The sequence below is a fragment of the Artibeus jamaicensis genome, unplaced genomic scaffold (assembly GCF_021234435.1).
Source record: "Artibeus jamaicensis isolate MK-2021 breed Jamaican fruit bat unplaced genomic scaffold, CSHL_Jam_final contig_923, whole genome shotgun sequence".
NCBI lineage: Eukaryota > Metazoa > Chordata > Mammalia > Chiroptera > Phyllostomidae > Artibeus > Artibeus jamaicensis.
Genome location: NW_026522014.1, coordinates 7,819,876 through 7,964,054, shown reverse-complemented (window position 1 = coordinate 7,964,054; position 144,179 = coordinate 7,819,876).

Below are 144,179 nucleotides of genomic sequence, written 5' to 3'. Positions count from 1 at the left end.
GGTTGCTTTCCAATTATTCTACTCTCTTTCTACACATTTCCCTGTCGGCACTGCTCGTCTCCTCCCGATCTAGGCATGGGACTCATCACTGTCCTCTTTGTCATCACATTTACCATAGTTCAGGACACGACTCACGTTCACCGTGGGTGTTCTCACTGTGGTCCCTGCATCTACAGAGGTCGTTTCTGCACTCCACTCTCAGAAACTTCTACAGGTTCATCTATTTTTAACTGAAAACAGTATAATTTTGGAGATAGTATTAAAGTAATTAAAAGTTAAAAATCTAGATTCAAATGGGCCTAGTGCTTAACCCATGCTCTGACATTTTTCTTATCATGTGTTCTTTTGCAAGGTATTTAAATTCTCTAAGTCTCTAAATCCCAACTTATAACCAAGAGAACAATAACAATCTGATTTTGATGGAATTCCATGAGAATTTAATGCACTAATGGTCTTTGGTATACCGCCTGGATATGTGTCAGCAACGTTACTTTCTGAGTTCAGAGTCTAATGGGAATAGTCTTTCTGTCAATGTCACCTCCTAACTACATTCTTCCATCTCTTCGCACCAGAAGATTCTTTGACTGCTTTCTAATTTTCAAATCCATCAGCCTGCTGTGAATTTTATCTTCTTTCCAACTATTACAACCGTATTCTCACCAATATGTTTAATTCTCTTATCTGCTTTGCTAAATCCTGGGTCTGATGCCAAGCCTCTTAGAATTGGCAGTAAAAAATAATAAGCCCTTTCGATTGGAACTTCTAAATAGATATGACTTCTAATCTCAGATGAACCTTTAAAATTAATATATTCTTTCTTCAAAAGTATACTAGTGTTGAATATAAAAATATGCCCCATAACACAAAAGAAATCCTCAGAAATGCACAACAGTGAGCATTTCCACATACTATGGTAGTGTTGTCTTTTGACTGCTGACACTTGCACCTACCCTTTACCCTTCCTGCAGCTTAATGTATCATAAAAAGTAACGATCCCCACTCAGCTGGGTGCTCCGTTGGTGGAGTGTCATCCCATGCACCAAAATGTCTGGTTCAATATCTGGTAAGGTACATAGCTATGTTGTAGGTTCTATCCCCAAATGGGGCATGAACAGGAGGCAGACAATGTTTCTTTGTCACATCAATGTATCTTTCTCTCCCTCTGTCTCTCTCTATCTCCCATCCCCAAATCAATAAGCATCTCCTTAGGTAAGGATGAAAAAAAATTAATGATCCTTTAGTTTGAGGCTAATATGACCTGGAAAATTTCTTATTCTAGAAAGGGAAATTGGTGACCAAACTTTGGAATGAACTGATTGTACAAAACTGTGTAAAAAGGTATTGAAAAGAAGCATCACAATAGCCAAGTGCTGGAAGCAGCCTAAGTGCATTTAGTAAATGAGTAGATCAAAAAACTGTGGTACCTTTATGCAATGGAATACTCAGCAGAAAGAAAGAACTCCTATCCTTTGTGACAGCATGGATGGAACTAGAGATCATTAGCTAAGTGAAATAAGCCAGGTGATGAGAGACAAATACCATATGATCTCATTCGTAAGTGGAACCTAATAAATAAAACAAACAAGCAAGCAAAATAGAACGAGAAATATGAAAATGAAGAACAAACTGACAGTGACCAGAGTGGAGGCGGGAGGGGATAATGGGGTAAAGAAGGGGAAGGGCAAGTCAAGGAGCATACAAAAGATAATGGAGGGGGAGGACTGAATGTGGGAGGTGGGGGTGGGTAGGGCAGAGGAGAGTAATGAGGGGAAATGGGAACAACTCTAACTGAATAACAATAAAACTTTAAAAGAGGGGAAAAAAAGAGAAGCATTCACCCAGAGCCTTATTTTCTCACCGGCTGCTTGCTATTTCAGCCGCAAAATTTTAAGTGACTTCAAATGAGTCCAAGTAATCATGGATCTATATTTGTGGCCCCCACTTGAGAAAATGGGGTGAAGTGAATAAAACAGACATGGGCCTGCACATAGGGAGCTCACAAAAGAGCAGGAAAACATATCACCTGCAGTTTGTCAAGCTCACAACTTCCTCCAGTGCATCTCCGAAGCGAGCCCACATTGTACGATGCAGATCTCATTTCTCTGTGTCCTCTGAGACGTTTTCTTTGCTGACATTGTAAGTTTCAATGTTTTGTCTCACATCACCATTTGGCTTCTACCAAAACCTATTATGATCTGTTACTAGTCCTTACAAGGAATATTTTAAAGGTATGTCCACTTTTCCCTAAGTTTTTATATTCTAGTCAAACTCAAAGTCCACATAGATTTTTACTTCAAAATTCATATTCTTTAGGTCCAAATCTCAAATTGGAACCCATGAGAACTGGAGCCTATATTCTTAAGTGAAAATTATTCTTCTGTTTCCATGTTGAGCAAACTTCTACTTCCTCCTTCTAGAAACATGGGTTGAATTGTTACAGACGCTGTGGTTTTTCCTCTGTTTCTGTTGCTTTTGGCTTCTGACAAATGGCATGATGCTTTTATTCTTTTGTAAATCATCAACTGGACAAATATTTTTGAAAATCCCTAAATTCTACCCACTCAAATAAAGTGTATTCTTCAAGAAAATTTGATTTTAACAAACTGTTGCCAAGACCACACTGAAGCAGCAGCTAACATGGTAGTTAAGGGCACATCCTGGCAGGAAATCGCCTGGGTTAGTCTTGTCTCCATGACCTTGTGACCTAAGGAGTTTCTATGGCCGCTTGCCTCTGTTTCTATAATCAAAAATTGGAATTTGCTACATTTATTTCACAGAGTGGTTTTGAGGATTAAACAAACTAATATAATCAAAGGGCTCAGAATTGTGTACCTAGTACATAGTAAGTAGTATATGTGTTTGTGAATGAAACTTTTTAAAAGTTAGAAATATTCTTATCCATGTCACCAATATTGACGGCACATTAAAGAACCAAAGTAAATTAGATAATTTTCCTGTTGTTCAGTCTAAAACCATCAAAATAACTGTTTAATTATAAAATCTGCATGTTATTTCCCTATGGAGATAGGATATTCCTTAAAAGAGAGATACTTATACTGAAAGATCTATTTTAATTAAGCATTACTTTATGATATCTTGAAATATTAAAATCCAAATTTGAAAAAGTCATATTTTTAACTAATGTTAATGAAAGCCAAAATAATTTATGCACAAATTTAATTGTTACTGTTATATATAGTCAATAATTTTGGGATTAAGTTAAATTTAACATTAAATTAGATTTTGTATTAAGTTTACATCTATTCCCTTCTGGTCAAAGAGGAAATTATATATTTCCTCATGACTTAACAACTTCTACTTTGGTCTTTAAGGCAGTAAAGTAGGAAACAAGAAAGTAAATAGAAATCATATTATAAATTGATCAAATTCATTATTATTTTTAAATGTACTTTATTATGTTTGGAGTCAATACTCATTTTATATTATATCATAATACCCAATTTTAATTACTCAACTCACTAAATTTTAAATAGGGAGGATAGATAGATAGATGTATACCTGTATCAATATATTTTTATAAAATTCATTTACACCAGATTAATTCATTTTTGTTAGCTTGTGCATATTTTACAGCTTGGTGGTTATAACCTGAAATAGAGTAGAAATCTTTCAGATACATATTTTGTTCCGAGATCAATAATGATTTTTAGGTCTTGCTGTCATACTGCATAAAGATTCTGTGATGCTAATATCCTTGTCTGCTTTTTGTGATTATTTTGAACACCTTTTCATTTTTCAAGTTATTCAATGAAGACAAAATGGGCTCTTTCTCTTGAAGAGAACTCCCATCTGATATCTGTCTTACAGAAAAGAAGCTTTTTTAAACCAAATCCATTGAGATCCAGTGATAAGATCCACTTACGTGTCACTGGGGCCTGTTCTACAGAATGTAATATTAAAGGTTAGGTTTCATTCTGCTTGAGCAGAATATCTTACCCAGGATAACACGGGCAAAGACGGTCTGTAGAGATTTGACATGACAACCGTTCTCAGCTTATTGAAGTACAGCATAGACTGCAGATGTCCATTTATGGCTTATTTGAAAAGCTTTAACATTCTTTGAAGCTTTAAAAGTATATTTCCCAGGGGAAAACTGTTTAGAGCTACAAGAGTCTTCTCACCATTTTTATAGCAGGTATAACCCCTATTTCTAATTTCAGTAGGAAGTCATCGATTATATTGCATCTGTATCTTATTAATGACCAAAAGACAACAAACTCAATGGTTTGTGCTTCGCCAATGAACATGTACCTCATTACAAATGCAATAACTACCTGAGAAAATCAGATGTTTATAGAATGAATAACTTACTCTTTGCTTTTATGATTATTATACATGTAAACATTGATAAGACTTTCCTTTCCAAATGTTCTATTTTTACACATGTGAGAAAAGATCAGAATTGAAAAGAGTGGCAATAGTAGTTGCTTAGCAATTATTATGCTTTACTTAAACTCTCTCATATAGTACCATAAGAGATTTAAAAATGAATTAAGTCATTTCTCATTTAATGTGGTGGTTTTTTAATACAAATCAATGTTGTATGTGAACTTGAAAATGGGAAATCAGACCAAAAAGAAACAGTGAAGAAAGGCAATATTTTATTTCTTTCTTGCAAAATAAAATTCTTTTGTGAAGTTTCTATACATTCATGTTTTAATAAAATTCATTTCTTAGCTAAGCTAGAAAAAAAGACCACCAAAATATGATAGAAGATGTTATTTTTGAGTGCTCACAGTGGGATGCCAGGAATTTCGCTAAATGTTTGACATGCATTACCCAATATGTTCACAACTGTCCTAAGATGCAGAAACTGCTGTTATTGTCATTCCAAAGGGAATTTCCAACAATGTAAAATATACACAAATATAATTTGGTTCCTTATTTTTTTGTTACCTGCAAAAAAAAGAATTTCTGGTTCTCTCATCATAAGATGTTTTTCAATTATAAGAGTCAGAAGATACAGCTTAAACTAATTTCTTAAAAAGTATTAGTAATTGAATGGTTAAACAAATGTTAACTGAGCTCTTACTTGTTGCCCATTGTTAATTCTGGACACTGAAAATAAAGCTGAGTGCAGACTAAAGCAGTGTTCCCGAGAATTTAATGTGAGTAAATTACATTGTTAAACAGAGATCCTGGATGTCACACAGAAATTCTGCTCCAGTAGGTCTGGAATGGAGTCAGGTGACGCTCACATTTTGGTCTCAGGATTATACGCTAAGTAGCACTGGCCACTATCCCTGCTGTCCACATGCTTATAGTTTGGTACATTTTTAAGTATTATTAATAATACAATTATAATTATTACTTCACCCTATTCATGTATTACCTTTCTTTAATCTTTGCATAACCACAACACTGTAAGACTGAGATTCATCTATTGTCATTATCACTACATGCATAAAGAAACAATTACTAAATGAAATGTCTCCCCCTAATAACTGGAGGCAACAAAACCAGGGTTTAGAACTAGTTTTTTTCCCTCAAGCCAAAACCATGGACATCGCATTATTTGCTGCCACATTTTGTGCTTAAACACTTCATATAAAAAGAGCTAAGGGGATAGTCACCTACAAAGGAGTCCCCATCAGACTGTCAGCAGATTTCTCAAAAGAGACCTTCCAGGCAAGAAGGGGCTGGAAAGAGGTATTCCAAGTCATGAAATCCAAAGACCTACAACCAAGATTGCTCTATCCAGCAAAACTTTCATTTAGAATGGAAGGACAGATAAGGTGCTTCTCAGATAAGATCAAATTCAAGGAGTTCATCATCACCAAGCCCTTATTATATGAAATGTTAAAGGGACTTACCTAAGAAAAAGAAGTTAAAGAAACATGAACAGTGAAAGGACAACAAACTCACAGTTATTAACAACCACACCTAAAACAAAAGCAAACTTAAAGGACAGCTAGATTAGGAGTGGAAACATAGAAATGAAGATCTCAAGGAGGGTTAGCAACAGGGGAGTGGGAGGAGGAGATGGGGGGAGAAGGTACAGAAAATAAGTAGCATAGACAGTAGATAGAAAATAGATGGGGGGGCAAGAATAGCATGGGAAATATAGAATCTAAAGGAATTGAGACACATGGTCATAAACTAAAGGGGGGGAATGGTGGGGATGGGGGGTAGGGTGGAGGGGAATGAAGGGGGGAATAGAACAACTGTAACAGCATAATCAATAAAAAAATTTTTTAAAAAGTACAAAAAAATCCAGTTTTGAAATGCCCAGTGAATGTTAGTTACTAGAATTAGAGAGATCAGGTATTAACAAACAATTGCCACCAGTTTATGACATGGTGTATCATTAAACAATGACACACACAAGGTTTGTCTGGAAAGAGTCCAGCCATTGTTGATATCATGAGAAGGGTTTGCACATCATTGTAACTTGGGAGCCAAAGAGAGTGGACTGGTATGCACATGCGTGAACAATGATGACTTCATTCTACTAGTCAGTGGAGGCAGTAGATGCTGGTGAGTGAGCATGTGCACTATGTACCAGCCTCATTAAAAATGACTGAGCAAGTACAACAAGGAATCAGCATGCATGAAATTTTGCATTAAGCTTGGACGTTCATTCCTCCATGGAAACTGCTCAGATGATTTAGAAGTCTGCAGCTATTGGCAACTGGTGATTGGCAACGTCATCATGACACCCGCTCAGGCATCATGTCTCATGCAGCTTTTTGGTGAAACATCAAATCATCCAGGTGACTCAGCCCTGCTACAACCCAGATTTAGTTCCCTATGACTTCTGTTTTTTTTTTTCTCAAGACTAGAATCATGTTTGAAAGGGAAGAGATTTCAGAATGTCGATGAGATTTAGGAAAATATAATGAGGCAGCTGATGGCAATGGAGAACTGTGTGAGGTCCCAAGGTGCCTACTTTGAAGGGGACTGAGGCATCATTGTCCTATGTACAATGCTTCTTGTATCTTCTTCAATAAATGTCTCTATTTTTCATATGACACAGCTGTAAACTTTATAGACAAGGCCTCATATGTTACACATGTTTCTGTTTAGAGAGATTGTTGCTCTGTATTTGTGATTGAAAGTCAACCTCATCTTTATCTCAGGGTGTAAATTTGATTTGTAACTTTAGTTATTCAACAGGAAGTTGTTGATTTCCAGGAATCTAAATTATCACCCTCTTTCTCAGCTGGAGTCTGATCTGAAATGTTTCTTTTTGAAACGTGAGGGTCTCCACAGCAAGAACAGCTGCTTTTAATCTTTTGTTACCCAGCACCTATTCTCCTCTGTGTCAAATGTTCTATCAATATTGACTGGGTGAGCAAATCAAATTAGAGCCGCTGAGCCTCCCATGAACTGTGGCCTTCTCACAAATGTCCTTTTGCAGAGAGTATTTGTCTACATTAACACTTACAATAATTTTGGAATGGTGCTTATTGCAAACATAAGGTACTAACATCGTGCTTTCATAAGACAAGCTTTTTGTTTCTTTAAGAATATGCTAGTTTGTTCATAGGTAGTATAAGTAACATGAGGTAGAGCAGTTGCTAAAGTAACTTTTTCATGAATAACAGAATAAACAGACTCATAAAATCCATATAAATTGTTACATCTCAAGTTTATGGTTGCCCTGGGGCTGAGGCAATTAAAACTTGAGTCTTAAGGAAAACTTGTCAAGATCCTTCTAACAGTCTGTATTTACCTAACAAAAACTTAATTTTTGTGGATTTTTTTTGTCTGTGTATTTCTGATGTGTTTATCCTCTTCTGCAATGCATTATTAGACAATGAAATTGAGAACATGCTGTTTGAATAACAATCAGTTCGACCCCCTAAATGTCCATGGCTTTGGGGTTTCTGAGTCTTTCTGGATTGGAACAGAAAATCTCTTGTATTCCGACTTTGTAATAGAAGGATATTGGTTGTTGTCCTTTGAGCATGGATTCATTATTTCCCTCATTATTTTCTACTTTTTATAAAATCAAGGGAAAACAATATCCATAGGTTTTCACCAAGATATCCTTTTATTAATTACAACTACTTTATTAGTGAACTATTTTTAAAAAATCCCTAAAGGTACTCCAATAAACTGAGCTAACCACTAAAAATATTTTAAATTCTCCTTTCCTGGCTTTAAACATTTAGTCCGTATTGTTGTGTTTTTTTTTTCTTTTTTTCTAAGAAAAAAAGCAGGGGAGCTGTTCTTTTAAACTTTTATAGGTCCTTTCTGGTACAAACTTACCTTGGACCTCCACATCATGGAATACTGAATGAGAACAGTGTTCACAGAAAGAGAATGTACTTGAATCTCAACTATATCTCAGCCTTTTGAAAGCAGTTTTTCTAATTAGTTTTCTCTTTCTAGTGGCATAGAGTCTATATTTTTTATTTTAGAATTTTTCATCAATATGATAGTCATTCACAAATATCTTTACAATGCAATCAGTACCCTTCCAGAATATTATTTTCTGATTTTTACTGGTCTGTGAGAGATTATTTTCTTTATATAGTCATATGTATTTTATCTGAATGAAAACATTTATGACTATTTATTATAGCATATTTAAAACTGTTAATGATATGTCATTGCTTTTGTAAATAAGAGATTGTAAATTTATTTTAAACATTGTCTAAGCCAATAGTCTTCAGACTTTTTTCTGGATGGGCAGAGCTTTGGGACCCTGGTCCCGTTCTGGCATTGTGGTAAATAATCAGTGCTGAACAAGAGTGAGAAGAAACTGCCCACAGGGAGTTTATATTTTGGTAGGAGAGGCAGACAGTAAACTTGTAAACAGTATGATAATTAATATAATTTCAGACAGTAATATGTACCCTAAGAATTTAAAATACAGCACCATTATAAAAATTGCTGTGGAATTCAGATTATGGTAGGAAGTGACACTTTTAAAAATGCATCATTCTGACTTGCATGTGGAACACAAATTTAAAGGGGCAAAAGTGGAAGAAGGGAAACTAGTTAAAAGACAGAGTGGTAGCCCCAGTCACAAATAGTAGGGGCTTAGGCTGGAAGCTTGGCAGTAGGAATAGACCCAGTGAGAACGAGACCAACATGGGATATGTGTGGCAGATAGATCTGAAAAATTCTTTCTCATGGCTAAGACATTCAGGGTAAGGAAAATCATGGCTTGAACAACTGGTGAATGCCAAATACTAACATGTAGAAGACTAGGAAGAAATCAAATAACCTTTCTGTTTGCATTCATGAAGTTTTATTACTGTGTAAAATTTGCCACAACACGTATTCATGATTTCATAGGTTCTGTGGGTCAGCAGTGGTAGGACTCCTGTGTAAGGCTGCGGTGAATACATGGGCTGGACTGCAATCTCACCTGGAGGTTGGAATCATTCCACTTCCAGTCCTACTTAGGTTGTTGACAAACCCCATTTCCTTGTGGCTGTAGAAGTGAAGGTACCAGCTTCCTGAATTTGGACGGGGGCCGCCTGAGCTCTGGAAGTCTCATATAGTTCCTGGAGTCCTGGAGAGGGGTGGTAGTTGCTGGAATCATCCATAGTTCCTAAACATGCGGTATTCTCTAACATGGCTTGTGGAACAACTCTTTTTTTTTAAATCCTCACCCAAGGGTATGTTTATTAATTTTAGAGACAGAGGAAGGGAGAGAGCCAGAGGAAGAGAGAGAGAGAGACAGGGAGACATTGATGTGAAAGAGAAACATCGGTGGGTTGCCTTGTGCGCATTCCCTGAGCAGAAATTGAACCCACAATCTAGGTATGTGCCCTGACCAGGAAGTGACCCACAACCTGTGGACGTGCAGGGTGATGTTCCAACCAACTGAACCACCTGGCCAGGGCTGGGGCAATTCTTTTAAGAGAAGTTCAGAAACACATCCAATTGTCTTTACTATGGTTTGAGGGTTGGAAGCAAGTCACAGTTTCTGCCCACATTCAGGAGAAGGGATAATGAAAAGATTTGAACACCAGGAGATGCAGATCATACAGGGCACTGCACAGTCTGTCTATTACATTGCCCATTAAATCCTTAAAATTCAAACCTCAAATTGAATAAGTGAGTTTAAAGACAGTAGAAAGATCTATACTAAAATATATAAATAATTGAAATTAAGCTCTTGATTTTGTCTAGAAATAATTGAGGCATAATTACAAACTTTCATAAATTCTAACTACCAAAACATGGTCTCAAATAAACTTTTCTTAACTTCTAGTGCAGGAAGTCATGACCTTTAGGAAATTGCCTTTCAAGTCCACAAAATCACATTAGTGTACTGAAAGTTATCCAGGAAACATCAATAACACTTTCATCCTGATATCATGTGTTTAGTAGCATGAAATAAGCCAAAGAATTGGGAGTAAAGTGGCTAATGATACTGTAAAGTGTTGTCCTGGTATAACTAGGGACCTGGAGGTCAATCGGTAAGTTCATTTCCCTCATAGTATATTCTTTACATGTTATGTTCACTTTGCTCTGCCCATGAAGGTGGCCAGTAGGGAAACAAACTGTTTCCATGGTAGTGTTTGAAGATCACCCAGCAGAACATGGCCTATACGGCGGGAGGACTGATGAGAACATTTGCCCATGTGACAAACAGACGCCTTCAGGAAAGGAATTCTGCAGAGCCACATGTGGGTGAGGGAGGGGGCACAGGATGGAGAGACCTCTGCCTTCTGGTGCTGGGTTGACTGAGGTTACCTTCTTGCATCTAGCATCAGTTACATAAGTTTGAAAATAATTAGTAGATTTTTAAAAAATAAACCACTTGAAAAAATTTTAAGTGAGTAAACTGCCAAAGATTTGAAAAATTAGAAATAACTTCAGTATTGGGTGAGACCATTAGTTTTGTTTATTATTGATGTGCAAAAATCTTATGACAAAGTCTAAGATATAAATAAGCAGTTAAATAGAACATAAGTGTAAGAATTTGATGCTGCTGGTTAAGTTAATGAGGCTATCATTGATAGGAAATTTTCTATATGTCTAATATATTGTATATATTGCTTATACTATATTTTACATTATATCATACATTATTTGCTATTTTTTGTCTAATTTTACATAATAATATAACATGTAAAGGATCTTTACAAGGGATGGTTTTAGCATACAAAAGGCTATAATTGGTTATTCTACAAATCATAAAAAGTGTATTTGGGTAAAAATTGGTTGAAACTGGTATAGCCTTGGGCAACTGAATCTATACATATTTTATGCCAATTTTTTGTGTTGCTAAAATAAAATGAAGTTTCCATGGAAACTGAAATTTTGTGCTCTGAAATATTGTGTCAGAGATATTAAGTACAGTCTTTGATAAGAAACTCTAAAAAAAGAGAAACAAATAATCTCTGAACTAGTATGATTCCAATATTTTGGTGCAATCATTAAAAATATTGTTTTTTCTGAAGCAGATGAGTTATGAATGACTTTCTATTTCCTGTATAATCAAAATCAAATCAATTAAACTTCACTAAACTCAATATTGGTGTCTATACATTTTATTTAGTTTTTACATTCATTCCAGTTCACAGTTTTTATACAAATTATTCTACATGTTTGGGCACCCTTCAGTCTAAGTAGTGTGAAGGTAAAAAAAATACAAAAATTAAAAAAAAAACTTGGAATGAGGGTTGTTAGTAACTTAATCCTGAAGGTGTACAGAACTTCAGACATGTTATTTAGCGATGGTGAGCTTACATGTGCCAAGAAACTTCAGTAGGTCAGAAATATTTGGCAACATTATGGTGTCTTTATGTCTCTTATTTATTCTAACGTATTTCTCTTTTTTTGTATTTCTTTTTTTATTTATTTTTTTAAATTTTTATTTAGTTATTTTTCAAGTACAGGTTTTTTAAAACCTGTCAATTTCTCCCATCCCAGCCCCACCTCCGCCCTGTCTCCCCCCTCTCTCTCATTTCCCCCCCCCCAGTCCTCATCCCTGTGTATTTCATACTTGTTCCTCAAAATCCCTCCCCATTTTTCCCTTTAAATTCCCTTCCCTCTCCCCTCTGGTCGCTGCCCACTTATTCTCTATTTCAGTGTCTTTGTTTTTATTCTGTTTGCTTGTTTGTTTTGTTGTTTAGCTTCCTGTCAAAGGTGAGATCATATGGTATTTGTCCTTCAATGCCTGGCCTATTTCACTCAGCATAATGCTTTCCAGTTCCATCCATGTTGTTGCAAAAGGTAGTAGCTCCTTCTTTCTCTCTGCTGCATAGAATTCCATTGTGTATATGTACCACAATTTTTTGATCCATTCATTTACTGAGAGGCACCTAGGTTGCTTCCAACTCTTGGCTATTGTAAAGTAAACCTAACTATGATGTACAATTGTCTTTAAGAAATATGTTATTCTAACATATTATATAAGTTCATCTCCTTAATTGGGGATTTTTAACACTAGGTAGTCAGTTAGTTTTACAGCAAAAAAGGAACCCTATGAATTAGATACTTTTTATTATCTCCTTTAACTGGGACTGAGGACTAAAAGATTGAGTTACTTATTCAAGGTTGTAGAGAAAGGGGGTGGTGGAGTTAACATTGGAACCTGGGCAATTTGGCTCTGCAGCCTTCGCTTTTAATCACAGAATATGACTTCTCTAAATTTGATGTAGTCTCAAGATTGTGTAATAGTGCTGTAGTTTGGATGAAATGGGAATATCTTTCATTTAGACCATAATTTAAATCCTGGCACTAACTCTCAAGAGTTGTCTCATTTGGGATAAATTGCCAATGTTGTTAGGATTTTCTCAGATCTATAATATATGGGCAGAACCACAGCTTTCAGAGAGTTGATACAATGTTTAAATGTGGAAAAAACTGAAATGTTAGCATACATTTACATTAAGAATATTGGCAATCAAAATTACTATTTACCCATCATCTGGAAACATTAATGTGTCTAAAGGCTCATACTGCCCAGTAGTTGCCAAATGCATTTTATGTAAATCCACTCCTAGTGTAAGCCTTGACAGTTGGCTTTCTTTTTGTTACCCAAGTGCCTGACTTAAGTTTGATTGCTGTGGCAACCCCTTCAAAGAGGCAATCACTCAAAGATGGCTATCTCCAAGAAACATATTGCCAGACTAGATAGAGAGCCAGGCTGTTCAAGCCCACACCCTCCACCCCACAGCCTCCTTTGCTTTAGACATCTTGGTTAATTTTGATAACTGACCATTTTTGCCAGTTGTTGCCAAAATGCTGTAAATTCCCACTTTTATATTTTAAATTCACCAAAAAAGTGTGAGCCCTTGAAAGCCTAGGCCTCTGCCTTGCACTCCAATAACAGCAGAACCCCAGACCGTTATCCCTCTCCTCTCCTCTCCCCCCTCTTGGATGGGAAGATCCTTCCCATCTTCCTCTTCCTTTCCTTTCTCTCCCTCCATCACTCCCCATGTGACCTCCCTGTGCAGCCTCACAAGTGCCATGTAATTTCCAGGATCTGTAAATAATAAGCCTTTCCCACCCACCCAAATTTCCTGATGGCAATTGCTGAGGGTGCCTTGCCATCATAATAGGAATCCAAAGAGCCAGTCTGGCCACAACCTGGCTACCAACAAGCTGAGACTAGACCATAACACCATTTCACCTTAACAACACACCAGGACTAATACTCCTCATATCAAAAGCTCACTTGTACTATGAATTCAATGTTCGATCAGGACAATGTATTTCTGGTGAGAAATGTGACCAATAAGTATTGACTTAATTGTTGAAGAGAAATAATTACTAAGTCTAAGACATGAAATCTACACAGCCAGCTCATTTACACATTGCAGTTTGTTCTTAATATCGATATTTTTGACTCCCAAATACTTCATGAAAACATGTTTTTAAAACATAAACTTCTAGTCTTTGAAGATACCTTGAGTCTATCTTCAAATGAGCTTACTCTTTCAAGTTTATTGGCATTTATTAATTCAGTTAGCCATTGAGTAAATATTTATAGAGGACTTTCTAAGATGCCAGGTACTCAGCCCAGTGAACACTGGAGTTTCTGCATTCAGGATACAGTAGGAAACAGTGCTTTCTTGGCTCCTGCCCTGATGTAAAGTATATTCTACTGGGAAGAGAAATATTAAATGAATTACTAAACAATAATTTCATTAAATTTGTAATGAGTTTTATTTAAAAAACCCTAAGAGGTACAATTAAAATGTGTAATGAAGGAAAATAACTCAATATGTTCAGTTGGGAAAAGTTTCCCTGAAGATTTTATATTTGAATCAGACTTGCAGTATGAGGAACAGTTGACAGGAAGAAAGGTGAGGAAGACTTTTTCTGCAGTGTTTCACAGGTATTATGTGACTGACATCAAAATGGTATAATTGTAGAGAAAGATCCTTATTATCCCTAGTAACATAGGAAGATATTAAATTATGTATCCAAAGCTTTGGAAAATTTCTACTAAATATAATGTAGGCATTGTAATTTTCTATGCACAAAATGAAAAGCTTTCTAGTAAAAAGTGCAAAGGAACCAATGGATAAAACTTGGAGTCCTGGTGAAGGTTAAATTTGGGGCAATTGGTGTGATGGAAATGTTGATCTTAACTGATGCTGGGCTTGCACATGAACACTTTTGACTTCCACTTGTTATGGGAAGCGTTGTAAGTAAGCAATAGCTTCGGCAAATTTGCTCTTTAAAATGTCAGTTCAAAAAGGGGCAACTAACTATTCTACCTAACTCTGGGCACGTCCACAGCAAGCAGGGAGAATTAGCTTTTAGAAATATAAGTAGAACTTCTCACTGAGACAGTTTCTGTTTATCTTTTTCTCTATTCTTTAAATACTATAAGCATTAAATTCAGCAAAGTAAAACTAAAATAAATTTAATGGTTTCTCTTGTTCTTTCATCTGGACTTGAAAAAATTGAACAAATACTTTTGTGATCTCTTACAAAACATGCCTCAACTTCTAATCCTAGTCAAACACACATCTCTAAAGATAAACAAAAAGAGAAAATCTATAAATATAAAAAGATGATGGGCTTGTTATTGATTCTTCTTTTTGTTTTTATGTTTTTCCATTTTTTAAAAAAATCTACAGTGAACATGCATTACTATTTCAAAAGAACAAAAATGCTACATTTACAAAAAAAACTTCCCTTTATACTTTTAAGTGTAAAGTGATCTTGATTTTGTTAAAAAATATCAAAATTCAGCAATAGTTACAGACTTTTTCTCCCTCTAAAAATTGGTTTTGGCCCTTTACCAGATCCTAGTATGTATCAGTTGCCCCCAGGGTAGGATAGTTTCGGAATGTATAGGGTAATCTGTAGGACTGTGTACACTAGAAAACTTAACACAAATAGAACAAAGTAAGAGTGACTTAGAAAGGATATTTGTCAATTTCTTTATCACATAATAGGCAATATTAAATTGATTATTCATTACATAACATGAATTCATAATTAAGCAATCCAAGGCTTCTTGTATGGCATGTCCACAGAGTTGTCATGGACTCTTGAAGTTCACTGATTTGCCACAGCTCATCCTCATAATCCAAAATAGTGACTGGAGCACCTGCCATTGTATCAAAGCTCCAACAAGAGGATGAGGGAAGAGAATAAAGGTTATGCCATCCTCTTCCTCTAAGGATAATTCACGATAGTGTCATATGACACTTCTGCATATAATTTATTGGCTGTCCCTAACAATATATAAGAAAGCCTGGACTCTTTAGCTTTAATATACACAGTGAAAAATCAGGTTAATTATTAATCAAAAAAGGCATTTGAGAAGAAAGTAACATATTATAACATACCAACAAGTATACCACTATATCTGTTGTATAAAAGCACGGGGCCTAAGAGGAATTTTCATGCATTTTTCTATGTTAATACATTTTAGAAGAACTATTATTTTCTGAACACCCTCTACATGTCAGACACTTGCATTTCAGTTAATATTTATATTATGTTGTGAGATATGTAGCATTCACGCAAAACCAAATAGTTGGGTATGACTAAAGGCCATTTTGCCTCTTTCACAGTCTGAGAGCTTAGTCACTGTTGCACACTGTTTGGGAAAGAGATTTCCTGTTGCTGCTGTTCTAGGATTGCTGGAAACAAGCAATGAATGAGAGTGGAATATCTTGATGCATTCTTCTGTGCTTATCAGGAGAGTATGGATTCATCAGAGATAAGAAGTCACCTTAATTTTAGCTTCTTTTTTAGGTTGTCAAATTGAAAAGATGATTGAAAAGCAAGTAGGAGCCGTGAGGAGCTAGGATTAGAAAATCATGGAAGATAACATGTGAATTTTTATCATATCAACCAACATAGTGGTAGAGAGGTCCACCTGCCAAAATAGTTACCCTCTCTAAGGGAACTTTTTGAGATGTAGTATGGTTTCAGCAGTGAAGGCATATGGGAAATGTTGGGCTCTTCACTCTATAGCCTCAGGCTTGGCCAACTACCCAGAAAACCAGAATGCTGAACAAAGAGAAATGGCATGCCCCTAGAAAGCAGATTAATAAATGTGTAGAGGATAGATGACTGCCTGATATTATCTGGTAACTTAGAAATGCATTGTTCTTTCTCATCCTCTATATGACTACCTACCATATGGTTTTACTATTAACCCCCTATAAAAAGGAGGCCCTGTCTGGGGAGGGTGTGGATTTTTTCCCCAGCCAGCCATCATTGGAAGCAAGTAGCTGTTTTGCCCATGGAGGTAACTCTCTCCTATCAAAGCTCTTACAAATTTGAATAAGGGTACATGTCACTTCTTTGGAATTGATCGTGGATTCAGACTTTGAGGGCTTTCCTTCAACACCTCAAATTGAGCTGAATAATCTGGTTAAACTTCTACACCAACCAAATGATGTAGAAAGGCTGAGCACCCACAGTTACCTTGGTTTGTGGGAATATAGCCTGTTTAAGCTGCTCCCTCATATTCATAGTGAGTAAAATGCAATGGTTATTCTCTGATTTATTATATAGAATTCAGTTTTAGGTTAATGTCTACTCATATCTTAGAAAAAGCCCAACTAAAAAGGAAAGTTTTAGTCCCCTTGGATTATGTATCAGACTGGGCTCTATTTAGGGAGGCCTCCATTTGGTCCCTACTCCACCCCTAAGTGGCAGTTCTCTTAAATTCTTCACAAATGACTGAAGATGCAGCAGATATCTGCAGGATCATGTCTGCACACCCAAGGCACTAGCTTTTCTATGCTGGTTTCCACTTTTCAATAACATATAAATAAAATGACCATTACACTTCTACTCACCTCATTTCCAAGGGGTAAAACTATGTTCTTAAAGCAAACATCCTTTCTTATCTTTCTTAACTATTCATCTGACTAAGTAGTCACTTTAGGCTAAACTTTCAAGTTGTTATTTCTATAAGTATTACTTTCGCTTTATATGAGGCTTCAGACAACTGCTTCTCAATGCCAATTTTGCCTCTGGAGTGTGCATAACTCTTCCTGAGGCACTGTGGAGGTTATGCACAGTCCTTAACCTGGGAGAAAACATAAGCTAATGCAACAATTAAAATGTGAGCATTAACAGACTAAAAAAAATGGATGAGATAGATACAATCAGAGACAAATAGCTAAAGCATTAAAACAAGCACAACAGATGAGAAACATGAAACAACCATGTAGACAATGAGAAGAGTGAAGAGTTGGGGTGGTTCCAGTGTATTGGTGGGACTAATTTGCAGTTAATGTCAGGTTTGCACATGGTCAAGCACATGAGAACCGTAGTGCTGAGTCATCGGATACTGATTGGTTGGACTAAGGATTTATGAATCTTGACCTATCGTTATACACTTACAGTATTGAAATGCACTGACTATCTTCAGTGGTTTATTTTGTTCATAAGTAGGTAAGTCAGTTCTTCCAAATTCATCGGAGGTTTCCTGGAGCTCTGTTTAATGTGTATTCCGAAGGATATTTTGTGAGAAAGTGTGGTTTACCTTGAACAAGGCATTAAGAGACTCCCAGATACACATGACTTGTATTCGAAGGAGACAAGCAGCCACTTAGCCTTGTGGGAGATGATTTGCTTAATAGCTTCAGAAACCACATAGGCTATAAAAGCTACTTAGGAATCTACTTTTTTCCTCTTCAGACCATTCACTTGCTCTGGGAGCATTCACAGAGACTACGTCAGGTAATTGCTTCAAATGACCAAAAGTTGTGGTCAGAACTGTGCTGAGAGTCTTTCTGGTTCCCTGTACTTACAAACACACTTAAGGGCACTTAATGAATAACCTTTTACTGATGTACCACCCTTTCATTACCACCTGGGCTTAGAAGCATAAGACGTAAAGGTGCAAATTGTTTCCTTAGTGACTCAGCCCAGCCCTTCAGTAGAAGTGGCGCTTTGTAGATGGTATCTGTCAGTGGGAGGAAAATTATACCTTTGGTCATTTTAGGCAGAGCAGGCCATAAAATGCAACATTATAAAATCTTTGGGTTTATAATAGTACCATGTCATAAATTCTCCCTGTGGGGAGAGCCCTGGTTCCTGCTTTACATTTATAATGTACACAGTGAAATAATGGGCTAAGAATATCCTGATTCAGGAATTGTTCTTCTTGTATTATTAAAGAAGTCACTTAAATGATTGGGCACATGGACTTTGGATCTCACTGTGGGTGTCTTATAGAGAAAACACTACACACACACACACACACACACACACAAATTCTTTAATAAGATGTAGCCTATTAAAAAATAAAAACAAAACAAGAAAAGGTTTCCTAGTTTAGACAATCCAAATCATCAACTGGTCTTGAATGACGAAATAAGACAATTATTGTGATGACTTCAAAATAAAAGTTTCTTCCCTCCTACCCTCTTGTCTTTCCTTCCTTCCTTCCTTCCTTCCTTCCTTCCTTCCTTCCTTCCTTTTGTTGTAATTCCATGTGACTGCATTGGGGAATGAAATCCTAACAACATGAGGATTTGAAGAAGAAAGGTTCTTAAGGTGCTGACTGGTAAAGGGCCTCAGCATCATACTTTTATCTGCTGGCTACAAAGTGATACAGCAGACATGAAGACAGGGACTGAAGTCAAGGTACCCTAAGGGGTGAATCTCTGGGACTTCACACCAACACTACAGAGGAGCTTTGACTTCCACAAGAAGTGGAATTGGGGTTGAGAAATAATTTATCAACATATTGAGGGATAACTAATGTACACATTGATATATACAAGTATTGTGTATACTAGTCAGAAACAGTAACAGTTTATGTAACAGTCAGAAAATTTGAGAAATACTCCTCAACATATACCAATTAACACTCCCATAGCTCTGTCAAACTACAGAGACTAAATAAAGATTGTTGAGAAATATTTCCTACTTCATGAATCTGTTATAGTGTAAGAGAAACTCAAAGTTAGAGTCAATGCTAGTATTTGTGTACCTTTCATCCTGTAATAGACTTCAGTTGTTTATGTCCCTAAAAATCTCTATTAATCTTATAAGATTGTTGGAAAATTACATCTATAAAGCTTTCTTTTGTTTCCCCATACTGATTAGTTTCTCTTTTGCATTTTTCTCAAAACATATTGTATAATTATTTGTTTACAATTTTTTTCTTCCACTAAACTTTTAGTTGCCCAAAGTAGAGAATAAAGTCAAAGGGTTTTTTTGTTTGTTTGTTTGTTTTTGTATACCTGGTACTTTATGTGGTCCTTCAATAATATCTGAATGAATACATTAATTTCTGTCAGTTCACACACATTAACTCAATGTATAAGAAGCAAATATATTCAAACTCATAAAAAGATGGCTAGTTTCATAACCATAGCATTTACCTAAAAGCTTAAAATAAGATAGAAATAACCAAAGAAGTGTGGTGCCCTGTTCTCCTCTTCTTCAGTGATCTCTTATTTCTCTTACAAACTTTCACCGTAATCAGGAAAAGAACATGCTCTCTTCTCACTCTTGAGGAAAATTATGATTTTTATCAATGGTGTAAATTACAAGTACTCTTGCCACTTTCCAAGTATGATTATGTTGTGCATACCTCCAGGTGCCTGAATGGGTGACCACAAAGAACCTGGTGATGTGCCACGAGTCTATCTAGAACCCTGGAATAATATTTCCTGCAGTGTATTAAACATGCTTACATAAATATCTTAATTAAAATGTATTCAAAAGTTCAGGGGATATGTGAGAAGCTTAGTAACTTACTAGCAAAGATTTGGAGTATTTGTTTATTGTTCAGTCATTTCACATGAAGATTCTTGGTAATGTCCAGGCCCAATCTGTCTGTGCTCAGTCAGAACTAGGAGCGACCTCTTCATGGTCTTTCCTTTCCAGTGTGTTAGAGCTGGCCAATTCCGTATCTCTCACCAGGAGGAAAAGGTAGTAGCACCACTATTACTCACAATGTCATAGTCTTTGGAACCTGTTTGTATTGAAACAATATAGATCTTCTTGCTACCACAGTTCCCTAATACGATTTATTTAGTTCTGGTTACATCATTACTCATAACACTGCCCCATCCATCATGTTGCCATGGAACTGGATTCCAATGACTCTCCGGAGGGATGTCACTATGCCATTTTGAAGATGACCAAAAATGCAAGTTTCACCTGGAGTACATAGAAAACAGCGAATGATAATTTGTTACCTGACCAAGTTAAATTTAGTGTATGAAGTTTTATAGAATAAAAGTAGAATAGTATATCTTCTAACCATTCTATCTTGAAGCTGTGATTATTTTCATCTTAAGATGTGATCTTTTTTCATTTATCACTAACTATGGGTATAGGTAAGAAGTCTACCTAGATGGAGTGAGAAAGTCGACCTATTCCCATAAGAAATGTCTTTCTTTTCTCTAGCATGGCTTAAAATGACCTAGGAGAACACAGTTACAACATAAACTGGAAACAAGAGTAGACATTAATAAAAGTCTCCATTGACATATGGAACAGTGATCTGGAAAATCATTGGAAGGAAGATGACCAACACATGGAGTAAAGCCAGCCGATGGTTGCCAGTGTCAGGTGAGGGGGGTGGGGGTCACAATGCTGGATGGGGGATGACCAAGATCACCTCTACCTCTTTTAGATACTCTGCATTCAAGGTGGCATTATTCTTGAAACATGTGGGCAAGAGCCAACACATAGACCCATATTAGGTTCAAGATGCTGTGAGGGTAGATCAGAGCCCTGAACTGCTTTTGTGATGAGAGTTATAGTCACATCAAATCAGCACGTCAAAGTCTAATTTCATGTGATTCTTTCAGAGAAATCACTAGCCAGAGGGAACAATTCACATACCAGGCCCCCTTCCTGGAAGGTGGTAGGGACCCAGCCAGAGTACCCTGAGATGACCCCATAATTGCAAATCCTGAAGCTCCTCCAGTCATCTGAATGACTCCAGTTTCAGTCAGGAGGAAGCCCCATAAGAGAGAAAGAGAAACTGAGGCACTTGTAGGTCACAGTCTGGGCTTGGGGTGCTCCACCCATTGTAGACATGCAGTGATTGGTGTGCCACCAGCCCAGCTTTTCAGAGACACCTGAGCAGGATGTAGAAAGTTTTGAAGAAGGCATTCCAAAGACTAGGAATCACCTGAAGAATGGGGCTGTGTTTGCTGGAGTCTAAGAGCAGTATTGTCTTTAAATTCCACATCACCTCCAATTTCTTCTGTATTGTACCATCTACCCCATGCCTTCATTTCCCCACAATGTCCCCCTTTGGGAACTCTTTCTCTGCACCTCCAAACACTCCCCGTAATATTCACATACACCCTTTCTTTCTCTCATACTATTTATAGAGATTCTGCCTCCTACCTCTAACTTTTCACTTTTCGGTCTAAAGAAAGGTAAGGAAAAAAACAAACATATTTCATATTGGTGTGCACCTAATTTGTTGGTCAGCTAGAGAGACAAATGGCCAAGACAATGAGAAACAAGGCAATTGAACTGGATCTTATTCAGACTAATTATAGGAAAAAATAAAGGATCTCTGCAAGGCTTTTTTCTTTCTCTCTTTTTGTACATGTGTGTGTTTGTTAGAAAGAGATAAGGCATGAAACAAGAATAACATACAGGATTTGAATTATGGAATGTGGATATTCAAAACACTAGAGAAATAACTTTTTGGAATTTGTATGTTGAGAGGATATTTGTCTTGCAAAATGTAGAAAAACGAGAACTATTCCTATTTAAAGATGTATTTAAATTTTGAAATCCCTAGTATTTACACGAAAATAAATGCAATTTCTTCAAATCCAGAAACATGTGGTAGATAGGAAAATATGAATCATATGATATCAAAGGTAAATTAATAGGCAACAGAATAATACACATCTCCCAAAAAAGGTTAAGGAAACCAAAGAAAAAGACAGCTTATAATCAAGAGAAAGCAGAGATGTTCACTCTAAGCTAAAATATCAGCATTCCAATTTAAAATTAGGTTTAGAGATAGCAAGCCATTAGAGATTACAGAGAATAGTCTTGATTTGATCCAGTTTTCTGCAATGAGATAGCTGACTAATGGCCACTGCAATCAGAATTAATTAACATCAATTTGTTTTTAATAAAAAGCTTCTGAAGCCCATTTTGATAATGAATGCTGTCTAGAGAAAAATCAAACAGTGCTTTCTAATCTATGTGGAGCCACAGCTGTATGTATTTGACCCCTATTTTACACAGCTGTGCCTCATTGATCTCTTCTGTTAAACTCCTGGACCAAGCCCTAAACAATGGCAGGAGCACTCATACATCTTCCACAGAGGCTCGGTCTGTGACCTGTAACCCTGTAGCAGGGCCGAGCATTCTGCACCTCCAACACTGGTCGCCTGTCCTGATGACATATCACCCTGATGCTGTCCTTAACAACAAGTAATCTCAAAATGTGACCATGGAATCAGTTTTTATGGGTACAAGCACATATAAATGACTTCGGTCAAACCTAATGTGTAACTGAGCTTCAAGTTAGTTGGTTACAAATTTGCACCCACATAGAGTCAGCTTATTACAGAAGGAACTCCTATACTTAAATGGGATTCAAAATAAGATAGGAAAACATTGAAAACACTTGAATGTATGCCACCATAAATATGGAGTAAGAAAGGTTCTTCTGTTAAAGGAGAAGCTTACTTGTCACTATCTTTTTTGAAATTTTCCCAAGACCTTAGAAATAGTAGTTTATCTATTTATGTTAACTTCTCTTAATGATGATGAACTGATAATGAATGGGTGACTTAAGTTAATCATATTCCATCTCAAACTACAGTTCTCATATTTACTAAGTGTGGTAACATCCCTTATTTTTTCCTAGATGTGGGCTTATTTCTTGAGTGATATATTTTTTAATTGTTTATGTTTATGAGTGCTGGAATTATTAAATATTTTAGTTTACAGAAAGGATAAATTGGTAAAATCTTAATGACTTGGCTAAGTGTAAATATTTGCCCTTAAATATATTTAATAAAATGCTATATAGTAATTAAAAACACATTCTCAGAAAACACCTTATAAAACAAAATGAAAAGGACAAAAAAATTAAGCAGTTATGCTACCACTTATATAAAACGCCATGAGGTTGTCTGACTGCTTAAGATTTTCCCTGGTGGCATGTTAACTCCATACTCATGATCTTATTTAATCCTCATAAATTTGGGATGCAAAGATTTTATTCTTCACTCACAGAGGAGGGAACTGAGGCTTACAGAGGTGACAGAACATGTTCAACTTCACATAAACAGTAACAAAGCTGAGACTTGAAATTTGATGGATCTGAAACCAGAAGTTGGGGTCGTCAGCTCAACTTTTTTGGTCATACTCAGCTTTAGAGCTAAATATAGCACACAAAAGAGGGTTATTGGTTGGTTTTGCTTTGGGCCTTTATGGTGTTCATCCACATATTTTTTAAATGGATTTTCTTGCCAACATATACTGACATGAAAATTCAATTATCCATTTCTCCTAAAAATGAGAAGATCTATGAACACTTGACCTTTACGATTTAACATGCGGTCACTGCCTCCTATGTATAATGCCAGTTTTTCCTTTTAAATTGTGCTTTCACTAAAAATTTGCCATAATTAGTCTTAGACACTCTTTTAGGTTCTGCGCCTAGAATCATTCAGTATTTAGTTTCTTATTTCTCTCTATGTGACAGTATTGGTTTACCCATGGGTCCTTTATACGTGTTCCTTGACTTGACTTTACTCCATCTTTCCCCTGTTATCCTCCTCCCCCTGCCCCTCTGGTCACTGTGTTTGTTCTTTATTTCCATGTCTCTGTCTCTATTTTTTTTGAGAGGATTGAAAGTGGAAGGTAAAGGGTTGAGGAGAGTAATGGGGGGTAAATAGGGACAATTGTAATTGAACAACAATAATTTTTTAAAGTATTGGTTTAAATTAAAAAAAGAAAATTGTACATATCAAAATGGTTTGTAAAACTGTGGAAGAATTTATATTTATTAGCCCCTTTGTGTGTGTGTCCATTTAAAAAGTTTTCTAGAGTAAATATAGCCTATTTAATAAAATAAAGAATACACTGCTTAAAGTATAAAACTTCCAATAAATGGAAGAATTTATTTTATGGGTAAAGCAGCCTTGGCTCAGTCATGAGTACACTTCACTTTTTCAGTACTGTTGTTCAATCCCCCAGATTAACCTTTCCAAATTATAGCTTCCAAGACAGTAACTCCCCTATGAAAAATATTTTAATTGTTTTTAAGTTACCTTTGCAATCTTCTGTCTTACTGCTCCCAAAAATAATATACTGAGCATAGCTGGTAATTTCTTGTTTCTAGACCTTGACCTTGACAGAACCCCTCAGCTCATCTCAAAGTATGTATTTCATTTCTGCTTAACTATGTGGATCCTGCTAAGTAAGATCCAACTGATTAAGAGTAAGATACTTTCTTCACTATCTTAACCTACCAATATACATCACTGCCTTCCTTGTATGAATATACATATCACTTAATAACTACAACAACCATTTAATTCAGTATATGTGTAGTGTTTGACTTAGTATAAGGTCTGTCTGGAAGAAGTCCAGCCATTGTTAATATAATGAGAATGGTTTGCCTGACATTGATGTAACCTGGCAGCCAAGGAGAGTAGACTAGAATGCACATACATGGACATTGATCACTTCACTGTACTAGTATGTGGGGGCAGTAGACAACTTTGACTGAGCATATGTACTGTGTGTCTGTTGCATTAAAAAATGACTGAACAAGTAGAACAATGGGTCTGCATCAAATTTTGCATTAAGCTCGGACATTCCTCTGTGAAAACTATTCAGATGATTCAGAAGGCTACAGCTATGTTCCTACTGGTAATTGGCAGCTTCATCACAACAAGGTGCCCGCTCATGCATCACATCTTGTGCACAGTTTTTTGGCAAAACATCAAATCACCCAGGTGGCTTAGCCCCATTACAGCCCATATTTGGCACCCTGCAACTTCTGGCTTTTCCAAAAACTAAAAGCACCCTTAAAAGTGGAGAGATTTAAGGCTTTCAGTGAGGTTCAGGGAAATACAATGGAGCAGCTGATGGCGATTAGAACTGTGTGATGTCCCAAGGTGCCTACACTAAAGGCGACTGGGGCGTCATTGCTCCATGTACAATGTTTCTTGTATCTTGTATCTTGTTCAGTAAATGTCTCTATTGCCCATAGCACATGACTGGATACTTTCTGGACAGAACCCGTATATGAGATTTTCTGTGAGTCTATAATTTATTGACAGAATGAAATTGCAAATACTTTGAGGGCAGGCCCTGTGACTTCATATCTTAGTTACAGAAAACAAGAGAGAAGAGCATTTCTAGGAGAGAAGAAAAACAGTCAAAATAACACATCACAATTAAATAATAAAAATGCTAAAAATATCTAATGCTTTGGGCAGTTAAAGGGTGCCTTTAGCAAGAATAATGCAGCTGGCCTCGAGGCCAACAAAAGATTTGACCATTGAGTATTGTGGTTGATAACAGCAGAGGCTAATATTTGATGTCCAACAGAGCGCCTTCTATTTAGTGTTGTTACTTTAGATGTGCAAATATTGATTCTAAAGGTACTATTAATTTCTAACTACTACTTCCTTTTCAAATCACTCTAAAAAACAAAGGCTTTACAATAAAAACCAGCCAGTCAAACAAACAAAAAATTGTGTTTTAAGTGTAATTCTAAAAATTATTCAGTATCCCCTACCCTGATCTATGGAGGATACATTCTAAGACCATCCCAGTGGATGCCTGAAACCAAGGATAGTAGCAAACCCTATGTTACCATGTTTTTCCTATACATATACACACTTTATGATTTCTCTTTAATATATCTTATTTGCCAGCATCACTACTCTTGTGCTTTGGGGCTATGATCAAGTAAAATAAAGGTTAATTGAACACAGCACTTGCATTACTGTGACAATCTGATAACCTAGAAACTGCTGAGTAACTAAAAGGCAGGCACCATGCATGGTGTGGATACATTGAACAAAAGAATGACACACATCCCAGACTGGAGAGCATGGCATTTCATCACACTATGTGGAGTAGAACTCAATTTAAAACTTAAGAAGTATTTATTTCTATAATTTTCCATTTACTATATTCAGAATGCAATTGCCCTCGAGAAACTAAAACTGTGGTAAGCAAAACCGTGGATAAGGGGGCTACCACATGCAGAATGCCACCCCTTGTCAGTGGTTTCTAGAGCAGTGAATGATGAGCTACCAAACACTAAGACAGAGCGTTCTTGGTTAATGAGAGTGGCTGTCATGGGAGGGCTAATGAAAACATGCTGTGGTCTTCAGTAGAAGGACTTAGTGAGCCTTGTTTTCCCTTCACCATCCCATCTGTTTCTGGTGCCTCCCACTGGTATAGCATGACTTATAGCTAGAGTCCAAGGCAGTAGTTGCTGTACTCCATACAGATCAGCTTCCCGGAGTACAGAGCAGGGTGGAGAGTGGAGGAAAGATTTGAAGAGGCAAATGAAAACTATCTAGTATATTATAAAAACTCAAGTGTCTGATTTCTAGAAATCTAATTACCTTTAGAGCCAAGTGTGATAAATAGGAAGTAATAAAGCAGGGATTATAATTTGTATAAAAAACAAGAAATTGAAGCAGCAATGTACCCGTGAGCTTGCTCACAAAACCTTCAATACCAGACAGACTAAGTTTGATCAATACATTTACACATATGTTTAATAACCTTTTAAAATCTTGTCTTTTCGTATGTGGAATGGCTGCATAATTTAACTCATATAGTTGAGGTGAGAGCAACTTTACACATTATTTATAAGATAAAGTAAAGGAATATAACCTTCAAAATTATTGAAAAGCTCTACCATCTGAAGAGGAGCAGAATATGCTACCCCCAAATATACCTCTTTGGCATAAGGATTATTTTGAGCTGGTTTCAAAAAGAGTAGACAAGGGAAAAGCTCTGAAAACCAAGTAGAAGTTACCCTTTTGTAACAGACATTTACATTCATGAAGAAAATCTCCATGCGTAAGGGTTTAAAATCTCTCTTTGTACCAGGAAGAAAAGGATGACAGTCTCTAGAAAGTGTTGGCCATGGAGATGGCCAGGACTTAAACCTGTATAACAACCTTACCCTTGTTTACTGTGCCTCCTATAACTGGCTCCTTTTACCTCTTTTGTTTTTAGCTCAGGATGTTATTTAAAGTGATGGTTTGAGCCATTTCAGGAAGTTACTCAGTGGTTTTCCTGGGTATCTCCCTTGCATACCACAAGGTATACATTTTATTAAACTTCTGTTTGCTTTCCTCCTGTTAATTTGTCTTTTTTTATTACAGAAGCCTCTCATCCAAGAACCTAGAAGGGTAGAGAAAAATTATTTTTCCTCTCCTCCACATCCAATATTCTATACTTAAAATGTACATAGGTATTGTGTTTATAAATTTTGAACTTGCTAGACAAAAGCCCAACACATCAACCTCCAGAACTTCAGAAGGAATGTTTCAGGCTAGTTTGTCTAAATAGGGTTATAGATGACTTTTTGAAAATGCAAGTAATTAACTAGCCCACTACTGGCTTGGCAAGCGTAAATGCACGCACCCTTGCTCTAGACACCAGAAGGGGAGAACAGATGTTATTTTTCTAGTCATACACTGAGAATCCAGGTGCTGATGATATGAAAATGGAGGGAAATTCAAGGTACCGGTGCTGCTTTCTCTGGCATTCACAGGTAAGCAAAGCATCCACTGTGCTAGCTACTTGGTAATTGATCATAACATGCAGTGTATTTATTGGCAGAGCCTATGCAGTGTAAGGGTAATCTTTGCTAAATTGAAATCAAGAAAGAAGGAAAGTAATTTGATCCACTGTTATTCCACTACTGGTCAGCTAAGAAATGTGTAGGGTGCTCTGATTTCACTGAGCTCATTTGAAAGTGATACTCTTTTCTTTCTTGTGAATGTCCCTAATTATCTTCCTTAAAAATGAGAAATGTTTATTTTTAGGTAGAACGTTCCACTGTCAGTAAGATAGGATAGCTTCAAATGGGAAAGCACTGAATAATCTGATTTAATCAATACATGATAAATGATACATTTAAATGGATTAGAAAAGTTAAAATTGTGTCTTATCAGTTTTGTGAATCTAATTGTATTTTTGTCGCCAGTATACTTTTAATCTTGAGCTCACTCTTTGACTAAAACAGATAGAAGATATATGTTAAATATTATAGAATAAACAATACAGTTTAAACTCTTTTCTATAAATTGGTTAGTAATGCTTTGGGTTTGAAAAGAAGCCTTCTGAGAAATAAAATAAAAATGGATTTCAGCAGTATATGTTCCCAATGCTTCCTTTATTTCAGCATTTCCCACTTTCCATCCTCTAGTTTGTTATTCGGTCTTTATGTTTCAAGGATATTTTGTGGAGCTAATGGGGCTCAGCCCACACATTATTAAAACTCTGCTTGGCTTTACTTTTCACAGATACAGTCTCTCCTAGCTATTGCTGTCACTCATTACAGCCCCAATGTGCTGCATGAGGCAATACTATGTAAACAGGGTACAGAAGCCCAAATGCTACATTACCAGTGAGGAAAGCAGAAAGACGGTAGCAAACCAGAGACCCATATTGCAGAGAACTGTCCATATGTTAAAAAGTTTAGGTTTGTGTGGGCTTAAATAAGGAGGTTCAACATTCGGATCCCTGGAGTTTTCACTTGCCACGTTTGCCAGCGCTGCTCGTTTGCACACACCACCTTCTCTGCAGCTACCCTGTATTTTCCAAGCACCTAACAGCGCATGCCCAGCACTACAGCCAACAAATCACAAAGCATGCCCGCATTCCACTATGTATCAAAGTCTCTTAATATCCCAACAAAGTTCTGCAAGGTCAGGAAAGCAGTTTATCAACCTTTTATATATCTTATAGCAGCAATAAATTTATTCTAGTGTGGGATCTATGAATATTTCAGATGCTTTGTGAGAAAACTCTTTGGCTTAAGATAGTCTGTGTGCCCCAGAGTTTGTGCTCCAGACAGAGCCATTGTTCTGTGCATCACACTTTTATTGATACTGAACTCCCGTTATTGCCAAGCTTTTCCAGGTGCTTTCTGCAATGTTTGCTGTTAAATAAATGAAATTTTCATTTAGAGAAAAGCAGTTTAATGTTTTTGTACACTGAATTTCTCTTTTATTCCTTTATGATTGTGTGCTGTATTAAACTTTTAATTAAAGAAACACAGAAAATATACTTTTTTCTCAAGCATCCCATGGAAAATGTATTCCTGTGTTTTCAGTTTTTGTGTATTTGCTTTTTCCTCCATTCCACTAATGAGAGAGATCGCATTACAATTTAGGATTTAGAAAATTGTAATACACTCTAGTAAGGAGTCTTTCATCTATTTTCAGATTAGATGAGATTAACATTTTATCCATTTTCCATTCAGATTAGATGTTGTTAATTCTCAGACACCCTCAAATTTCCTGTGTAGTATCTTCAGGCCCATAGGATCCACCAATTCCATTACTGGGGAAAAAACACTAATTTGAAAAGAGATATGCATCCCTCTATTCACTGCAGTGTTGCTAGTACTAGCCAAAATAAGTCAGCAACCTATATATCCATTAATAGATGAATGGAAAAAGAAGATGTGAGATATGTATGTGACAAAAATGTTATTTGACAATCAAAAAGAATGAAATCTTGCCATTTCTGACAACATAGATGGACCTAGGGGATATTATACTATGTGAGATAAGTCTGGAAGAAAAAGACAAATACCATATGATCTCACTTATAGGTGGAAAGAAAAAAACTAAATAAATAAGTGAATAAACAAGGCAGTGCAGAAACATAGGCCTAGCTATAGAGAACGAGGTGATTCAGGAGATCATTGCCAAAGGAGAAGGTGGGGTGTGATGATGGGAATAAAAATAAGGTAAAAAGAACTAGCCAAAGAAAGCAGTAATAGGATTAGCTAGGGCCCATGAATCACTAGAAGAAAAAGAACAATATTTGTATTTTATGTATTTTTTAATTATTAAGAATGTTGTTTCAAAAAGAGAAAACCTTAAAAATAAGCACTTGGGAACAACTGGAATATATGTTTAAATCAGGGTGAGTGTTTTAGCCTTTCCTCTCCAGCCAGCTGGACGTTAGCATCACAGGGAAGCAAGGCAGTCACGTGGGGAGGGTCATGAGGCCTGATAGTTGAAGTCTGAATTCCTTAATCACTGCCAGGAAAAGAGATGCGCACCAATGAACACAATTCATGTTAAATATGAATTGGAAGGAGAGTTTACGTGGCAAATAGTAGCAAATAAGACAAAACAAATGTGACTGTCAATAATTATTTTACATAAAAATCATTTAGTCGGAAAAAAATTTTATGACCTGTTTCCTATTCATAAGGTGCAAGATTCATAACGCAGACATAACAGTCCTGACCCTTCCTTCACCAAATAAAAAAACCAAAGTTTGGCCAAAACCAACTTGACATATGTCTGCCAAAATGCAAGACAAAAATCTCAAAAACAAAATTATTATAATAAAACTTAGCAAATACATCAGAATTTAGCAGGTAAAGGAGCATTAATCAAAAATAACTATAAAATAAACTTACAAGAAAATCTTGTTAAAGCTGTAAAATACAGATTACAATTGCTAGTAATCAACTACTACCAGTCGAGACAAGAAACAAACCAAATATTTATTTTAAAATGACTATATAACTATTGATCAAATATAAAATTAAACCCTCTAATTACAGACATTGAGAAAACAAATTGATTTCATTAAATTTAGCAACTACCACTGATGAAAATCCAATATAATTTGTGATAAAAGACTTTTTCCTTTGCATAATAAAAGAAGACATCTCAATCCAGTGAGTGCGCACAATGTTCAAATGTGAAAATGACACCATTGTAAATGTGAGGTGCATAAATGTGATCTTCATTTCTCTTTACCATTTCTCCATATTTTCACATCAGGATAGTGTTTGAAACAGATATAAGAAACGAGCTATCAGAAATAAAGAGAAAAACTATAATTATGTCTGTTAATATGTTTACATTTCTATATAACATAAGAGAGCATATGAAATATGCCTAAAATTAATGAGAATGATATTGTTCCTAGAACGAATAAAGAAGCAAGAATGAATTGCTTTCTCATATAGTTGAAATCTCATCTCTTTTCAGAGTAGCAACAGAATATCAGAGCTAAAAAAAAGTAGAATGTATATAGAATATAACAAGATTTACTAGAGATTCAAAAGAAGATTGTAACAAATTCATACTGATAACTTTTTCCTGGATGAACATATTAGATATATTATTACCCACTCTGCCTTTATTTATAATTTTAGAGCATTTGCTATCAAACATGTTTTGAGCATTTGTGGAAGGATTGCTCTTAATTAAAACAATTAGAAATGAGGAAAGTATTGTTTTTAATACCATAGTTCCTCAGCCTGAAATATATCACACCTATGAGGGTAATGAACTAGATAAGACACCAGGAGGAACTGTAGACTGTTGTGTCTTTGTGAGATGATGTATGGAAAAATAACAAGCATCATGATTAGACTCTTATATTGGTTCTGGTGATTTGTTTCATTTTTTTAGTTTCAACTTCATCAGGTTTCAAATTCTGTGACCTCTTCCTTTTTGTTATTATCTGTTCAAATTATTATAACTGTAGACCAGAAGATAGAAATCAATGGATGGACTCTTTGCTAACTCTATTACATAGCTGTCACATGAAAATCACAAACTATTCACATTAGAGCTGAGGGGTATGAGTTATAACAGGGATTTGGGGCCAAGGTAAAAGCTACAAAATGAAAGTAATTCAGTGGCAAAATCTCAGTAATGGGTCAACTAACCCACTAAAGTGACACTATGTTCACCATTCTGAGAAGCCAGTGCACTGTCTCCTGAAAAGTGACGTGGGAACTGCTTTCCACAATGAGGACGCAGACAAAAACCCGCACTCCATCACCAGAGGTGTGCGTGGCAGCTGTAGACTTTACAGTTCCAATTTGCCCACTGACCTAACATCACAGAGCAAAGAGAAAGACATTAACAAAGTGAAATGGCTCATTAAACACTCACACAGTCCCCTGGCAGTGTTAAAACCTTGCCATTTACTGTGTCATTGTCCGTATTGTTTCTTTATCGGCAAGGAGGACCTCGGAGACCCGCCCCATTGCCAGCGGTGTATTGATAGTCCCGCGCCATTAACTTCAGGGGACTGAACAGGTCCTATCTAAACAGTGAAATGCACAACAGGGTATGTCTTCTCTGCCTACTAAGGGAAAAATGGGAAAAAAAATGGTCTAAGGGACAAAGGCCATAATACTTGGTACATGAATGCTCTTCTTTGTTCTTTTAATTAACCAAAAATATAATACAGGTTCAGTTAGACCTTCATGGCCTATCAAAGAAAGTGAAATGATGCATTTTCTTTGATCACTTAATCTTACAAAATGAAGACTCTCATTAGCTAAAAAGTATAAGAATACATTTTTAAGAGAAGGATAAGATTAATAAAACGTCATCTAAGAAATACAACTTCTTGCAAAGTTAGATATGCTGGACCTATAACTTAAATGGACTGTCTAGGAATGGAAAACTGTTGTGTTTTCCAAAAACACACATTTCCAGAAAATTTTTAAAAAAGTAAAGATGATAAATAAATAAATAAACTTGCACGGGAAATGACTATTATATATTACCCAACCTTTAACAACCATAATAACATCAAGACATATATATTTTGCTGTATACTAGTCACTGTTCTATATGCCTTAGAATATTTAAGAGGAAACTAACAGAGAGGAATAAGCAATTTATTCAAAGTTACAGTTATAAGTAATGTTGCCCAAACTCAAATCAAATCTTTACTCTGATCTACTTTAAAGATTGGTAATTGTTTTCTGTAAAGGATCATCAAGTTCCCTGTTGTAGCATGAAAACAGGAACAGACATTACATGAACAGATGGTCATGTCTGTGTTCCAATAAAACTTTATTTACAAACAGAGGGGATAAGCTAAATGGACTGCCCTGTGAAGCCCCTGTATTACTTAGCGATACTCCCTCAGACTGAAATTCAGACAACATTGCTATTATAATTCTCGTGAGAAAGTATTCCTAAAGTTTTATTAGAAACCTATTCTCTTCAGACTCTTTTATTTCTATAACTGTTGAGAGGCTGTCTGTCTGTTTTTGCTGAGACCCAGGCAGCTGCAGGCCTGTGAATGTAGATCAGCATTTATCTCTCTTGGAGTCTTATCCTCTTTGATATCTAGCTCCATTCCTATGCACACACTGATTCAGTTCAATCAATTCATCCCTGGACTAACAATCATAACATTCAGCTCCCCTTCTGTCTTTCTGTCTGCTGCTACTGTCTTTCTCTCTTTATTATTATTTTCCCACTTTAAAAAAACATGAAAAATACCTTCTCCCCCCTTCTCCTTCTCCCATTCCCCTGTTGCTAACCCTCCATGTGATCTTCATTTCTATAGTTCCGCTCCTGATCTAGTTGTCCTCTTAGTTTGCTTTTGTTTTAGGTGTGGTTGTTAATAACTGTGAGTTTGCTGTCCTTTCCCTGTTCATCTTTTTTATCTTCTTTTTCTTAGATATGTCCCTTTAACATTTCATATAATAAGGGCTTGGTGATGATGAACTTGAATTTGATCTTATCTGAGAAGCACTTTATCTGTCCTTCCATTCTAAATGAAAGTTTTGCTGGATAGAGCAATCTTGGTTGTAGGTCTTTGGATTTCATGATTTGGAATACCTCTTTCCAGCCCCTTCTTGCCTGTAAGGTCTCTTTTGAGAAATCTGCTGACAGTCTGATGGGGACTCCTTTGTAGGTGACTGTCCCCTTAGCTCTTGCTGCTTCTAGGATTCTCTCCTTCATTTTAATCTTGGCTAATGTAATGATGATGAGACACATGGTCATAAACTAAAGGGGGGTAATGGTGGGGATAGGAGGTAGGGTGGAGGGGAATGAAGGGGGGAATAGAACAACTCTAATGGCATAATCAATAAAAATAAATAAATAATTTAAAAAATAAAAATAAAAAATAAATAAAAAAACATGAAAAAAAACCAAAAGAGCAGCAATATCATCTTCATGGTAATGATATATAATCTTTAAAATGCCTACTCCAATTGGCAATAATCTGGCAATTTACATAAGTGGTAACTTCGGCTTCAGGGCAGTTCTGCCTGGCATTGCTCTCAAAGCGAATAAAACCACTTCAGTGTCACTAGATTTATCTCAATTACTTACAAAGTCTGGACAGAATCAGCAAATCCCTCAAAAAGTTTCCTGCTATAACCTGTCATTTTGATGGTAAATATTTTCTGTGAGGTACAAAAGAGGACTCCACATTCCCCTGATCACAACAGGGGGCATCAGTTTAGCTGCAAATTTTTAACTGGACTTGGCCAGGCAGCATAAGAAGAGCCATGGAATCAGTATTCCTGCTGGGGGGGGGGAGGGAAGAGCAAAATCTCAATTATTCCTTAGTGGGGTCCCCAGAAGCCTGAGAAATAGGTCTTTCCCTGGCATTATGTAACCAGAGCCTCTCAGCAACAGCCGAGTTTTGGAATTCCTGAAATGCTAGGTTTCTATTCATTTCTAGAGGCAAGGAGACACAGCTTACCACACAAAGAAAATTTTAAGACCATGATATTCATTATGGGTATTTATTTTTATTGATCTCTATCCAATAAATTATTTTTAAAAAGAACTAACTTAGTGTCATGCCAAGGACTTCTTTGATAACTTTCCCAATTATCCAGGGCGTATATTGGGCTACAGGCATCTAAGTGATTGTATATGCTGTCAATGATGGCTGACCCAATTGTTCTTAAAGTAAATTATTGAAAATATAAGACACATTTGTTTCCTTTTAATTTTATAAGTTACTTTTAAATCACCATACCGTTCAAAAAGGAAAGTATATGAAGCACAATTGTGATGACTATATTAGTAAGACTAATGAAACTTACCCCATCAGTGCCCACCTCTGCAGCAGAGCACTGCCAAGCTACTTAAAGCCTTCTAACTGCCCCTGACAGGAGCAACCATCAAGCTGGACCTTCTCTTTATTACTCTCTTGCTTCTTTTTAGAGTAGTGTTCCTCAATCTTGGCTGTGCATTGAAATTACCTGGGGAATTCTGAAACATACTGAGAGCCCCTGAATTTATTGGTCTAGAGTACAGCCCTCACACTCTGTAGCTAACTGGTAGGGTAATATTATTTTGCACATAAGACTGAACAGAGCTTTATGCAAGGGATAGACAAGCATTGTAAGAGGGTCTAACTTAACTGTTCCCGGATTCTATTATGAAGAAAAGATAATGCGGAAGCCATGTTTCATTAAATCTCCTTGTCCCATTTCAAATAAGACTGCATGGGAACTCTGAATTCCTCCTTATCTTTCTTACCTCCTCTTTCTCTTCCACATTCCTTATTCCTTCTTGTTACTTAGTTGTTATCAATATTGAGCATGGAGGATTTGGGGGATGGGAAAGTTGATTAGGGGGCAGCTTACCAGTGGAGGAAAATAGTTGTAAATGAATTTATCAAGTAGGAGGGGACCAGTTTACACAGGATTTTGAAAATCATACTCAATGGACTGGATGAAGTCAGTCAGGCAGATGATAACATTCACTGAAGAAGTGTTGATGTCCTACAGCCAAAGGCCATCAGTAATACACCTGTAGTTGACAATCTGGGTTGTCTGCTTTAGGGGGTATGGGGGACCACTTAACCATGGGGAACCATGCTCATCTTGGCCAGAGGAGATGGGAAAAGCCTAAAATAAGATTGGTAGCTGGTTAGGCAATGTTGAGGCTTTGTGGAAGTAGACGTTCACTCTAAAATGGATGCTGTCTAAAAGAGGGAGCAAGTCTACAACTGGGTATTTGAATAAATCTTATTATAGGGAAAGTAGACTACAGCAAGGACAAAACTGTCCTTGTTGAAGAAGCAGCAGTCACTCGTTCTAGCTGGGACAGGGATTGCATGATTGCTGTGGCACAGTGACCTTGTCTTATATTACTTTATGATGGTCTTAGAGTGACCTTGCCTGATGTTCACACTGTCTGAGATTTTTTATGTCCAATTGGAGAAACATATGGCCTCATCGTGAGCATCAGTGTGGTTCCTGGAAGTTAAGATTGTTTATTTACTTGTTTCAGAGTTTAATCACCAAAGTGATCAAATTAATGATTTAACTTATAGAAATGTGGAAAAGGGTTTGAACTAAGGAGAGACTAAAATAGAGATGCCTGGAAAAAGATTATTTTAACAGGTATTCAAATCTTTGAGGTTTTTAACATTACATAGGCTCTAATCTCAGGGCTGGCTTGAGAAATAATTGATGTTTTAATGTGTAACACAATCATTCATTAATTTATTCATAGTATTCAATAAAGTTTTCACTAAGTACTGGCAATGTTCAGAATTTATGTATTCTAAGGAATTAAAATAGAAAGCTGACCTTTTGAAATTGGGTTATTAAATATTTCTCATTTAACTATGTTTCACAGTCTAGCTAAGTGTCTTAAATAAAATGTGGTTTATGTGTATATTTATCTGTGTAATGGTAAATGAGATGTTCATTTAATGTACTAGCAACTCAGTAGCATGGGGATATTTTTAGAAATCCATTGTAAGAACCTAAGACATTTGAACATAAGAGAAAGGTCATTCAATTTAATAGAGCTGCTTTCATAAGAGATATTAAATGTATTTTTCACATGACAAATTAAGTGAATTGTTATAATGGGCCATTTGGATACTATTTCACTATTGTAAAATTTTTAAAAAGCCTAATTGTACTGCTTAGATTAAAATAGAACTTTCCAAATTCTTAAGAAAATTTGGAAATCTGATTGCCGCAGTTCATTTATTATAGAAGACTTTGAGGTAAAAACATCAACTCATACCCTTAATATTTTTATGTCCTTGAACTAAATAATTCAGATTCTGTGCATTGGAGAGAATACTGTTTAATACATACAGAAGTTCCTTGAGGTGAGAGTAGGGGCTGAGTTAAGATCTGCGAAGCCTTAATGCACTTCTTAAGAAGACCATAACACTCCATATACTGACTAAAAACTTTTTTTTTAGTTTTATATATTCATTGGAAACAACTTGAACTCAGACTAAGAATTTGTTCTTTTGTCTTGTCCTGCCCAAATTTCCAGAAGTGTGTTAATGTTAACCATTTTGTGTAACATTTTTCCTCTGTACACTCACATTCACCAACCATTCTAAATTCTGGATCTTTGTACAATTTATCAAATGAAGACCTGCAGTGGTAAGAAGGCTTCTGAAAATACGCTACAAACTTCATCTGGGAACTATGGGAGCAACTGCTGTTTTTGGTAATATATTTTGCCAAATTAAGCACCTAAAGTGGTCAGATATTCAGTAAGAATTATAAAAATCTTATTTCTTCTATATGTTCTTTTTATTTTCTCTGATCTTTTGCTTATCTCTCTTAATCACTTTGCATCTCTCAGCTTCTCTTTCTCTGTTTTTCTCGGTTTTTCTGTTATTTTATCTCTCAGTCTCTCTCTTAAAAGGCATTTAAAAATTGCTAATTTTATTTGTCCCTAAATTTATTTTTATTTCTATGTGTGGCTCCCACACCCCTATCTCTCTCTCCTCTTCTGTCTCCTGGGAAAATATTTTCAAGTCCATTTATGCCCTCAGGTGGTATTTCATATCTTCAACTAAGACATCTTATTTAAAGTGCTTTACTTTACCTTTGGTCATTTTACATTGTGGACCAAAGAAACTTGCCACTTGTAGTAGGAAAATGGCAGTTACCTTAATGGCAATATTTCCACACATTCTCCTCCAGCTAATAAAGAACTGAAAAGAAAACCTTTCATGCCTCAGACCTACAACCTGAGTAGGAAACAAGATACTGCAAGATCTAGTTTACATGCAAGTGATGAAAGGCATGTCTCAAATCCATAGCCAGCTCTGGAACCCATTCCAGAATGAAATAGCAAGCAGAAACTGAGGGGTGAAGAGGGGAAGGCAGTGCAGGAATGTAGACAAAAGTCACTCTGAGAGAGAGAGACAGAGAGAGAGAGAGGAGATACTAGGACCATATCTAAGACCTGGGAGGAATCAAAAGAATGATGAGAAAGGTTTTATAAGAGACCAGAGTTTCAGTCTTGGAAAGGCTTTGCTTCAAGAGAAACTCATGGAAGGGTAAAAAGCATGTAAATGACAAAGAAAACTATCTTCGTAGCAAATATTGATTCCAAAATGGAAGTCAAAGCTACTGAGTTAGAGGATAGTTCCATAGTCTCATAGGTTAAGTTTAATTTAAAAGGCAAAAAGTGCCTTTATAGTGTTGCCTGTTTGGTGGATACCACATTAACCAAGCAATTGACATCTTCATGGCCAAAAGTAAGACAAAATGAGGGTGGGCTGATGCCCCGAGAAGGACACAATGTCATGTTTGTGGTATTGCTGCAAAAAAAGCAGATAAAATAATCCAATCCTGATAAAATAATCAAACAAAAAATGCAGAACATTTTACTAAACATTTACCTTGTTTTCTTTAAAATATTAAGTCAAGAAAAAGCAAAGAAATTGTTTCAGATAAAGGAAAACTTGAGACATTAAAAATACATGTAATTAATGGTCCTGGATTGAATCCTGAGTCATAAAAGGAAAAAAATAAAAACCTATGAATTTTCTATGAGGACATTTGTAAAAACAAATATAGTTTATATTAGGTAATATTTTATCAGTGTTAAGTTGCATTTGATTCAGTAAATCCCAACCTAACACAAAGCAAAAACAATAACAATATATTTCTTTCATAGGCTCTTTTAATTTCCCTCCTTTTCTAAGTTTTAGAGATGAAAGTATATGATACCTGCCAGATAAATCAGCTTGCTAACAAAAATAATAATGTTAGCAATTTGTAGTCTAGGTAAAATATATATAACTATTGAACGTTTTATTATTGTAAATTTTTTTTATTTTGCATTTTTAAAAGTTAAAAAAAGAGAGAACAAGAGTGTTCTTTTGTCCCATTTTTTTAAATTAATTATTTTTCAAGTACAGTTTTCTGTCTTTTACTCCCATCCCAGTCCACCCACCTCCGTGCTCCCCACCTCCCTCCCATTTCCACCCACCTTAGCTGTCATCCATGTGTCCTTTATACTAGTTCCTCTAAATCCCTCCCCTTTTTCCCCTTAAATTCCCTCCCCTTTGGTCACTGTCCCCTGTTCTCTATTTCAGTGTTTTTGTTTTTATTTTGCTTGCTTGTTTGTTTTGTTGTTTAGCTTCCTGTTAAAAGTGAGATTGTATGGTATTTGTCTTTCAACACCTGGTTTATTTCACTCAGCATAATGCTTTCCAGTTCCATCCATGCTATTGCAAAGGGTAGGAGCTCCTTTTTTCTTTCTGCTGCATGGAATTCCATTGTGTAAATGTACCATAATTTTTGATCCATTCATTTACTGGCGGGCACCTAGGTTGCTTCCACCTCTTTTTTTTATGTTTTTATTTTTATTTTTTTAATTTTTAAAAAATTTTATTTAGTTATTTTTCAAGTACAGTTTTTTGTCTATTTCTCCGCTTGCGGATTTTGATAAATTCCCTATAATGTATAGCAGACAATTGTAGTAAGAGGTGGTAGAAATTGTGCTGCTATGAACATTGGGGTGCATAGGTTCTTTTGGATTGGTGTTTCAGGGTTCTTAGGATATAATCCCAGCAGTGGAATTGCTGGGTCAAAAGGCAAGTCCATTTTTAGTTTTCTTGAGAAAATTCCATACTGTTTTCCACAAAGAGTGTTCTTATATATATGTGTGTGAATTATACCTATTGCAATTTGAAACAATGTTAAATCACTACTTATACACCTATATGTTTCTGCATATATCTTGTTTGTGTTTATATGAGTAAAATATTTAGTATTACCTACATCTAGAGGTGAAATATAGATAGATAAGTAGATCATTGTTTGTATAGCATTGTTGTATTTATCATATTTATCACTGTTGTATTTATTACTTTGTACCCTGAAAAGTATTTAACAGAAATTTTTAAATTTAAAAGTTAGATAAATATCTAAAAACCCAATAAAAATTAAAAGTCATTTTGAAAACATGATATTTTAAAAACCAAATGATGAAAATGAAATAATGAAAATAATATGGAGATAGTTCTCCTAGGATATAAAGAAAAATGTTATTGAAAATAAAAGTGATCAGAGAATCACTGGAGAAGTAATTGTAGAGGTGGGTAAAAATGTGTAAGGAAAGGACCCAACAGAAAGAATAAAACACAAACTAATCAAAGATATGACATGACAACTCTCTTGAGGTAAGTGTAATTCTCAATGTATAAATTTAAAAGCTTCACTACATTCTAGAATGAATCAATAAAAAGAAACACATATAGACATATTTTAGAGCTGTTCTTGGCCTCATTTATATAATATTGTCCTTAAAGGAAAGCAGAAAATGTCACAAAATAAATTATTATTATGAATGCATTTTTTCATATTTTGACTGATTTTCACACAATTAATGGAGAAAGAAAATTCTCTAGACAAACTTTCTGAATATACTCCACTAAAAATGCTCAAATAAGATTGTGTGCTAACTATCCTCAGAAATACATTTCATAAAATAATAATCCTGAGGACTGTATATTATGTACCAGCTGTTCTTTGTACATAATATACAGTCTTCATTATATAGTTTCACTATTGTCCTATCTTTGGAAAAGACAAATGACACCTGAGCATATATTTGATGATTTCTTGAGGTGCCCTTTTTTTAAATGTCAACTTTCCATGTGCTGAAAAAAAAATTACTTGCTTCAAATTCCAAGACTCAAAGAATCACTTAGCCTCTACAGTTTAGAGATGAAGTCTACCCTGAAAATATAGGAATGTGGATATCCACCAATTCTTTTTATTTTTTTTAATTTTTAAAAAATATTTTATTTATTCATTTTTCGAGAGAGGGGAAGGGAAGGAGAAAGAGTAGGAGAGAAATATCAATGTATGGTTGCCTCTCATGCATCCTCTGCTGGGAACTGGCCTGCAACCCAGGCATGTGCCCTGACTGGGAATCGAACCGCGATACTCTGGTTCGCAGGCCCGCGCTCAATCCACTGAGCTACGCCAGCCAGGGCTCTTTTTATTTTTTAAACAAAGAATTTGCTCAGAAAAAAATAGCTCTGTGTCAGATGTATATTTCTTTCATTCCTTGATCACTTTCTGTCTTGGATTCCTTTCTAATGAATATGACTTCATCTTTGTTCAGTGTACAGCAGTTTCCAAAGATTCAAGGAAAGTGGATGGTGTGAAACACGTAGCTGAAAAGAATGATGAGATATCATTTCAGTTATTCCCCTTGCTGGATTTATTTTACCCAAACCTCCTCTAGAGTTTTTAGAAGGGCCTTTGGCAGAGATGCATATTCTTAGGAGAGTCATGGTGCTTTTCTAAATCTCCACCATGATATTCATAAACAATTTTCATATGTTGGCACAGACTATTTACTGTCTGTTGTTTTCAGTTCTCGAGTTAAAATTTAATTACCACCACAACTTAAGTTTGTGCTTTTCAGTTCTTACCCTCTTTTCTCTCTGGTGTTCTACACACTGCAAGTCTGTATATCTTAAGAAGATGAACACCCAGACTTAGTGAAGAGAACCCACCAATTAACATAACTATTTCCCAGAATAGTAGTTTAAAAACATTTTTTTAACTGCTTCACTGGGATTAATTGATATACAAAAAACTGTACATATATAAAGTGTAAAACTTGATGTATGTATACATATGGGAATGCATCACCATACTAAAGAGAAGTAACATATTTTTCATGCTGAAAAGTTTCTTGATGCCTCATTACAGTCCATTCCTGGGCAGCTGCTGATCTTCCATCACTGCAGATCAAGCTGCATTTTGTGGTTTTATATAAGTGAAATCATTTACTATGTACTCTTACTATGTTTTTTTAATTCAGCATAATTATCTTCAGATTCACAAATATTTTTGCATAAGTAGATATTTTATTGTTGTGTGGTATTCCATGGTAAGAGCATACACAATTTTTTAAACAATTTGTCCCTTAATTCAGTTAGATTTTTTTTTTACCTACCTGGCTGTTACAAACAGCAATGCTATGAATATGAGTACAGGTCTTTGTATGTTTATATAGCTGTTCCTCAGCTTATAAGGGGGTATTTTCCTATGAACTCACTGTAAACTGAAAATATAATAAGTAAAAAATGCATTTAATAAACTTCATCCACCACATATCATAGCTTAGTTTAGCCTAACTTAAACATACTCAGAACACTTTTGCTGGCCTACAATTAGCCAGTCATCTTGAATTTCATCTCAAGGGTATTTTCCTTCCTTTCTCACCAGAAGCAGGAGATACAGATAGGTATTCTTTAAACAGGACAAAATGCAAAAACACAAAGCACAACACAGGGCTGGGGCAAAAGTAGGTTTACAGTTGTCCATATGGAAAATGATACAATGATTAGTAAATAATAATAAAAGAATAAACTCTGTGTTTTGTATCCTCACAACTATAAACCTATTTTTTGCCCCATTCGGTATACTAAATTAGAAAGACTTTGCATACCAATTGTTGGTACAGATGTGTAGCAAATGGATCTCTCACACACTTCTGGTGGGAATATAAAATGGCATAATCTTGGAAACAATTTGACAATTTCTGAAAAAGTTCATGATTAACTTAGCCACGTGACCAAGCTATTCAACCTTATATACAATCCTAAGAAAAGGAGAATACAGATGGTTCTCCACTTTCGATGGTTCGACTTAAGATCTTTTCACTTCGCAATGTTGCAAAAGCAATGCACATTCAGTAGAAATCGTACTTTGAATTTTGAATGTTGATCTCTTCCCTGGTTAGCAGTATGCAGTATGATGCAGCATGATGCTGTCTCATGGTGACGGGCAGCAGCCAGCCCAGGCTCTGTTGCCCACGGACTCAGGTGGGTCGACAACCCATGCTCCACAATGTATGGTGCTGCAGCATTTTTTGAATACAGGGTGGAACAAAAGTAGGTTTACAGTGTGAGTATGCAAAAACACAGAGTTTATTCTTGTCTTATAAACTGCATGTCCTTTTTTCTATAGGAAAAAATGTAAGCCTACTTTTGCCCACCCCTGAATTCTAAATGTGAAGGAAAGAGTAAAGTGGCTGACATGCACTTTCAGTAGAAGTTGTAATGTCTCTAGTGAGACATGATTAAGCAAAGGACGGCACTCAAATAATCACCAAACATGCAGTAACTCGGCTCCATGCCTGCCCTGTGACAGGCATATCCTCTTTCCAGGAGACAAGTGGGTGCTGAGAACAGGCAAGACTTTAAGAGAATAAAATTTTCAAAATGTTGATAATAATCCTATCATTTGTCCACACAGAGAAAAAAATACAGCCATAACAACAGAATAATCCAGACTAAAAGATCAGGACCAAGTTAGAACAATGTCAACATTTAATGAGTACCTAGGAAGAGACGAAGAAGGAGCAGCCAGTGAGGTGTGGCAAAAACTAAACTTGCTTTTTCAGGTTTTCCATTCCAAACAAATAGAAATCTTGGATAAATAAAACCAACAGACAAAAACTAGCAAGAAAGTTAAAATCTCAAGTGCCAGAGGCAACCCAAAGACAGAAAAGTCAGTGGTATTTGATGATGACTCACAGGTACCCAGTCCACCTGTAGGCCCTAAACTGGACACTAGGGTTGAAATGTCCATGCAGGGCCAAATGTTGACATGTCTCACCAGCACAAGTCACAAGCTGGAACAGATTTCTGCATAAAACTGGCATCCCCAAAGGGCTATTTAGCTTGTTCAATGTCTTAGAATATACAATATTTGCTAGCCCAGGGAAGCAATAAGTGAACTAAAAAATCTGCTGGGTTCATGGGTGAATGAGGAACAGGGTTGATTCTAGCCCAGTAGCCTGTACAAATTAGAAAAAAATGTATCTTTGGGTGAATGACTACCTACACATGGTTTGGTTAGTGACACGAGACAGAATTTCTGTCACTAGTATCCCCTCAGCTGGGTTCTCTTATCTACTGTACAGTCTGCACAACACATATCTCTAAAAAAGATTCACTGTGAGAAGACCAGCCATACATTATCCCTAATGTATAGAAGGCATGAGATGAGAATTTAATATAAAAATTGGTATCAAGATTAAAATTGTGAGGTCTCATTTAGACAGAAACAATATTGCTCTTTAGAGAAGACTCCAAAACTCAGGTCACCTGCTCTCATGAAAATTGGTATCATAGAGAATCAACTCAATGTAGAAAATTACAAACCATGCTGACAAAAGAACCAGCAGGGACAACACTTGAGAGTATTTACGAGCCAAATACTAGAGAATGAAATAATCTGAAGAGATTAAAAGTAAGTATGTCTGAAATTTTCTACAAAAGAAATTGAAATTGTGAGGCAAAAAGGCTACAAAGAAAAAAATGAAAGTGGTAATGAACCACCTGTAAACCAGTAATATAGCCGTGGTGGAGTGTGTACACATCATATAACACTGTTGAAAATAAAATTAGTAAACTGGAAAAGACATCTAAAGAATGGCCTAGAAGGGAGACAAAAAGCTAGAGAGGAGATAGAGAAAGGTTCTGCCATCAACCTAATGTAATCTTTTAGAGAGAGAAAATAAACTTAGAGGATCATACTTAATCCTACCTAGACACTAGGTAATGAAACCAAAGATCATTAAAGTCAAAAGGAAAAACTTCAAAGTGACAAATTTGACTTAAAGATTTAAGAAAATATTACTGGCAATTAGACTTTCAACAGACTTTCATCCCTAATACTCAAGGCCAGTTTAAAAGGAATTAATATCATTCAAGTGTGAAATTAAAATATTTTCAGTATATAATTTTACACAGAGCTAAATTATCATTTAAGGATAAGGGTGAAATAACAATATATCCCAACGTGCAAAAAATTCCTATTGAAAACATGTGTATTTATTTGAAAGTATTAATAATTTCTTTTTGTGCTTTCCAGCTATGTAGTAGATATTCATTGGATTTTGCTTGTGTTTTCTTCCTCTTCTATCCATATATAGGCCTAACCTTCAAGCCTCTTCCTTTCTAGTTATACCTTATCACCCTCGAGTTGAGAGCAAGCCAGCGGTTTATTGCACTATTTTAGAGTATTGTGTAGAGAAGGGACCATGCACTGTTCAACATACCATCTCACATACTTCCGCAGCAAATAGTCATGATACACTGACAATAAAAACCTTTAAATCTCAGATCCCCACGCTGTGCTTTTCCCTTCCTCTCCCTGTTCTATTCTCTCATGTCTCCTTCAGTCTGTGGACGTCATGATAGTAATTAAAAGCCTCACTGGTGAATGTGTTTCCTCCTCCTCTAGCTCCACCTCCCACCTGTTCTGCAAAGTTGGGTGGGAAGAACCAGGGACACTTCCCAATCAGAAAATGTCTTGCCCATCCAAGATCTTACAACTCTAATCACAGGTCATTATAAGAGCATTTCAAGGCTGATCAGTTCTTTTAGCTAAGTCTCTATCCTTCCTAGTTTTCAGGAGCTTCTTCTTTTACCCTAATTTCTCTGGTGGGTAGATATTCTTCATTCTCAGGGATTTAGATTTTGATCAATTCTTTTCTCTTTGGATATAGAGTTTGATTCTTTGTATTTTATTCTTATTTTGTAGTACTGAATGAGGCTTGGGGGGTGAGAATAGATTAAAAAAATACATATCATCTTCATTCATGGCTGCTGTCTTTATATTTTGAGGCTTTTTTCATTTCATACATTTTTGTATCCTAATTAGTTTTCAAAAAGCAGTATTATCTCAGCCAGAGGTTCGCAAAAATTAAATAACAGTTGAAAAATCTTAAAAGCTAAGTTTGTTTGATGCTTACTATATGTCAGTCACCATGTGAACTGCTTTACCTGCATTATCTCCATTTAATCCTGAAAAATTCCAATAGCATCATTATACTCATTTCACATCTGCAGATTCCCAGGTTGTGATTTGAACCTTTACAGTGTTGCTGGATAAGTTATAGTGTAACCTCACTGATTTATTATCTTTTGCATGAGCCAAAGAAATATACCTATAATTGCCTTAAGTTAGACAGACATTCTCAAATCTCAAAATACGATTAAAGTGACTTTAATTAATGCAAAAAAGGTTTTTGGAGGGCTAAGACATAAATAGAGCAAAATCAAACTAACCGTCCCCACACCAGCCCTGCATGCTCCCCTGGACTTACATCCCTGCCTCCTGTAAACTACTCCCTGTTAATGAGAGTAGCTAGCAGAGCCAGAAGTAAATGGGTCTTCATTCATATTTTACCCACCCGGACTTTAGAGAGGAAATCTTTAGCACAGAGCTGCTGTTTACAAGGGTGGAAAAATTATAACAGAAATTTGCTTCTTTGGGTGAGCACATAGAAAATTAAGAAAGGATTAAAGTAAGTAAATAGAATGATGAAAAAGACAAGGACTTTAAATTCTTTCTTAGCATAGTTAAGTAAAATCTCATTAATTCAAAAATAATCCAGGTTTCATAATGATTTGTATGTAGGCTCTATTAAAGCTCACTGTTATTGTTAAATTATATGAATTGCTAAGCAAATTAACTTTTTAAATAAGCTTGAAGCATTTCACAAAGCTCTACGTACTTAGAATATTTTCAGGTACAACAATATTATGTTTCTAAATGCAGTAACACTGAGCTGATTTTCTGGTCCTGATAGCTAGTCTCAGAACCTCCACTTTTCTCTACCCCACTCTCCATTTGTTTAAATCACTCTCTGTGTATAATACAGAAGCAAACAACACTGTTTTCTTGGAAAAACTTAATCTAAGGTTTTTTATTGACTCAGAAAAATTTAATTACAAGCGGTTCATATTCTACAATGAGATTAACATGCAATAATTCTTATCCCTCTGCAAGAGAACAGTCCTTATATCACAAAGATTTTATTTAATGATTAATCCTGTTTTGGAGCAGCACAGCACATAGTCCGTTATTATGCATTGATGTCCTCAGCTGACAAATATCTGGGACGGAGTTCTGGGTACTGGTGTTTCTGCAGGAAGGCATAGAGTAACTAGCAAGAGCCAGAAGGATAATTTTGTAAAATGCTAGTTGTAGTCAGAAACTGGTATTTCTAGAACCAATAACCCATACATGGGTATCTGCTTTTATATAAATCATTCTAAGCCACAACGTTTGGACACCAGGTGCATTTGTGTCATTTACGAGCTAGAGTACCTTTGTGTGAATGACTCTAACTTTCTCACCTCATCTAGTAAATAAGAATGTCAGCTTAAAAATACATATATTTCGTTTCTATAATGCTGCCAATGTGTGACTTCCTGAAAATAAAGTGTTGATGTTTTAATCCATAACTACAAAAGAAAAATAATCACATCATATTACTTACATTTTTATATTCAGAAAACTTTGGGACAACTGCTGATTTCTCAAATCTGCAGCCTGCCTGCTGGTGCAACTTATCTCAAATCTCCGCTTGAAAAGCAAATGCATGTTAGCTCATTCTGCTTAGTTAGGTTTTTTAAATGTGACAAAGGACCACTTCATTACTAATGATTTGTGTCCCTACTAAAGTGCATTCGTGCTTAGAGTATTGCTATAATATATTGACAAAGGATTTTATTACTGCCAGTGTGCTAATTGAAACTGTTTCTACCACAGTTAAGTAAAATAAAATTAAATAAATCCAGCATAGCAATCCAACCAATAAAATTCCCCCATGTATTTCTGGCCTTCAAATTCATGCAATTAAAACATAACAAAAAGTTAGGAAATTATCTGAAAAACATAGAAAAAGTAAATGTTCAATGAATAGTTTTTGAATTATAATATTTTTGATGGAGTATGCATTTACTAGCTGCAATTCAATTTCAGATGGTATAAAAAGCATATATTTTAAGATTCTAAATTTAAATATTTATAATATTTTGGGACCAGAAGAAATATATCTGCACTCATTTAAAAAATGTCAATTGAGCATATGTAATTTTAGGGGATGTAGTGATAAGCAAAATGTACAAAGTCATTTTCATTGAGCTGATGGTTTCAGGAGTCCAGTTATAGGAACAAATAACTAAAATACAGTAACACGAGGACTGTGATAGCATAGGACATTGGGAGCCCTTGATCATGTCAGGTAGGAGAAGAAGAGCATAGAGGAACAAGTGGTCAACAGGCCAAGAAAGAACTGACCTTTAAAGGGACACCTAAAGGAGGGATGCCATTAAACAGCAGGGGAGGAGGAAGAGTGGGAAGAGTGTGGAAAACAACGGAAAGAGCTTGGATAAAAGCCTCAGGAAAGCATGCTGCATTCACAAACCTGACACAGAGGAAGTGGGTTTAGGTACTAATGAGTGAGAGCTCGGGTTGAAAGAGGTGAGCTTGGGAGAGGAAGCCTGAAGCACACTTATGTAAGTGGCTATTTCTAAGGTTGTCATTCTGCAGATAAGGCAAGAGAAATAGAGCCAATCCAGCAAGAAAGATCAGCTCTAACTAATGTAAGAATAAAAATGAATGACTAACATTTCTCCCTGACTACATCCTAAATAACAAGAAGAAGCTGATAATAAATAGTACCAGTACAAGGAGCCCACTGAAATAAAGCCCCCAAAAGAAGAATGAGGACTTAGACTCCTTAAAAAATGATTACATGAAAAAAATAAATACTACAGGGTACCTTGTGACAAGCTATTGTATTAGGACATTCAAATTTGCTTGAGTTTCCTAGTATCCACCCTAACAAAGGAAATATTATGTCATTGTTTAGCAGAATATGAAGACCGCCCCTAGCATGAATGTAAGATACAAGAGAAATATTAAGTAGAACTGAAATGTTATATTCTGCACATGAAGAAATATAAAACGCCACTGAAAATGATAGTGGTTCATTTCTGGACTGAAACTATCATAAACAAGCAGAGATGGCATTGCTGTCCATTTCCTATGAGAATTTTTATTATAGTGAATGAATATTATTTGATCATATTTCTGGAAATATTTCTATCAGGAGTTTGGTATAAACTTCTAGTTGCAGAGATTTGATATATCACTATTATTAGGTAATAGAAAAAAAACTTGTATTTTTCCTAAATAATTTCTATTTTAAATTAAACACAAGTAGATTGCCTCAAGGAACTATGAGTCTTTAATTTAAAAAAATGCCTGTTCTGAGTGGACTATTTAAAAAAAAGAAGAAGAGCTAAGGAAGAATCAGCCTACCAGATGTGAAAGTCACCCTCCTGTAGCCTAAAAATTAATACATACTAAATTATATTTTTCAGATTTAGTTTTTTTATTTCTTAGTTAAATGAACATTTAAGAAAATTATACTATAAGTATTAAGTGATCTGGAGCAGTATCTCTATCTGTTTGAACATAGAACCTGAATCTCCCAACAGACACCCTGAAGGTCCATTTCCAGTGGGTAAAGCTGCTATTACTCTCTCACATATATAAAAACTGGTTTAAATGTTCTTTTAAAATAGTCATACATTGGTATTCATTGGCTTCAGAACTCATTGAATCCTGTACACATCGTGTTTTGATGAGAAAAAGGCTGTTTCCGCACTCAGGGGACTCAGGGCACTGGCTGCAACTTGTACGAATCACAACTCCACCCTGCAATAGAAAACGCTTCCTTCAAAAACACCCATTGTATACTCTACAGGTTGCAATTTTGTTTTTTTGTTGTTGTTGTTTTATTTTTTTAATTACTTTTCAACTACAGTATTCTTTCTTTTACCCTTTCCCAGCCCACCCTCCCATGCCCCCCTCCTCCCTTCCCTTTCCACCCCCCTTAGTAGTTGTCCATGTTTTTGAAGTAATAATTTAAAAACACACAGGGAAGCAAACAAGAATAGCTTAACAATAATAATGGAAGAGGACAAAGGCAAGCACCAGTAAAAATCTGAAACTGCTTAGTGCTAAGAACAGAGCGAAGAGATTTATACAACAATATCGATGCAAAAGTTTCTACAGCTTTATTGGCCTTAAGTTGAAAAATGATGTGATAATTTGAGTGGTCATGTTATGGTAAACGGTGAATGTTATAAACATTTTAATTCTCCTACATAGAGAAGAAACTCTACCTCAAATTAAAATATTAAGAAAAAAAAGAAAACGCTTCCTTGTTCAGTACTCATAGGTTTCAGCACTCATCATGAGTTCTGGAACGAATGAATGACTAGTGCTGAGAACCACTGTATTAAATACATGTTTTTATCCCTATAACATATGATAGTATTGTAACCGGGCAGCTGGAGGTCAGGTTGCTTGCTGCCATGTACACACTAACATGAAGAATTGAGAGTAATAAAATAGGTTTTTATTATTAGGTATTTATTATTAACAGGGTACCCCCCTGTTACATCCAATTTGAAGGGGCTGGGAGCATTCCATCTCTGAGTCAACCTCACCTGCAAAGCACAGAAATTCCCTTGTACCCAAAAAGATTAAAGTGTAAACCTACAGTCCTCATTACTACTTCTCTGTAGCCCAAGGTTGTCATTCTAGCAGATCTCCACCTCCCCAGATCCAGGCTCTCTCGCTCTCTGGTGCCAGAGTTGCCATCGCCTAGATCAGCAATCGCTCTGTCTCTCAGGGTCTGGGGTGCACTGCCAGATCACTTCAGATAGTCAGGCAGGGGAAGCTCCATCCGTGGGGCCTGGGGCTCCCTGCGCCCCTAGGCCAAGGGACTTCCCAGCTCACACCTCCCTGCACTGCTCTCAGGGCCAGAGAATGGAAACAGCCCCAAGCACCCCCAGCTGGGTGGTTTAAAACAAGAGAAAGCAGCTTCCGCTTGCATTGTGTATTAAAGTCCCCTCCCAGAATCCCACACATGCTGAAAGCCAGTGGGAGTGTCCAGCTTCTCAGCCAATGTGCTAATGTTGGCCATGGGCACCTTCGACCTGTTTTGGTGGCCATGATGCACAATGGGGCCGAGTTTCTAGCCATGTGCAAGGGGGCATAAACATCCTAGCTTGGGGAATCTGGCCCCCACAGCTCATACAGTCAGATTGGGTGCAGCCTGTGTCAAAAACTGCTTTAATTGTTTACAGTAGCCTCAGGGTGTGGGAAGGCTATCAGGTCCTAGCTCTGGTTTAACCCTGGGGCTGCCTCTCTGCCCCTCCTTCTGCTGGCTGTGCTACTTACTACCTGTTACTTGGTTGCTGGAGCGAAGCAGCCCAGGTTGTTTACAGTTACCTCAAGAAATCTCCCTTCTTGGCAGCCCCTCACTTCGGAGCAGAGGGCTGCTTCAATCCAATACCTCTGCAGCTGTTTCAATCCACCCTCTGGGGGGAGGTGCTGGCTCTGGTAGATCAGGTTTCCCTAAGACTGAGGGCACCCTAGCTTCCCAGCAACTTGTGCAGACCACCTGTTACAGTACTATGAATGTTTTATAATTTCATGTAGAATTTTATATACCTTTTGACAGCTTGCATTTTCTCCTTGAAATATACATGTGGGTTATTTATCTATGCTGTTATTGATAGATCTCATTTATTTTATCTGCTGTATAATATTCTATTATATGATATACCATTACTTATTTGTTCATTCTCTTGTAGATAGATCTTGTTTTGCCTTTGATATTTAAGAGTGCTGCAACATACAATCTTATAAATGTCTTCTTATCACATATGTAAAAGCTTTCAGAAATCACTGTATTTTTCTAAAAACAGTTGTCTCAATCTTCATTCACTCCCACCAGCAAAGCATGAGACTTTCTGTATTGCACATTTTTATATATGTCGATGTAATGTGTATGTAAGTGCACTACTGCAGGATGCTATTATTACTATTATTAAGCTTAACAAGAGGTTAAATGAATGTTTTTGTTCAGTTAAAATAGAAATTATGAACAAAAAAACAAAATAGAAATTATGAGAAAGGAAAGAGGAAAATACGAATACAAATTCAAAGGTTCGCACAAAGAATATGAGCCCACTGTAAGAAGGAAACAAATTATAAAAGTTTTCATAATCACAATGAAATTGTGTGTGAAAGGGGAGATATCTCAGTGCCAGACAAAATAAAGTCTATCCCAACAAGAAAAGAGGTAAAAGGTAGGTGTTTTTCCCACGGTCTCTGCTGATTTTTTAAAATTTATATTTATGTAATTACTAGTGAGGTGTAATACATATTTTAATTGGATCTGTTTTTCTTCTCTTGCAAAGTGTTTATCATGTCTCTTGCCCATTCATTAATTGTGGTGTTTAATTATTTCCTTTTAATTGAAAATCTCCTTATAAAATAAAAATATTGACAGTCTTCCTTTTACACATACCATAAGTTAGTTCCAAAATTTTTGCTATATATTTGACTTTGTTTAAAGGTTCATAGTGTTTTGGTAGTCAAATCTTCAGTTCTTATATTTTCTTTCTTTAACATTATGTTTAGAAAATTCTCCCACAGGAAAAAATAAGACAAACGTACACATACATTTTCTTCTATTATTTATATGCTTACAGATTTCCATGGCTATTATTTATCTATAACAAAATACAGAAACTTAAAGCAATAAACATTTGGTATCTCACATTTTCTGTGAAAGAGGAATTCGGGCACAGATTAGCCTGAGTCTCTCACACGGTGGCCATCCAGGTGCCAGCCTGGGCTGCAGTCATCTCAAATCCCAACGTCGCTCACTCAGCACATTTTTATTTATCACCTATGCTCTTAAAGGTGAAAACTTAAACAAGATGGATGTAGGCTCTGCCTGATGAAGCTCATCAAACTTTTCTGCTTAGAGGTCCCTTAATCTGATACTTTCATTCTGCTATACATATTAGTTGAATATTTATAACTGGTACCAGCTTTTTCTCAAAAAATGCAGATGGCAATTTTAGAATTGTACCATTATAAACATCCTATAGTACAATAAGTTGTACTATAGGACATTTATAATGTTAATACACACCTCTTCAACTCCAAAATTGGATTTTAATTAGAATTGAAGTCTGTTTATGGATTAGTTGGGATATATTTTTCTCCTCATTCTGACAGCCTCCCTATGTTTGTTTCTTTCTACAAGGTAGAGCTGCTATGTCTCCTGGGCTTGGTAGAGTGCCCTAATGTAGTAGGTGTCTTACAGAGTCCAGTGGTCTCTATAAGCGGACTCTATAAGAGCCCCTCCATTCACCTAAGCTGGACACTCCAGATGCACACACTCCTGCCCCTAGTGGACTTTGTTGTAGTCCACTTTGTTGTAGCCCCTCTTCTTGTAGTTGAACCTTGACTGCTGTTGGTACATGGATGAAAGGGATTTACCCCCAGGCAAATAGGTTGTGAGGACTGGCCATGACTACCATGAAGAATCAGCTGTGCAGGGGCTGACGCCATAGGACCTCACTCCAATGAGGTTTTGGTGCCTGCTGGGCCTGCCTCTTGAGTCTGTCACTTGTGGAGGTGGTTGGGTGGTATTTTGATGTGGTCTGAAGGTGTCCACTGGGTGCAGTGGCTTTTGGGCCTCCTGGTAAGTATAGGCCAAGGTCAGCTGCCAGCTGTGTTCTTTCCAGGACCACCTGGTATGAGCTATAAGGCAATCTGCAGATGGGTGCTGCTTGTCCTGCACTTGGCAGTGCCCAGGAAAGGCCATGCTGTGAACCAAGGCCAGGTGCTGGGGCCACTTAGTGAGAAGTATGAGGTTCACTGAGGCCAGATGCTGCTTGTTTAAGAGATTTTAGGATAGTCTGAAGCACGAGCCAAGACAAGCCATTACTATGGAAACAGCTTGGGTGGGCCAGCAAGTTGGAAGTGGCAGAGGAATCACCAAGGAGGTGTAAACAGTGATAGCCAGGCTGTTGGAGACTCAGATATGGTGCCCACCTTAGTGCAAGGTAGGGCCTAGAAAAGAAACAAGAGCCTCTGCAAGCTCTTATTTGTGGGAAAAAGCAGACCCTCCAGCTCTTGCCCCCATACCATATTATTCAGTTCCTTTCTGTATGTCCCTCCTGCTTTTCAAGTTGCTGGAGCTCATAAGGAGTGAAGCCCAGTAAGCCCTTGTGTGGGCCCTTTAAGACTCCAGAAGCCCCTATTCCACTCTGCCATAATCCCCGCTGGTTTTCACAGCCAGAAGTTATGGGGACTTCTCCTCCTAGTGCTGGAAACCTGGACTGGGGGTACCTGGTATGGGGTTTGGACCTCTTAACTCCTCAGGGGAAACCTCTGCAGCTGAGATATACCTCCCGATTTTATCATCCATGGATGTGTGATCAGCCCATTCTGTGTCTCTGCCCCTTCTGCCAGTTTCAATGTGGTTAGTTTTAACACTTCTGTTCGGTTACATTTCAGGAGGTTCTGCAATTTAATTGTAGTTTTGACATGTTTATAGAGGGATCCTAGTACTGCATTTACCTGTGCCTCCATCTTGGCCAGAAGCCTAATTCCTAGTTACTTTAGTATTTTTAATGGACAGTTGACGATGTATATAGAAGTTTATATGATATTTATAAGTATTCTAGTCAATAAAAAGAATGATTATTTTATACAAGTTATTTTAATCACCTTCTTACTAAATTTTCATATTTACTAATTCTAATAGTTATTCAAATAATACTGCCAAAGTCTCTAATTATGAATATATTAATTGCAATAAATGATTACTTTCACGTCATTCTGTTAATTCTTATACACTGCAGTTCTGATTATTTTCTTAATTATTGCACTGGCCAGAAATACAGTATATTTGTGTTCTTTCTAAAATTGACATTATTGCCTCTAGTTTATTATTGTTAAAACTATTGTTCATTGGAGTCTAACAGATATTTTTTTAATTATTAAAATATTTCTAGAAATGAGTATTAAAATTTTAAACATACTTAACTATATTTTCAGAGATAATTGTCCTTTTTAAAATTGATTTTATTCATTTATTTTTAGAGAGAAGGGAAGAGAGGGAGAAAGAAAGGGAGAGAAACATTAATGTAAAAGAGAAATATTAATTGGTTGTCTCTTCTACACACCCTGATCACTGGGAACCACATTCACAAGCCAGGCATGTGCCTTGACTGAGAATCAAACTAGTGTCCTTTTGCTTTATGGAATGATGTCCAACCAACTGAGCCACCCTGGTCAGGGCTAGAGATAATTACTCTTATACTTTTAGCCATAAAATGTTTTATATAATTAATTAATTTGTTAGAATTCCAAATATTAAATAAGCTTCCTATATTAAAGGTAAGCCCCACTTTTAATGTTATGTTATTGTATTAGTATAATCCTAGATTAGATTTTGCTATCATTTTATCTTTAATTTTTGCATGTTTATTTTTTGGATAATTTTTATTTTTTATTACAGTTACATGCAACTATATATTATATTAATTTTAGATGTGCAACCCAATGATTAGACATTCATATAACTTATAGAGTGACTGCCCCAATAAACTTAATACCCACCTGACACCATATATAATTATTACAATATAAATGACTATATTTCGCCCTGGCTGGTGTAGCTCAGTGGATTGAGCGCGGGCCTGCGAACCAGACGATCGTGGTTCCATTCCCAGTCAGGGCACATGCCTGGGTTACAGGCCAGTTCCCAGCAGGGTACGCACAAAAAGCAACCATACATTGATGTCTCTCTCCCTCTCTCCTTCCCCCCTTCCCCTATAAAGATAAATAAATAAAATCTTTAAAAAAAATTAAAAAATAAATGACTATATTTCCTATGCTGTATTTTTAAGGGAGATTAGCTCTGATTTTCTGGGGTTTTTTAATTTTCTTTTTTAACTTTAATTTTTAAATTACAGCTTAACTTTAATATTATTTTGTGTTGGTTTCAGGCATACATCATAGTAGTTAGGTGATGATATACTTTACAAAGTGTTTCCCCTGATATTTCCAGTACCCAGCTGGTACCATACAGAGTTATGGCAATAGTACTAGCTCTGATTTTCACTTCCCACTACTCTGTGCTAATTTTGTTAAGTTTTGCTTGATTAAAACATGATTTTTTTTTTGATTCCCAGTCAGGGCACATGCCTGGGTTGCAGGCCAGTTCCCAGCAGGGGATGCACGGGAGACAACCATGCATTGATATTTCTCTCCCTCTCTCCTTCCCTATCCCTCTAAAGATAAATACATTTTTTTAAATCTTAAAATAAAGAAAATAAATCTTAAAAAACACGATTTTTTAAAAATCCACATTTTTCATGCTTTTAAACATTTAAAATATGACAGAAAATAGTTGGTCCTTAAACTTTTGAAAGAAAACTGGCGTTGTTTGGAAGTAGCTCTTTGATATAATTTTTGGTACTTGAGTCTTCAGGTGTTCTAATTTATAGCTGGGTTTATATATTTGTATTTCATACAAAATCATTTTTTCTAGATTTTCAAATATGTTACTGGATAGGCCTGAAGATAATCATCTCCTATTTTGAATGTTTTAAAATATTTGTGTTTATCTCTTCCTTTTCAGTTGTCATTTCTTTTTTAAAAAACTTTCTTATTCCCACTATTATGTCTACAATTTTCTTTTTTGTCTTAATTATACCTGCTAGGTTGTTGTGGATGCTATTACTTCCTTTCAAGAAAATCCTAAAATATCTTTAATAATAAGGGCTTCAAATTCCCTGTTTCCTAATTGATTAGTTTCTGCCATTTAGAGTTATGATTCCTACTTTAGCCTTTCATTTTCTTTGGCACCATATTTCTAATTCCCTGAGTAAACCACTCAGATTATTATTTTTTACATGCAAAACTGTGGGGACATGGAAGGCACAGCACACTTTCTGTCAAATTCTATGCCAATCGGCTGAACTCCATGAAATAAATAGTGTTTGCATATTAATTATTTTCTAAATGGAGTATTATTGCACTTTTCATTTTCTTTTTGGATTTAGAAACTATGAATTAACAAAATGGTTTTTCAATTTTTTTTCTGAGTGTTTAAGTTTCTAAATGTTATTCATTTTAAACAACATTTAAACATTTAACATTTAATTAATTAATTACCTAATTTTAATTAATTAGTTTTATAGTTTGGTGGTCATAGAATGAGACCCCTGCAATTTCTACTTTTAAAATTTGTTGATAATTTTTTGTGGCCTGCACAATAAAACAATTTTACAAAATTTTTATAAATGTTAAAGGAATAAAGAATACCCTCAGCTTATAGAATACAAATCTGAATATATGATTATTAAGTCAATAATATTACTATGTCATTCCGATCTAACCTGTGTTTAAATATATTTATGTGTGGCAGTTTTACATGCCAGAAAATTTGACAGAGAATTTAAAGAGATTAAAAGACTGAAAGCAATATAAAACAAATCAGCTTTAATGACTGTAGCTTTACCACTATATTTGAGCAATATCCCTTATTGACAATATTAGATTATAATAATTAAGATTTACTGTGCTTACTATGTGGCAGGCACAGCTTGATGTGATTCATACGCATTTAATCCATGCATAACTCACCTACGATCTAAGCACTATTAATTCTGTTTTAAAGATGAAAAACATGAGGCACAAAGGTACGGCATAGCTGTTTACAAATATTAAAATAGTGTAATGCTTATATCAGTTATCATTTTCATTTAGAGTTACTTAAATAAGAGATAAATGGAGAAATAAGATATATTGTCATAATTTTTGAAAACTATAAAATTGATTCACCCACTCACCTTTTGACATACCCACCATTTATGTGGTACTTGTTATGGGCCAGATGTTTTAGGTCCTAGGGATGAGAACTTATTATGAGAGCATCCACACCATTGTAGACCATACAGAAAGAATTAAATGAGAACTTGCTGCTTTGACTCGCTTAGATTTTCTATGGTTGTTGAGAATGGGAATTGTAATTGAGAGGGTAGAACTGTAGTAACATAATTTTCTCCTTTACCTCCACATTGAAAAATTTCATACAGAACAAGTTCACCTCTCTCTGTCTCTGTCTCTCACAAATACACCCACTGATTCACATACACCCCCACCGATACACACATGCACATCAGTAATTGTCAGCTGGGTCATGTGTAAACTAAACCAAAACAAAGTATTATCTTTATTATTGTTCAGTTATAGTTGTCCCTATTATTTCCCCATTGCTCTGCCCTGCCCACCCCTTCTGTCCCGCATTCAATCCTCCCATCTCATCCCTGGTTGACCTTGTCCATGGGTCCTTTATACATGTTCCTTGACTTGACCCTTCCCCTTCTTTCCCTGTAGCCCTCTTTCTCCCTCCCCTCTGGTCACTGTTAGTTTATTCCTTATTTCCACGTCTTTGGTTCTATTTTGCTTGCTTGTTGGTTTTGTTGATTAGGTCCCACTTATAGGTGAGATCATATGGTATTCTTTTTTAGCAAATACAGTAGCCTCTAGGAGCTAAAGGTGAATAGAGAATTTGTACTTCTCTGTAACAATCTTACTAATGGGCAATACTTTAAAAAGTAACAATATTCTGCTAAACATACAAACATTTATTAGCTTATGCACACATTCATAAAGTAATTTTTCTAATATAATCTATCTGTTTTCACAGACAGAGTTGTAACACCAGATTGGTGCCATGGTCTTCTGAAGGCAGGAACAGCCAGTGTGGGCCAGGTAAGAGTTCTCCAAAACCTAAAGGGCAAACTAAGGGTGTCCTAGACCAGACAAAGCATTTAAGGGCCACTCGGATATTCCTGGCCATCAGAGCATGCAAAGCCTGTGGCTCGTACAGGCCCTTCAGGGCCAGCCATTCTGGTGAAGAAAATGACTTCTAACGTCTGTATACTAACTGAAAACAAAGATACCTCCTCCCAAAATAGCACAAATTTCAATATGTCTATAACCATGCGTGCATTGTGAATCCCTAAGGTTCTCCAAGTATTGAGTACCCTAAGGTATGGATTAAAGTTGCCTGCCACACATAAATATCATGTCTGTAACAGCATCTGTTAGGGTGAATTATGATATGGGATATTTGGAAGGAAACAGGTTAATCAGTCTCATGCCGTTCTCAACTTTTAATTGGCTACTCTAAGTTTCCAAGCAGTATGACAGGAAAATAGACAAACTTTCTCAAATGGTTTGAAGGATTGTATCATCAGTTTCAGGTAAGAAGAGGAGAGGAATAAACATGCTTCTCCGCCTTAGTCATTAGCAACAACAGTTTGTCAGAGAAACTATGTTTTTTAATAAGTCAATTAGGGAAAAATGTTGAAAACTCCAAGCTCTCTGTAATAAAATGTTTATAGTACAAAATTCAGAATATAGAGTTATTCATGAAAGTAAAAGGCAGGAAAACAACAATAACTCATCTGTATGTGGAAGTGTACACACCTAAATGTTCCACAAAAGAAGCGTGCCTCAACTCCACATTCCTTCAGTGACATTGGATGGATGTGCGTGACCACTCAGTGCCATGCTTCGGGCAGAGGCGACAGAGAACGCAAGAGATGCAAGGTGCAAAGGGGGGATGGTTTTACATAATTTGGGATAAAATTTTAATTGTCATTTGTTTTTTACCTTTGAAATATTATAAATACATATAATCATGCATTCGTATTGACATTTACCTGAGGCATCCTGACATTTAAATTTCCACTTTCATGGAAGGTTTCTTATTCAAAGCTATGTAGTATGACACAGGTTTGAATAAGAAACATGTTTATAAGGTTCTCTAGCTATTCGTTTTGTTATATGTCATCTGTAATAAATACTTTACTACTGATTTGTTTAAATATTTTATTACACATAGAAAATATCTTTACAAGAAAAATAATTATTTAGTTATAGTTATTTCTTAGATGTTTATAGTGCTCAAGAGTCTAACTCCCCACATGCACAGTGCATAAAATGAGCATTATTTTCTTCTCAGTTTCAATGCCAGGTATTAGGCGGTTTGTATTCAATGAACATGCAATAAATATTGACAGAGTAACTAAATGGAAAAAAGTTCCTGGAAGGAAATTTCTAAAGAAATTTCTGTAACACCCGTAACAAGCTGTGGTTTGTAACGGCTTTTCTGCTTTTATTGAACCCACTGGTTTCGTTCGCCCAATACACACTTAGGGAACTATATTCAGAATTGCTTTTGTAACTTTCTGAATAATGCTAGCTAGCTCCATTTTTATTTTTATTTTTTATTGAATTGAAAAGGCTTTTGCTTGGGTGATTCATTCTTCTTTTTTTTCTTTTCATGTCACCTAAAGCTAAATATAGCTGAAGAAAATGCTTTCTATTCTTTAGAGAAGTGTTTTTATCGTATTGTAAATGTTATCATTTATAAAGTTGAATACAAATGTATGAGAGAATTGAGGTTACAATGCTGGAATTTCTTAGAAGTAAAGGATTTTACTGGGGGGTTCTCATTTAAAGTACAAAATTTTGAAAGAAAGTAAACGTTAAAGGGACTTACCTAAGAAAAAGAAGATTAAAAAAATGAACAGTGAAAAGACAGCAAACTCACAGTTATTAAGAACCACACCTAAAACAAAAGCAAACTAAGAGGACAGCTAGATCAGGAGCAGAACCATAGAAATGAAGATCACATGGAGGGTTAGCAGCAGGGGAGTGGGAGAAGGAGAAGGGGGGAGAAGGTACAGAAAATAAGTTGCATAGATAGTAGGTAGAAAATAGATGGGGGGCAAGAATAGTAGGGGAGACATAGAATCTAAAGAACTTGAGACACGTGGTCATAAATTAAAGGGGGAAATGGTGGGGGAGGGGTGTGCAGGGTGGAGGGGAATGAAGGGAGGAATAGAACAACTGTAATGGCATAATCAATAAAATATATATATATATATATATATATTTTTTTTAGATTTTATTTATTTATCTTTAGAGGGGAAGGGAAGGAGAGAGGGAGAGAAACATCAATGTATGGTTGCCTTTCATGTGTCCCCTGATGGGAACTGGCCTGCAGGGAACTGGCCTGCAACCCAGGCATGTGCCCTGACTGGGAATCAACCGCGATTGTCTGGTTCACAGGCCCGCGCTCAATCCACTGAGCTACACCAGCCAGGGCAATAAAATATATTTTTTAAAAAAGAAAGTAAATGGCAGGAAAATTAGCAATAACTTCTGTTGTAGAAGTGCACGCACACACAAAATGTTCTACTAAGTCCAAAAGAAACTCAGTTGCCTCAGGAGTCTGGAATCTAAAATTCTGAAATCAAATAGGTAGGAGGGTTAGTTCCTTCTGAGGGCTCTGAGGACAATTATATTTCCATGACTCTCTCCTAGTTTCTGGAAGCTTCAGGCATTTCTTGATTTATGTAAAGATTCAGTGCCTTATATTGGACTAGGGCCCACTCTAATGATGTCAACTTAACTCAATCACATACAAACACCCTATTTCCAGTTAAGGTCATATTTACAGGTATTGGAATTAGTGCACTGATGTATTTTGAGGGACACAAGTAAACCCCTAATACCACAAGTCTTTGTTGGCCAATGGTGCATGTGTGGAAGACCAGTGTGCTGGTTACAAGCCTAGTCACGTAAAAGGCCTCATGTGTGTATACTATCTTTCATCTCCACCTTTGTCATGAGAAATACAGAGATTGCAAAAAAGGAGAATGGGGTGGGACAGAGACACCTCAGCCATCACAACCTGAAACAGAGCTACACGGCCATACCCGGACCAGCTATTTTGCAGATGTGTGAACAAAACCAAATGTTCTTTTAAGCTACTTAGTTTGAGCTTGACTTGTGATTCTGCATTTTTGAAAAGTAGTTAACTGATAGTGTTTATATTTTCTCTCACTAAGCTCACTGATTTTATGCCAGAAGAGTCCATGCATTTTATTTCAATATGATAAATGCTATATATACCCTCTACCTTTTTCTCTCTTTGGGGATTTTTCTTAACAAACAAAAATTTTAGAAAGTAGAACCTGTAACAGAAGTGTGGAAAATATTTCTTTTCAGTTTTACATATCTAAAATATTTATAAAGAGAAAGGAGAGATGCACATGGTTGACTGTGTTCCCAAATGTTTCATTCTGCTGTCAACTCATCTTAACTCATGTGGTCACCCTAGCCCTCAACCTATTCCTGCTAACAAAGAAGAGTGATTATTTAGCTGGTAGGTAGTTAGCTGAGTTATCCAACCTCTTTCTTCTAGTAGGCAGAATAGACAAATCTGACAAATAGAGGAATATAGAATTTTTAGGAAGTTAGAGTTTGCTGCGGTACTTTGTTTCTAGGGGTAGAGACTTTATGCATAGAGCCCAGAGCTGGTCCTCGTTCATCTATGAAACTCTAGATGTGGATCTTGGCACAGAAGTTAAAATACTCCCTGTCCTGTGCTGACTTTCCTGTTGCAGTGTCTTGAGTGTTATGAACCGCTACATCACCAAGTTTCATCGGAAACATGAGACGCATATCAAAACAAGGGAATGACATTGTTATCTTGCTTCTCTGACAACTGACTTACTCCTTCCTCTTAAAATTTCATGTTCAGTGAAGGAAAGGTAGACCACTGCTCATTTGTTATTCAATCTTTTTCATCTCATGGCACACATAAACTACTAAAATTCTGCAGCCCACCAAAAATATATTTTTGCTGATCTGACAAAAATAAGTAAAATTTTAATTGATTTACAAAAAAAATAATAGTAGTAATTACCTAACATTTTTGCTCCAAAGGTGATATAAAAAAAATCAGGTGCCTACACTTGTATATAAGGATTTCTGGTGCCAAGAATTAACCAATCTGACACAAGCTTATTATGCAACATGACCAATAAAATGTAATTCTATTATATGACCTATGTATTTACAGTTCAAGACGGATCATTCACACAGGCCGGCTATTGTTGTGTTGGCAGTTGTCATATTTTTATTTGACAATATAAAGGGGAAAAGATCAAATAGGTATTGCATATTTTAAAAATTCTTGCAGCACACTGGTTGAATATCGCTGACATGTGTGTAAGAGGTCAGTCTCTTTGCTGTTCAGAGAGTATGCCTCAGTAGCAAGGGTGGAACCAAGATCAGTTACATAACAATTGCTGTCTCCAAACAGGAGTTGATGAGAACAGAATGCAAATAACTTTAGTAAGTACCTACTTAATTGAATGCTCCCAACATTCCTTCTCTAAATCAGGTGGCCCTATAATTCCCACTTTTCACATGATGAATTAATGTTCATTTGCAATCACAGAACTAGAAGATTTTAGAGTTGGTGTTGGTGGATTTTTTTAATCACCTTGTTATACTACTTTTCAAAAAGCCCCACAAATAATTACAAATATTAGGGGGTATAGTTTCAGAGTGGATAATTGCTAAAGACAATGAAATAAATAATTGAATTAGAAAAAAGAATAGAATAACTTATTGAGACCATTAATTTTTTATTATCAAACAAAGTTTTAATGAGTGTGAATATCCCCTAGGGAAGACAGAATCGAATAAGTAAATTGACCAGTTAAAGTTATCCTTTTGATATGTCCTCATCCCTTCAAAAATATATAAAAACAATGACAAAATTTTTATTTGTATGGTTGCTTTCTTTAGCAAATGCTGTATGTCAGGAAAGTAAAATAGAAAAGAACATATAGCTTGTAGGTTCAATTCATTTCAGAAGTAGGTTAAGTTTTGCTTTTGGGTCCTTGCTATCTGTTGAGACCACTAGTCCATGTAATAAGACATGTTACTACAAAAGAAGTCATTATGATTAGAATTTTCCCATTTAAAACACATTGTATCAATTAAATGTGATCATATCCTCAGGGCATGAGACATTGTGGTTTCCCTTCTAATTGCCTTTATATTGAACACTGAGGTGGGGTCTCCTTTGTGGTTAACTTCTGTCAACAGTATTACTGGATTGGCTTTCCCTTTACCCAGCATCTGCTTTCCTGACATCTTTCACTTCCATGAATCTCTTTGGTCATCTCCCTTCCTCTGTAAACAGTGAATCTTTTTCCATAAAGGGAGACACTTTCTTAAAAAGTTTACCATTCTTTCATTGTAACCAATGCGCAGAATGTTTATATCTTGTCATTTCGCTCAGATTACCAGTGGATTGTACCAATCCACTCTGATTAAGTGAGGAACAAATGGAGTGAATTTAATTTCATGAATTAAAAGTTAGATGTGTACATGGGGGATTTTTTAGAGGTTATTTATTTTCCTTTGGTAACTAAGAAAATAGTGCATCATTCTTAAGTGGTTTCCGTGTACTTGCATGTACAGTTATAGAAACTGGAATTAGAGCATCTCCACATCTGTATTAGGCAGGGTCTGGCATGTAACAACCTTAGGGCCGAATTCAGCCTGCTGCCTGTTTTTGTAAATAAAGTTTTATTGTAACTCAGCAACACCCATTAGTTACATATAGTAAATCTGAGTAGCAGTGAATGAGGTCATGTAGCCCAAAATACTATCCAAATTTTTGGAGAAAAAGGGTATGTTGACCACTAATCTGCATAATCTCTTTCAGAAGTACTTACATGAGAGAGTTGTCCTGATAATGAACTACTATTGAGGTATGTGAGGAAATGAGTACTCTTCTGAAACACATTTGACACTCAGTCATTAATAACATTGACATCATAGGCATTTAACAGAGGATAATGCTAAGAAGGCACAAGTAATGACAGTTCAATGATCTTGGGTCTCTCCTATGGACCAGTAGCCCTCACTAAATGTTACAAATGCATTTCCAGCACCATTCTCCCAAGATTTGTTAAATTACCAACTACTCTAAAATAACAACAGGGTATATGCTATATTACTTATGAGTGAGAAATAGTTATTTTATATTTAAATGGGATGACATTTTTCACTGTTGAGAATTGCTGTGACACTACATTGATGTGGGATTTTCTAATTAATCTCCAAATTCTACTTTATTTGAACACAACTGCCAATCTTACTGATTTACTGACTTCTCCAGTCTGTGCCTCTTTCACAGGTCCACTAGCAAAATTATCCTGACATTCTATTACTAAGGATATAACTCACCTATATATTAAAATATAAACTTAAAGATGTGTCAATAAAATTATTCCAAGAAAAAGATATATTGTCAGGCAAGCTTTCTAGGCATATTTAAGACTTGTATTGATTTATTTAGAGATAATAAATATGTGACTCATCTGTATCCATACGGCATGAAGTCAGCCGTGGTGAATCAGCCAAGTGCATTTTTTTAATCAATAAATATCAGTAGGGCAGTTCAATTAATGTACTTTATAACTGAGTATCAAAAAAACATAATATGCTACTTTCAATGGTTTTTAAGTGTGTTTGCTTGTTTATAATGGTAGATTGGTTCTTTTGGGGTTTTGTAACATCAATAAGCAATAGAATAGCCAGGTAGTCAGGCATAAGCAGGATAGGAATGATAGGCCATGTATGGAATGTCACCAGGGTGAGAAGTCTCCAGGGCCTAGCAACAAGCAAAACTAGAAAAAGCAACTGTTATAGGCTAGGACCTTGCCCCCACGGTGACTTTTCCTCCTCTAGCATGTCATTAGTCATGCAGTTTAAATGCTCTTAGAGGAGAAACAAAGGGGGTAGAGAATAGCCTCAAAGGATCCCATACAAGCCCTTGCACAACCACTCATTTAAGCATTGAGGCCTCAGGACAAGGAGGTTATGATCAGCATCGAATAATCTTAGGAATAAAAGCTCAGTTCTGTTGACCACAGAGACAGTTTTTCAAACTAAACATGGTATCTAGGCCCAGTTATGTTTCAGCGTCAGGCTCAGAAAAGCAGCAAAACCACTTGAAGCAATGCCATGTCCAATATCAGAACCAGATGGTGACTAATGACCCACTCCCTCAGCAATAACAAACAGTAGAGACCATGACCCTGAAAGGACACACCTGAAAAGCTGATGAATATTTTGAGATCTCCCCTAAAATCTCTGCTTTTAGAATACAGATAAAAACCCTTAAGGCAAGGGGCCCAGTGCACCAGCTTGTTCTCAATCTCTCTCTCTCTCTCTCTCTCTCTCTCACACACACACACACTCACACACTCACTCACTTTCTTTCTCCTAAAATCCAAGGGCCCTTCTTTTGCCTCTGTAACTTGTTTCCTGAGACCACACAGCCCAACTGACTCACTCCTACCTCTGTGACTTTCTAAATAAACTACTTGCATTAGAGTCCCTGGCTCTGAATTCTTCTTTGCCAAACTCGAGAATTGAAGTGCAACACTACTGCTAACATAAAGATTTTTCATGGCTAAATATAGTTAAGAGCTGATGTAGTCTATTATGATGACTCCATTTTCCTTCCATTGCTTTTCTTCTTTTGTTTTTAAGGCAAAAGTAAGCAAACATTGCCTATAAAAAAGGAAAGAAAGTAAAGATTTTTCAAGCCACTAACAACTTCTGTTTCACATTCTTTTCTCTCCTTTTTTTACTCCCCTTTGCAAGTAAAAGATGTTCTTAATTTAGAGGTTATACAAAAATAAGCCCGCACTAGTTTTGCTCCAGGGGCTGTGATTTAGTTTGTTGACTTCTGTTTTTGTGAACCAGCTTGTCCGAGTGAAACATTTTGTAGAAGAGGGGCAGCAAATGCAGCAAAGTCCCGTGAGTAGTCAATCTGGTATACTGGTAGAGACACCCTGGCTTTTTGAGCACTCCCTTGTTTTTGCATTAATTGTTATACTACCATGCAATAATAGAACAATATTACTGACCTTGTAGACTGAGACTCAAAAAAAAGTGCCCAGATCTGTGTAGATGTGCCAGGTGAGTATGTCATATATTTGAGGGAAATTAGAACTCTATAATAGCCTGTTAATAATTAATAAATAAATTATTTTGTGGGTGGCTTATTTCTGATGAAATATAAAAATTCAGATGCAATAGCAAAAATAATCTAAACTAAGTAAGCTTGACAAATGCCTTCCAATGAAGCAAAAATGCAGAGAAAAGCCTCTGGCAATGGAGTAACAGATGAATATATTTTGTAAAAGAATATTCAGAGCACTGGAATGAGAGAAGTCCTCACAATCTTAGAAATGCTGACCTAACTGACATGTTACAAGTTTGGGAGCTTCTAAGACCTCCAGAGCACTGATGAAGACCCCTGTTATATCAGCAGAGACACCGTCATAAGAGAGGAAGAAACTGAGCAGAGAGAGAACAACAGTCAAATGCTACATGGAAATCAAGTTCATTGAAGATAAACACACATTTTGTTGAACTTTGTTTTTACTTCTCTAGATAACATTCTTTTACATTTAATTTACTTTATGCCCCAAACATTTCACAATTTGAGATTTTTGGTGGAAAACAAAATATTTCAAAGTTATTACAATTCCCTTCCAGGCACCCCATGAGGAAAAAAACAAACACAAATCTGTATATGTTCTTTTGATGAGTAAAGAACAAAGATACTGAATCTATGTCAAAGATGGTGACAGAGCTGACACTTGTGAATTTGTCATAGAAAGTTCTTCTTTTAAATATCATCCTCTACTTTGTATTACTTAATGTGATTTCAGGTCCAAATCAATCTTTGTTTGAATTCTACAGGCCAGGGTTTTAGGATGTCTGAGGAAACCATAAGGTCTTACTTTGCAATGTCTTACACCCCTGAAAATGGCAGCACCAGTGACATAATAGGAATCATTTCAAGATATTTTATTTCCTCACCCTCATTTTATGGTGAATGTTTTTCAAATTGACATGGGTTTTGTTACTAAGAGAAGTGAGACAGGTGTTCAAGGCCAAAGGGAATGTTGCTGTGGTCAGGTAAGAAGGGAATTGTTTTGACTTTGCTCCAAGCAGGCAATTAGGAGATGATGAATTAGAATCCCCTCAAAGCGGGACCCTATTACTCTCAGACATGTCATGCACTCTGAAGTGTAAAATGCCTGATCATAAATAATAATGCCATTAACGGTGTAAAAACCCTGGAACACATACTGCTGCTATATGTAAGTGGCATTTTTGATTGAAAATATGAACTCATCCCAAATGTTCTTGCTGTGCTTATAAACCTACAGTTTCACTCCTTTGATACTAAAATACAAGTGAAGGGACATGACATGATGCCAGGACAGTGTCTGCTTCTTTACCAAAGACTTGTCATAGCCTCCTATATCCTTGTCATCTGAGATATGAATCAAAGTAACTTACTGAAAAATTAAATTGACAGCTCTACTGTTTGAGTTAAAATTAAAAATGCCAAGTCCAAGTTGATACAAGTATGATATGAATATAGTTATTATGAGATTAAATATTCCTTATCATTGTAAGTAGTTGGAAATATATATATATTTACATCAAATATATACATGTATACATATCTGAATCATGTCATAAACATTGACTAAACCAGTAAACTAATGATTAACATGTATAATAAGTGCAACTGTTTTAAAAATGAATAATTTTGTTCAAATTGCTAAAATATTTTTATGAGAAATTTCAGCTATATTTTTACCAGTGTGAACTTAATAAAAACACATGCACTGCATCTTAATTTTTATTCATGTAATCTAACTTTTGAAATTAGTTCCCTATAAAATTGATGATGCCAGTATATTCACAGATGATCTTGATGAAAATTTTGCTATTTTATGAAGTCACGTAATAATTTCACAATAATAATGCTAACTTTTAATACAATCACACTTTTATCTTCAGGACAACCATGTTAGGTATATATTATTTTTTTTATTTTAGAGATGAGAAGTTTGAGTTCAAAAGTCTGTAATTTTTAACCTGGCTTATATTCTAATCAGCTGTTCAAACAACCAGCCAAGGTCGCTTTTCCTCTCCACACGTTCTTAACTTCAGACTTTCACTTTTTATTTTCTAGGCAGATCCCCTTTTTGACTACAGACTAAACACTTTGACTAAACTTGGATATTATCATTGTTTCTCAGTCATACACTCCCAATTGTATATATTACTATAAATCTCATTTCCGGGTACACAGGGCACTTGACTTTGCCTTGAGTATTAGCTATATAATCATAGAGCTGTCTCCCCATGGAACAGAAAGAACATAGACTTTCATCTTGATTTCGAAATGAACCAGTATTCTATTTGAGCTAACAATACCTACCTGATTCTGAAATAACTAGTAAATCTGACTGCTTGCTTCATCATCCCTAATGCATGGTTAGCCCTATTAATTTTGTAAGGTTACTATACGAATTAAACTAGATGTTTAAAATCCTAACACAAAATTCAAAATATAATTGTAGCTATTGCTACATAGGCACAATAAATGTGCTGACACATTGGTTGAGGATGGAAAATCCTATATGTATACGACCTAGTACAGTGCCTGACACAGAAAAAATATTCTATAAATTTTAGCTATTATAAGAGCAACCTCTTACAGCTGAGATTAATGCATTCACAGTATTTCAGTTATGCAAAACTAGATTTTTGAGTACCTGAAATACTGCAAGCAGTATGCTTACCCATATAATGGAATAAAATAAAATAAGGCATGATTATTGCCCTCAAGAAATTCACAATACAATTACATTATACCCACATATAATTATATATAGTAATATAAATATATAACTATAAATATATATATAATACTATATATATGATTACTATATAAGTAACATAATACCATACCATGGCTGAAATTATATAATAAAGTATTTTGAGATGAAGAAGAGTTATTATCCCTTTAGTTAATGAACAAAAGTATGAAATTCTGTAAATTAGTTTTAGTTAATACTATTTACTGGTTAGGATTTTATGTTTCATTTTTGCGATTTTCCTCCTAGCGTGATTAGAATGATTCATGTATTCTGGCAGAGTTTTCTGTGGCATAGTGAACACACACACGTCTGTATACAAAGAGAGAATAATCTACTGGCAAAACTCATCTCCAGCTGTCTTTTATTTTGATTTGTATTTGCTTTTAGGCTTAAGACATAATTCAGTTTTCTGTGTTCATTTTTTAAGGCTTATTAAGAAGAAAATAAATACTTTATAAGTTCATTTTTACTATAAAATGTATGTTCCCTCTTGGTACATTAAACATTTTAACACATTAACAGCTAGTTGTCTTCTGCCTCTTCTTATTGAAGTGAAGATATGCTTAGGGAATATTGTGCATTGGAAGTAACAATTGACAAAAATAAAATGCAGGTTACTAAAGGAGTCCCGTGTAGAAGATTCCAGTTGATTAATAGAGTAACATTGGATCTTTCCTTCATGAGAAACCAATTTATTTGTCAGATACTCACCTAAGGAATATTAGGTGTGTGTTTTGTCTCATTTTATATTCTAAACCATTTTTGTTATAAGATATAAATGGTGGGAATGAGGCACGTGTGCTAACTAAGGATAACAATAGACTAAAGGACAAGGAAAAAGACTTTTGTAATTTAATTTTAAATGGTACCATCATTTATTTTTAGTTGGCATTCAATTTTCAATGCATTCACTTTAAAATGCATTACTGTTTCGTTTTGACTGTTACAGTAATTTTGGAGTTGACTTAGCTTTTCTCAGTCACAGATATGAGGCATGCTAATGCACATGAGTTCCGGATGACAAATAGTGCTTGAAGTTTCCATGTCTGCTAATTCATTTTTGATTATAACATGGATGTCTTCTGAAATGCAAATGGCATTTGCCTAGCCAAATGGTCATCTGATTTGAACATAAGATGTGATGCTTCACTGATGTTTGAACTTTGGAGTCATTTCAAATTCATTCATAATAGTGCCTATAAAGGCCATGCTCCCTAACTCAGAACGAGATAAACTAAGACTGTATTATCTGCTTCTCAGAGACCAATATTATTGGAATCTATTTCATCTACAGAAAGTATTTCAAGTTAATTTAGTACTAACCTTTACATTCAGACGATGTTTCACATTGCTTACATTTTCAAAACCAAGTTTAAATGGTCTAGATTGTATTGTGTTGAGGGATTCCAACTACATTAGTTGTCTTGGATCTTAGTTTTGAATAAAAAATGGTAGCTATTAATGTCTATAAAAAAGTAAGAGTCATCCAAAGAAACTTAAGTATTAAAAATGAATTAAGTTTTTATCATTATTCATTTAAATTAGCATTGAGGTTGATTAAAAAAGGATAAAAATAAACTGGTACCACTATCTTTAACTTATATCAGTAACAGATTATTTTCATGAATTATAAATTTTCTATATATTATTATTATTTGTGATAAAACAAGAGGTAAAATCATTAGTATGAAAAATGTTAATATTGTATTCATTTAAAGTTATTGTATTCTAACTTTTAAATTGTTTTAAATCCCTTCTTGAATATGAGAATAATATTAAGACCACCACCTCACTGTGAATTCACCAAGAGCCAGTGATAAGCCTGAAGCCAGTTGTACTGTGGTAAGTGTTCTCCTGAGTGTTTAAAACAATAAAATTGACTAAATGTCCATTTGTTTTTTATTACTTCCATGATGTTAGAGAGTCCAAGATACACTATTTCTTCCTGAACGAATATTTTGTTTGTATGGCCTGTAAATGGTTGCTGAGTTACAGTTAAATTTTAATAATATATTTTTAAGTTTCATATTTTAAACTTTAACACATTTTATCACATATAGTTAATAAATGTATCCTATTGGAAAGTTAATTTGAAGAATTGTAGCAATACGATTGATGATCACGCTTAGGTCTCTGGCCAAGGACATTTGTTTCGAGGGAAAATTCGTGATATTTGCAAGATGTTTATTGCTACTGCTGTTTGTTTTCCTTCAGTGTTTACTCATTTATTTTTCATTTTTTCAAAGAAGAAAACATTCATTCATAGAGAAAAGAACCACCCTCCAATTGCGTGTGTTTATGCTGATTCTCTAGCCATGTTGGATAAGAGTCTCGTCTTCCCTGAGATCATTGAGTCTGAGAGCAGGTGAGTTTAAAGTCCTCAGCACCCTGTTCCCTCAACATGGGGACATGTACAGCCAACAAAGGGAGTGAGAGAACCTAGTAATAATGGAGGCTGAGAGATTGTGTTGTGGGTGGGTAGAAGGGAGGAAGAGAGAGAATAACATCTCCTGATTTTTGTGTTTAGTTTTACCTAATTTGAGGTGAGTTTGAGTTTCTGGTTTCTAATACATTAAACAAATAAAAAGCTGATATTTGACAAAGCTATTTCTTACATTGCATCTATATCGTTTTGCAAGTGAACACACCATATATGTGCAATGTCACAAATATGCCTCCTTATTTCCTTGCTTCATAAATAGTAATTTTAATCCAATCCTGCTTATGGTTTAGTTCTTAAACCATAGTATGCAGGAACTAGTATAGGCTTTTTTCTAATCACTCCAAATCCTCACCTGATAAAAAAAAAAGAAAAAGAAAAAGAACAGCATGTGATTTCAAGTGTGATCTGATGTGATATAAACCAAGCATTTGCTTTTCAGAGAGTATGATATCTTTTTCAAGTTGGATTGTCTTCCAATTCACAAGTTTCATTCAATCCCACCTTCATTTCCTCACTAACTTCATGTCTTTTTTAGAGAAATTATGTTGATATAAATCTAATTTGACAGTTAATATTAAATATATTGTGTAGGATAAATTATATATTCATGCATATCACATATACACATACATGCATACGTGTCTATGTTTGTATATATTATTGTTTATATTATAGAAAATGGCTAGACAAAAAAGAATTCTCTTTCAATGAATATCTAAAGAAATACAGAGAAAAGGTACATGTGAATAATATAGACAAGTAGTCTATGCTATTGAATTTAATTTTCAATTGTCTTTTCAGTTAATTATGAGTATGGCCTCAAAGGCTGAGCCAATTGTTTTTTCCTCCTTTCAATCCATGTGATAGTTAATTGGAATATTAACCATTATTATGGTTTTTTGTCTTTCCATGCATGTGTTCCTTTGAAACCCTTGCTTTGGACAATGAAATGCAAATGTAAGGGGCCTTATTTCTGAGCACAAATTCTAATAGTTTTCTGCTTGTCACAATAGTTGTGTAAATATTTTGAAAACTTTAGTAAAAACTGAGTAAACCTCTTATTGCCAACCAGCACTGGACATTAGTTTAAGTGAAAAAAATTGCACTTTGTTGTGTTAAGCCCCTGAGATTTATTACTGAACTATAAATTAGCCCATCCTAATCAATCAATGAATTTTTTGCCACTTCATGTTCCTTGGTCTATATTATAGCATTTACTGCATTCCATTCCATTGATATTTTCCTAAATATCTCCCTGTTAGATTATAAATGCCTCAATATCAAGCATAGATCCTAACATTTAATAACCCTTAAAATGTTTGTTGACGGAGTATAACAAATGAACAATAAAGTATATAATAGCACATCATCCTTATGGTATCTTTTCTAAAAAAGGAAACATATAAGACATGGCTTATAAGGTAGAAGGTGCATGGCAGGCAATAACCAAGACACATAGTGATTAGGAAGCAATTCAACGTAAGGTCAGTTGCCTGGGCTTGTCTCCTGCTCTGTTGCTTCTTGGCTACGTGATCAGGTAAATTCTCTGTCTTCTGTCAGCACGCACGAAACTGAGGCAAGCCAACTTGTTAGCTTGCAAGTTGGGTAAAATCTCATACTCTGGATGTGCAGCAGATGACCAATATATATATATTTGCCACATGGTTGTAAAAATTATTTTATCTGCACAGTGAACTATTATCTAAGCAGCAAGTGCTAACTTAAATATTTCTTAGTTTAGTTTTTATTTGTTTGCTTGTTTGTTTGAATAGCATAGTGCAGATATAAGTATTCCATTAATTAAAAAATAAAATTCATGGCTAAGAGAAGACACTTCCCCCATGTTACATGAAGACTTGGAGTCTGCACAGAATCTTGGTCTCTAGATTCCTCCTATATCATTAAGTATCTACATATCTACCAATAATTCCCACTGACACTGTAATTTAATAATAGTTTACATATTTGGTACAAAAAGAAAGGCAGAAGAAAAATGTCACTCAAAGTATTTATATCAAGACATTAGAGCATACCTATTCTCCATTAGTAGTTAAACAGAAAGCACTTTGATGAAAGAAGATTTAAGTCCCCTTTACAGTGATCTCTCTTGACATTATAGATAATAAAGCACTTTGTTTGCAAATCCCACACACTCTGAAAATCATGTTACTGGCTACATTACAAAATTCAATTAATTATATTATATTCTGCTGGACACCATTAGTTTCTACTGAATGAGCTTTCATATGGGCTGACATCTTCAAACACATGCTTTGGTGAATGCACATTGAAATACTTAAAACATATTACCTCATATATATTAAGGTGTACCTGCACATTAAAACTATATTAAATTACCAGGCCCTGGCTGGTGTAGCTCAGTGGATTAAGTGCAGGCCTGCAAACAAAAGGATCACTGGTTTGATTCCCAGTCAGGGCACATGCCTGGGTTGCAGGCCAGTTCCCAGCAGGGGACACACAAGAGGCAACCATATATTTCTCTCCCTCTCTCCTTCCCTTCCCCTCTGAAGATAAATAAATAAAATCTTTAAAAAATATTTTTTAAAAGTTTGAATATTAACAATAAATAACTTTAAAAATAAATAAATTACTAGGAAAGTAGGAAAGTACAACTTACTTTTGATTATAGAGATAATTCCTCACACAAGAATATTAATTTCAGTGTTGCTGATAGCAATTTCAAATATTTTTCTTTGTGTGATTTCAGCACACAGTATATGCTTCAGTGAAGCAAAGCAAAGTCTTTCCTCTTTGCAAAGTGACCTTGGACAAACTTATAACACGATGTTCCTCTAGTGGCTAGTTTTGAATGCTTAGAGTTGGCATTCAATAAATAGCCCTTGATTGGGTGAAAAATGATGAATCATGCCTTTAAAATGTGAAGCTACCAAGAGTTGTAAAACAATTTTTGTGATTTTAGCATTGAGCCTCGGAAGGTATTTTTTAGTTTCTGACTTTAAGATGATCCTATCAACAATGTCCTCATTCTAATTATAACTTGGCTCTGATTTTGGTTTTGGCTTTGAACAATACCCTTTTGTATACATGGTAAGTAGAGCATTATAAAAATATAGGACCAGGATTCTCCATTGTAAACTCAGTGCCAAAAGTCAGATGCTCTAACACTATACACTGGCAAATTATTCCATCTACCTTCTGGACCATAATCCTTCTCAATTGCTTCTCTTTACCTTGGCTGACCTCTCTGCATGTGGCCTATTGATTGACTAACTTTTGTTGGTTTAATCTTTTTCCTGGCCAGCCCTGTCCCAATTTCTGTCCCCTCTCAAAGAATTTTATTAGTTATTGTTTTTTTCGAAAAGATTTTCCAGTTCAAAAATAAGGCAGCAATCTCTATATAGTCCGAACACTTTAAGAATAGGATGGAATTCAGTAAGAAAAATAATTTAGGTAATTTCTGCTTCTATAGCCTTGACTAAAGCTGAGAAGAATGGGAGCCAGTTTTAAGCAAGCCTTGTTATGATGCTGACACAAGAAACCATATTCATCAACCCCAGGCCTCTGGGTCTCAATACAGAAGGAGAGTGAAGTGACCAGGAGTGAGATTTCTTCAGAGAGTGGTCAGTGTTCTATTGCTCTTCCCTGCTCAGTCCTTAGAAATTTGATGGGTAAATGGTTTCTCTCTCATCTTAAATGACATCATAAGGGTTTAGGGAAACAAATACCTGGAAGGCCCTTTAGAAAGATTGACATACATCTTCTGGAATTGGGAGAATAAAAGGAAAGTTTTAATATCTCAAGGCTTGGGAGAGGCTGGTTTGAGTGGCCTGAATGAAACAAGAGAATAAAGTGTGGTGTGGAAGACTCTTTGGAGCATGCCTGGGCAAAGATCTGAGTTCCCTGTGATTCAGAGTTGGACTCACAAGGTGGATGAAAACACCTTTGTGGAAAAGCAGAATCAGGGCTGTGGTTTCTGGTACCCCAGTTGGTGCCCTGCACAGAGGTTCAAGTTGAGGTTGAAACCAGCCTGTGTTTATTATATCAGCACGGACCTGTCAGGCTGGAGAATGGGTGCTTCATTCTAATTTGCAAAATAACATCTTAATGTATACTGGTGCATCAGAACAGAGTGAACTTAAATGAAAGTGGATCTCCAGTAGCAAGATGCTGACAAGGTGGCGCTTGGGTGGGGCTTCACTTGGGACTTGGGTGGGGCTTCATCTGAAACTTGGGACTTGGGTATTTTTAGACACCTCTTCTGAGGTGTCTAAAAATGAGAAAATGAGAGAGATAGAAAAAGAGTAGGGGAGGAGAGAACACCAATGAGTGAAAGAGCCAGTGTTCAGACATTCTGCCAAGAAAGATACCAACACTGACCTACAATAGCATAAGCCACATAAAGTTCGATTTTGCACATCTTCCTTTTGCCTGCCCTTCTCCTCAGACTCAGCCCTGGAGTGAGATATAGGAAGGAAAAGGGAACAAGCAGACCTCCCACCATTTTTCCTTCCCCTCTAGAAGCTTCAGCCTGAGGTAGAATCTGACTGCAGATGCAGTGAGGTCGGAAGTAGAGGGTGAAGAGTAAAGATATTCTGAGTGACATGACTGAGAATATCTTCAATTATTGTGGACTTCTTACTACCTGAAAAAATAAGAGTATATGTTAGCACCTGTAAATCATAGAGAAACCTATGGGGTTTGTCCAATATTGTATCTGGGGTAAGAAAGAACAAGCCCTGAGAATGTGTTCAAAGAAAATAAATGTGAGAACAAACGAAATTACTTTTTAGTCCCACTCTGCTAAGTTCAAAAAATACATGGATTCTCTGGTATAATTTCCATAGTTGTTTCTTCTTTCTTCTAAAACTGAGTGCAGTGTTTTATTGGTTTGTGCAGAAAAAGCTGTTTCTGATTTCCTAAACAAACATGAATGAGCTTTTGAGATGTGCTGTTTAACTCTCTAGTCATTAAATGTGTCCGATAAAGGCTAATGACACTTAAAAAACATTTCATCTTATTTACTTGATATTCTATCAATAAGAATTCTCTATCAATCAGCCAGCATTAATACACATGCATGTTATAATAGTTAACTCCCTCAGAATGATGCCATGACCTTAAAAGTTTTGTTTTATATTATTAAAATGGTGTCAAATTTTATTAAGAATTATTTTGGTGTTAAGTTATTTTTATTGCATTATTTAAACACAGAAAATGCATTGTAACTTATGTGGTTATGGTGATTGAATCTCCCAAACACCAAATCAAGAAATACAGTTCAATAAATCATCTTTGGGTTCCAGCCAGGTAAGAAAAAGTACCTTGATTGTTCAAACATTGTCACCGGTTTAGTGTTTCTGGTTAAGTGCCTTTGGTCTAAAGAGCTGACATAGACAATATGGAAAATATGATGAGTACATGGTTTGAATTATGGAAGGTAAATTATTTTAAACAGATGTCACCTCACTACCCATTAATACCAGAGCCTTGGCTTTCTCTTTTCTTGCTACTGCTTTTTGCAGATATTTTTGACCTGAGTAATTTTATTTATGTATTTATTTATGTATGTATGTATTTGTTTATTGTTATTCTCTTACAGTTGTCCCAATTTTCCCCTGTTGCTCTTTCTCACCCCTCTCACCCTCCGCTCCCACAGAGAATCCCCACCCTGTTGTCCGTGTCCAAGTGTCATTCATACCTGTTCCTTGACTAGACCCTTCCCCTTCTTTCCACCATTGTCCCTTTCCGTCCTCCCCTCTGGTTGCTGTCAGCTTTTTCCTTGATCTGAGTAAGTTTAAAGTAAAACTTCCTTCATTAGATATTCTAGTACCTGGTTCATTTGCCTAATCCTGATGTGAAATTCCCTGCCTTATTGCTAGCAGAGAACCTGTCCACCACATGGTTTATTCAAAATTTTGTAACATTAAGTATGTAGACCAGTCCATGATCATATTTCTGGGTCTTCTTAATTCATAATTATTTGGCATTTGAATTCAACTTATTTTCACTGAATACTGGTCAGTTATTTTTCTTTGTTCGGGACTTATTTTCTTATTTTCCGGGCTTATTATCACTCAGTACACGTGTGTTTTATTCTGCCATTTCTGTATTCTAACTGAGAAAAGGAGACATTCAGGAATAGTTTGGGGCACTGGATCAAGCACTATCACAGTTCTTAATTATGCTTTGAAAGGATTCTAAATGGAAGTATTCATCTAAGAATAAACTAAGAATTACAATAAAAAAGGTGTGAAATAGCCATATAGATACTCCTAATACTAATTTATTTGTTTAGTTTATGAATAACATCATTAATGAGAAAGCAGCATGTTCTTTTTTTCCCAGTTTAAAACAATTACTGAAATAGTTTAGCATTTATATGAAATGGCAGAACTCAAATAGACTGAGAACTAAAACACATCTATACATTTCTAAGCTTTAAAAAGTAGTCGAACCTAGTACAGCCAATGAATCTATGACTAAGTAAAGGGTAGGAAGTGCTCTTCATCAGTTATAGATTGAGAGTTTGGGAAAAGAAAAAACGCTCTGAGAAATAAAAAACATCCTTACTTGACAGCTTCCAAGACCACATTAAAAATGAGTCATTCTAAGAGAACACTGTCAGTGAATGGTTTCCCTCTTGGCTCTGTTCACTAATTTTATCAGAGAGCTTCTTAAACTTCTTGTTTTAAGTTCTGGGCATTTAGGTTAATTGTCAATCATTTCTATTATAGAACAAGGTAAGTTTATAAAATATTTTTATACTTTGCTTAAGGGGACTCATTAAACACAGCATTCCTACTTTTTAAATGTTCTCAAATTTGACATTTGAAAATATAACCTAAAACACAAGATGAAAGTTTGATCTAGGTTCAGGTAGATTTTTTAAAAATTTCTATAAGAAAGTTCAGGTCATTTGGTTAATTTTGGGATTGTGATTTGTTCACAAGAAAAGCAGACAACTTTAAGATGCTTGAGGAAGAACAGCAAGTTCTGTCAGTCTCCGGGCAGGGCCCAGGTAAGTGGCCACTATTGCTGTAGGAAGGGCAGGAGAAACAAAACTCTTCTCCCAGGGGAATGACATGGAGAGTTCTGCACTGGGTCCTCTATTAATAGCATTCCAGGTGCCTTGGCACTGGAACAGAAGAAGGGCAAACTTCCCACATGAGACCCAGCACGGTAGAGATTTGCCATCACAGGGAAGAGGCATAGGAATGGTGAGAAAGTCCAACCTATGAAGCTTAGGCATAGAGATGCTGAGACTGATACTGGACCAGGGCAAAGACAACTGCCTCTGCCTGTCCACCGGCTTACCAAGCAGTAAGTGACAAGCAATCCTATTTTTCCCTGGGGATGGAGCAAGAGCCCTCCTTCATGGAGAGAGACCCTCTGTGTTGTAGTTATGCAAGGATAGCTGCACAGGTTGGAGCAGAAACGTTGAGAAAAACTCACTGGTAGCTTAGGTCCCACTTCATGCAGGATAAATCACTTGCATACTGCGAATACTGCTGTGCCCTTAAGATAACAAGAGCAACAGCAACAACTACAACTCAGCTCAACTTTGGACTAGATGACTCAACCCTTAACCAACATTGTGATGAAAGGAGAGCCAGGCTTGTTTCCAGAAATAAGTACAAATTATCTCAGTATTATTGTTCCCCACATAATATCAAGCATTCAATTTAAAGTATATGTTAACACAACAAACAGAAAAATATCTCTCCTAATTTTCAGAGTGTTTTTTTGAAATCAGAGATGGATTTTGAATTCTGTTGAATGAATTTTTTTGTGTATGTCTATTGAGATGAACTTATGGCTTTTGCTTTAGTTTGCTAATATAGTAAATCCCACTGATTAATTTTCAAATGTTGAGACAAACTTGAATTCCTGAAATAGAATCCACTTGGTCATAAAATACATTTATATTTTTGGAATCAAATTGCAAAACTTTTGTTTAGGATTTTTGCATCTAAATTCATAAAGAACATTGGCCTTTAATTTTCTTTACTTGCAATGGCTTTGATAATAGGTTTTCACTGACCTCATAGAATGAGCAAAAAACTGTTTTTTCCCCTCTATTTTCTGGAAAGCTTTATGGCTTGTTGGTATTTGCTTCTTTAAATGTTTGAAAGAATCTACCTATGAATTCATTTGAGCCTAAACAGCTTTGTTCTGTTTAGTTTTTTAAGCTTTTAAATACAAATTTAGTTTTGATAAATATTGACTTTGGACAGGGAAAAATTACATAGGATATATTAAGGGGAAACTTGGATCTGAGATATGAAAGGAAAAATTTTTTACTTTATATAATTGGCATGACCCTGATGAATATTCAAATTCTATATATCTAGGAACAAACCATAGCATAGATAAATGAAGGAATGAATGCATAAATAACTTTCTAGAGTCTGAAAACAAAGAAGATTAACAACCCTGGTCATTATTTCAGGTGCCAGATACTACATCTTGTTTTAGATCTATGGTTTTGTTGAATAGTCTTAAACATTCAAGGGCATGGTATAACCTACATCTGCATATGAAGAATCTGAGTAGTGTAAAAAGATTAAGTATCTTCACCAATGTGTCATTACTGGTGAGAATAGAGTTGACCTCCAAACTCAGGTATATATAGCTCCAAAGACTGGGCTCCTTCCATCAAATTATCTTACGAGTTATATTTTGCTTGCTTGTTTGTTGCAAGCAAAATATAACCAGAGACATTGAAATAAAGAACAAACTGACAGTAACCAGAGGGGGGGATAATGGGAAAAAAAAGAGGAAGGGTCATCAAGGACCATGTATAAAGGACATGTGGACAAAGCCAAAGGTGGGTAGGAAGGAGGGTGGGAGGTGGGGATGGGCGGGGCAGGGGACAGTGGTGGGGGGAAATGGAGATGACTGTACTTGAACAACAATAACAAAATAATAAAAAACAAAAGTTAGAGATGAAAAAATTATCGTACTAGGAGATAAGTAAGTCTCAGATAAATTTGCTCTGGCATGTGATTTTTCATTTAAAAAAAGCTTTTGTGTCTTCATTAATAAGATAAGTTTACTACAAGTACCTGTCTTTGCCTTGCCTCCCAGTGGGTCAGTTAGACTCTGGTGAGACTCACGCATAAAATTTACTGTAAACTGTTGCACGCAAATCTTATTTTTGTTGCTTTAAAAAAGAAGTCTCAAGTTGCATTTCCAACACAGAAATTAATATGTGACCTAGCAATTACTTTATTTTGTTGAGTTAACGAATTCATATACCAACAAAAAAACTTGACTACTTTTGTTTTTATAGGTAAACATTGCAAAATAGACTCACCGTATATCATATCCAACCTTTTAATGTATGCTTCTATATTCATGGGAAGGTAAACAGTGGCGTCTTATTTTGGAATTTGCCAAACATTAAACATATTGACTCTGCACTCACACAACAGGGCACTTTATGAGGTGGATGCAGCTAGGAGCAGCCTGACTCACTGCTGCTCCGAAAAATATCCCACGTGCTTTTGCTAAAGTGCCCTGGCAAGACTCGCCAGAGGCCATGGTCACAACTAACGCACACCTGCACCATCAGCCTCGAATCCCATCTCTTAATTAGTTTTGTCTGTTTTATGGTTCAGTAATTAAACATATTGTTATAAGTAACTAAAAAATAGAAGCCAAGAAGCCCATTTCCACAGCTGGCAGCCTGACACATTAGAAGTTTAATTACCGAAATGCTGCCACGGGCCAAATTCTTTATCATCATTTGCCTAACAATTACGAACGAGTGGGTGGGTAGAAGTGGTACTTTGGGTGACATAAGAATTCTTTTATGACTGATTCCCCCAACCCAAATATATTCTTTATAGTAGCTGAGCTGCCTGGGAGTGGTTTCGAATAACACATTTTTTTTAAAGCAGGAATTAATCTTTAAACCAGTAGTGCTGCTACTAAAGAGAGTAAATCATAAGAATTAGTTTGGATGCTTTCTCCAGAGAATTATCAGATAAAGCAATTTGGGTTGCATACTATTCTCCACCAAGTCTCAGAGGAACAGAACATCTTTTTATGAGCTTTTCCCTTCTACTACGAAGATCTTTCCACACTGTCCTCTTTCTCTTACCTTAACCAAGGACCATAAAAATAACACACAGCCTCGATCTTGGGATACATGCATGTCCATCTCTGTAAAAGTATTACAGCTTCTTCTTAAAGTCAGAGGCTGTTTCTAGAACCATTTAATTTGTATTCTGTTTCCTGCACCCTAAACTTATATACTCGTCTCTTTTATTTGCATAGAAGTGTAACAGAGAAGTATTTTTCTGTACGGACAAGAAACTAGGTAGCATTTGTCTCTACTATGCTGAGTAGGATATTTTTAATAGGACTTCAGGGGGGGTTGTTTAGTTTAAATTATATTTTCTGAATATTAAAGTAATACATCTTTAGTTTAGAATATTGGGAAAATGTATAATTGAAATAATAAACATTATTCAATAGCTCAATTGGCATATTAGATTACTTCCCAGCATACACTAGGTCCACTCCTTCTTAGGGTACAGTGTCTTTCCTGCCTCATTGAATTTGGCCTCGGCCAGGATTTCCTTTGGCCTCTGGAATGGGGGAAGAAATATCATGTTGCATTTGGGCAGATGTGCCATTTAGGAGCAAAAGCTTTCTGAGGCTGACTCCCTCATCTTCCCTGTGTCTGCCGTGGCATGGCCAGGCCCCAGACTGGCTCTTTTCAGTCAGCGTGGGTTCCAGAATGAGAGGCATGCAAACAGACCTGAGCAAAATGCTGGCTCTGGTCTAAGCCAGATCCAGCCAAGTTCTAGCTGGCCTCTTTCTGAGTCTAAAATACATATCTCTAATTATTTTAAAACTTGGAGATTTTGAGGTTGCATGTTACACAGCAAAGCTGACATATATGCCTCCACCTTTCAAGGGAGATTTTCTCTGTGTGTGTGTGTACACAGAGAAAGAGATCTTAAAATAGATCTTCTATTAGGTGATGAACACAGTCTCATTTGCCTGGGATTTTCCTTGTTTTGCAAGGGACTGACAGTCCCTATTCTGGGACACTCCTCAGTTTCAGGAAAAAGAAGACTTATCACCCTCTTTCTTGCTTTCATTAGTTTAAAAAGCACTTCTAGCTTAATAAATATTGAATACACACCTTGCTAATTCATTACATGTTCTCCTTAGTTTGTAGTAATTTCATAGTACCTCATCATATGCACATGCTAAACCTCCAATTTAACCAATCACCTAGTGCTAGATATTTATTATTTTTGGCACTTTTTTCTTACCAATTTTATTTATAATCTTAATTCAGTTGAAGGTTATTTTTTTATTATAATTATTCATGACATAAAATTTTATAATTTTAGAAGCTCATTTTTATGAATTCACCAGCTTAATTTTAAACTATTTAAGGAGATAACATGTTTTGAAATAATAGCATACTTATAATTTATATCACAATATATTTTTTATTAAAGTATATGCATAGCAAATATAATTCATTTAAGTCATCTCAGTACTGATCAAGCCATATTTTGTATTCAATATGTAAGTCTTAGTGTCTGCTCTCATTTGACTTTCAAAAGAAGTATATTAATAAAATATGTGCATGTGAGAACTAATTTACAATATTAATAACATGGGACATGTAAATGTAATACTAGTAACAAGAGCTACATGGTTTTGAGGAAGTAAACAAATAACGTACTTTAGTGTAGTTAAGGAAATCTTCACCAAGAAGAAAGTATATGAAGTTAAAAGAACATTAGACATGATATATAGAACTCACCACCCATTAAAAAAATATTTATATGGTGCAAAATAAAAGTAAGACTCCATATAATAAAATGTTAATTGTGCAGTTAAAAGTTGGAGTCTCTAAAGGAGAGATTGATGTGAGTGGAGAGGAAGCAAGGGGGGGTCCTTTGTGAGAGAGAAAGCATCTGAGCTGGGTCCCCAAGCCTTTTTCAGACATGGTAAATAGGCTAGTTACAGCTCCAATATTTACACATACAGCAATACATTTAATAAATAAAAGTAATAAAGCTTCCAAGATGAGTTTTGAATGCTTTTAAGAGGAAATATCTCATGCAAATAGCCTGACAGATAATAATATTACTATTGCATAAAAATAGACCTCTAGAAAGCCTTGTTACATACAGGTTAATATGTTTATATTTAAACCATAGTTCCATCTTTGAATCTCTTCATTACATGAGCATTATGTTTTAGACATGTTGTCTTATTCTTTCTGGTCTCAATAAAAGGGTTTATGTATTTTGATGTATAGTAATAAAATGGCAAATTTTAAGTCACATTCCTGGGAGAGGCTTATGGAAACATAGTATTCCCATTTTGTAACTTAAAGAAACTACACAGAGTACAGTGGTTAAAAAGTACCTTGCCAATTCTTACAAGGAGATGACATTAAAAATATAATGCTACACTGCATGGAGAACAAAACAAAATACTACTCCTTTGTATCTTTATCCAAAGCAATTGTCATAGACAGGTTGGGTGTTGATCATAACAAGAATGGAATCACTCCCAAACACACAATTTAAGTAAACCAAACAGCTAGCGGTAGTGACACTTATAGTTGTCACATGTGTTTCCCAAAGAAAAAATATCTTGTATAGAATATTTTCTGGATCAGGTTGCAGATTTATTAGTCATCCCCCAATACCTTGAGACCAATTCAATTTGTCAGAGCTCGATATCATTGCCATTTTCCACAGAATCGTAGCTTTTAAATCATGGCCAACGTTGCAGCTAACCTTGGAGTGAAAACAAAATTTATAATATTGCTGTAGGACTCATGTCTCAAAGGATTTTAAATCATTTGAATAATCCATTTTTCTTTTTTTCCCTCGAGGTGTGAGAAGAGAACAGCTCCAAGTGTATGTAACATTGAGAGTAATGCTATTACATGAGCAGCTAGAGCGTTCGATAGAACAGTTTGTTTTAGGCTTATTAAATGTTGGGTTTAAATAAAGAAAAAAATGTGTAACTGTAAGTTACTTACGTGATTGCTGAAAGAGCTATTTAAATTTGTTTACCTACTCAAATTTATGGGAAGCCCACCCTGCAAGGACCGTCTTAAAAACAGACAACCAAAAATACACAGGAAGTGACCAAAGAGATCGGAAGTGGCTCCTAAGTCAATCACAAATCCTCCTCTTATTATTCTGAAAAAAATGAAACACATTAAAGATGCACCTAATTTATTTTCATTAGGGAGTTTATGTACTGGAAGAAGTTCAGATTCAAGATCCATTTTCTCATACTCAAAGAATTACATAGATTGGGGCATTATACACATTACAAATAAAAATGTAATTATGCACTTGTTTTAGTTATCCAGATAGTTTAAGTGAATCACAGTAAATTTTGACTTTTCTATTTTACTGTCTTACTATAGGAATACTAAAAATGATTCATTTAAAAATGTTAAGGTCACTTTTCTGCCTATCACAGGGTTAAAGTTGAGCATCCAGTAGCAGCTCCAACTGTCATGTAATTGCCACTGCCTGAGACATCTCAAGCAGGGATCACCCAACAGGGACAAGTCCACACAGAGAACCAGAAGAAGCAAAGACAAATTTATGTATTATGCCCTGAAGGTTAGGGTGGTGTGCTATTCAATAATAGAAAGTTGGAACCTCAAAGCTAACTCAGGTCAGTTTTCTTATTCCTTATTTTCACTGAGCTATGGATCAGCATCATTTAATATAGTTGATACCTTCCTTTTCTTGATATACTCTTAGCTCGACTTCTGGTACGCCATGCTTTCCTGGATTTCTTTTAACTCTTTGGTTGATATTTTGGTCACTTGTGCTAATTCTTCCTCTTCTATCTGACCTCATAATTTTGGAGTGACCCTGTGCTTCATCCCTATTCCTCCTATAGATCTACATTGCGTTCCTTGGGAATATTGGTCTCATAAATTTAAATACCAACCATACTTTAACTTCCATATTCATTCCTCCAGTCCACAATTCTCTGCAAGACCTTCCTAATAAATTCAATGGCCTCCATGCTATCTCTGACTATGTCCAAAACTGAACTCCAAATATCTGCCTCAAAATCTGTCCTATGCATAGCCTTCCTCATCTCCATTGCTAGCAACTCCATCTTTCTAATTGCTCAAGACATGTATCTTATAATCATCCCTTTTCTCTTACATCTCATACTTTAAACAAAACTTCTCACCAGGTACTATGTAAGGGTGATAGATAGTTGCATGGTTATGTACTATCTCTTCACACTCCTGCTTCCGAATGACACATACCACTTCTTCCCAAAGCCAATTGTTTGGAGCTAATCATCTCTACTTGTAAAATGTTGGCAAATGTGAAGGAGTAGATGAACTATTTGGGAAACATCACTCTCTTGACCATAATTCCTTTTGGTGTGTACAACATACCACAGTACACAAATTTCACATATTGTTTCACTTAGTTTTCTCTCAAACTCTCAGTTTACAGGGTAGGCCCTTGTTGTCCCCAAGAAACATTCAAGCGATCATACATGCATCCTGAGCTCTGATTCCTCTATCAGAGACCCTTCTGATGTGCTACACTGAAGTATGGTGAGGTGGGAATACTGTAAAGTGGGTCTTTATTCTTTAGAATTAAGAGCAGCTCATTGACTCACTTTTAGGTGTTTCTGATAATGAAATTCTAATGGTGAAACCAAACCCTTTAAAGCACAAAAAATGAAAAATATTTGCATGAATTTATTCAATTGTATGTATCTTCCATACCATACCATTTTATGGTATGATTTTCATACCGTAATTTAGAAAAAAATAGTAACTCAGCTAAGAAATGGCAAGAATGTGCAAAATACTCATATAATAGGCAAAATATTTTCATATTAATATTTGTACATTTTAAAGTACTCAAGTAAGAAGTTCTGAGTAAGACTAATACCTGTAAAAATGTGCTTTCAGAGTAGATTATAGATATTATAAAGCCTTAAGTTTGTAAGATAACATTTTTTATTGGTAATTATATTTTGTAAACACATACTAGCTTCTCTGGTTCAGCTCATTAAATATGTACATAATTTAAAAGCTACTTTTTAAGCAATAAAAGATCAGTCCAAAAGATAGGAAAAAGAGTGGTTCTTAATATGTGCATTTGAAGATAAGATGAGTCACATGAAAACTCTTCGTATTTCAAACAAAAAGTCTGATTCTGCTGCTGGCCTAATAGAGGATGATATAATGGCATCATTAGAGTCATCTGCTCACTGAAATGCTTTTGTAGCCCAGAGGTACAGTTTTTGCAACTTGACTTCAAAAAACAGCTTTGAAATATGTCCTAAAAATTAAATTGAGTAAATTTCTAAGTATTCTAAGTCTCACTAGGAGAGTATGTTCTGACATAAATAATGAATATGCTCAATACTGTATTTTTTAAGTGAAAGGAATATTTACAGTGTAGCTTTAGTTTCATCATGCCTGATTTAAAAAAGTGAAGATTGTGTAAATTTATATCTTATCTCTTAATTAGACAATCACTCTTCTGGATATTTTAAATGTAACTAAAATATATTACCTTAAATAATATGCTAAAATTATACTACATATTTTCTGAGGTTGAGCATTATGTCTGATTCATCTCAAAATCACCTATATCCATTAGTCACTCGTATAGACAGAAACTAAAAGTAATCACATTTATATCTTCAATTAAACACTCCAAGATTTCACGTGTCCGCAAATTTGTATACACCTATGTGTTTGTAGCCTATTTCATAGGCTGTCCAATGGAGAGTTTTAGTTGGGATTTGGGGGGGGAGCTCTGTGTCACATCACTGTGGATGAGAACACATCTACCAAGATGTGGTCTGCTAGGGGAGGAAAGTCTGACCAGTCTCTCAGAGGAGAAAGGCCTCCAGCACCTCTTTCTGTACGCTTTGATTGGGTTTAGTTTGTATAGGAATATAGGGTGTATACGTAAAGCTCATCAGTCATTGTCAGGAAGTAATGATTAAGGAATAGATAACATTCAAAGAACTATAAGGGCTTATTCTGAGTCAGGGTCAGGTAGATAGGGTGATGCCAAAGGACCATAAAACTCTGGGAAACAGGGATTACTCTTTTTATGCTTGGACCCTTAAAATTTAAATTGAGAGCATTCTTAGCACAGTAGGTTACACAGGATTACACTTCTTTCTGAGGCCTCATTACCCTTAGGAACCGTCCAGTTCCAGCACAAAGCCACACTCATCTCTGGCATTGTTTCAGGCTTAAATCAGGCAGGAGGAAGTAAGGCAGCGAAGAGATTAAAAGACGTTTTTACAGATAAAATGAGGACTCAAGCTATGATAAAGCTGAGGGGTAAAGGTCCATCACCCTTTTCCATAGTCCCCTAAGTCCTTCCCTGATGATCCCTTTCCAACTGTGACTATCTTAGGTTGTTCCTCCCTTGAGGAATCTTACCCATCATTGGCTAACCAGTCATCCACCCAGGCCAAGCAGGGGGATATGAGAGAGGGGATAAGTTATGTCTCTTTAGTGTCTTATGTCCCTAAGGCTTTTTTACTCAGTCTTAGCAATGGGAGGTTACAGCTTCTGAAACCAGGCAGGGCAGTTCCCAACAGGGATTACCATTTGAAGATATCAATATTATAAAATCAGTCTTTCCCTACCCGCACCTCCAAAATAATTCTATTTAAATTAAGACATGATCCCATCATTTAGTTTTTAATTTTAGAAACACTTCAATCATAGTGGTCCTTAATTAGTCCTGACACTTGAGGGTAAATTAACTCTTCTATGACATCTTCCACTCCCATATTAAAAATCTTGGTCTGATAAGATTTCCATTATGTTTATGTCTGTCCCGTAGTTTTGCCCCCCTTCCTTTTATGTCCCATTGTCTATCACAGACACAAGCATAGAGTCAGAAAAAAACCCAGCAGCTGGCTCTCTGAAATTTATTATTCCCAGAGAGCTTAGTAATGCGTACATATATTTAAGGCCTGCCCCAAATTCTACCAACATGCTCAGCTCCTGAGTGTCACATATTGCTAAAAGTGCCCTGGGGGGAAGTTATAACGACTGTTAAGTACACCTATTTTTCATAAATAACCCAGGGAATTTCATTTGCTGGTGTAATGCACACTCTCGTTCCTAAAAGCAAAATTCCCGCTGCCCCTTCACTCCTCCGCCTTTATGAACACGTCTCCATTTGTCATGACAACTGCTACATCATCAGTCACGGACTTCGCATTCAGTTTATGTCACACGAGTCAGCGTTGGAGTTGTCCCAGCATCACTTTTCCACAGTGACCATACCTGCATGTCTCTCTACTAAACACCAGAACTTACCATGCCTCTTGGCATGTGGCAGGCATTCCACAAAATATATTAGCAAGATAAGTAAAAATGAAGATATTAAGTTGAATTTTACTACATACAACAAGAACTATCAGAACAATGTACTAGCCATATAGTTTCGAACCCCATGATCCCTCCATGATCCTAATCAATAACTTGACATGCCACATAATATCTCACATAATGTTGATGGAGGGATAAGTAAATTATGCACCCAACTCACCTGGCTTCTTCTACCTGACACAGTGGAAGAACTCAACAGATATTTCAAACAAACAATAGCATCGACAACAACAAAAATTATACAGCATAAATTTTAGAAACTCCATTGAAAAAGAAAGCTATTACTTTCCAAATGGTTTATTCTAATACCTCAAAAAGATAATATTTGTAAGAAATACTTGCTCCTGCTTTCATAACTACACTAAACTTTGCCAGGGTTTCTCTTCCAGATTCTATCAGTAAACAATAAACAAAAGGAAAACAATGTAATCTATATACTTGAACTGAATGGCAAGTTTAAAATATGCCTTATTGGGTCCTGGCCAGGTTAACTCAGTTGGTTAGATTGTCATCCTGATACCCTAAAGTTGCGTGTTCAGTCTGTCAGGGCACATGCAAGGATCAAGCAATGAATGCGTAAATAAGGGGAACCACAAATCAATGTTTTTCTTTCTCCCTTTCTGTCTCTCTAAAGACTAACTAAATGAATAAACAAACAAACAAATAAATAAAACATGCCCTATTAACTTCACAAATTTACAAGTAAGAACATGGCATGTATGCTCTTAATTTCTCTGGCATACTACTTGTATACTAGTAATTATAGAATGTCTTCAAAGATGAGTGCTAAAATAACTCATTCTCTTTTTAATAAACACTGATAATAGCATCTGCTTTAATTCTTCCCAAAGAGCTAGACACATACCTAGTATTCCAGGGCTCCGGCCGCATTCCCAAGAGTACTAGGCTTCCTCCCGCACTCTCAGTTGACCTCATATCAATCTCCTGCACCTGGAAAAATTAAATGACTAATTTAATCCAATACACTACAGAAGAGAGACTATAACTTATTAAATATGATTATTTAAAAATAAATTTTAACCTTCTTTATGATTTCTATCCTCATTATCTAGTTTACTTGAGGTGCTTTCCTTCTCTGTCTTGTATGTTTTTTCCTTGCGAGTTCTCAGAAATGAACATGTCTAACCTCCCTCCCAGCCTTTATAAACTCTCCCTGAACTTTTCTCCTTCTTTATTCAACCCTCTTGAAAATATCTTTACTTGATAGCTTCTTTTAATCATCTCCCAAGTTTTCCTCATCAACCAGTGTCTTAAAAGACCCCCGGTAAGATCATAGGGACAAAAAAAAGAGGAGAATTGTTTTGAACAGAAAGGTTGCTAAATACCATAGAAAGGACAACAAATGAAGAAATTGATACATAAGGAGATCAGAAATGACTCGACTTTTGATGGTCTCCCCAATGATTCTACTGCCTATGGTTACTGGCCCCTCTTCCCTTTGTCCATATCACTGGTAAAGTAAAATTTCTGAAATAAAAAATCTTCATGTATTAGTACAATAGTGACATTTTTCAATAGTTTAAACCTGCAGATTAAAGCTCAGTCTCCTTAATACTGTGCATATGACCCATTATAAAGACCTTGCTTGCCACAATCTCCTATCAATTGGGTTACAGAATAATCAAATCCCTACTTGTTCTCTACGAATGACAGGTGATTGTGGGGGGTGACTTTCCTCTCAAGTCCCCCCATGTGCCACGCATGGAAAATAAACATGACAGAGATATGACATGATCTGCTTGGGGAGGAGAGGTGGCCAGTTTCCCAGAGGAAAAAGGCCTTGAGCAGTGGCCAGTTTCTCAGGGGAAGAAGTCCTTGAGCCCCTTCCTCCAAAGGCTTTTATTGGGTTGTACTACACAGGAATACAGGGCAGCAAGGATCAAATGGTAGATAACATTTCAAAGAAATCTGAGGGCTTAGTATGAGTCAGAGTCTATCAGGAACAGAGTTTTAGAGTTTCTTGCTCAAACCCTTAACATATGAATGAAAGCACTTTTAGCAGAGCAGATTTCACAGGTTTATCAGGAAGTCTTTGTGATGCCAGATTTTTCCTGGAACCTGCTCTAGCAAGGCAAGGAGCTGCACCCCTCCCCATCAGGTGTTCAAACTTAAGGGGATTAGAGACAGGAAGCGCTTCTACCAGAGGACATGGGAGAAGGACTTAGGCAATGTCAAAGCAGGGGGGTGAGAGTCCATTGCTCTTTGTTGCATCCCCCTGAGTCCTTCCATGATGGCCTCCCAAGTGATCGTGTCTAGCATAGGTTGCCCCTCCTCTGAGGGATCTTACCCATCAAGGACTTCTGACCATGCTTTGGGGGCAGGGAGGAAAGTGAGGCAGCATTTGCTATGAGAGACAAGCTTTGTCTCCTGTGGCTCGTGTTCCAGAGGTTGTCACTCCCTCATCCTTAGCCACGGGGGGTAGAGTCACAATTCCTGAAACCAGGCAGAATGGTCCACAGCAGGTGATCTCATCCTCTGTGTTTTGGCGTATCAATGTCTGGACACCCCTGTGGTCCCTCTTCTAAATGGCAGATTCTTTTCCATCATAAAGTATTTTACTTAGAGACCACTGATTCCATAATTTCTTGATTCTCCTGACAAATTTATTTACATCCTTTTCTTTCTGGGCATTCAACTCCCACTGTAGCATGAGTCATTATATTTATTTGTTTTCTTGGTTTTACTGAATGCAGTGTGAGCCAGCTCTAGGCAGGGAGAGTACCTTTCCTCTCATGTACCCGGGGCACACAATACTAATAAAAAGATAGCATTCAAAAAGTGTTAAACTGAATTAAAAGATAGCAGGTGGCATTTTACTGGTAATACATAAATTATTTGACTATTCACTGATATTTAACAGTGTATGGATGTGAATAAGTTGGAGTCCAAATAACACTGTTGTGGCTTGAGCATCCTGGTCAAGTTGCTTCATTGCTTTTATCTCTGTCACCTCCTTTGCTACAAGGGAATAGTGGTTTTTCACCTCACAGTATTGTTCTATTAATAAGTTCCATAAAAATGTATCACATTGCAGACACAGTAGGTGTTCAAAAGATGCTGGCTCTTCCTCCCCTACCTTGTGCTGTGCCTTTGTATTCAATCACTAGCTTTTCTTTGATAATAAAACTTCCTTAACACAAATGGTATTTGATAACACAGAATAGAAAACCAATGGATATATAAATTTTTAAAGCTTAAATGCTACAAAAACCTTCTATATTGAGCAAATTGTCAGAGAATTCAGCACTTCTAAGATCTTTGAAAACCAGAACATCAGCCTGTGGGCCCATCAGCCTGCTCCGGGTATTCAGGCATTTGTTTTGGAAGGACTCACAATGGGATAATTACTTACTCACTTCAACAGCCTTGGCTGTAGCTACCATTGAATCAATGTAAGTTAATGTAGCAGATCCATTTTTTCATTTTATTTAGTTTTCTTATAAAACAGTGAAAGATAATGAGTAATAGAAGATGAAAGCACAAATGTACACACACATGTCTGAAGGAATATTCTTCATCTTCTCACACTAAATATGAAGTAAATGATGCAAAACGCAAAATACATTTCATGCAGTATTTCTCCCAGACACTAAATTTAGAAATAAATCCAAGCTATGACTAAGACTATGAATTTAGCTAGATTTTAATACTATAATAAGAAACTTACAGTCTGGGAAAATTTCCAGTACAAACGAACAACTGTAAGTTTCTTTCTTTCTTTCTTTCTTTCTTTCTTTCTTTCTTTCTTTCTTTCTTTCTTTCTTTCTTTCTTTCTTTCTTTCTTTTTCTTTCTCTCTCTCCCTCCCTCCCTCCCTCCTTCCCTCCCTCCCTTTCTTCCTTCCTTCTTTCCTTTCTGTCTTTCTGTTTTTCTTTCATTTTTTAAAATTTCATGCTACATCAGGAGCGTGCTACCTTCTTCATTAACCCAGACAGTCATGGTATCAAACAAACTCCTTGAATTAAAGACATTAGAGACCCTTGAGAAGTCACAGATAATGGATCACTGGAGATCAAGCAAAGAAGATACTTTCCATTGGAACCTGTACTTATCAGCAATAGTAGAGAATAATCATCCTCTTAATGTTAAACATAAAACAAAGTATAATGTTATCTTGTAAAATTCATTTTGGCATGACGACATTATGGATTAAGGTTTTATTTGTCAGTCTTGGTGATAATACATGAAGAGATTGGTAGGCAATTTTACTCCCCCATGACTATGTTAAAACAAAACAAAAACCTTCAATAAATCTGCAATTAGGTGAACATTTACATTTATCTTACCAATACATAATTTATCAATTTTGCCAATAAATTACTCAAGTCACTCATTGGTGATAGAATTGCTGTGTCATACAACCATGGAAACAAATAGGAGACAATGAAAACAACAGAAAGAAGTGTCCGTTCCCATGAGTTTAACTGCTTTGCGAAATAGCAAGTCTACAAGGATGCGATAAAAGTGAACAGAATCATATATAGAATTTAACATACAGGCAGGGAATATGAATGTAACCAATAAGAACATCTAATATCAAAATCACTTTAGATTTTCAGATTCAAAATACAAATAATGAAATATTGAAAATAATCTTAGCAATGTGCATCTTGCCACAAAATATAAGTTAAAAACATTAGAAAGAACATAGATATCTATAGTTCACTAGATGTGGGAATCTAGTGACTTTCACTAGATGACTTTGGGAAATTTCTTAAAATTTCTAAGAAACATATTCTCCCTAAATATTAGAATATTCCTAATGAATACAGAAAATTAATGAAATGTACATTCATATGCCCATTACCTCAATTACATAATTGTTCACAGTTTTTCATATTTACGTCTTCAACTTTTCTAACATATTTAGGTGAAATATTGATATTATGAATCTTTACTATGAAATATTTTATTATGCTTTTCTAAATCAGGGCATGTTAGTACTAAAAGCAGTACCCTATCACATCTAACAAAATTAATAATTATGACCCACTTATTTATTCACTAATATAATCTAATATACACTTTGCATTAAAGTCCCCAAACACCCACAATAATGTCTCTCTGCTCCTGTTGTCCTAGTCTGGTCTGGTACAAGAAAGTACCATGCAGTGTGTGGCTTAGAAACAACAGAAATTCTTTCTTGTAGTTCTGGAGGCTGGGAAGTCCAAGATCGAGCCCCTGGCAGAGTCAGTGTCTCATGAGGATTGGAGCCCACTCCCAGGGTCACACAGATGGCCTGATGTCTTCTTGTTGTGTCCTCACATGGCAGGAAAGGGGTCCCTTTATAAGGCCATTAGTATCGTTTATGAAGGCTCTGCTTTCATGACCTAATCACCTCCTGAAGTTCCTACCTCCTTATACCAGTTAGAGAGTCAACATATGAATTTGAGAATGAAACAAACATTCAGTCTCAAATCCCTGTATTTTTGTATAAAGTGGAAGTTTGATTAAAGGCCTCTATTTGATTCAAGGAAAAGATGCTGGGCAGGAATGTACTTCCTGTTGCATCACAAAGGAAGGTACGAGATGTTTTGTCTACCCCATCACTGTGCTGCTCAAGTGAATCACCATAGCTTTAGTCATCCCTTGTAGAGTTACACTATTTTCTTCTCCCTTGAAACTAGAGGCACTGGGTGGGGTGATGTTTTTGTACCCTGAGAAAAATGTGTTCCCATCAACTTTTCATCCAGTAGCCATAACATGGTGATTTTTCTAACTTTCTTTCCTTCACGTTTATTGGACTGTACCCTTCTGTAAAAAAAAAAAAAAAAAAAAAAAAAAAAAAGAGTTTTCCCATGTCAAGTAAAGCTATTTGGTGACTAGAAAGGAAGAATAAATATTTCATTTATTCCTCTTAACTAACAATTTTTCATGTAAAAATATGATATAAAAGCTACTTAAAATGGTGACAAAATGTTTTATTTGATTATAAATGGCTTTCTCTTTTTATTTTGGCCTCATAGGTTTTATATGTTTAATTTTTCAATTAAATGTAGTACTTATTCTATTTTGAAATTTTTATTGAAGTATAGCATACAATAGAAAAATATGCATACCATACATAAGTGCACAGCTTGAAAAGTTTCACAAAGTAAAACGTAACTGTCTAACACCCATCTCAAAAAGAGAACCCCAAAACATTCCATTTTTTTCCTTAATCACTCCCCAAAATATCTACCATTACTTCTTAAACCACCACTTAGCATTGCTTGCTTTGAACTTTATGAACGTGAGCTTTTGAATTATGTATTATCCAGACATTTGTGTCTGGATCCTTTCATTCAGCATTATATTTCCGACATGTACCCACATTGTCATATGTTACAGCGATGCACTCATTCTTATTGGTGTGGTCTTCTACCCCAGTTTTGGAATGTGCAACAATTTATCCATCCACTCTACTGCTTTGGAGGATGGGCGTAAGTTTCCAGTTTTGAGTTATTAAAAATAATGTTACTGTGAAGTTTTTTGCACAAATAGTTTGTTTTATAGGTATGTGATTTTCTATTGGGTATGTTTATAAAATATAGATACTTCCATATATGTGCAAGTAGATAAATATATTTTTCTAACACTGCCATCAATGATATATGAAAGTTCCCAACAACTTGATGTTTTTCTCCTTTTTTTATTGCAGCCATTCTAGTCAGTGGTATCACCATGTGATTTAATTTGTATTTCCCTGATGACCAATAAGAATAAAGCATCTTTTCATGTGTCCACTGACCTTTTGCAAATTCTGTGTGTATGTTTGTGTGTGTGCACACACATGTATCTATAATGCCTGAATTGTATTTTTCCCAAACTATTGTTTGGTTTTCTGTCTTTTATATTAATGTATTAGATATTTATAGAAGTTTTTCTGAATAAGAGTCATTAGTAGTATATGTACATTGACAATACCACCTCTCCACACAAAGATATTATTCCATTTTTGCTATTAATCATGTCATAACCTTAACATAATCCAATTTTTCAAAGTTTTGCTTACAGTTAGCTATTTTGTATGTGTTGAAAAATATTTTTCTACCTGACTGGTGTGGCTCAGTGGACTGAGTGCAGGCTACAAACCAAAGGGTCACTAGTTTGATTCCCAGTCAGGGCACATGCCTTGCAGACCAGGTCCCCGGGTGGGGACACCTTAGAGGCAACCATACACTGACATCTCTCTCCTCCTATTTCTCTCTCTAAAAATGAATAAATAATCTTGTAAAAATTTTTAAAAACATTTTTCTACTCCAAGACCACAAAGATACTGCTCTGTGTTTTCTACCAAAGCTCTATTGTTTTATCATTTACATTTGGTTGTGAAATATACAGAATTAATTTTTCCATGTATACATCACTGGATTTGTTTACCGATATTTTGTTTAGAATTTCCTATTTTTAAACATTAATTTTCTCCATATTTCTAGGGAAAACACCTAGAAGTGAAATCACGATGTCAATGTTAACTCTGCAAAAAACTGCCAAACTCTTTCCAAAGTGATTGTGCTATTTGTGTTCTCAGTAGAAACATCTGAGAGTTCTAGTTCTCCAAATCTTCATCAAAATGCTGCATTATAAGTCTTTAATTTTGGTGATTGTAGTGGATATGTGGTTGTATCTTATTGTAGGTTTAATTGAAATTTCTCCATGAATATTGATGCTGAGAATCTTTTCATGAATTCATTTGCCATTTGTATGTATTGTTTGCTGATGTGTCTAATTAAATTTTTGATCCATTTTTATGAGGTTGTTTTTGTTCCTATGATTGAGTTTTTGCAATGTTCTATGTTCTCTGTCTGTATTTATTTACTACTATTATTCTGTGAATTTTCTTTTCAGAAAAACTTAAATTTCATGAAGTATATCTTTTCAACGTTTTTATTATCAGTTTTCTTTTTATCTTACTTAAAACAATTGCTTGCCACAAAGTCATTAATATTGTTAGCTTTTTGATCTCTTGAATATATAATTTCTGTAATTGTATGTATTTTTAGTTGTTCTTAGCAGGATCATTGACCTGCTGCAAACAGTGTCTCCTACCCAGGATTAGAATTTCCTTTCTGATGCTCAAATATTCCATTTATATATAATATTAAGAGGAAAACTCTCTGAAAGAAATGAATTTTTCATCAATAACATTTTAATAGTTAAATAACTTTTATGATATCTGAAACTATTGATTCACTATAAGAAAGACACTTTAATACACCTTGGACAACCTCAAAATTGGCCTTGATCTTTTAAAACAACATGCTTTTATTAACAATATAGAATTTGTTTCAAGATTTTAAATTATTCTTCACAGGTTTTCTATAGCATATATGAAGAAATTATTAAGACCGCCACCTCTGATCTGTTTCAACCTTAAATCCTTATTGATTCTCTCATATAAGAGTCAATAAACTATAACCCAGGAGCTAAATCCAGCTCACCACCTCTATTTGTAAATAATATGTTATTGGAACAGAGCCACTTCCATTTGTTTACATATTGTCTGAAACTGTTTCTACATTACAATGATGGAGCTAAGTACTGCCAAACAGACCATATATACTGCAAAACCTAATATAATTACTATGTGGTTCTTTTCATAAAAAGGTTGGCAATCTCTGTCATAGTAGCCAGAGCTCTGATTTACCAGGTCTCAGAACTAAGTATTCAGTGTATTTCTCAATGCAGTAGGTACCTTAGTTTGCAAATATATATATGTGTGTGTGTGTGTGTGTGTGTGTGTGTGTGTGTGTGTGTATGTTTGTGCTATGGAACAATGGAGACTGAATAGCTTAAACGACAGAAACATATTTTCTCACAATTCTGTATGCTAGAGGTTCAATGTCAAAGCATCAGCAAGACTGGTTTAAGGCCTCTCCCTGGGCTTCCTCTTGTGCCTTTACAGAGCCTTTGTTCTGTGTGTGTCTGTGTCCTAATATCCTCTTCTTTAAGGGTACCAGTTATTTTGGATTGGGGCCTAACCCAGTGATCTCATTTACAACTTAATTGCCTCTTTAAAGGCTTTATCTCCAAATACAGTCACATTCTGCGGTACTGGGATTAGGATTAGAGCATATGAGTTTAGGGGTTACACAATTTAGACAGTTGAATTTTCTCTTCTGAGAGTGATCTGTGATTCCCACCCCTAGGCCTCCAGTTCTGTCCCACCTTTTTCTTATAGATGCCTTTTGATTCTCTGCTCTAATATTGGACCCAGAGCTGACTTTGCTGAATCTTGGTTTTTGTTTGCCTAATTTTAATATGAAGTTATAGTACTATCTGTCTCTTAGTAACATTCCTATATAGACATTGGTTATGGGTGGTTATATTTGATCTCCTTGTTAATAAAATTTTAAGAATAGGTGGCCCAATTCTATAATGTGGTATAAAAGTGATTCCTGGGTGTTCAAACAACAGCTTGTTTCTTCATTCATCCAAACATTCTCTTAGTCATTTGATATCTCATAATAAATCACTTTCTATTTCAATAGCTTAAGTGAATTTTGTACTTGATAACTGAACACTGATTGACCAATACACAGTACTGTGATTATGGTTTACATCAAATTAAAAATTGCTACTTTGGGGATTTGGGGCTTCAGAAAATTTATCTTACATAAACATTATTTTATTCAGGTGTCTTTTAGTGGGAGAAATTTCTAGTCTATAATATAGCAAGAGTATCAAATTTTCATGTTATTAGAAATATGCATAGATGGATGGATAGATGAATGGATAGATAGATGATAGATAGATAGATAGATAGATAGATAGATAGATAGATAGATATAGATATATATCTATTCATTGAAAACCCAGTTTTGATACCTTAAAATATATTAAATAATATTAAGTTAAGAATTTGCATTTGGCTAAAGACATATCTTCAATGTCTCTCTTTCATGGTTACTCTTATATGAGCCCATTTGTGCCAACTGGTTTATGCTGATCGCAAAAATACACACACTTACTATGCATCAGTCTTTTTACTTTGGTTCTGGATTGTGTTAGTCCTAACCCCTGGCCCAGTGCCATAGATGCTTGTAGATGATGACTTTGTTTCTTCACAACTTAACACCTATATTTAAGTCTATCTTTAAAAAATAGTATGAAATGAAACTTCTAATTATATTGGAACCAGGTAGTTTGGTGTTATATAAAAAAGGTATAAAAATATTGATGTTTACAGATTCTTTTTTGATTGCTTTGGATAGCATAGAATGTCTTCTATTTTGATGGAAGGAAACCCACAGTTCTTTAGGGGTTTCAGGACATCCATTAGCCTCTGTCTGCTAGTTAATTACTCTTTACATCAAACTGCTGCTCTTCCTGGAATGCTTAATCAAACTGAACTGAGTCTTCTGGAGTTTGCTCATTTATAACCATGAGATAAAACAAGTGAACAACTGGTGCAAGGTAATTTGAGTATTATTATAAATAGCTTTCTGGGAAACTTGTCAACAGCCTATGTCTTCTGAGTACCCAAAGTTCAATTAAAAGGTCCAGAATATACAGTTGGCCTTCCCTATCTGCAAGTTCAGCATCTCTGGATTTAAACCATCTCAGGTGGAGAAGATTCTAAAAAACGTTATATTGTTGCTGATACACCCTGTGTGGTTTCGCGTACCATGGTTAAGACTGTACTGAACACGTACAGACTTTTTTCCTTGCCATTATTCTCAATACCATACAGTAAAACAACGGTTTACAGAGCATTTACATTATTAAGTATTGTAAATAATCTAGCAATGCTTTAACATATATGGGAGGATGCGCATAGGTTATATGCAAATTCAATACATTTATATATTTATATAATACTTTATATAATCATATTTTATATAATACTTTATATAACCTATATACACAATAGGTGATAAAACGGAATAGCACATTTGTGGGATTTTGATATTCTTAGAGAGTCCCGGAACCAAAGCCCTCACTATGGAGGGAGAAGTATATACAGATTCTCCTTTATGTTTCCCTATATTTCTAAGGCACTTATAAAAGGAAGAACCTGTGTTATTAGTTTGTAATACGATAGACAAAACAAACAAAACCCCACACACACACATACACAAAAAACACAAAATAAAACAAAAATAACACCAGAAAAAGACAATGAAAAATGTTACTCAATGGATTTACACCAAAAAATGTAGTCAGAATGCCCTTTTCTCTTTATCTGTGTTATGTACATATTTGCTGATTAACAGTCCAGGTGTTTAATAGATTAGGATTAAAACACTTAATATAAATAAATTATATAAATGTACTTGTCTTATAGTTTATATTTTTTAACTTGTTATATTAAGTATGTTTCATAATCAATCTTTTCAATGCCTAGAAAATTTTATTTTGTTTATTTCTTAAGTGTTTAATTTCATTTTTTGAATTTACCATGGTGCAGGTTTCAAGTGTACAGCTCCATAAAACATCGCCTGCACACTACATCATGCGCCCATCTCGCCCCAAGCAAAGCCCCTTTCCCTCCCCGCCCCTGTCTTTGCCTACCTCCACCTACATCCCATCCCCCTCCCCTCTGGCTATCATATTAATATTGTTTTTGAAATGATGGGAACGTTTTAATAATGCACTGAATGCTGTGGATCTAAGTGTAAAAGTAAAAAAATAACAAATTTAAACTTTGTTTTGGGAAGTCATTTAAATACTATAAAATTATTAGAAATTGAATTTTAACATAAAAGTGTATTTGGTAAGCTATATCTAACTAATGGCAAAGACTATTTCTAGAGTTTCTACCATTTACTATTAGGCTTTGTCATTGTATTTGGTAATCTGATTTAACTTTAGTTTTGGATTTTTTTTTTCCATTCGAGCAAAACAACATCTTTAAAATGTCAGTTTCAAGCCCTGGCTGGTGTAGGTGTACCTCAGTGGATTGAGCACGGGCCTGTGAACCAAGGGATGGTGGTTTGATTTCCAGTCAGGGCACATGCCTGGTTTGCAGGCCAGTTCCCAGCAGGGGATGCCCGAGAGGCAACCATAGACTGATATTTCTCCCCCTCTCTCCTTCCCTTACTCTCTAAAGATAAAGAAATAAAATCTTTAAAAAATTATTATTAAAAAATAAAATAAAATAAAATATCAGTTTCATTTTCTTTAATTATGGTCAGTAGGAGATTCAGTCTTTCTGTGTTGTCATTTCTTTTTCTTTATACCCTCCATTTTTTTTGCTTCCTTGTTTGTTTTGGTTTTAGTTTTGTCTTTTCTGTGCAATGTCGAGCATAGTGAAAAGATGGGACGGGAGAGCAGAACATCAGTAACTTGACAGACTGGAGGAACCATTGCTGTTCACACACGCACACCCCTGCATGCTCCTCACTCTTTCTCAACAGTTGTGGTTCACTCAAAATCAGGTTTGGGGCAAATCTCACTTTGCATGTGTGTGTGTGTGTGTGTGTGTGTGTGTGTGTGTGTGTGTGATGAGAGGAAACCATTTCATTAGTAGGCTAAGTTGACAGTATAATTAATTTTTCTACTTGCTTGTTGCTCTTCAGTATTGTCCAGATAGCTAGCCATAGACCTACAAAATATTTAAAATTTTATATGCTTATTAAATAAAAGAGAAATAAATTTAAAATTTAAATATTTAAAAATGGAAACCAAAGGAATAAAAACTGAAGAAGGCAATATCTGGGATGTGTGTAATTTATATTGTATTTGAATTAACCATGCCTATGGCAGATACTAAAATTGGAGGAATTTCATATTAAATTTTGAAAGAAAAATTATTAAAGTTGACATATTTATTGGCTTTTTCATTCATTCATCAATTTAATAAACATTTATTTGGAATATATTATGAATGTTGTGTTATTAATTGTGATTCCTTGAGACCTTATAAGAGATCTATATTCAATGCATCTGTTGGGAAGCAATGGGAAAATACACACACACACACACACACATACACATATACAAAATAAGACGATGTAAACAAAATAATGCCTTTTTATCAGTGGTGCAAAGGAACAAAAGTGTCTTGTAATAGGCTGTAATGAATTGCCTGTTTAAAGGAATCTATATTTGCTAGAAATGGCTAGACTCAGGCACTCTTGCCATCCACGGCCATTGATGGGGGGCTGCTTGGGAAGACATGTCATCTTAAAGCTAAAGCAGATCTTGAAGGCACTGGAGCTGAGTACTGTCAGCTAACTTCTATTTATTTATTTGGTTATTTATTTACTTACTTATTTATTTATATTACAGCCAAATGGCAGTTTCTCACTGGAGTGGACATCTGAGCGGCATGTTTCCGTGACTGCTACAAAACGGAAGCTTGGCATGAAAGCTTTAGAGCAGCTTATATGCTGAGTGGAATAGAAACAGATTCAGATTTGGCAAAATGATGCATTTGATGGTTTAAGAGTGATTTAAAAAGAGTGGTGTATGAGAACTTTTTTGAAAGATAGTCTAGAATGAAGAGTGTAGGAGACTTCAGGAACACATTGAAAATAACATGGCATGACAGGGAACAAAGAAATTTTATAGGAGTTAAACTAGTTTGTTTGTTAAAGAAAAAGTATTTCTAAGTTTTAGAATTTTTGTTTAATTTTATAAGACATAATAAAGTACTTATGGATATCAAGGAGCTGACTTAGTAGAGAAGAAATGAATAAAATTCAGGAAATAAAAAAAATCACCAAAAATATATGAAATCCATTCAGAGAAAAGAGACAATTGGGCCCAGGACTGAAACGCAGAGAATAGGATTTGAATAGTAATACCTTTTTTATTATAAGGGGAAGAAAAAGAAGTTGGGTACTTATGCAAGTGAAAATAGATTTGTTGGTGGAAAGATAAGGGAGTTTCAGATTTCTGTTTATATTTTCTGGATGATGATGTAGAAGTACCATCACAGAAAGTGGGAAAGAAAACTTAAGAGTAAAGAATAACTGTTTTTTTTTTTCAGGCAATGCCAAGTGAACCATATAAACACTCTGAACACAGAAAAATATATAGATTGAGATTTTGCAAAGCAATGCAAATGGAAGGTAAGAGAAGCAAGGGAATTTCAAGGTTGTTACTAATATCATAAATAATGTATTACAATCATTATTTTTGTCAAGTCAAAAATTTTAGTTGTAAATGCTCTGGAACAAATCATCTGGGAGGAGGGGGATAGTTGGTGTAAAGACAAAATATTTGAAACAGAAATTTCAAAAATAATTCACATTTTGGTGTAAAATTGGAGATGGCTGACTAAGGTCATGTGGATAAAATCATCATTAGGGAATAATAAAGGAATAGGTGTTTTAAGACAAAGAAATATGGCCCAAATGAAAGAATAAATCAAAACTCCAGAAAAAGAGCTGAGCGATGAGCAGACAGACAACCTATCTGATGCAGAGTTCAAATCACTGGTAATCGGGATGCTCACAGAACTGATTGAGTGTGGTTGCAAAATGAAGGAAGAAATTAAGACTATACAAAGTGAAATAAAAGAAAGTACACAAAGAACAAAGAGTGAAGGGAAGGAAACTGATACTCAAATCAATGATTTGGAACTCAAGGAAGAAATAAACATCCAATTGGAACAGAATGAAAAAAGTAGTCAGGAGAATGAGGAGAGGTTGAGGAACCTCTGGGACAACTTTAAATGGCCCAACATCTGAATCATAGGGGTGCCAGAAGGAGAAGAGAAGAAGCAAGAAATTGAAAACTTATTTGAACAAATAATGAAAGAAAACTTCCCCATCTGGCAAAGGAAATAGACTTCCAGGAAGTTCAGAAAGCCCAGAGAGTCTCAAAGAAATTGGACCCAAAGAGGAACACGCCAAAACACATCATCATTAAGTTACCCAGGATTAAAGACAAGGAGACAATCATAAAAGCAGCAAAAGAAAAGGAGACAGTTACCTACAAAGGAGTTCCCATAAGGCCATCAGCTGATTTCTCAAAAGAAACCCTACAGGCAAAAAGGGCTGGAAAGAATTAATCAAAGTCATGAAAGACAAGGGCCTACATCCAAGATTACTTGGTCTAGCAAAGCTATTATTTTGGATGGAAGAACAGATAAAGTGCTTCCCAGATAAGGTCAAGTTAAAGGAGTTCATCATAATCAAGCTCTTAGTATATGAAATGTTAAAGGGACTTATCTAAGAAAAAGAAGATCAAAGACATGAACAGTGAAATGATAACAAACTCACAACCAACTGAGACTAAAAAATATAAACAAAAACTAAGCAAACAACTAGAATAGGAATAGAACCACAGAAATGGAAATCATATGGAAGGTTATCAGTGGGGAAGAGGAGGAAGAGAACGAGAGGAAAAGGTATAGGGACTAAGAAGCATTATAGGCAACTACAAAATAGACAGGGAAAAATTAAGAATAGTGTGGGAAATGGAGAAGCCAAAGAACTTATATGTACAACCCATCGACATGAACCAATTGGGGGGAATGCTGGAGAGTGGGGGTACAGAGAGAAGGGGGATAAAGAGAGAGAAAATGGGGACAAATGTAATAGTATAATCAATAAAATATACTTTAAAAATTAATAAAAAAGAAATACCAAGGAACTAAGATGTCAGGGAAATGATGGACCACTTTTTAAGATGACAGGAGCAGGCATTAAAATAAAGACTATTATACAGGAACTAAAATCTTTAAGATACAAAGGAGAAGGGCTAGAAGATTAGAATGGTAAAGGTCATGGACTTTCAGGAGCTGTAGTTGGGACCCCTCTACTTGGAGAAACAGGATATGTTCTTCTATTTCCTTCACCGCTTGCTCTCCAAAAAAACAGTGAAGAAATTGGATGTGAAGTCTAATGCGGAACCAAAAGGTCACATGCCTCATCTTACATTTGCTTACTGCTCAGTGTCAAGTTCATGAAGTGACTGATATTTGGACGAACTTAAAAAGTTATGGTAAAAACAAAGAGAAGAAAAATTGTCCTTATAAGAAAAAAAATGCAATAGTGTGTCTTGCTGGGCCATCAAATTTTGGAGGTTATTTAGTTTCCACATAAGAGAAAACCAAAGCTTGTACAAATTAATTGACTTTCTAGCTCACACAACTTGTTACCAGCAAAATCTCAACTAACCCTACATTTCTGACTTCCAGTCCATATTCTCTCCCCTGTTGGGTCTATTCTCCCAATCAGAAAAACTGGGAGGAGGCAGCACTCATACTAGATAAAGTTTACAACATACTGTAAATATATAAATATTTAAAAACATACTTATATAAATATATAATATATAAAAAGCAGGAGGTGTTATTTTGAAATAAAGAGTACTTAGGATTCTTGTCCAGAAGAACTCTTGACAATGAGGGAATAATGACAGCTCTCGCGTGCATCCTTTCATTTGAACAAAAGCAGTTAGTTAAATTCTAAAATTCAATAGCATTCAACAATTTGGAGCTAATAAAGCAACAGGATCACCAATGTGTTACTAATGTAACCTCAAGGAAAGAATCCTTGCCGCCGGTTGTTCCAGCAGTGTTATTTGTATCTGAAAATGTTCTTTGCCTTGATGAAAGTAACCAGGAAGAAAACACAATGTTCTTATTTCTGGTTGAGGGACTGATCACAGCATTTGCCACGTCCATAAATAAGTTTCTATGAGAGTCCCAGAAGTCCTGTCACAGTGCACTGTCACAGTTTATTGGCTAATCAGCAAAGAATTGAAATCTTGATTGGCTTATTTGTTGGCTGATTGAAACACTGAGATAGGAAGTAGTGGACAGATTAATTAATTTGTGCTGGGGAATCCAAAGTTAATCTAAAGAATGCTGTCACTTTGATTGATAGCTGTGTGCAAAAAGAAGTCTTTAAAAACCACCCATCACTCTGTGGGCACATAAGTACAAGCTTTTGTCTATTCAACTGATTAAATTCTACTGCACAATAGTGAATACTAATGTTTCTGTGTACATAAAAATTACCCCATGTTTTAAAGTGGCCTGCACAGAACAGAAAAGAATGGACAAATGATATTAATAGAACAATTGAACTTCTGAAGATTATCATGTTCAAGAAATATAAAATTTCTACATTACTATATTACTTACCATATACATTTATGTGAGATATTTTAACCTAATTGTCAAAATAATTTATTTTACAAATTTGTAATATATTCTAATTTTGAAGCTATAATTAATTATAGGACAGTATTTTTTAGGTTTATCCCATAAATTTAAAAAATTTATTGTCCTTATTACAGGACAATAATTTATATCCTACAATTTATGTCCTATAATTTTTTGATCTTGCCCTGGCTGGTGTGACTCAGTGGATTGAGTGCTGGCCTATGAACCAAAGGATGGCCAGCTCAATTTCCAGTCAGGGCACATGCCTGGGTTGCAGGCCAGGTCCCCAATTGGTGGTACACAAGAGGCAACCACACACTGATATTTCTCTCCCTCTCGTTCTCCATCCCTTCCCCTCTCTCTAAAAATAAATAAATAAAAACTTAAAAAAAGATTTTTGCCCCTGTTTGGGGACAGTTAGATCATGCTGTGTCTTGGTGAAATTTTCTTCCTGAATTTTGTCTTTTGTTTAGCCTCTTCAATCTTCACATTTATGATTTTGATTATATTTGGAAAAATTTTTTCACTATTTCTTCCAAAGTTTTTTCTGTCTACCTTCTCTACACTCTTTCAGGACTGCAATGGCGCACACATTAGGTTGCTTCCTCAGTGTTTTTATTTCTTAGTTTTATTTCAATATGTATTAGTTTGAAAAATTTGCATTGCTATATTTTGATTTCACTATTATTTTCTAATATCTAATCTAAGAATATCACATGCTATATATTATTCAACTCAATTAATTTATTTTTTGATTCTAGAGGTTTGAATATTTTTCTTTTTAATTTTCTTTGCTTCTATTTATTTTTGACAATATGGAATATGGTTATAATAACTATTTAATGCTCTTTACTGATAATCCTAACATCTGTGTTCTAGGTGAGTTTCAATTAATTATTTCTTTTTATCAGTATGTTATCTTTTCTTGTTTCTTTGGATTCTACTCTTCCATGAATACCAGGCATTAAAAATTAAATCTTTCTGTGAGCTAGGTATCTATATATTCCTATAATATATATTCCTATTATATTCCTATAACTAATATATATAGCGAATACATATATCACACAATATAGAATATACATGGCATAACATATGGAATATATTATAATAGATTAATTTATTTATATTATATTACAGTATATATTTGATACAGTAATTTATTACAGTATATCCCATATATTATACCATATAGATTCAATATATAATATGCAATGTGTGTATACTACATTATACTTATATTAGGTATAGTTATATTACCTTGGTGCTGAGATACACTAAATTTGCTTGTTTTAAAAAAATGTAAGTTGATTTGTTAAGCAAGATCAGAACATTTAATCTAGTTCTAATTTCTCCTCGCCACTAAAACAAGATCCTTCTTAGTGCACTAGCCAGTCCTCTGTAAACTTTGACATGTTTTAGTCTGGCTGGTTGAAGCAGGTATTTTGTCCTACGTGAGTGCTGGGAGCTTTGGTAGCCACCTTACTCTTTCATTTTCTGCCTGTCAGAGATTCCCTTCCTTTGTTATTTAATATCTATTGCCTTGAATACCATCATTTTATATTTCATTGCTTTATTTTAATGTGCTTGATTCAGATGAGGTCAGTCCAGGCTCCATTATCTCATTTTTGACTGAAAGCAGAAGTCTTTTCTCTTATATTTTAATGTATCTAAATGTTAAGTATTGATATAGCTTCCAACCAGTGAGAAAAGAATCATATTAAAGAAACAAAACAATTTTTTAAAAAAATTTTGAGGCTCTCAAGACACTGGAGGTCAAACAGAAAACTTAAGTAGGTAAAATATAAAGCAAAAATGTTCTATTTTTTTAAAAAAAATTTTTATAAAATGCTTTGGACCAGGGAAAAAGATAAAAATCCCCATAAAATATAAGTAAACAAAAAATAGAATTTTATTTTTTTATTAAAAATAATTGATTAAATCTAGTATGTCAAGTAACACATATTAGTGGGTTTTTGTTGTTGGTTGGTTGTTTGGGTTGTTAGTTTTTGTTCTGCTCTTTACTGCATTGGGTTTACAAGAGTCAGGAGAATGCACTGAGGAGAAATCCACACCCCTCCCTTACCAGTCCCAGTGAAGAGCAACAGGGGTGAACCCACCTGCGGTGAAACAGCAAGTTGCATTAGGAACTGTGAACAGCTCTATATTGCTGAATATGCAAGGTGTAAAGTGAGGAGTAGTGGGATATTAGATCGATGTTACAGTCACTCAGAACCAAAGACTTTCTGTGCCATGAGGAAGAGTTTGAGATTTAGCTTATATGCATGAAGGGAGTCCAGTAAAGTTTTCCCTGCCGTTTGATTCATTTTTAATGTTTTATTGAAATATAACATACATCCTATAGAGTATATAAAAGTGTACATGTGAATAAACTTTCAGAAAGTAAACATGCATATGTAACTGCTGTACTAATTAAGGAATCAGAATAGTGTCAGTACCCAGAAGCATTCCTTAGGTTAATTCCAGTTATTAACAGAGCAGCCAATTCCCAAAGTTGCCTATTAAACTCCCCAGGGGAAATAAGTCTACTTAGAGGCCTGGACTATTAAAACAAGTAGTTATTTTCTTTATCCTATTTTCTTTAGCAAAGAGGGAAAAGGGAAATACCACTGAAGTAGAAAGAAATTCCTCTGATATAGCAAGTGAGTGGAAACTCTGAGACAACACAAAGTTATACTTTTGTACCTTTCTAAATTACTTCATGCAAAAGGTTTCACTTTAGTCCTCAGAGACATTTAAAAGAAACAAACAGCAAAACAAAGGCAAGGAATAAAGACTTTTTACATTATTGTGCTATAAATCCTGAAACTATGTTTCCAAATGTGACAAGAAATATTATGAGTGGTTGCATATGCATAAATGGAGCAAGTGTAATACTCTTTCCTCGGAGGCACCGATAAAAAAGAGACTATTATAAAGCACTACAAAATAATTTCTTTATCTAAAAGCTCTGAAGCAGTTATTAAACCAGCTGTTTTCAAAAGTACACAAATCTGCTAAGTTGCAGTTGGGTAACTGTTAAATGTTAAAGCAGTGAGTGATCCGCGCGGAGCAGATGGTCTGGGAATGGGTGAGGAAATGGCAATGTTAATACCATCAGACGGAGATGTTCATTTGTGCTGTGGTATGCGCAGCCTGGTTGAATAATGAAGGTTCTGCAATAATTGTGTTAATCCCAACATTATTAAATCGATTCAGCTGGGGTTTCTTAATATATGTGAAGCACTTGATGTACTTGGAGAAATACCTCCTCTTCGGCTAAAGCTGTTCATTAACTCATATCGCTTTATTTGAGGTGACCTCGGTGTTCCTGTTAAGTAATGACTGGAATAAGAATTAGAATCTGCTTTCAATCTAAGTATTAGAAAGGAGGGAAAAAACATTAAGAAAATCGTCAAAGGATGCATGTTGCATGAGATTGGCCTATGGCATTAATTTACCTATCAAGTTCCATTAGTGTTTGTTTTAGGCTATTTAGGAGTTTATAATTAAACTAGCACTTTAGGAGTTTGAAAAAGTTGTCTTTTCCTAGTCAATGTTGATTTTACCTGAAAGGGAAGAAATCCATATTAACATATCTTTTAGTTTTTAGTTTAAGTTGGGTATTCCCTTGTTTTTACCATAATATCCCAAGAGAGGGTTGTGGAAAGGGTTTATGGAAAGTACTATGAGCTATGGCCTTTTTTTTTATCCTGAGCTGTACTGATAATTTTGGGGGGCTGTCCTGTGCAGTGTAAAACATTATAAACATCACCTCTGGCCTTGACTGACTAGATGTCAGTATCAAACTCTCCCCTTAATCTGTGATAGCCAAAAATGTAACCAGACATTAGTAACTGCCCCCTCAGTGGTAAAATCGCCTCTACATCCCATTCTGCATTGAGAACCACTGGACTATACAAAAACTAAAAAAACAAAAACAAAAACGTGGCTCATCACCCCTGGCTGTAAAAAAAGTGAAAGTGTCAACAAAGAGTTAACAATTTTATTTAAATGTGGTCTTAAGTAAAATATCAGTACATAGAATCCCATGATAACACTAAAATGCCATGTATAATACTGCAATTCTTTGAGTGTGAGCTACGTGGAGTTTCCAGTTGTTTGGGATGGAATGAGATTCAGAAATAAGTGAAAGAAAAAGAATATGCTCTCTAGGTTTTACAAAGTATTCTCTGGGTAGTAGCCCATCAAGATGTTATTAGAAATAAATAAACCTAAAGTCAATTATATTTTGAACTATGCACTATGTCATATCTTTACACTGAAGAGTTATTTCACCCAGCAGCATATTAAAGGCACTAAAGTGCCTTGCAGTTTAAAAATATTCTCCAGTATTTTCCTTAGCATCCTGTGTGTGTTTATCAGTGTATCGTATGTAACTTCTCATTGAGGTGATATTCTCCAGAGTCATTTTAAGCTGTCACAGGGAAGTCACACGTCTATAGAATTTGCATGTTAAGTCTCATGCAATTTACAAGATAATTCATTCTATCTCCATCCAGAGCTTAGCTTCTGCTGTTTTGGATATCACTGCACAAAGGTGGAGAGCGGAGAGCATGTAAGTAGAGGTGCAATGTCAGAGCTGGGGCAGGCAGGGAAAAGTGGGTTGGAGATGGGTTCTCGTCAGATTTATTGACACCAAAGAGAACTGATGTGCCATGGAGAGCTGATTTTAATGTGGGACACCAGAGAAGCACCAAAACATTGAAACAGTAATAATATGCAGCATACACACAAATAAACATACATATAAGAAGACCACTTATTCCAATGTTAATAGGGCAGCTACTGTGATCGTAACATGAACACATTCACAAATTCAAGTATGCCATCTGAACTCAGCATTACATTTAATCTCTGTCACATCGTGCCTTTCCTGATATTTAGATATTGGAAAGATCTACTCATACAAATAATGAGCAAAAAAATTAAACAAATAGTCTTGCAAAGATTTCAGGATTTCATGAAGTTTAGTAGAGTGATTTTGGAGAACAAATACAATCACCTGGAAAACCATAAAAAATGAATAATCTAGCAGAGTTAGATCAATTAATGACTGAGAAATGTAAAGTATGAGAAGAGATCTTTCAAGGGAAACTAATGTTTTGTTTCTTTTCAATTTTCTCATTTTTCTACCAATTATGCTACTACAGTTGTCCCAATTTTAAGAAAAACTAATTTGAATTTCAAAAGAACTAGGGCTTTTTAGAGTTTTGATGAAGAAACCCTTTGCAAATTCTATCATAAATGATTATCTTTATCTTCATACTGTTAATTCTAAATGTAGTGCTATTGTTTAATTTTTTGCAGAAATATTACCCTCAATACCATAAGTTCTTTTTCATTCTAAAAACTAATTTATACTTATAATGACAAGCAAAACATTATATATAACAGTTAAATAGCCCATATTTCTGACTTTCAGTTTTATATTACAAATCAACCAGTTGTACCAAATCTCAATATTTAAAATGAATTCTGATCCCACTTTTGGAAACCTTTCTGAAGGTGACTTTTTCTGAACCAAGTGTCCTTCCGGAAAAAGAAAGTCCCTGGAATCTCAGTAGCTATGAGGAACTCTTTGCCTGACAAAGGTCATCTAATGGTGCTGAGCAGTAAAAAGGAAGTCACAAAATTGATAGAACCTGATTCCTAATGCTCATGCAGTTTGCCTTGTTCTGTCTAATTACGTTTACAAAGAACAAAATTCCCTATGTTTCTTACGGCACACTTCAATTTTTACAATGCATACCTTAGATCCACATTGGAAAATAAGAAATGGATTATTTTGGAAACTTTTCCTTTGTTACTATATTTTATAATGCTTCAGAGCTTAAAACTAGGCATCTGGAAACAACTCTTGTCTCATTTCCTCACTATGTCACATACATAACATAATTTTTTTCTGATTGAAAAAGACTCAAAACATTCCTTTCACATTGTCAAAATTTTGGAAAATGATAAATAGGCAAAGTAGAGAAAAGAACCACTGTTTTAATACCCAAAGACAAAGATGTTTAAGATTTTATGACTGTTTCTCTAATCTTCCATGATTTTAATGTCACTGATACATGTAGCATCCTTTACCAAATATTCTCCTTGGACATTTAAATTGTACAGCAGGCTATTATGAAACAACATTGTGTTGTTGTTTTAGCATAATTCTGAATGTGAATTTTACATCATTCCCCAAGGATAGATTTGTGGAAATGAAACTGTCAGATGTAAAACTATGAACATTTAGAAATTTGTATATGAATTGGCCACATTTAAAAAATCCTAGGAAAATACTTAACACAAATGTGTAGGACTAATATGAAGAGAAATTTAAAACACTTTTGAAGGACAACAGGGATCTTCAATAAAAAGATCCCTTGAATATAACTTGAATGAAAAAAATCAAAATTGTAGGCCTTATTTTAATTATTGAAAATCTGACACATGTGTTTATCTCTGAACCCTTCCAAAACTCTACTAAAATGATAGCAATGGAATAAAGCATCTATAGATGCCTTTGAGGCATCTATAAAGCCTCAGAGTTTCCTGTCACATGTAAAGAAACAGAAAGAGTTGCCAAAAGTAATTTTGTGGAATAGGAGTGGAAGTCAGAGTTTTGCTGTTCCACACTACGAGTTGGTGTGAAAGGGGGCTGTGTGGAGGGCCTGAGTGGACAATTAAAACCAAGCTGATTTCTGCAATAAAGGCTCAAAAATTGAAGGTATCACATACATTTAAGGCAAAGGTGTGAGGTAGGGCTAACACTGGGGGAATGCTTGAATGTCTATAGAACGCTTAGACCCTGAAATCTCATCTGCTCAAGTAGCCAGGTCTCTGCTTCTCCCTAACTCTTCTCGAGAGCAGGAGATTTCCACTCTGAAGTTTCACCCTGAAGCTTTCTTACTAAGTAGGGATAATTCTCTAGTCCATATGTGCTGATGGATAAACTCATGAGGCAGAATAATTTAGATTAATCTTACAGAAAGAATTTTAAAAAGGAGGTAACAAAAATACCAGTCAAGACTCTACACCCAGCCCCGCTAAAGGTGCTGCTACTAAATATGGACAGACAGCCAAGGACGCCAAGATATCTGATAATATCCTCTGGCATGAAAGACAAAAATAAAAGTATGAAGTAGAATGAGGGAAGTCAAAGGAAAGAGAAAACTCAATGAGCAGAAGAAACTTGGCGGGAAAGTCCAATAATATAATGCAGGTGAAAAGAGATCACATTATGTAATGAAACAAAATGCTATAAAGAAAAAAAAGAATATTCAAATAATGAAGGTAAAATTTTCCTAGAAATCAGATATGAAATTCTAACTTAAAATAATGTACATTTTTTTTTCAGGAAAATATGAGTGTATAGAACCATGAAGTCTCTAATACAGTGTATTAAGAAAGACCCACATAAGATACATATCATGAAATTAAAACATGGTAGACAAAAGAGACAATCTTGAAAGATTATATAGGGGAAAGATGAGACCTATGTAAAAGTTTGGAATTCAATGTAGATTCCACAACATGTAAAACACTACCAGGAAAAAAATTTCAATGCAGAATTCTAAACGCAGCCAAACGATGGATCCAAAGTGAAATTAGAATAAAGATATTTCAGGTATGTAAATTAAACAACTGGTTTCTCAAAATTTTTTCTCAGTAACCCACTGTAAATTATTGACTCCTAAAATAAGATAGCAATCCTAGAAACAAGACATGCGATCCGAGCCAGAGGAGCACATACATAGAAAGAGGTGAAGAAAAGGGCCCCGCAGCAACATGGGAGGGGAGTCTCAGGATGGCAGCCTCACTCAAAGTTGCTACAGTGGTAATAGGATCAAGACTTCCCATGGGATGGTGACAATAGAATGCACAGACGCACAGACTCACAGACACAATCCAAGGAACTGGTAGATCACTTGATATGTTTACACATAGAATGAGTTTTATATTGGGAGATTACACTGTATGAAAATTTTGGCCCTGAAATAGAAAAAAGTAAAAAATTAAAAAAGCAAATACTAATTAGAGATACAGTAACTCCAGAGAAAACAAGGATTTTTTTTTAAAGAAATGCAATGTGTGGAAAAAAAATGTTGCCAAATGTCTTAGAAGGAAAATAACTTAGTGTAGCATTTTCTGAAGAACAATTTATTCAGTAACTATTAAAATATAAAATGTGAATAGCCTTTGTCCTTTGGGAATATAACACAGAAATAGACCCCAGGAATTCCTTGAGTATATGCATAAAGTTATTTCATGGTGGCAAATTAATAATAAAAAAGAGAGAAAGAGAATTTATATATTACTAGTATAATGGAACACTATGTACCTATCAGAAAAAGAGAGAAAAACTTATACATATTAGTGTGCAACTATGTCCACCATATACTGCAAGTAAAAAATTGTAGACAATTTAATTTTATCCTCTTATTTCATCTTTATAAAACAAATATATATTCACATGTGTTAACATGTTTATGTGTGTGTACAAGTGAGCATGTTTGTGTGGATATATCATTGGGAAGTACACACACAAATTATTTTCATTGATTATTTCTGGGACATGGAAATGGGGAATCGGGCATATTTCATTTGTATTATTCTTTATGTAGGTAGGTTCTATTTTGTAATACAAATTTAATTTTTTTTCAGGAAAAATTCACATTTTATTAGAAAACAAGGGCTATTCTTTAGGAATTTTCTAGCTATTTTAATTAGGAAATAAATATGCACTTACATGATAAAGCAACTATAGATAAAAGTGTACGTTCCTGTTTCATTTTTTAAATTATTTTTTAATATATTTTATTGATTATGCTATTGTGGTTGTCCCATTTTTCCCCCTTTATTCCCCTCCACCTTATATCTTTCCTCCCACCATCATACAAAATAGACAGAGGGAGGTGAAGAATAGTATGAGAAATGGAGAAGCCAAAGAACTTATATGTACAACCCATGGAAAAATTAAATTTCAAAATAAAAGAAAATAAGAAAGAATCATATTACAATATGTCTTTGCTTCTGTCAATTTACTTTTCTTCTTTTATGAGTCTCCTTCACAAACTATAGGAGTGTGCATAGTGAAATATTTATATCGAAGACCATCCAAACTATTTTTTTAAAAATTACAAATTCCTGGGTGTATACAAAACTGTCTCCAGTATATAAAAAAGGATATACAATTAAGGTCCCTGGTATTTGCACATATGTTAGAAAGCCACATTAAGACACTTAAAATAGCATGATTGGCTATTTAGAGTCCAGATGATTATATGTTGGAAAATGTGTGCATATCCTGCTTCCTAAATAATGGACATTATTATCCAGATGGACCTGGCTATAGATAGAAATGTTCTCCTAAGCAGTAATCAGTGCCTTTCGATAAGACATAGAATTACTCCTTGGTTTCCTCAATTCAGAGCAGCTTTAGTACTTGTCCAAAAAACCTTTGGCAAGAGAGTAGAAAATGTTTAAAAAATTATATATATATATATATATATATATATATATATATATATATATATGGAGGGGAATATGTAAACAGAGCAAGTCTACAGGTTTTTACAGAAATTATTTTTAAAGTTTCAAGAATTCTATAAAATCTTGAAATATAGAATCTATTGGCATTGAAATTGGCTTTACTGATTCAAAAGCCAGTTGTCTGAGCACCTGTAGGAAGCTGCATTCTATGATTTCTGGAATTTTGTTTACCATCCAGATTTTTAAACATATATATTTAAAATATTTAAGTATTTAATTTATACTTAAAATCTGGATGGTTGTTAGCTATGTCATATAACTAAATAGTCAAATATTTAGTTATATTCGAATATGACATATAACTAAAACATTTAACTATACATAATTTAAAACACTTAACTCTATAAAACTAATATTAAAATTAGTAAATGAAGGATGATGCATATATCTATATGTGGACATATTATTCAAAAGCCAATATCAAGCAGTGTATGTATACACATGCACATATGTATATATTTATATGATATATATTTGTAAGCATGTTTTTATATAAAATAATAATGTCCTTATGACTTATAGTTTAAGTTAATACAGTATTTTGGTATTGTTTTCCTGTTCACTATGTGGCAGACACAATTCGAAACCAGGTTTTTTGATCATGAAAGCTAATACAATTTCAAACAATGAGGCCAAGGGCCCAGGAGATGCCTTGTGAGGGGCCAGAAGCTCAGGCCTCATTAGCTTCCCAGAGAAGTCCCTTCTGGACAAGCACTAAGCTCTCTGCGCCTTCCACCATCCCCGCAGAGCACCCTCCTCCCCGACTATGACAGTCGTTCCCTAGCTGGGCTCCATAACTCCACCCTTGCCCTGGAACGACTCAAACTGCTCATAGGAACAATATCTTAACTACAAACTGACCATGTGATAGTGGCTCCTCATTTCACTTAAGACAGAATCCAAACGTTATTTCTACTTTGCCCATATGATCTCTGCCGACCTTTTCAACTCAGTACCACAACCTTCCCAGTCTTGCTCAGTAAGATCTGTCCGTACTTCCCCTGTTTCTGTTATTTCGACATCTCAAGTTTCTTCCCCTCATTTTGAGCCTTTGAACCAGTTGTACCTCCTTCCTGAATCCCTTCCCTTCAGATCATCTGGTAACCGGCTACTTGGATCCCAATTCAAAGAGCAGCTCCTCAGACTGGCCTTTCCTAGCCCTTGGGCCTCTCAGGCCTGACTCAGCCTGCCACCCCCAGCCATTCCTCTTTCTTCACCTCCTTTTCATTTATGCACAGCTTGCGTCTTTTTAAGGCATCTATTCCTTGTATGCTTATTTGTCTAGTTGCCATACCCGTCAGTTAATAGACACAGTAACTGTTTTCCACGAGTGGCTTTAGTCCCTGGGATTATAAGATGAACTCAATGCCACCTTTCTTCACAAGTTTATAGTCTAATTACAGACAGACTCAGATATGTAAACAGAGCAAGTCTATAGGTTTTTACAGAAATTATTTTTAAAGTTCCAAGAATTCTATAAAAGTTTTCAGAGGATAAAATTTCAATCTTGATTTTAGAAAGTTAGTATAAATGTGACAGACTGAAAAATTCCTAAAGATGGAATAATGTACTAATATCACTACTATTAATATATATAAATATATGAGCACACATATTACATTACATTAAATTCTATTGTCCTATATATTGAGTGGTAGTAAATCCTATGAAATGAGAAAACACAGTAAGAGAATAAAACAGGTAGCTATGGTGTGTGATTCTATATAAGCTGCTCCTGGATGGTGTATTAGTTCCATATGGCTGCCATAACAAATAACTACAACTTGGTGACTTAACATAAAGGTATTATAAGTCTGTAGGTATAAGTTTGACATGGGTCTCACTGGGCAGAGCTGAGTTGCTTCCTGGGTGGTCCACAGGAGGATCTGCTCTACAGCTTCTACAGGCTGCCCTCATTCCTTGCTCTGGGCCCTTTTCCTCCATCATCCAAGTCAACAACAATGGGTTGATTCTCGCATTCTATCACACTGACCTTCTCTTTTGCCTCCCCCTTCCACTCTAAAATACCCTTTGATTATATTAGGTTCACTTTCATAAACCAGGATAATCTCCCCATCTTAAAGTCAGCCTATGAGCCACCTTACTTACACCAGCAACTTTAATTCTCCTTTGCCATGTAAGAACATATTCACAGTTTCTGGGGATTAAAACGTCAACTTATTTGAAGGTAATTATTTTGAATATCACAGAATTCCTCTCTGATAATGTGACACTTGAACAGTAAATATGATATAGTAAGGGGAAAGTCATGTAGTTATTGACAGCAGAATATTCTAGGCACCAGGGACAGGCTGTACAAGAGCTCTGAGATAAGACTGCCTGGCCAGTTCAAGAGGAAGTGAGGAGGTCAGCGTGGCTGAAGTGAGTGAGCAAGTGGAGAGTGTTTGGGGGAGAGCAATCACTGGGTCTGCATAACAAAGGGAGAACTCTGAACTTTCTTTTGAGTGGGATGGAAAGTAATCAAAACTCTGTGAGCAGAATATCATAGTCTGATACTGGCCTGGCCGTAAATGATATGGAACAGTTTATGAGAAAAAAATCAGTGTTAACATACAGAAAAGCAAACACTGCAAAATTTTTTAAAAAGTAGAATCTGAAGAAAAATGTAAACTATAAGTAAAATAAAAATAAGAATACAATATTGATACAAAAATATTGATACAATAAAGCCCTTCAAGACAAAAGGCATGAAACCATATAGCATATATACATACATACACATATATGATATATAATATATATTTTATATATATGTTTCAGAGAGTCAGAGGAAAATGTACAATCCACAATAATTGTGGGAGACTGACATGTTTTTAGATATTCACAGAATAAATACAAATTAAAAATTTAACATACCTATGGTTTAATCATTATATAATATAATAAAAAACAATCTAATATGTTGTAATCAATAAGTAGGAAATATACCTTTATTTCAAACAATTTAATAAATAAATATTAAAATAAATAATTAATTTTCCCCACACATAATATTGTAGGAGATAACATGTGTGACCAGATAAAAGTATACATAGTAGTTTTGGGGGGTCTGGGTGGGGTCTCTCCAGTTCTCAAGAGCATCTTTCTTGTCATGTGAATGGGAACTCTTTTCAGAGACAAACCCAAGGCCTTTCTGTGCTCTGTGTAGCTTTAAGGAAGTCTGAAAAAAAATCTGCCCTAAGTATTTTTCTTAGTCCATATCATTAGGATTCATTCTTGACTGAAAAACAGTATTAAGGTACTTTGAAGGTATTATGAGCATAGACATTGATTATATTTCGATCTGCCACTTATATAAGCAGCCTCCTAGTTTCCTTATGAAGTGTAAAAACAAACAGGAACCATTGTCTTCATGGAGAATGTTATTTACCTTGGCAGTCAAGGTAAAATCATGCAGAACTAAGCAAACCATGAGCACGTAAGGGTCCTATGGGACTAATCAGATATTAACACTTACTAGTTGTTCCAGATGTGCCTCAGGGAAAAATGTTTCCACAGGTGAACCTACTGTGTGTTTGCACATCCCCCCATCCAGGTCTCCTGCAGACCGATTGCCATCTCTTTTCTCTTACTTGTTACTCCCCACAGTCTCACTGAAGTATCAGGTAGGTCATTTCTTCCCAGACATTATTTGTATCTTTATAGTATCATCTTGGCCGAATAATTCTGTTCGTATTCAATAAGCCACCTCGGAGGTGAAAGAAAGCGTCGGTACTCTCACATCTCGTGATAGTCATGTATACACTCTCTGAGCTTCATCTCTGCATGTTACAAGTAATTCTCATATTCCCTTTCTTGTCATTATCTTTTGGCAAGAGACAAATCATAATGTGGAAATAATCTTAATGAAGAGAATGATTAAAATGATGTGGTAGATTAATCAGAAAGTGCCTGCATACATATAATAAGTCAATGTCTGACTAAAAAGGTTTTCCATTGTTGTAAAAATATTCAGAGATTCTTCTAAAATAGAAAACATCTTATACACTTGAGAAGCCCCAAATTGGGATGTCCTCAAAATTCTAATATGAAACACTACTTAATATATTAATTATATTTTTACAAATGGCATTAAAATAAATCACAATTGCCTGCATATTTCACCATTTCTTCTTAACACATGGGTCCAAATGACTCTAAAAGATTGCAATTTTTAGGAATTTAAGTAACACATTCCTACTTCATAATAGAATGTACAATAATACGATAGCATCTTTACCTTAAAAAAGTGGTAAGAATATTTTGTGGTAATCTGAAATACTGGTTATTTTCAGATTTGATTCATATAATTCTAAGCTAAATTAAAATGACAGAGCAAGAATTTCAATAAAATAGAGGTTCCATATTATAATTGAAACAAGGTATATTTTAAAACCTCCTTAAAAATCAATAGTTGAGAAAAATTATAACTTAAAACTATGATACTGAGTCATAAAGTTTTGTTTAAAATTTAAAATATGCTGTTGTAGTATTTAAAATATGCCTAGTTAAAAAAATACAATGAAACCAAAAATCAGACTTCTTCCCATCATCAAAGTGGCTGCTGTTAACAACAGAATATTCCTCTTTCGACTTGCCGGTTCCTCTTCCTGCCACTGCCTTGCCTTGGGGCCAGCGCCCCTGCTGCACTGCATTGTCTCGGAGTTGCACTAGAGCCACAGCAGGCTCTGTGCTGCTTGATACCAGCTAATCCTTCACATTACTGACTGATTTCTTCTCCTAAGAATAAAGTTTGAGATCTCCCTTCCTGCAAAAACAAAAACAAAGCCCACAGACCAGTTTAAAAACTCAGCAACCTTACGCTTATTCCCACACGACACTCCCTCGAATTTCAGTTCACAGGCGCTTTGTTCTCCACAGGCTGCCCTCCCTTCCTGGGTAGTCCATGGTCTCTTCTCGTCTCATAGCGCCAGCTTGCTCTCTAACCACCCCAAGGGCAAACTGTCCCAGCTGCCCCCAGGTGGTTCTGTGGTTCCTACTACGTTGTGGTACAACTATCTGTTTAGTTTGTCTATCTACTATTGCTATTATTCTTTTTTATTAAACTAGTGAGTTGTGGCCCCTGGTACAGAGTATAGGCTCAGTAAAGGATTGCTGAGTGGAAAAAAAAAGAAATAACTACTAAAAGTTAGGGGGGGCCTCATTAAAAGCCAGGTACTGTTATTTAGGTTATTTATGGTAACTTACTAAAATTTCACCACAGCACTGTCAAGTAGGTAAAACGATTATTTTCATGTTATAGATAATGGCATTGAAACACAGAGAGGTTAAGTAACTTGCTGAAGGTGCACAGCTAGAAAGTGTCCAAGCACAGAGTTTGAACCCAGGGTGCTTAACAACTACACCTTACCGCCACTTAGTGCATCTGAAAATCAGTACCCCAAATTAGTTAGTTTTTGTGAAATCCTTGCTTTTAGGGAAAGGGGTCAGTTACAAGGAAATTAAGTAGAAGACTGGATGAAAGAAGGTGAAGGAATCAGCCAAAGAACATATACTCACAATCCATAGACAGAGACAAGAGTTTGGTGATGGTCAGAGGGAGGCGGTGGGTGGGGCAAAAGGGGGCTAAATAAGGACATCTGTAATAGTACAGACAAAAATAGTAAAGTAAAACAGGCATATTCTAGTATGTATCTGGCAGCAGGAAACACAATTTTTTGTCTACTATTACCACAATATACAGTACTAAATGTGGCGAACATAAGAAACGATAAAAATGACGTGCTTCCACAGTTTCTCTGAGGGGGCGGGCTCCCTCGCCCACTGTGGCAGATGTCTTCATAACAGCTCTTCTTCTTCTATTATTTTCCCTCTATTTTAATATATTGTCCTCCTATTCCTCATATATTTTCTATATACAATAAATAAACTATTTTACTTGGAATGCTATTCTCAGAGTCAGCTTCTGGAAGAATTCGGCTAAGACAATAATGTTTGTGATTATTAGCTTTGTGGTTAAATATTGAACGCAAAACATCAAATGTGGTAATATATTAACAAGAGTTAAAGTGCAGTTCACATATTTTTTATAGGCACTGATCATAAGCCCCCTGCAGAGTGCTGCTCTGGGCCTCTGGTAATCTGCCCAGTTCACTGTTCCGACTGCATTTGAACCAAAAGACAAAACAGCCACCTCAGCACAAACATGGCTTCCACCCAACCCTCCTCTTCACGGGATAGACTCTTTCCTGTATAAAGGAAAGCAAACCTTCTCAGATGCCAAATGCAGAACTTAGCAATGAAAGAATTTCCTTTATATACCAAAGAATGAAGTGGCTGTGTCTAGAAAACAATGTATTGGGCCTTCCAAACTCCTCTTTGAGTGGGTCATGGCATCTTGAAGGAGATTTGTCTTTTCAAAATATTTTTTCTACTTGGGATCCTGAGGCATCCAGGGACAAAGTAATAAGAATGCAATTGTTATCTTTAATATTGTAAAATTACTACTGGAAATCATAACAGTTACCCACAGAAGTCATTGTCCAGGATAAGCAAAGGGTCAAATATACTTGCTCTGATTTGGAATTGCACTATCTCATATTCATCTAAAGCTCTGGCTGGAAGTTGGATTTTACCTTTAATAAAAAGGAAAATTAGTTTTTATTCAATAAAATAAATGTTGTATAGGAACATCTGCCCAACTTGGAGTTGGGGTTGGGGCGGGGGATGGGAGTGAGAGGGTCCTTAGTAGTCAGAAATTTGAGAGTAGAACACCTTCCACTGTTTTGCCAAGCTCACAGCACAGGGCCTGTTGGTGTGAATGAAGTCCAAAGTAATATATATGGGAAAAATAACTCAAAATGTAATTATTGTGAGATACACTCAAAATGTCAGTTACAATTAATAAAAAGTTATCTCAGAGTCATTTTCAGAGCATGTCAGTTCAATCCTACAGATACAAGCTCAGTGACTATTATTTCAATGTTGCTCCAGTTAAAAAGACCAGTGAAGTCTGGCCCCCACAGGAGGATACTGGGGGAAAGAGGAAGGCATCCATGGCGTGCTGGACACAAGTTCCCTGCAGCTGGTCTCGGGCGACATCCCTCTAGACTGTGCCTTCAGGAAGACCTGACACCTGGAGAAAGCTGGATCTACCTGACATTTGTGCATTGACCGGGTGTCAGGCACTGTAACCAGAGTATGCAAATAATTTAAAAACAGTTTTTTTCTTCTTTCTAATTTCAAAAGAAGTCTTTATAAAAGTTTCAATCTGGAATAAGTGTTTTTTAGTTCATTTACTTTATTTTTTATCACAGTTTACCCGGTACCCTCTTCCACGTCCACCCAGCTCCCTCCTACCCCACCTCCAAATCATCACATGTTGTTTGCATCCATGAGTTCTCTCTCTTTTTTCTGTTTTGCTCAACCCCTCCACTCCTCCAGCCCCTCCCTCCAAAGCTGTCATCCTGCTTTCCATCTGAGTCTTTTCTTCATTAAATTCTACATGTGAGTAATATCATATGATACTTTTCTTTCTCTGGCTTATTTCACTTTACATAATGTTTTCCTCTTTGGAAAACTAAATAATAATAATAATAATTAATAATAACATAAATAAAATAAACAAACCCAAATTCAAATAAAGAAGAAAATAATTCTTTTATCCAGATAGTTTTTAAAAAGTCACTCTTAATACTATCTTAACCACTATTTCATTTTGGTCAGTTTAGTTTATTCTTGTTGCCATATTTCTATTTTTACATATTTGCAACCACTGTATATGTGCCATTTTCTACCCTAATTTTTATTTTACATTAAAAACATTTTTCATATAAAAAACATTTAAATAATGAATATATGAGAAAATGTACTCAATATTATATTGAATAGGTTATAGACAGTAAAATTCTTCTATAGTAACAAGTTTGGCTAAGAATATTAACACCATAAATAATTCCAATTCTGGAAATTCATCCTGATAAATTAATCAAATGTGCTCAATAAAATCTGGTATAAAGATGTAAATGTAAACTGGGGAATAACCTGAGTGGTCAGCATGAGGAGCTGTTAAATTAAGGTGCATTCATTGATGTGATTCCATGAAGCTCTTTAGGGAGGATATTTATTTCCAATGCACAGTCTTTATAAAATGTTCTAAGTGTATAATCATTAGCATATACATAGTATACATACATACAGTAATGATAATATATATTTAATAATATATACATCAAATTTCTCTCATTATTATCAAGGGACAGAAACCTCTAGCTGGCTCTCTCTGCAAGAGCAGGAGGAGGTTCACGAGTAGTTCAGGTAAATGTGATCCACTGGTGCAATCTTCCTTGAAAGACTATTGAAACTAGAGGTCAGGTGACATTTGATTTCCTTGTTTAATTTTTTGTCAGCATATTTAGTACATACTAATTTTATAATGAGGGAATGTCTTTAAAATGTGCTTTTGACATAAAAAAAGAACCATATGATTTCACTCATATGTGAGATATAAAACTGAAAGCAACAGATGAACAAACAAGAAAAATAAGCAAGCAAAAACTAACATAGAGGACAGTATGGTGGTTATCAGAGGACAGGGAGGTAAAGGTAACAAAGGGTGAAGGGGTCAAATATATGGAGACAGAAGATGGCTTACTTGACTTTGGGTGGTGGGCATACAATGCAATACACAGACAATGTATCATAGAAATATGTACTTGAAAACTATATAATCTTATTAACTTATGTCACCCCAGCAAATTTAATTAAAATATATTTTGATTGTAGAGAACTTTTGGTTGTCTGGCATGATAAAAAACACAAACATCCCTATGTATCCTCTGCAGATCAGTATACATCTGCAGTTTTCTATTCACATTTCTATACACTAGATGTATTGATAAACTAACTCTCCTCTTACAAACTGTGGGGGTGGTACAGATTATTCTAAACATTCAAACTATGTGCAGCATTTTCTTAGGGTTTAAGAACCACAAACAAAACCATAGCAAGATATACATATGGCATCTTAACTTCCATATGGATAAATAAACCTTTTAAAATCAATAGACAATAAAGCATTGGTATAACTTTTACCATATGTTACAATTAGCATGATGAAAAATTCACACTCTAAGTGAATATATGCAACAAATATCTGGGTTCTTCACCTGACCTCTAGTTTCAATAGTCTTTCAAGGAAGATTGCACCAGTGGATCACATTTACCTGAACTACTCGTGAACCTCCTCCTGCTCTTGCAGAGAGAGCCAGCTAGAGGTTTCTGTCCCTTGATAATAACGAAGGTATGCCAAACCCATCTCAAGGGCAAACAAACCAATCTAAGTGTCTCAGAGGATGGGATAGTTGACCATCATGAGCCATCTTCCTAAATAACAAGTTTGCCATCATATGATATCAAAGCTTGAAAAAACTAAGTTTCTTTCTTAGAGATCATGGTATTTTTGAATTTGTGGAGCCACTTGAGCTTTAAATTCTCATTTTAATGCATAATTAAAACCTGTTTTTAAAATTAATATTAACACATAAAAGATGACAGATTTGATTTGTTTTGCTTCTCCACTATGCCAATCTGACTTTTCATCTAATCAGGGGACTTCTTGTTAAAGAAAACATTAAACATTTTTTTCCCAATAATCCTCTGTGACTATGTCTTATTTACTCTTTTGTTTTGTTGTCTGGCTCAGGCTGTCTCTTCACATTTTGTTCACTAGAATTCTGTTATGTTTTTGAAATTGAGAAGCGACAAGGCCTTTTTGAATGTTATGGCAATATACAGCAAACAACAATATTGGGGAAGAAAAGAATAGAGCATTTGGTTTCATAGTGATTATCATAAATGTGCATATTCAACACAGCACACTCCAAATCTAATTATTAAAATGAGTAAAAGGATGAAATTCTATGGTGCACTGGGCCAAAGTCGAAATAATAACTATTGTCAGCTGAAGTATCATTTTGTCTTACTTTCTCCCAGAATTCTGGTGAGCAATACGCAAAATAAAAACTGAGTTATCACTTTCCTCTAGCTCTGCCCCTTTCATCCCAAACTATATCTGCAAGCTGATTTATAACCTGGCAGTGATCTACTACTTAAAGTCTTCCCTAAGAAGATGTATAACACTGATAGTGAAGAATACATGAGGAAAAGACTACAGGCAAATATAATTCTAAATATCAGTGAAAAAATTAAAATTAATTTAAAAGAGCAGAGTAATGATTTCCATTAAAAGAACCATGCCAGGTGAATAAGTGAAAAAGCCCAAATAATCCAATACTAAGAAATCATTAATAAAATTCATTTTATTCAATGTTTGTTTTTGAGACAAAAATAATATGGTCATCTTCACAAAGAAGTATAAAACATATGAAAAATTCCATTTTCAGTGAAAAAAGTAAACCATTGAAAATAAAATGAATCTTTATAAACTGAACTAGATAGATAACTTCTTTATATTATTATTAAAAATAGGAAAGAAGCAATAGATATGATAGAGGGCATGATTACATATATAATCATATGTTTAAAATTAACAAGTAAAACACATTAACAGTGTGGATATTATCAAAGACAAACTGATGTTTTGTTATTTATATCAGATGAAATAAATGTTTTATGAGTAAAGCATTATTAGGATGAGGGAGAACCAAAAAATTAATGATTGTGGAAATTTTAGAAACATGTTCTGACAAAGAAATCACTATCAAGTTCTGTAAGAGGTAACCAGCATTTAAAGGGAATATGCTAGCTTGAATGAATGTATACAAAGAATACAAAAACATATATTAAATGGAAGTAGATGCATAAATATATAAATATATATTCAACAAAAGGGACTAAATAGGAACAAACACCAAAAACTAAGAATAAAATGTAAATAACTATAAAGGAACAAATATAATTAATATAACAAAAGTTACTTTTAAAAACAGTAATAAGATAGATAAATGTCTGGATAGTTGACCAATAAGAACTAAAAAGAGAAGCCGCTAATAAAGATTAGTAAGAATAAACAATAAATAATTAGACAACTAGATGTATTAATCATTATACAGTTATGTTAAACCCTAAATTTGCTAACAAGTTTCAAAATTTAAATAAAACTGATGATTGAAAATATAATCACAAATATTGACTAAAAGGAAAAAATAAACCTAAAAACATAAAACAAAATTTAATCAGCACTCAAAAATTTACCTAACTGTAGGTTTGCAAGAAGATTCTCTCAAAAATTCAAGTAACATTTTCTTATGTTAAAAATATTCTTATAAGTCATAGAGCAAAAGAGAAAATTCCACAACTATACTTCAACATAATTTTAACAAAAGTAGGCACATGTGATTTAAAAAGAAAAATCATTCTTATGAACAGAATTGTATAAACTATGGTGTAAAAACCCACAAAAAGTCTCAGTAGCTTATAACAAAAAATGTATTTCTATATGACAGATTCATCATTGTTCACATGGTGGTCTGCCACACACATGCTTACTCAGGCCCAGTTCACTAGAGCACCTACCATCTCAAACTTCCCCAGTGACCACGACAGAGGAGAAGAGTTAGTTCCAAAGAGTCACATTATGAGCTAAGGATGCAAGTCTGAATAGCACTTTTCTTCACCGCTGAATTTCCAAAGGAAGCCATGTGACGCTATTCAAACACAGGTGTGTTCAGAAATGCACTCATACATCACAGAGCACACACATATACACGTGTATACACAAAGTTAAGGTCCCTCAATCAAATAAAAATGTGATTTCTTCTTCAGAGATCTAATCTGATCACTTGCAGAGGATACTGAGGATGATTTGAAATAAAAAAGATTTGAAAGGGTGAACTACTATTACTAGATATTGGAATATACTATTCACCTCCAGTAATTTCTAGTAAATAATATAGCATAATAAAAATTTAGATAAGCAGAAAAATAAATGAACCAGACAGAAGAGTCCAGAAGTAGATGTAAGCAAACAAAAGGAAATATATGAGAAAATAAGGCTGACATTTCAAAAAGTGGTGAAAAAAATCAGGTTTTTCAATAGAGATGAGATGATAACCTGGTAATTTGAAAAAAAAATCCCTATTTCTCCCTAAAAAAGTAAATGTCAGAGAAGCAGAAGTATATATTTAATTAAATGAAACCACAAAGTCATAAAAAGTAGAAAAACTTTTAACTTAAGTGTACTGTAATAACGCATAGAGATTCAAATTTTATATAGCCAACTACTAGCCAAGTGATTTTATGTTACTGAGACTCTCTACATGTAGTCCTCACATCTGGAAAATAGACATATCAAAAATAGCTAATTCATTGAATTTTTGTGAGGATTAAAATAGAAAACTCAAGGTGCCCTTTATTTACTATACTATTTGCTACAAAACACTCAATTAATGATACTATTATTATTAATAATAAGTATCTTATTATCATGTGACTTAGGCTCAACTTGTGGAATGAATTAGGTACAAGTTCTATAACACCTTTCTTGTTAACTGAAAGATAATTGAATGGAATTACTAGAAGTTTCTTAAAATATAAAGACCTTTATTTTCTCAATTAGGTCAATATTCTAAATTAAGCAGTTACACATCACTAAATTAGTATGTATGGGATCAAATTAATAATTCACTTCCAACACATTAACTTAATTTTTTTTGAATCACTGTATTTACGCAGTGAGGGGTAAAATTATTTGCTCAGCATTGACAGTAAGGGTAATATCACTCTCCTCATTAGAAAGAAGCATTTCATGCGAGCAAACTGAACTTACCCTGGAGGACAGAACCAGTTCTAGGTGGAGATTGTGAGACTTAGGGCTTATTTTTCTGGTTTCTCAATCATGTATTATTTATCTAAGGTAGAGGGTAACTACCTGCCTGTTTTTTTCCAGAGAAAAACTAAAAGATGAAGCCTGGAAAAGAAACACCTAGACTCCAGTAACATTTTGAACTTTTTACCCTGATGAATGCCTTTCTCTGTGATAAACTATTTTTAAAAAATTAGAAGTTTATTTTATTGTAATCTTCTCCCATTAAATTATAAGTGTCAGATGATCTTATTTTAAAATAAAGACCTGTTTGCATATGCATCACATGTTGCAGATTTAGAGACAGAGAATTATCAAATTGGTCCATTTATGAAGTAGTTAAATTGATTTTTTGCTCTATTGTGTACGAGAGAGAAATCTCAAAAAACTGGAGACATAGTTGAAGACATGCCTCAAATCAGTGAGTGATTTTAGTAATCTATTCAATTATCTTTATTAGTGGACAGAATAAAATTATGTGTTAATATTCCTTTCATATAACTTTGAGAAAACATAGTAACTGAAGATAGGTAATATTTTATTCTGAAGAAAGAAAAGTGCTCAAGTGAATTAACAGCAGTAATCTTGAGAGAGATATAGAGATGTAGCAAGATTGGGTGGTAAGGATCTGCTAGACCTAGAACCAGCTCTAACAAAAGGGTTTAGTAGGCCCTTAGAGAAAATTATGGATCTAGTCAGGAAAATCATAAAAAGGAGAGCACAAAGCAACAACAAAGAAGTGTTCATCAGAGATAAGGGCATAGGGGGACATATGGAGCAGGCAGGGACCTAGACCTCAGTTCTTAGAAAGAGCCCACCAGGTGTAAGTTAGGGACCTACTCATGAAGAGTTAAGAAGGATTCCAGAGTAAGGATTTGGACACATGGTGAGCTATCTGTGAGGTCCAGTTATTACAACCAGAATTCATCAGAGACACATAAGAAGGCAGAGAGTCAAAGACTTTGAAATTATGCAGGCTTAATTCTTTTTTTTAATTAGCTGCATTTTTATGTATACCTATTACTTAGAGTTTTTAAACACATTGTAAAACTAATTGGGGAATTGTTTCTAAGTTATACTTGTAGCACTAAGGCTTTTATTATATTTCCATATCTTTCTGATGCAAATGGGTACAGAGACATACAAAAAAAAAAGGTAACTTTAATGGAGAGGATAGCAGAGGTAGATAGGGGAACTAGGCAAGATAAGACAGTGACCAAAGAGAAAAGTTAATTTTAAAATAGAGGCTCATTTCAGCTACATACTCACCTTAATGTAATACATCAATGGTAAGCTGGTTTACGTGCCTTGAAGGCAGCTCTGAATACATTTGTGAGGGTAAGAAAAAAACGTGTCTCTTTTTAGTATGTATCTAATGTTCCATCACAGAATGAATGTACACACATATTCAAGGAGAGAACATTAGCTTTAGGATGTGTGTCTTTGATTTTCTTTCAAGTCCACTCATGGTTCTTTTATCTGAGAAGCAATTTGCCTGAAGAATCTGAATTTCCTATATTCTTAGTTTGGATTTTCTATTTTCAGATCAAAGAGGCAATCTCTAGTTTCATGAAGGTTTCTCGGTTTATCACCTTCCTCGACTTTCCAGTTATTAAATACTAATCCCCACAAGCTTACAAATAGCTGAACACATAATTGCTGCCATTATACTTCATTCAGAAGCTTGTTCGGTTGGTGTTTGATGTAGCCAACACTGCTCCTGATGGAGTGGTCAGCTGCTTTTCAAGGAGACTCTCCATCCTCCTGATTAGAGTCTGAAAGAGACTGTGCTATGCAGACTCCATTTCAAAACCCTGCCCGAACCATATGATCCTGTACTGAGCAAATGATGTTAATCCTGATTCACCTTTTAAAAATTCTGATCTGATAAACAATGCAAACCTCAGAGTGCACATAAGATCCAAGAAAGAAAGGGGAGGGGATAACAGGTAACTTTGGTTAATACTTTGAATTAAATTAGTGGTAAACAAGTAAAAATATTCAGAGCTGAAGATATCCCTTTTCTGACATACAAGAATAATCCCTATTAGCTGGGTTGTGTTTTCTATAAATAAACTGTTTTTTATTTGCTAATTTTTAGAGAGGGGAAGTGAGGGAGAAAATGAGAGAGTGAAACATCAATGTGTGGTTGCTTCTGGCACACCCCCTTACTGGGGACCTGGCACGCAACCCAGGCATGTGCCCTGACTGGGAATTGAACCGGCAACACTTTGGTTTATAGGCCCACACTCAATCCACTGAGCCACACCAGCCAGGGCCATAAATAAATTAGTAATTGTAATTAGTACACTCTGGGAAATTCATTGAGATTTTTTTCCAATTACAATACTAGGTTTTTTTTTCCTGATAGTTTTGAGTCTTTATGACTTCAAATTCTTTAAAAGGCAATAGACATTCTTCCCAAGGAAGAGAAACAAAAGAAAAAAAACAAACAAATGAGACCACCTCAAACTAAAATGTTTCTGCACAGCAAAGGAACACATCAACAGAAGCAACAACTCACCAAGTGGGAGAACATATTCACCGATACACCTGATAAGAGGTTAGTATCCAAAATTTGTAAAGAACTTACAAAACTCAACACCAAAAAACCAAACAACCCAATTTTTAAAAAATGGCCAAATTCATCCTAGTTATTGAACTTATCAACTCCTCACCCATCTTTTAGTGCTGTATATTACTCCTTTGTGTGAACAAACACTAGTGTATTAGTCTACCATTGAAAGATATTTGGGTTGTTTATAGTTTGGGGCTATTAGGAATAAAGTTGCTATGAATATTTTTATGTATTTTGGTAAGCCAGAAGCATTCTTTCTGTTGCTAAATGCCCAAATGTGGAAATGCTTCTTTATAAGGTTAGCATATGTTTAGTTTTAATAGACATTGTCCAACAGTTTTCCAAAGTGCTCATGCCAAGGGTTTACAACCCCTCCAGCTGTGGATGAGATCTTCCCCTACTTGACCTACCTAGCATTTGTACCTGTCCACCTGCTACCCTGGTGTGGTGCACTGCTATCCTATTGCCATTGGGATTTACTTTTCCCTAATAATAACAAATCATGCTGAGCAGCCTTTCATATATTCATCAATCACTTGGACATCTTCTTTGTGAACTTTCTGATAAAGCCTTTCACCTACATTTAAAAAGTGAATATTACTACATCATAGAATTATACACTGAATGCCTACATAATTTTATTAAACATGTCACCCAAATTCATTTAACAAAAATAAATAAATAAAAACACATGAAGAAAAAAGAAACAATGGGTGGATATTTTGTCTTTTCTTGGTTTTTCCTTTGTATTAAGAATTTTTCACTCATTACTGAAAATGAGATGTCATACAAAGGTATTGCAAATACCTTCTCCCAGTCTGTGGTTTGCATTTGTGGAGAAGCTTCTGGTTCCCATCTTCTGAGCCCTGAAAACTGAGAGTCTTTCAGTCTGCTTTTGGTTTTCAGTTGTGTTCTTAGGCCAGGCACCCTCTGCCATGTCCTAAGATCTTATTCAGGTGAGACTTCCCACAAATCTGGGAGACTCTGTGATATTTTGGCCTACCTGTTGAACATTCTTATCTTATTGAATTTCTTTTGTTATTCAAACACACTCAATCAATTCGGTTGGTTCCATTCACCACATACTATAATTGTAGTCTGTAATGTAAGGGCCCAAAGCAGGCTGCCCTAAAGTGCCCCAGAATAGCATATTGAATATTTTGAATTAAAGTAACTTAAGAAACTGCTCATGCAAGAAGAAAACCCTGACCTCTTTATCCCCTTAAAAGCATAAGACAAATCTCCCGTGTGACAGATGCCCTCTTTGCTCCTGAGGCCTTAGAGACGGCCATAGCACAGGAGTTCAAAGAATCCCGAGGTGAGAGTGTATAGGAACCAGCCCTGCTCTGCCTTTACTCATTCACTACTGAAGCTCAAAATTTGTTTTTAGATTCCTCACTAACAAATACACAAATCTTGCTTAGACTCCTTCTAATGAGCACTAACTTTCTTTGGTCTCTCAATTTCTCACAAATTTATTGTTTTTTTGTGTAAAAAGTATAAAAAGATACCTGGTTCAATCATTTCTCTGAGTCTCATTTTATGATCTGAGTGCCATATTCTGATTCTCCTGTGCGCCCGTAGTAAATTGCTTTTTCTTCTGCTAATCTAGCCTTGTGTCAATTTTATTATATTATTAGTAGTCTGGTGGGAAGAACTAAAGAGGGGGGTAATTCTCCTCCTCCCCAACAATAAGAAAATAAATTCTTGTCTATTTCTATAAAAACAAGTTTTGTGATTTTTTATAGGTACTATTTTTAAAATTTATTTATTTAATTATTGTTCAAGTTCAGTTTTCTGCCTTTTACTCCCATCCCAGCCCACCCCCTCCAGTGCTCCCCACCTCCCTCCCATTTCCACCCCCCTTAATTTTTGTCCATGTGTCCTTTATACCATTCCTGTAAATCCTTCTCCTATTCCCCTGAAATTCCCTCCTCTCTCCCCTCTGGTCACTGTCCCCCTGTCCTCTGTTTGAGTGTTTTTAGTTATATTTTGCTTGCTTGTTTGTTTTGTTGTTTAGGTTCCCGTTAAAGGTAAGATCATATGGTATTTGTCTTTAAACTTGCTAGAATTGCCATATCCATGTTAAATGATTACCAGTGGAAATTCTTGTTTTTAATTTAAGGGACATCATTCTACAAATTTTTAAAAAAGATATTGGCCATTAGAATGAGATCATATTTTTATCATATCAAATAAAATATCATTCAGAACCTTGGACAGAATTTTCTAAAAGATAATGTTTTTACAATGTTTTTTAAGAATTTTTTTAAAAAAAATGTGTGTTCCACAAAAACGAACAAGGACTCATAGATGTGGACAAGAGCGAGTGATCATGGGTGGGAGGGTATATGAGGGGGATAAATGGTGATTGATACAAAAATACAATAAAATATGTGTGTTCCTTATAGAATGATGCAATTATAAAACATTAAAATTAAAGGAACAAAGTCACCTTGTACCATATATTAGAAAATGATCTTTCACAATAGGTAGGCATCATTCCACATATTTCTGTATGTGTGTATACAAATTGAAAATTAAATAAATATAGAGAAAAAAGTATTTTAGAAAAATGCATCCTTAATCTTTCTTTTTACAAAAATCAAAGATAATTGCAATTCTAATTAACTTTCTTTAAAGAAATAAATGTGAGAGGAAAATAAAGGATTGCTGAAATTCAATTATTTTTATCAAGAATAGTAGATCTTAAAATATTCCTAAGATTAAGTATTGATTATGAAAAACTGTTTCAAATGCTAACAATCTATTAGTATCTCAATATAAACATGGAAATTACATTAATTCCGCTTGTCCTTATTCTGTCACTAATTTTCAGTTTGATTCACCCTTGTCAAAGTCCTCTGGTCACATAAAATTGGTGTTAATTTACTAATTATAATACCTAAGTCTTCTTAATTCTAAATTAAAATAATGTTTATTTTCAGGTATTTTAACATTAGTAAAGTGCTTATTTTTATTGGCAAGTTGTTTTACTTTATTTTTCATAAAGTGGGATTTGAAATTTTTAACTAATTTTTTAACTTGGTTTTGTTTTTAACATTGCTATATTTTACTTAAAAAACTTTATATTTAGAAAACATTATATGAAACAGACACAGGTTTGTAGGTATAAAAAACAAGCACATATTACAGAAAGACTTTAAATAAAATGCAATAATATGCTATCACGCCCCTGACTAATCTTTTTCTTCACAGAGGCACATTTTTCATTTATGTGATCACTTTATACTCATAAAATTTTATGAATATATTCTTCTTGTAAAAAAAATTACAGAGTATAAGTGAAAAGAAAAACATGATACTTTCAGTGATTTCTATGAATGGTATATATACAATTGATATAATATAATGCTCTATAATATTCTGATTTCATTTATCAACATACCGAAGATTCAATCTAGATTATTTTATACTGATATTATTCTTTTAAACTACTGGCTGATATTTAGTAATTTATAGTTATAATTTATTATAATATAATAAACTAGATTGAATAATAGTTTATTATTCAATAGTTATTCTCTGAATCATTTGCTATCATTGAAAACTTCTTATATTGACAGTGACAGTGACATGTGGTGATTACTAACCAAGAGGTTTTAATGTTAAAAATTTTGACATATTAAGTATTTAATCTTCAAAAAATCCTACTGAGTAGTACTGTTATGTCAAACTTACATGTAATGAGTTTATTGAAAAAGCCAGATAGAGAAAGTCAGACTGAAAAAGTCAAGAACCATATGATTTCATTCATATGTGGGATATGAACTAAAAGAAACAAATGAACAAACAAGAAAGAAAAAACCTCATAGACACAGACAGCAGTGTGGTGGTTGCCAGAGGAAATGGGGGTGAAAGGTGACAGAGGGTAGAGAGGGTCAAATATATGAAGATGGAAGATTTGACTTTGGGTGGTAACCACACAATGCAACACACATATGATGTACCGTAGAATTGCATACTTGAAACCTATATAATTTTATTAATCAATATCACCCCAATAAATTTAATTTTAGAAAAAAGACAAAGTAGGACTCATGGAATCCTTTCTTTTTCACTCTCACTCAATCCATACCAGAAACTTTAGGACAAATCCCATTGCTTTTCTTTGTAATCATTTGGTAATAATTTCCAAGATCATTTCTAGTAACCAAAAACATATTATAAATTTTGTTATCTGTTCCTATGTAATAGTAAAAACTTCCCCTCTATTAATTTGCTAGGGCTGCTGTGACAAAGTATCACAAACTTGGTGGCTTAAACAACAAATATTTATTTTCTCACAGTTCTGGAGGCTAGAAGTCTGAGCAAGGTGTTAGGAGGCCTGGTTCCTCAGTAGGTCTCTGAGAAAGACACTGTTTCATGCCTGTCCCCTAGTTTCTGCTGGTTGGAAATTTGGGGATTTTTTGGCTTGTTGGAGCATCACCTCAATGTCTGCCCACATCTTCACCGCGTTCTTCCCATGGGTGTCTGCATCCACACCACCCCTTTCTATAAGAACACAGTCGTACTGAATGAAAGGCTCAGCCCACAGTATGATCAGTTTCATCTTAACTAGTTACATTGGAAAGATCAGATTTTCTTCTATATAAGGTCATATTGTGATGTTCTGGAGTTTAAGATGTTGACCTATGAATTAGGGGGCTCACAATGTGACCCCTAATGCCTCCCCATCCACCTGTGTTCCCCATGCCCCACAACCTGTGCCCTGATACAGGTAGGCTTTCTGGTGGGGATGGATGTGGCTATCTCTAGTATTCACCTTCTTTGCACTTTTGCTGTACTCTTTCCTCTGACACCGACTTAAGCTGCTCATCCAGAATTGAAGGTGGCAGCTTCAGCCTTGGATTTGGCAGGTGTTTAAAAGTAATTACTTGTTCATTTGCATGCTTTTACGAAACTCTTGGAGTTTCTGCCCACCGTTGCCACTGTTATGAACTTGACCCCAACAGCACTATATACCAAGCATGGGATGGTAGAAGTGGTCAAGGCACAGGCTGTATGTAAAGAAGGTCATCAGTATTACAGCCAGTCTAATTTATTACCATAATCATACATGAGCATGTCTAAGCAACATGTTTGATAAAATATTCCCTTCCTTTTTCTCAATCTAAGTTCTGAACAATTGCTGTCATGATTGTTGAATTTTAATGCTGTCTATACATGAAAGCTTCAGAAACATCGCTTGTTTAGATGGACATTCAATTTGAAGTAGGCCTAATTATGTTGTTATTCCTGACACATAGACTCAGCTACATGCATGCATTGGGAGGAAAAAGCTCATAACATTTTGAAATTCCTCAAGCTCTCTTCAGGGCCAGTTTTTGTCTCCTGCTACTGAGCTAGAGTTTAAACCATAGGTTCAAAGTTAAATGCATACTGTAGTGATTGCAAACATGAATTTTCACAACTCTGCCATTTTGTGTACCGCCTTCAAATTTTTCTCTTTACCAGCTTTTTGTCTGCCAAAACATTTGAAGCCTGTTAGAAATAAACAATATTGTGATTTCTGGGGCCTTTTTCTTAATAAATCTGAATTTTAGGACCTGCCAACTTCATTCTTAACTTTCCTGACTAATTGCATTTCTGTTTTCTCACATAAAAGACATTTGAGAATGAAATAAATAGAGCATCTTGGATTAACTATGAGTAAAGATAAATAGACAGATCTGGTAATATACATTCTATTTAACATGCTAAGAATATACAATTTCATAAAATCATTAACAAATTTGTAGACTAGAGCTCAAATACCACAATGCTCTTATTTATTATTGTACTAATAAATAGATCTCTTAAAAATACATTAAAATATAATTAAAATGTACTAGTCCATTATATTTCCATTTCCAAGGTGCAATATTTATTTGTATTATCATATTTTAATGTTTTTTACAGGTATATACATACAATCTAATAAAAAACTTCAATAGCTACATTTCTGGCTATTATTATAATTATATAATCATGATTTTTACTGAAAACAAATTTTTCAGATAGATATTTTGGTTTTAAAATATAACTCTCTATGTGTCAAATATACTAGGCATACCACTGACAAGGGCTTTACCTGAAGCAGGCATTGCATCTCCTCCTGACTTCATTTGCACCACAGCTTCTAGGTATCTGGGAATTATGCTTTTTGAGTTCTTTGCTTTTGCTATTTTTATGTTTTGTTTTGTATTGTTGTATTGGAGCAACATCTTCCCACTAGGTACTTGTTTGCCGAGATCTACAATAAAGCCAGAGTAATTCAGTGTGTGCCTGAGGGGGGTGGGGGAGGGATTGTGATGATTACATTGAATCTACAGAAAACTTTATGATTTTTTAAAAGTGGGTCTTTTTATTGAGGTGAAATTATACAGAATCCCATGTAAACCTATATTCAGAACACATAGATCCCAGTAAAAATCAGCTATTGACTCCTTCAGTGTGGTAATGACCCTACATCACACACCTGCCACCATACAGTAGGTTTTATCAAAAATAGCAGCATATTGAGATCTAAAAGATTTTTTTCTCCTTTATAGGTAGATCAGTGGTGGCAATGATTGGGTCAGACTTAGTGTTGAGCCATGGGACCCATGAATAACCCTAGTTCCTGACCCAATGTCTGTTCCATGTCTGGACTCTGCGTAGAAGCTCTGAACAGCCAAAGAGACAGATGATCTCACAACTGGATGAGCAGTCAAATGTCAATGCCTCATCTGTGGTGATGACCTCTGGTGGACCTTGACCTGAGAAAGAATTTCTATTTATTTATTTATTTATTTATTTACTTACTTACTTACTTATTTCTCATTCCCATTTAATGTTTTTTTTTTTTTTTGCTCAGAACTCTTTATACTTATTCTCTATCCTGTTCTTTCTAAATCCCTGATAAAACAACCGGGCCCCAGAACTCAATGTATATCCTTACTTCAAGCAATAAATTCCTCCCAGTTAAAGACCACAGATACTGCTTGAAGGTTTGCCTCTGAAAGAATTTCCCCCTATTGTAGGGGACTGGTTTGTCTTGGCCTGGCAAATGTGACTCAGCTGTGTGTGGAAAACCTACAGAAGTGAAGTGGTGGGCAGGAGCCAGACCTTCAAACCGAGTTTTCCCGTGGGAATCAGGCCTCGAAAATGCATACAGATTGTTATGGCTTGCTCTTGATAAAACTCCATCACCCTGGTCTAAAACAACAAATGTGTATTGTCTATCTTCAAGGTAACTTCCAAAGCCTATGTGAGCTCTCCCAAGGACAGAGCAAATGAGCTCATTGCCATCCCCCTCTGCATGCTATTTTTATTTCCTTGATTGTACCTAGAATGTAGACAACAATATTCTATGTGATAGATAATAAATCTTTCTATGATGTAAGACCCCAGGAAAACAATAAAAGCCTGTCTAGGCAAGGGTCAGGACACTTCCCTCTTGAGGGAGTGGCTGAGGCACCATAGGCACTCTTCCCTTGAGAGAGTAGTCGTGTCTGTTACCTTTTTCCACACAGGTTGTTGTTGCCTGTGAATGATTTTCATTGTAAACCAAAGCAGGCACACTCTGCTGGACAGGGTCTGGGACACCTTATCACTGTCATTCACTGTCATCCCTGAGTGACATCAATAGACTGTTTTTGCCTCACACCAACATCCATGATCCAGGTCCAGCACGGTTCCTTTTCTAACAGCTGGTCCTGAAGTCTATTCCACTATGTCTTAAGCATGAGCTGAGTGAGAGACAATAGTGCATTAAAAGTAGGGAACATGAGGATTTGTGCCACCAATTTGTGTAAATTAATTGTAATCTCTGGGTCTGTTCAGATTTGTTCTAAAATGCACCATTCCATTGGCACTGAATTACTGCTATTAACCATTTTTATGACTAGATACATCTGGCAATAACCAGCTATTTGATAAGCACTTCCAGTCTTATAACCACTTAATGCTCTATGGTCAGTCTCTTCCACCCAGTAGCACATCAGGGGCTTTATTATGCATAGTAAATCATTTTCTTGAAAAGATAGCATACTCATGCTCCAGAACCATACTGCAAGTATTTGCAATATAATTCTGCTGTTATGAGTTCCAGAGTTCCCACATTATCTTTATTAACAATAGATACCTTTAGCAAATGAGATCTGCCACTTAAAATCTCTCTCTCCCTTGCATTGGCACCCACTCAAAAATGAAAAACTTCTGAGTCACTAGAAAAATTAGCTGGAATAATTTTCCCACTTACAGTTTGTATTTAAAATCCAAGAAACTACCCTGACCTGTGTGGCTCAGTTGGTTGGATCATCGTCCTGTGGACTATATGGTAGCAGGTTTGATTCTTGGTCAGGGCACATGCCCACATTGCGGGTTCCGTGCCCAGTCAGGGTGTGTATGGGAGAGCGACTGATCGATGTTTCTCTCTCACATCCTTGCCCCCTCTCCCTTCCTGTCTCTCTAAAAAGCAGTGAAAATGTATCCTTGGGTGAGGATTAAAAAAATAATAAAATAAAATAAAATAAAATCCAAGAAACCTACGAAGTGTTGTGCCTCCTTCTTAGTAGTGAAAGGTACAAGGTGCACTTGACCTGCTCTACTCCCTGGAGGACTTTTCCTGGACTACCTTAGATCACTAGACCTCTAAAATTTTCCCAGAAAGCCACAAAAAACATCAATACGGTTGATCTTCCACTATAAGACATTTACATGTCTTGCTAGAATAAACACAAAAAGCGGTCTTCCCTCTTACCAGGATACGAGTAACATGATGGCATTAATTTAGTGTGCCCATAGGAAGTTCTTGAGAATGTCCAGACAATCAAGCTCCCTGAGACTGTGAGGTGAGAGAGACTAAGAAAATTAACTCAGTCCTGGGGTAAGATTATTAACATTTAATGCTGATTGCATTAAGTAAATGAGACTTGCTTCTGATTTTCCTTCCTGATAGGAATTGAAAAGAGAACACTTACCAAATCAATAGGCACACACCAAAGTGGAAGCTGCATTGGATTTGCTCAACTGAAGAGAAAATCTGGAACAGCAGCTGTGACTGGGGCTCTAACACTCTACACTCCATAACAATCCACTTCCTTCTGCTATTGTCTATTTGATTTTGCAGGGACTAGGCTGGTGAATTAAAAGTTGAAGCTAAGGACTAACTCTCCTGCATCCTCCAAATCTGAAGGTAACACTAACCAGGCCATTTCACTCACGATAAGCATTGCTTCTGATCTACCTTGGTCATGTTGTTATGGGTGTTTCAGGACATTCACTTGCCTTTTCTTCCATTATGGCTTTTACTTGCTAGTTCACACAAAGAATATGAGGGCTCTTATGCACTCAGAAGATAAGGTTAATGAACGTGGACACACTGAACCCGCAGGGAGACAGACGGTCCAGTGCTCTATCACCCGACCACCGTATGCCTGGATTCAACCAGAGGACATAAAGACACTTCAGGTCCTCTGGTTATCAGTGTCTTTGCAGACTCTCTATCCCCAAACCCTCGAGAGATCTGATCATCTCCTTTCCTTACTATACAGCTAGTCTGCTAAATAACAAAACACACTTTGGGAGAAAAATTGGGGGATTTCTATTAGATGTAGATGCTGTGACATAGTGAGTGAGATCATGAGACTTCAAGGGAACTCAGTTTCCTCTTCAATGGGTGGAGAATGAACTTTAAGAAATGGATCAAACTCAGTGCTGGAAACTGAGTAAAGGATCAAGATTTCCTTTTTAAATTGCTGACATTAGCCTTCAGCTAACCTGGTCCTAAGATTCTTTTGATCATAAAGTTCAAGCAATACATGCCCTGACCTGTCCATTTTCCTCGCCCCTTGCTCTGCCATGTGTGCTGGTCATTGCCACAGATACTTGTATCGTATAAGTTTCCTTTCTCATTAACTCTAGCCTAAAATTAACATTTACAGCCAAGATTCCCATGATTTTGGCAGTACCTTCACTAGTGCATTTCTGGATGTTGAAGAGAGCATCCTATGGGTCTTCCCATGACATATAATGAGTAAGTAGGTTCTTTGGTCTCAAGTAATGATAGACTATAGCACACCCACACCTCTAAGCTCCCTGAGTCCTTTCAATAGCAAAAAACATCTCATTTACTATGGACCACTGCATTTTCCAGCTTTAACAAGACATCAGAGAATCACATTAGAAATGATTGCAAATGTCCCCTCAGGTTATTAAACTCCAAAAACCTGGAGAGTGCTTTTTTATCAATAAAATTTCATTGCATCTTACATTTTGAAACTTCTCCCCATCACCATCTACCAGCCTCAAGATTTATTCCTAAGTATATTCACCAGTGTGCTGATATGTCACAGGCAGATACAGAAGGGGTTTTGTTTTTTGTAATTAATTACTTTCTTTCTAAAACAAGTATGGCACTTGTCCAGTTTCGTCAACGTGAAACTCTCATTGGTTTAAAAGCCAATAAGTAATTGGGAAGCAGAGCCTGAGTCTGGTGCTTTAGACCACTTGGCCATCTGTTATGCTAAGTGAAAGAAGTCAGAGACAGACAATACCATATGATTTAATTTATATGCAGAATCTAAAAAAGAAAGGAAGAAAACAGAAACAAAGTCATGGATCCAGAGAATAAATTGATGATTGCCAGGTGGAGAGGGACTTGAGGTATGGGTGACAAAGACTGAGGGAGTAAGAAGGACAAATTGGTAGTTACAGAATCATCACAGAAAAGTAAAGTACAGTGAGGAGCATATAGTCAATAATATTGTAATAACCATATATGGTGTCATATGGGTACTAACTAGATTTATCAGAGTGCCCAGTTGTTATATAAATATCTAATTAGTATGTTGTTCTCCAGAAATTAATATAATATGTCAACTGTAATTAAAAATAAATTAAAAAAATAAGACATTTAAAAAGCAAATAACAGGAATAAGTAGAAGCGAATCTTAAGAAGTATAAGTATTGTTTTGTAAGGCATTTAGCTGAAGGAATAAGTAATTTTTTTCAGTCAAAAGAGCCTATTACCTTCTCTCATGGAAATAACAAAGTCAAATCTGAACATCCAAAGGGTCCCGGAAACTCTGGATGTTCAAGGTTCTCTATCATATCCACTCACATGTCATATCCAGATGTCAGCATCCCTTCCTGTCAGGGCCCACATTACAACCCAGGAAACTCGCCAGGGCAGTGAAAAAAAACCCTTTTCGCAACATGGTTACTCTCGCAGACAGGTCTTGACCCTCAATTGCAGTTACAAAGGAATACTGGTTTTCACACCATGCTCTGAGTGGAGGGGCAGCTAATTCAGGCATGCCATTTTCTTTCTCGATCACAATGAGGCCACTTGATAATAACTAACCAGTTTCATAGCCCTTATAATGAGCATTGCTAAAATGCTACAAAGATTGCATAAGCCAGGTCATGCCCTTCCACCAGTAGCCTGTTCCAATTTACCATAGGTGGTAAAGTCTGAGTCATCAGGATGCTTCAGCTTCCCAGGACTTATCTCAAGCAATCAGATCTTTGTTGCCACCTGCTGGGGAATTATTTAACTCCAGAATCTCATTCTGAGTCGGCTTCTTAGGAACTCTTTTTGATTCCTGTCTTGGTTCAAGTTCTCCCAGGAGATCATGAGGCAAGGATCTGAGTGCAAGCAGTTTATTTGGAGATGCAGGGTACATCAATAGGAGAGTAGAGAACTGATACAGAAAGGAGAAAGCAGCTAATAATACTCAGGCTATTAAGCCAGTTGCCATGGTGGGAGAGAAGCTTAAGTCTGACAGGGTATGATGCAAAACATGCAGTCCTGAGTTATTCTCCCCAGGGGGAGAGGAAGCCTGGGTATTTAAATACCAACTCCTAAATATCATTGAGTACAGGCTTACAGCCAGGCACAAGCGCACAAGAGGTGGTGCCTTGCAGTTTTGGAAAAGGCCCTGCGGGAAGTTGGCAGAAAACCACTAACATGATAAGGTCTTGAAGAAAATGGTTAGGAGCATAATACTGTCTTCTATACAAGCTTTTTAATTTGCCTTTCACATTTTGATTTTTAATCCACTTGGAATTGATTTTGATTTTTGTTGGAACAGATTATGTTGGAATATTTTGTTTTATTTTCTTTCCCTTTCCTTTTTCAGTTTCTGTCTTCTTTTTGAATATTCTTTTAATTTTTATTTTCAAATAGATAGCCAACTGTCTTAGCAACACATAAAAATTCCATTTCCCCCCATTCATCTGTAATGCCTCCATGACCATATACCAAATATCCAACTAAGCCAAATATTTGGTGCCAATATAAATAGTATCCCATTTAAAACTTTCATTTTCTATTTGTTGTAGACTAAGAAACTATCAATGGATACTGTCAAATATTAAATTAGTGTCTGAGAGAG